General features: G+C 42.1%; 3 protein-coding genes, 2 long non-coding RNA genes and 1 other non-coding gene across 9 annotated transcripts; 4 read left to right on the top strand and 2 right to left on the bottom strand.

The window, feature by feature from the left end:
- Positions 1–7914: 7914 nt before the first annotated feature.
- Positions 7915–13829, bottom strand: LOC140453366 (uncharacterized). The gene is made up of 2 exons (XM_072547934.1): positions 13749–13829; positions 7915–12804 (listed from the first exon to the last, which is right to left on the bottom strand). The coding sequence occupies exon 2, from the start codon at positions 12782–12784 to the stop codon at positions 10373–10375; it is 2412 nt and encodes an 803-aa protein (XP_072404035.1). The 5' UTR covers positions 12785–12804; positions 13749–13829; the 3' UTR covers positions 7915–10372.
- An 86-nt stretch (positions 13830–13915) lies between these two features.
- Positions 13916–35310, top strand: srsf10b (serine and arginine rich splicing factor 10b). Of its 2 annotated transcripts, XM_072547931.1 has the most exons (6): positions 13916–14049; positions 18451–18555; positions 27496–27599; positions 28050–28221; positions 28304–28363; positions 33523–35310. In XM_072547931.1, the coding sequence occupies exons 1-6, from the start codon at positions 13985–13987 to the stop codon at positions 33743–33745; spliced, it is 729 nt and encodes a 242-aa protein (XP_072404032.1). In that variant the 5' UTR covers positions 13916–13984; the 3' UTR covers positions 33746–35310. The 2 variants fall into 2 exon arrangements, with proteins under 2 accessions (XP_072404032.1, XP_072404034.1); XM_072547933.1 differs by lacking the exon at positions 28304–28363.
- A 20987-nt stretch (positions 35311–56297) lies between these two features.
- On the top strand, positions 56298–70191 carry LOC140453365 (uncharacterized). The gene is made up of 5 exons (XR_011952374.1): positions 56298–56617; positions 60435–60694; positions 61799–61871; positions 63708–64055; positions 68730–70191. It is a non-coding gene; the product is annotated as an uncharacterized lncRNA (long non-coding RNA).
- Positions 70192–75607: 5416 nt separating this feature from the next.
- LOC140453363 (uncharacterized) lies at positions 75608–90119 on the bottom strand. Its single transcript, XR_011952373.1, has 3 exons — positions 89873–90119; positions 85166–85207; positions 75608–76681 (listed from the first exon to the last, which is right to left on the bottom strand). It is a non-coding gene; the product is annotated as an uncharacterized lncRNA (long non-coding RNA).
- Positions 90120–92083: 1964 nt separating this feature from the next.
- LOC140453362 (CD276 antigen-like) lies at positions 92084–103123 on the top strand. Of its 3 annotated transcripts, none has more exons than XM_072547930.1 (6): positions 92084–92154; positions 92230–92577; positions 94240–94341; positions 96818–97174; positions 100528–100812; positions 102515–103123. In XM_072547930.1, exons 3-6 carry the CDS (start codon positions 94269–94271, stop codon positions 102670–102672), a joined length of 873 nt encoding a protein of 290 aa, XP_072404031.1. In that variant the 5' UTR covers positions 92084–92154; positions 92230–92577; positions 94240–94268; the 3' UTR covers positions 102673–103123. The 3 variants fall into 3 exon arrangements, with proteins under 3 accessions (XP_072404031.1, XP_072404029.1, XP_072404030.1); XM_072547928.1 differs by having other exon boundaries at positions 94237–94341; XM_072547929.1 differs by lacking the exon at positions 92084–92154 and having other exon boundaries at positions 92226–92577; positions 94237–94341.
- A 10103-nt stretch (positions 103124–113226) lies between these two features.
- On the top strand, positions 113227–113298 carry trnaq-cug (transfer RNA glutamine (anticodon CUG)). The gene has a single exon. It is a non-coding gene; the product is annotated as a tRNA-Gln (tRNA).
- The last annotated feature ends 5973 nt before the right edge of the window (positions 113299–119271 follow it).

Genomic DNA, 119271 nt, shown 5'->3' with positions numbered 1-119271 from the left:
GACAAACTTTAGATTTTTGCGTGCTTGTTATGCCCCACCTGGCAAGCCCCTTGCCTGGCGCTAGGTTAACACTATCTGCAGTAGTCTACTCTTTATCAGGCAATAAATACTCACATATGAACATAAATTGGCAGTGGAGTAGGAAAGCTGTCCGTGCTAATATGTCATCCTCAACCCCATCAACACTCATTTCTGAATGATGCCATCTTTTAAATGACTTTTGGAAAACTAAGTGCACTACAGCTCCTTGTTCCTCTTCCTCTGCTCTGTTATGTTCTTAAAAAGCTTTCTAATAAACTTTCATCAATATTTCCTTTCCATAAACTCACGCAGGAAAGTGGAGTTGAGGGATCATCATATAAGCCATGATTTCATTGAATGGCTGAGTAGACTCGATGGGCTGAATGGAATACTTAAACACCTGGTGTCGATGCCTACTTGGTCTAGTACAGTAGAGGAGAATCACTTGCTTGTCTTGTAGTTAACATGAAGTAATTGATTGCCTGTTGGGAACTAGTTACAGGTTACATTGATATGATAGACTCGTTACTGAACTTTGAAGAAGACCAGCTGTTTGATGTCACTTCTTTCAGGTCCTATGCCATTCATATGACGTCACCATAATGGATCATATTATGGTGCTTCTCCGTATTAACCCTTTTAAACCTTTACACAACAGTGACAATCTTATTGCTCCTTCACTTAAGTGGAAGTAATTTCTGCATCTGCTTTTTCTTTTTGCAGTCTGTGTTTTTTTCAACTAGGAGCGGGAACCCAGAAGTCATCAACAGAGGCTTCTGGGAAGGTAAGGAGTTTGAGTGGAGAAGGAACCCGAGACACTACACGTATAGTGTCTCCCATCCTCCCTCCTCCTCTAACCTAAAAAAAAGGACTCAGTCGGCTGAACAGGTAAGCTACTTAGTGTTCTTGTTTAGGAGACTAAGTGTAGAGTTATGGCAACGCAGGCAGTGGAATGTTCCTCCTGCAGGATGTATGAGGGAGGGGTGACCACCGATGCTCCTGCCGACTTCACCTGCAGGAAGTGCAGTCAGCTCCAGCTCCTCACAGAACGCGTTAGGGAACTGGAGCTGGAGTTGGATGAACTGAGGATTATTCGAGAGGGTGAGAGGGTGATAGATAGAAGCTACAGGGACATAGTTACGCCAGAGAACAGAGGTAGCTGGGTAACAGTTAGAGGTGGGAAGGGGAAGAAACAGGCAGTGCAGGGATCCCCTGTGGTCGTTCCCCTCAACAATAAGTATACCGCTTTGGATACTGTTGGGGGGGACGGCCTGGCAGGGGTAAGCTGCAGTGACCGGGTCTCTGGCACGAGGTCCGGCTCTGAGGCCCAGAAGGGAAGGGAGGGGAGGAGGAGATTGCTAGTTATAGGAGACTTTATAGTTAGAGGGACAGACAGGCGGTTCTGTGGACATGGGCGAGACTCTCGGATGGTTTGTTGCCTCCTGGGTGCTAGAGTCCGAGACGTCTCGGACCGTGTCTTCAGATTCCTTAAGGGGGAGGGTGTGCAGCCAGAAGTCATGATGCACATTGGCATCACATAGGTAGGAAGAGGGGTGGGGAGGGCATTCAGGAGCTCAGGGAGTTAGGCTGGAAGCTAAAAGCTAGGATGGACAGAGTCGTCATCTCTGAGTTGTTGCCGGTGCCATATGACAGTGAGGCAAGGAATAGGGAGAGAATGCAGTTGAACACGTGGCTGCAAGGATGGTGTAGGAGGGAGGGCTTCAGGTATTTGGACAATTGGACTGCATTCTGGGGAAGGTGGGACCTGTACAAGCAGGACGGATTGCACCTGAACTAGAGGGCACCAATATCCTGGGGGGTAGGTTTGCTAGCACTCTTCGGGGGGGATTAAACTAATTTGGCAGGGGTGTGGGATCCGGACTTGTAGTCCAGCAAGTAAGCTAGCTGTGTGTCAGGATGTCCAAGAACGTAGGGAGGCTGTGGAGAAGGTAGCACTGACAGGGAATACTTGCGGACACAGAGAGGGGTTCACGTGTGTATACTTCAACGCAAGGAGTATCAGAAATAAGGTGGGTGAACTTAAGGCGTGGATCGGTACCTGGGACTACGATGTTGTGGCCATCACGGAAACGTGGATAGAAGAGGGACAGGAATGGTTGTTGGAGGTTCCTGGTTACAGATGTTTCAGTAAGATTAGGGAGGGTGGTAAAAAAGGAGGGGGTGTTGCGTTTCTAATTAGAAATGGTATAACGGCTGCAGAAAGGCAGTTCGAGGGGGATCTGTCTTTGGAGGTAGTATGGGCTGAAGTCAGAAATAGGAAAGGAGCAGTCACCTTGTTGGGTGTTTACTGTAGGCCCCCCAATAGCAGCAGAGATGTGGAGAAACAGATTGGGAAACAGATTTTGGAAAGGTGCAGAAGCCACAGGGTAGTAGTCATGGGCGAGTTCAACTTCCCAAATATTGATTGGAAGCTCTTTAGATCAAGTAGATTGGACTGGGCGGGGTTTGTGCAGTGTGTCCAGGAAGCTTTTCTAACTCAGTATGTAGATTGTTCAACCAGAGGGGAGGCCATATTGGATTTGGTACTTGGTAACAAACCGGGACAAGTGATGGGCTTGTTAGTGGGTGAGCATTTTGGTGATGGTGACCACAATTCTGTGACCTTGGTTATGGAGAGAGATAGGTGCGTGCAACAGGGCAGGGTTTACAATTGGGGGAAGGGTAAATACGATGCTTCAAGACAGGATCTGAGGAGCATAAATTGGGAGCATAGGCTCTCAGGGAAGGATGTCGTTGAAATGTGGAACTTTTTCAAGGAACAGATACAACGTGTCCTTGATATGTATGTACCTGTCAGGCAGGAAAGAAATGGTCATGTGAGGGAACCTTAGTTGACGAGGGAGGTTGAATGTCTTGTAAGGAGGAAGGAGGCTTACATAAGATTGAGGAAACAAGGTTCAGACAGAGCATTGGAGGGATACAGGATAGCCAGGAGGGAGCTGAAGAAAGGGATTAGGAGAGCTAAGAGAGGGCATGAAAAATCTTTGGCGGGTTGGATCAAGGATAACCCCAAGACCTTTTATGTGTATGTGAGAAACATGAGAATGACGAGAACGAGGGTAGGTCCGATCAAGGACAGTGGTGGGACACTGTGTATTAAGTCGGAAGAGATAGGAGAGGTCTTGAATGAGTACTTTCCTTCAGTATTTACAAATGAGAGGGACCGTATTGTTGAAGAGGAGAGTATGAAACAGACTGGTCAGCTAGAGGAGATACTTGTTAGGAAGGAAGATGTGTTGGGCATTTTGAAAAACTTGAGGATAGACAAGTCCCCCAGGCCTGACGGGATATATCCTTGGATTATGTGGGAAGCAAGAGAGGAAATTGCAGAACTGTTGGCAATGATCTTTTCGTCTTCACTGTCAATGGGGGTGGTGCTAGAGGACTGGAAAATGGCGAATGTTGTGCCCCTATTCAAAAAAGGGAATAGGGATAACCCTGGGAATTACAGGCCGGTTAGTCTTACTTTGGTGATAGCTGAAAATGTGTTGCTGGAAAAGCGCAGCAGGTCAGGCAGCATCCAAGGAGCAGGAGAATCGACGTTTCGGGCATGAGCCCTTCTTCAGGAATGAGGAAAGTGTGTCCAGCAGGCTAAGGTAAAAGGTAGGGAGGAGGGACTTGGGGGAGGGGTGTTGAAAATGCGATAGGTGGAAGGAGGTCAAGGTGAGGGTGATAGGCCAGAGTGGGGGTGGGGGCGGAGAGATCAGGAAGAAGATTGTTCATTTTGGAAGGACAAATAAGAAAGCGGAATACAGGGTTAACGGTAGGGTTCTTCGTAAGGTGGAGGAGCAGAGGGATCTTGGGGTCTATGTTCATAGATCTTTGAAAACTACCGCTCAGGTGGATAGAGCTTGTAAGAAGGCCTATGGTGTATTAGCGTTCATTAGCAGAGGGATTGAATTCAAGAGTCGTGAGGTGATGTTGCAGCTGTATAGGACCTTGGTAAGGCCACATTTGGAGTACTGTGTGCAGTTCGGGTCGCCTCATTTTAGGAAAGACGTGGAAGCTTTGGAGAGGGTGCAGAGGAGATTTACCAGGATGTTGCCTGGCATGGAGAATAGGTCATACGAGGATAGGTTGAGAGTGCTAGGCCTTTTCTCATCGGAGAAGGATGAGGGGTGACTTGATAGAGGTTTATAAGATGATCAGGGGAATAGATAGAGTAGACAGTCAGAGACTTTTTCCCCGGGTACAACAGAGTGTTACAAGGGGACATAAATTTAAGGTGAAGGGTGGAAGGTATAGGGGGGATGTCAGTGGTAGGTTCTTTACCCAGAGAGTGGTGGGGGCATGGAATGCGCTGCCTGTGGGAGTGGCAGAGTCAGAATCATTGGTGACCTTTAAACAGCAATTGGATAGGTACATGGATAGGTGCTTAAGCTAGTACAAATGTTCGGCACAACATCGTGGGCCGAAGGGCCTGTTCTGTGCTGTATTGTTCTATGTTCTATGTTTAACCTCAATTTAGACCTCTATCTATTAGATCATGCTTCTGCATTGTTTCTTTTTGAAGTAAAAAGACCCAGCTAATGGCATGGCATCTGGAGCCAGTTAGAAAATGATCGGGTGCAATCATTGATTCTGTTCCATGATCAAAACTTTACATAGAAAAACGTATGAAATGGAGTCCAGGAAGGCAGAAGTTGATTGATTATTCATTGGGATATATCAAGAGTATAGGACATATCCTATGACATTTCCGAGGTATTGGAACTCAGTAGATGAATTGTAATGCCTGTTTATGATCCTGTTTGTCTTATATTCTTATGCACTATATTAATGAACAGTGACACCTAGTGCTCGATTGGCATGATGTGTCAATACTAATACCTGTATCACAAAGCATGACGTTTCTTCAGCTGATAAATAACAAGATGAAGTTATCTGCTCTGATTTCTTGCATATTGCCTAAGATGCATGATCATGGTCTCAAGACAGAAGAAAAAGCTTACACATTAACAATAATCAGTTCAAGAAAGTTATCTGTCCATGAATTACCATGTGTGAGATAATTTCAATGATGTAGTACTTCAGTGTACCAAAGTTTCCCATGAAGCTTCACAGGAGCATAAAGAGCCAAGTGTTAACTCCAAATCGATGAACCAGACATTAGAACCAGTGACAATCAATGAGCAATTTTCTCTAAAGACAATAATTAGGTGCTAAGGGACGGAACTTCCTCCACCTTCATACTCTCTCATTCTCACTTGCTACTGCCATGTGGCTACCTCACTCCCTCTAATTCCACAGGAATGGGACTGCCTCCTAGCAGCTTCACAGACCTGATGTTGCTATCCTCCCACTCCCCAATATGACTTTTTCCACTCCCCAAAACAAAGAGGATTATAAACTGGCATTACAATTCATCTACGGAGTTCCCACTCGATCACTAGTGCCTGCCTTCTGCCTTTACCCAATCTCCAGGTGGGTGAGCCTCTTGTTGCTTTACTTGCCATGCTTCTGCTTGTCTGTCTCGAGGCCTTGCTGCAAGGAAGCAGGTAAAGAGAAGTGTGACTGCAAGGAATGCAACAAGAGATTCATCAAACAGGAGGTGGGGGTCAGCTTGCAGCAGGAGAGAGGCATCTGGGTTTGAGCAGGAGTGGAGAGAGGTATTGAGCATCAAGAAGCAGGAGCAGGTAAAATGGGAGTGACAGGAATGCTACCATAGTTGAGAGCGGGAACATCCAGGATGGTCCACACGGGGAAAGCTATTCAGGCAACAAAGGAATATTGTTAATTTGTATATTTCTTGTATTTAGCTCAGATTAAAAATCATCTAGACTCCAAATGTTAACTTACTCCCTCCATGGATGTTGCCTGACCTGCTGTGATTTCCGGCCCTTTTCTCTTTTCAGTACAAATTTCAGCATCTGCACTAACTTCTTCCTCCTTTCATTTATATTGTTCATTTATTTTAGTTTTATTCTATAAGTGTCTACCAATTTTTTCAGCTCAAGCTGTTATGTCCATGCAGGTTTTTCTATCGATTTTTCATTCCTAACAGGACTATTTAGAGAAAGTGAAAAAATTCTTGGGACACTTTCCAGAAGTTCAAAGGAAAAGTGCTGTTGAGTTCTGACTGACATTATATCACAGCATCTGAATGGAATGGTTAATCCTATAATGGCATTCATGGTGCTTCTTGATGAAAACTTGACTTTGATCTGTTTATCTCATCCTGAGAGGTTTTCAATACAATGCACTTTCTTTTGCCACTGTGTAACCCTGAGACTATCGCTGTATCCAAACCTGTAAGTGAATGCACAGCACTAGTAAACTTGTAATGTAGTGAAAAATGTGAAGTATGGAAATAAATACCATTGTACTTAAGCATGATGTAAACACAATGTGTACTGACAAGGCACTGCTTGGCAGACTTACTCAGATAATATTTTGACACAAATCATACTGATACCATTTCCAGGTAAAGCATCTAAAACCACACATCAATTGGCGCTCCATTTAATTCTACTGGTTCCAGCTTGACTGTCAACTTATAGAGTCATAGATGTTTACAGCATGGAACAGGCACTTTGGTCTAACTTGTCTATGCTGCCCAGTTTTGACAATTAATCTAGTCCCATTTTCCTGTATTTGGTCATATCCTTCCATACCTAGCCCATCCATGTATCTGTCCAAGTTTCTTAAATTATAAAATTGTATTTGTCTCCACCGCCACCTCTGGCAGCCTGTTCCAGACAATCACCACCCTCTGTGTGAAAAAAATTGCCTCTCTGGACCCTTTTACATCTCTCCTCTTAAACCTATGCTCTCTAGTTTTAGACTCCCCTACCATGGGGAAAAGCTGTTAGCTATCTACCTTATCTATGCCTCTCGTGATTTTATAGACTTCTATAATGTCACATCTCAGTCTCCTGCACTCCAAGGAAAAATATCCCAGCCTATCCAACCTCTCCTTATAACTTAAACCTTCCAATCCAGGTAGCATCATGGTAAATCTTTTCTGCACTCTTTCTAGTTTAATAATACCCTTTCTATAATCGGACAACCGGAACTGCATGCAGTACTCCAAATATGGCCTTACCAACATCATGTACAGCTGCAACAGACATCCTGACTCCCACACCCAATGCTCTGACTGATGAAAGCAAGCATCCTGAAAGCCTTCTTCACCACTCTGCATACCTGACTCCACTTTCAGAGCTATGAATCTTGGAGGCGAGAGATAATTAAGGACAATGCCATGGAGCAATTTTAAATACTTATTTTAAAATTGCAGTCAATGCATGTCAGTTAGAACAACGGTGCTGGGTGAATGAGAATTTATACAAGACAAGCAAAATATTTTGAATGAATTGGATGAGAAGGCAAACATTGACACAATTGAGTTTGGAGATAACAAAAGCATTGTTGAAGATTTCCACAGCAGATAGGCTGGGGTTTTGGTGAGTGATAGGTCAGAGTTGCAAGTAGATGATCTCTGGATATGGAGTTAAAATCTTGTTTCAGCTGAGGCTGTGATCACTGTGGTTCTGCCTAAAACACTGGCTAGGAGGGAGATGGAACAGACAGCCAAGTATCAGAGTTTAAGATGAAGGAAACCAAAATCAATTAGTTTGGTCTTACAAAATACTTAACTACGGTAATGCTGCATCTGTAATCCTGACATTAAAGCCTAGTTTAGTTAGAGCATGGAGATTATCTCACACGGTACGAAGTGCAGGAAACTATGTTCTGCATTTTTTTTCATGGCTAACCAACTGTAATAGCATGGATATGATTTGGTTAAAAATATATTTGGGCAAAAAAAATGCATTGAACTTCATTTCCTGATATGAACAAAGTTTTCAATGATATTTAAAAAAGTCAAGTGACACCATGATCATCCCATATTAAACATGGACTAGACACTAATGAAGAAATTATGTTTATTGTCACACACGAACATGAGTAAAGCGAAAAGTGTCAAAAGTCGCCATTTCCGGCGCCATTTTAGGTACAAAGATACCTGGGTGCAACATCTTAGGTATAAATTTTTAAAAATGAAAAAATACAGTTAAAAGATCAGCATTATACCACCCTAGGTACAAAATCTTAGGCATAAATTAGAAAAATAAAAGTAAAAGTTCATTTCAGTCCTAAAGTTCTAAAGCAGGGAGTGCTCACTCTGCTTCCTCACGGCCAAGAGTCCACTGAGTCCATGCTGGGCTTACTGAAATTATTGAATGATACTAAGTAACGGAAAACAAAACAGCAAGAACAATGCAATCCAAGGAGAGAGAAAAGAAAAACAAGCATCTTGCAATTACGAGAAAACAAGGAAAAACAATGGAAGTTGACAACACAGTAACAACTGCCTTTTTAGATTAAAAATAGAACATACATAATGTATATTGTTATTGAAAATATCACATTTGTGGGATATCTCATGCTTTGCGATCACAAATTTCAAATTTCTATATTAATAGCTCTGCAAATGATGTTTTAAAAATAATTTACTGTTCTCGTAACAGACATTAAAAAAAGGACCCAACCCATATCTTTCAATGGATTTTGCCCTTACAAAATTTAAAATCAGCATGAGAACAAAAATAAGTTCTGCCGGCAGTAACTCTAGAATATCAGGCAGCATTTCAACCAGAAATTCAGTCCCAGCTCGGTGAACATACCAACGATTACAACTGGTATTGAGCTACAAATCTTTACACAAATCTTGAATACATAAAATTGCAGTATGAATTCAGCTAAAAAAAGGAAGAAATTAAAGTATGAGAGAAAACTAACTCATAATATATATGCAATAACTTTCAACAGCTATTTGAAAAGGAAAACTAAGTAAAGAGAGTAATGATCCTCCAGAAAGAGTTTAAAAGAATAAGAAGTGTTCGCATTGAAACTGATAGGATTCTTATGGATCTTGACAGGGTAAATACTGAGAGGATGTTTCCCCTCATGGGAGAATCGAGGACCAGAGGACATTCTCAGAATAAAAAGGGCACCAATTTAAAACTAGGAGGAGAAACTTCTTCTCTTTGGATCTCCTTGTCATAGACTGCTGTGGAGATAGAGACCTTGTGTATATTTAAGGCTGAGATAGATAGATTCTTCATCAGAAGAGGAATCAAGCAGTATGCAAAAAACGGCAGGAAAACGGAAGTGAGGAATGTTGAATAAACCATGGTCCTATTGAATTGCACAGCAGGCTCGAGGGGTTGAACAGTCTACTCCTATTTCTCAATATCTCACAAATTGTGTTTTCTCTCCCCACAGATACTGCCAGACTTGCTGAGTTTCCAGTAATTGCTGTTTTTATTCAAGACCTTCAGCCTCAGCAGTTCCTTTTATTATAAATTTTCCCCAGAGTCTGAGATGGGACAGGTTGGATTATTTATCACTGTCATATGCACCAAGATACAGTGAGGGTATTATTTTGCGTGCTATTCAGACAGATCATACCATACATAAATAATCAGATAATTTAACAGAATGCATTATTACATTCATCTCTCTCTGCAGCTGTAAGTATTGCAATGGTCCATTCAAAGGGCTGATAACAACAGGGAAGAGGTTATTTTTGAATCTGTTGGTACATGTTTTAAAACTTTTGTATTTTCTCTCTGACAGAAAAGTGGAAGCAAATGTAACAGGGGTGGGACCGGTCTTTAATTATATTGGCTCCCTTCCTGAGGCAGCAGCATGTATAGACAGAATCAATGGATGGAAGGCTGGTTTATGTAATGAACTGGGCTACGCTCACAACTCTAATTTCTTGTGGTCTTGGGGAAGAGCAGTTGCTGTACCACGTGGTGATGCATCCAGAAAGGATGCTTTCTATGGCACATCTATAAAATTAGAGTCCTTTCAGAGATGCTGAATTTCCTTAGCCTTCTGAGGAGGTTGAGGTGTTGTTGTGCCTTCGCGACACAGTAAGATAAATTGTTATTGATCGTCACTCAGGAACGTGACACTCTCAACCATCTCCACCTCGGCTCCACTGACGCACACAGGGGAGTATTTCCACTCTGTTTCCTGAATTCAATGAGTAGCCCCTTCATTTTGCTAACATTGACAGACAGATTGTTGTCTTTAGACATGTCACTAAGCACTTGCTTTCCTGTACTCTGTCTCGTTATTTGAGATCTAACCTAAAATGATCATGTCATCAGCAAACTTGTAAATGGAGGTAAAGCAGAATTTGGCCACACAGTCATGAGCGTATAAGAAGTATAATAAGGGGCTGAGTACACAGCCTTGTGGGGTACTGGTGTTGAAGATTATGGAAGAGAATCATTGCCTATCCTTTACTGATTGTGGTCTGTGGGTGAGGAAGTCGAGGATCCAATTAGAGGGAGGGACAGAGTGCTAGGTCTCAGAGTTTAGACAGGAGTTTGATTGGAATTATGGTGTTGAAGGCTGGCCTGTAGTCAATAAGTCTGATGTAGTTATCCAGACGTTCAAGGGGTGAGTGTAGGCCCAAGGATGCGGCATCTGTCGTGGGCCTGTTGCGACGATAGATGAATTGTAAAGGATCACGGCAATCTGGGAGGCTTGAGTTGATGTGAGCCATGACTAACCTCTCAAAGCACTTCAGAATTACGGATGTCAGTGTCACCGGGTGGTAGTCATTGACACATGCTGCTTCATTTTCCTTTGGCATCGGGGTGACAGTGGTCTTCTTGAAACAGATGGGGACTTCAGATTGTAGCAAGGAAAGGTTAAAGATGTCTGCGAATACTCCCGCAAGTTGGTCTGCACAAGATGTGAGTGCACGGCCAGGGATTCCATCGGGGCCAGTCACTTTCTGTGGGTTCACTTTTAAAAAGGCTGATCTAACGTCTGCAGCAGTGATTGTGGGTACAGGTGCACCCGAGACTATCGGTGCAGTGGACAGCGTTTCACTGATCTTCTGTTCAGAACAAGCATAAAATGCATTATGTTCATTGGAAAGGGATGTATTGCTGCTAGCAATTCTATTTGACTTTGCTTTGTAGCCTATTAAGTCATGTAGGCCTTGCCACAAATGTGAAATGTTCATGTGGTTAGTTTGGGACTCTAGCTTAGTCTGATACTGTCTCTTGGCATCTCTGATGGCTTTACGAAGGTCATACCTTGATTTCTTGTATAGGTCAGGGTCACCAGATTTGAACGCCTCAGACCTGGACTTCAGTAGAGAGTGGATCTCCGAGTTCATCCATGGTTTCTGATTGGGGAACACTCGGATTAACTTCTTTGGCACGCAGTCTTCTACACACTTACTGATGAAGTCTGTAACAGTAGTGGCATACTCATTTAGGTTGGTCGCTGAGTTCTTGAATATGGACCAGTCCACTGATTCGAAGCAGTCTTGTAAGAGCTCATCCGTCCCATCAGACCAGCACTGCACGACTTTCTGCACTGGGTCCTCACGCTTCAGTTTCTGCTTGTAAGCTGGGAGAAGGAACACAGCAGTACGGTCTGATTTTCCAAAATGTGGGCGGGGTATGGAACGGTAAGCATCTTTGATGTTTGTGTAGCAATGGTCAAGGATGTTTGGACCTTTGGTAGGACAGGAGACGTGTTGGTGGTATTTTGGTAGGACACTTTTGAGATTGGCCTGGTTGAAGTCACCAGCTATAATGAACAAGGCCTCGGGGTATTTCGTGCTAAGTCTATTTGTAACGGTGTATATTTCATGAAGTGCACTCTGCACTTCTGCATGGGGTGGGATGTAAACTGCTGTCAGGATAGCACAGGTGAACTCCCGTGGCAGGTAATAGGGACGGCACTTCACCGTTAGATATTCCAGGTCTGGGGAGCAGTAACTCGCCAGGGTCGCCACGTCTGAGCACCAAGAATTATTAATTAGGAGGCAGACTCCTCCGCCCCTTGCCTTGCCAGAGGACATCTTGCGGTCCATCCGGTGAACTGAGAAACCCTCAGGTTGTAAGGCACAGTCAGAAATAGCAGGACTGAGCCATGTATCCGTGAAACAGAGCACACAGCAGTCTCTGAATTCTCTTTGGTAGATGAGTCTTGCTTTAAGTTCATCTAGCTTGCTTTCAATAGCTTGGATATTTGTCAGGAATATACTGGGGAGGGGAGACTTGAAACCACGTTGTTTCAGTCTCACCTGTAGACCAGCACGTCTTCCCCGTTTCCTGGGTTGGTGGCTGCTTCTGGTCAAGTCTGAGAATTGGTGAGGGCTGTCTACCATTCCAGAAGGTAAGTGGGTGCATTTGGTGGGGTCCTGGGAATTTGTCGCAGCCGCTAGTGCTCCAGGGGGCCTTGCAGTTTGTCTGGTTGGGTTTCCTCCATGTCGGGTCTCCGTGAGGTCAAGTCTTGTTCCCGAAGTGGTCAGGCCTCGGTATTTGTTTTCCACACAGTCGAGTTGGTTGGCCCTCCGACATGCCTGTAGGTGTCTGGTCCCTCGAGTCACCGTGAGGTCAGGTCTTGCTCCCGAACTGGTCAGGCTTCGGTGATGGTTCTCTATGCGGTTGGATTGGTTCGGCCTTTGAGAAGCCGGTAAGTATCTGGTCCCTCGGGTCACTGCAAGGTCAGATGTTGTTCCCAGGTTGGTCTGGTGTGCTTTATGTCGGGTCCTCGTGAGGTCAAGTCTTGACCCTGAACTGGTTGGGCCTCCTTGAATTTGGCTTTCCGTGTCGCCAGGTCTTTTTCCCAGGCTGGCTGGGCCTCGATGTCTGTTCTCCACATGGTCCAGTAACTCGGATCTTTGAGAAGCCGGTAAATGTCTGGCCCCTCCAGGCTTGCGGTAACAGTTCCAATGTTGGCTGTTGGGCTCCATCAGTCGAAGGACCTCCAGACCTAAAAGTAGATTTAATAGAATATTGTTAGTAATTCTGACAGACTTAGAATTGAGGTTTAAAAAGGTAGAATGACTATAACAGAAGAAAGAACAAGATGTCATCCAACTGTATGGGGAGATGTTATGTGTACACTTGTTAAAGCACCACATGGAGTCCAGACTATGATTTCTAACAAACAGCTGTCTGAAAGTGCTCCCTCTAATCCTTTCCAATGCTCAGCTAGGATTTACGAACCGATATAGAAATGATTTGGAGTATAAAAACTAAAAGAACTGCTGATGCTGTGAATCAGAAACAAAAATAGAAATTGCTGGAAAAGCTCAGCAGATCTGGCAGCATCTGTGGAGAGAAATGAGAGTTAATGTTTCTGGTCCAGTGACCCTTTCTTTGAACACAAATTGCAGTATCGCTGCCCAGAAGAGCAAATGGAAAGGTGTAATCACCAGTAAGGATCAACGGTCACCTGGAGTTGCCTGTTAAGAGGCCAGTGCCTATGCTGGCTCAGGGCTATGACCCACTCCAGCTTGGACACGGTGGCTGCAGGGGAGGAGGTGATGTAACCCTGAACCAAAACTTTGACCAATATCCAACAGCAACAGCACCTGGAGGAGCATTAGGTGGGAAACGGAGGAAGAAAAATAAATAAAAACAACTTGTCACAAAGAAGAAAAATAAAATGATGGACTGCTGGACCAAAATACTGAAGCTATTGCAGTAACATAAACACAGATCCAAAATGGCGCCAGTACATAACACGCAAAACAATATTTTTCACTGTACTTCAGTACAGGTGACAATAATTAATATAATCTAGAATCTGCCTGGGACAACTCACTGAGTCACCTCATTCCACTTTGAAGCGGGTTGAAAGTATGTTTTGCTTACTGATTCTGAGGGGGAAGCGAAGGTGAAGAGAGCTGAGGAAAACCAAGGGTTAGTTACCGGTTTCTCTCAAACACTCGGCTCTCTCTGGAGCTCTCACCAAATGGCTGCCGCGCCGTCCAGCCCCATCCCCGCGCCTGCACCAACATGGCGGCAAGGAGCTGCGCCCCCATTGGTCAACGTGCCCTTGTGACGCGGATTCTAGTGGGTTCTATGGGCGGGGTCCACATCCTCGCGCCTGCGCACTGGTCGCGCGGCGTCGCAGCCCGCCTCTTTCTCTCGGTGCTGCCGCCGCCATGTCTCGGTACGCTCGCCCGCCCAACAGCTCTCTCTTCGTCAGGAATGTCGGCGATTGCACCAGGTGAGACAGTGTGGTGAGGAAGCTAAACGAACCGAGGGCCGGATTCGGGGATCTATTTTGCTCGGGCGCGGGGAGGAGGGGGGGGGTCCTGCCTCAGCGTGAAGGCCGCGGGCCTCGGCCCCTGACAGACAGCGCGCCAGCCTCGGGTGGTGCGGGGAGAGGGAGGCCGCGGCGACTTCGACCGGCGGGCCTCCTATGATTTCCACCACCTTCGCCGGACTCAGTAAAATTCCCGATGGCCGGGCCGGAGATCCGGGGGCAGCTTCTCACCGAGTGACTGCTTAGCCCCAGATCTTTCCCGCTTTTGGAAAAGTAACTGGGTCACGGAGGATGCTGAAGTTATTCCACTCGTCGCTAGGGCTTAATGCGGTTTATATTTGCTTCAAGTAACGTGGGACAACTTAGGCCGCGCTTTTCTAAAAGCCTCCTCGCTCCACACTTAAGTAATTACAAGTAAAAGACAAAAAATTGCAAACGCTTAAAACAAAGAAGAAACACTTAAAGGTGCATTCAGTGTGCCCTAATAAAGATTTTTCATAATAGGATTATAAAGCAAAATTTGACACCGCGCCACATTCAGGGGCGTTAGGGTAGTTGACGAAAACTTTTGACTAATGAGATGGATTTTAAAGCATGTATTTTTTTTTAAGGAAAGGGAGAGAGAAATTGTGCAGTTTACGAATGAGGCGTAACACTCGACATGTCCGCCAATGCTGGAGCAAAGTCAATTGGGATTAGCAAGAGGCCAGGATTAGAGGAGTGCAGAAATCTTGCAGGGTTGCGGAGTTGGAAGAGTTTAATGAAACGGAAGGGGGTGCGGCCGTGGATGAATTGAGCATGATGAGAATTTTTTACAAGTTGAGCTTATGCAGGTCATCAAATGCAAGGTGGCAGGGCTTGATGTCAAAGTTAAGGACACAGCAGAATTTCAGATGGTTTAAAATTTGCAGTGTGTAGAATGTGGGGTCAGCCAGGAGTGCGTTAGAAAAATTGAGTGTAGAGGTACTAAGTGAATGGATGAAGAATGGATCTTGAGATACTTTGAAAAGTTAGGATTTTTATGTTAAGCATTTAATGTTGCTCATTTAATTAAATCTGTTGTGTAGTCTGAGGACCGATTTATCCATCAAAATATTTGCAATAGATTTGAGTTTACAGTGCATGTAAACATTTTTGGCAGAGTGTCAGAGGCTGAGGAGTGACCTTATAAACATCTATAAAACCATGAGGGACATGGATAGGGTAAAAGACTGTCTTTTACCGGGCTGGAGGAATCCAGAACTAGGGGCATAGGTTTAGGGCGAGAAGGGAAAGATTTAAAAGAAACCTAAGGGGCAGCTTTTTCATGCAAAGGATGGTGTGTGTATGGACTGAGCTGCCAGAGGAAGTGGTGGAGGCTGGTACAATTGCATTTAAAAGGCAATGGATGGATATACAAAAAAGGAAAGGTTTAGAACGATATGGGCCAAATGGGACTAGATTAACTTAGGGCATCTGGTCAGTATGGATGAGTTGGACCAATGGGTCTTATTTCTGTGCTGTGCATCTCTTGACTCTATGTACATCTATAACTCGAGCAAAAATTCCCAAGATCTCTCGTTGTTGAAAAATTAAACTAATATGCTTCATGGGTTTTAAAAACTTTGCTTGGTTTGTGATACTTTTGCAGCGTTTTTGAAAATAAGCAATTTGTGCTTGAAGTTTTTGTTTAGAAATTTAATGCAGTGAGGGTCAGTAAAATGACTGGTGTTGTTGATCATTATGATGGGGCTCTACCATTCAATGTTTTTTAATGCTGGGTTTTGGGTAATGTCGATTCTTTAAACACAAGTGTCTTCTGTTCATTGTCACAAAACAGAAGTATAAATCACTAATTACTGAGTTAGTAAGAGCCTGTTAAGTTTTCCGTACCACAGGATTGTTATTGAACTTACTTGCGCCAAAAGTTATGATGACTTAAGTTGAAATGTTAGAAAACACGTTTTTAGATGCTGAGTGTGTAAATGCATAAATATAGCACTGTAAAGTTTGCAAGATCGACAAATTGAGTAGTTATAATCAATATGTATTCATCTGTTTAAATAATTTCCAATGACTGAGGTTGAATTGTCTTCTCTGAATTTGTAGGAATATTCTATGTATTCGCATCAAGCTAAATGTATCTGATGTCCAGTGCCACTGAACTATTTACATATAATGTCATTTTGAGGTTGTAGAGGTCATGAGTGAGACCTCTTCTGGAGTATTTTGTTCAGTTCTGGTCACGCTGGTATAGGGGCAATATTATTAAGTTAGGGGGTTCAGAAAAGATTTACCAGAATCCTGCCAGGAGTGGCAGGTTTGACTTATAAAAATAGGCTGGGAATTTTTCACTGGAGCTTAGAGGTTGAAGGGGTGACTTTATAGAGGTTTATAAAATCATGAGGGACATAGATATGACGCAAAACAAGGTCTTTTCCCTAGGTGGGGGAATTCAAAACTATAGGACATGTTTTTAAGATGAGAAAGTTTTAAAAAGGACACGGGGGCCCAACTTTTTTTTAAACAAGGTGGGCTTGTGTGTGAAATGAACTGCCACAGGAAGTTGTGGATGCAGGTACAGTTACAACATTTAAAAGACATCTGAATTAGTACATTCCAAACACAGGCAAGTGGGGCTAATTTAGTTTGAGCGTGGACTCGTTGGATGAAGAGTTGATTTGTATGCCATATGACTGATTTTAATTGTACAAATAATTCACACAAGGCTTTTAATATTATTTTTCTTATTGAGGGTTTATGGGATCTTCATTTTAGTTGTATGACAACTTGTTAAATTAGTATTGTCTGCCTATGTGTTTCTGAGAGCAAACTGTTCAGATTCAACTGCTGTGACACAAATACTTAACTCTGTTAAGCCATTTCTGTATTTAGCTGACATTTGCACACGTGTTCTCCAGGGCAACCAGTAATGGTGATTTGAGTTGAACCATAGTCTGAAACATGCCAGCTGCTTGCTTGCTGCCTAGCTAATGTTTATTGACTAAATGCAGATGTAAAGGTTAAACTAGCCTTTATAGTACTGCTCTATGACAGTTTTTGTATTGTTATTATGGGAGCCCTTTTGTGTTTGATTCAATGTGGAAACAGCATAGTACCATACTGAAATATAATGCAATAGTATTTCAACAAATAATTTTAGCCAGGCATGAATGTGTTGAATGTTGCTCCTAAAAACATAGGAGTGCTTTGTAAAGTAAAAATAATATTGGGTAAAATCATTTGGTATGTTCAGAGCAATTTGTACATTTATATAATCTCTTAATAACTTGAATATTTATAATATGCGCAAGTATTATATCCCATCTCCAAAGAACCTGACTAATGAGTGAGGAGCAATGTGTCAGCCTTTGAAAAACGCTGAATAGAACCCTAATATTGTAAAGTGAAGTCTTATTACTAAATCTGGCACAAAAGAATACAATATAGTTTTAGAATGTTAGTTTTTTTAACTAAATATGTCACTTTCTACTTAGAAAATAGGGATAAGTAAGATGGTAAGCTAAATTATTCTATTTAATATTCAGTGTTATTGCTTTTTGATTTGAACTAAATTAGACCAAAGGCTATAATGAATTTAATTAATTGTGAAACTCTTCTTAAATTTGCAGTAATGAATGATTTGGACGACTTCAAATTTGGGGGCATTTACTTTGAACCGGATGGAGATGGTGCTAAATGCTCCTTAAATTGGGAATAGAAAATTGATTGATTGAAATAAAATGGATATGGGTTGAAGGGTCCAGGAAATGACATATAGACTTAAAATTAATTAATTTTATAGCAACTAATCTAATTCAGTTCAATTCTTTTAAAGTACACATCAGTGACACAAGATGCTAAACTGTGGACAGGCTGGAAATTCCGGGAGAGGCAGCAGGAACCGAGTGGCTAGAAAGAGTCAATTGTATGATCTTGGTAAAACACTGAAGAGGCAATTTGAGAAACTTGTCTAGGTTACATTGGATGCATCTTCATATTTAGTTCAGAAGAATATGAAGCCAAATATTTTGGGTTATAAATTCATTTTCACTGGAATATTTATTCTGGATAATATTTTAAATAATTGGGGAGAGTTGAAGAACTGTAAATCTTTACTAAAATTGAGGCATAACGAAGTCATCCATTTCTTAAAATGGAATGCATCTAGCCATTTCGCTCACCTGAGTACCACCAACTTGACTGATCCTATTCCTGACATCCTGTGGACAGTTTACAAGTTGATTTGATGTTCCAGAGCAAAATCTTGATGGTTATAGAATCTCCTTTTCAGATAGTTTAATGTCGATAATTTGGACTCTTCACATGCACAGTGGGAAGTTTGTGTTTCAAATCACCTGTATCGTTTTTATGGTACTTTAGGCCTGAGGATTTACGTCGTGAGTTTGGTCGCTATGGCCCAATAGTAGATGTTTACGTTCCCCTTGACTTCTACACTCGTCGTCCAAGAGGATTTGCATATATACAATATCCTTTCTTCAGCAGTTCTCCTAAACAAGTGAAGCAGACATACCAAGGTCTTTTCATCCTATGATGCATTTGAATGTCAAGTTCAATCTGGTTCATTGTGGCTCTATATTTTTAGAAATTACTGCTTGGGGGCAGGGATGATATTTAAGGTATAACTCCAAGTTTGTATGTTGCTAAATACAGTCCCCACTTCTTATCGTGGTCACACATTTCCACATGATTTACCTGTTATACTCAGTGGCTATAACAGATGATGCTGTCATATGGTTGTAAAGGTCCCTTTTCGTTTGCTTGGTGACAATTTTAACTAAGCTCTCATTGAAGAATTAATGAGGGAAAAGCATTGAATTTTTGGTTGATGTTAATCTACTTAATTAGTTTAAATAGTATATTAATATTGTAACACAGGAGCACTTGTCCACTTTAATCTGTTATCCTGTTTGTGTATTTACAGTTGAGTGGTTTAGATCATGATTACTCTCAAATTGATAAGCTCCTCCACCTTCATCACCCAAGTTCCGTGATTAATAACTTCACAGATCAAATTGTTAAAGTTGTTCTCACTGTAGAGAAACTGATTCAAGACTGTTATGGGAATTAATCAATCCCTTAAGACATGGAGTCTGCTTAAGTTAAATTGATGTAATCTGTTTTAGTGGAATAAAGCTCCACAATGATCATTATCCAAAAAAAGTCATTAGAGACCCTTTACACAGTCTGTGCATAAAGTAAAAGGAGCACTTGATGCTGTGACCGACAACTTTAAAATTGACATTGGTGCAAATAAATAGTTTTCACGTTTTGAATCGTGTTTGAAATGTGAACATTTTCAGTGGTGGGAACTGTACTGGGGACTTGCATGTGTGAAAAATTGTATTGAAATTATAAGCTTCAGCCTTACTGGATAAGATGACAGTTTGTTGAATATTACTGAAAAGATGCATAATAATCAAAGCTTCTCAGTTTGTACCCAGTTCGATCAGGCCAAATGCAAGATTGGCAATTCTAAAACAATTGCCATTTATACTACAGGAGAAAAGGTTACTGATTGGCTGAGTCATTGCTGTGGAGAAAGCAATGGGAATTCATGGCCTTCCAACCACTTCTGGAAATTCACAAAAAATGCTAAGGTCTTGGATGTATTCCTTTTGGCAGAGATTGGGCCCTTGTAGGTGATTGCTTTTAGCAGGTATAGATAAACCATGCTACAAGTTCAAATGATTATATTAAATTTGTTGTTAATGTCTCTCTTCAGCAATATTCAAAGTCTGTGCTACCAAACGACCATTACATCTGGAAAATCTGAAAGCTTTTGAGAATAGCAGTTTGAACTAGAGCCAAATGAAGCACGAGGGTGAATATACATGACTATTAGCATGTGAAAATTGGCAAAAAGTTAAGCACAAATTTGCAGCAGTGTAATATCATACGGCTGCTGAGCAATTGGAGTTTTAAATGCTGTACCACAGTGATGGAGTTGATTTTTCTTTTACATTCCCAATTTACCAGGAGTAAAAACCAAAAACTTAATTGCGAATAAAGTAATTTTATTAGGTTGATTTCCATTGTAATTGTATTTAATTATAATATAGAAGAAAACTATTCATTAGAGTACATATTGCAGCGCTTTTTGTACATAACCAGTCATTCTGATGTCTTTTGCATCAGCACATTTAATTTTTTTTAGCACATACCTAACATAACATCAAAATTAGTAACTTTTTAAAGCAGACATTTGTAAATAAAAGTAAAACACCCTTCATAGCTTGCATCACCACTTGATCTAGCTTTTAAAAGTGCTTTATGGGAAAAACACATGTTATGTATTAAGTGGTGTCCATGTAATTTTGATTTTTCAGCTTCGTGCCCTGAGATGTCAGATTGCCATTCTGAATTTTAGCATTAAATGTTATTTGATCATGCAAAATTTATGGTATCATTGTTTGTTTCTAATTTTCAAAATGTCCTCCATTAAATATAGAGTGCTACATTTCATTTTGCCATCGGAGTAATTTCAGTACCCTGAAATGTCTGGAATTCAAGCAGGTTGTCAGAATGAAAGATACTTTGTAGAAATCTGGTGTAATCAAAACGTTAAAAAGACGTGACTTTTATCCTTCATCCACCAAACGTTATTAGCAGTTCAGTTAATGAGTTCCTTTTTAAGATGTGGACACTTGTAGACAAGTGTGTTGTAGGAAATACAGCAATCAATTTGCAAAACACTTGCAGACAACAATGTGCTGATAACTAGATCAGGTTTTTGTTGTTTTGAGGGACAACATGGGCCACAACACCAGGGATATCTCTGTGCTCCATGTCAAATAATGCCATGGAATGTTTTGTGTCAGTCTGAGGGGGCAGATAGAGTCTTGGTTTAACGACTCGATGGTAATATAGCACCCCTGACTGTGAAATACATGTAATGCTGCACCGAAATCGCTTAGATTGTTTTATTCAGTTCTTGGGATGGACAGTGATCCACAATCATCTGACTCAGTGAGTGCTACAGACTGAATTAAAGAGAAAGGTTGTTTGGACTTCCTCACTCTAAAAGTGTTGAGTGTCTGGATGGACCTGATGTATCTTGCACTGAGTACCAATGTAAATATCTCTCAAGACAGGTTGCTGGAGAAACTCAGATTTTCAGGGTCACCTGGGCTTGAAACACTAATTCTGTTTTCTGTTCACATGATGCTGCCAGACCTGCTGAGTTTTCCAGCAATTTGTTTTCAAAATTTCAGCATCTGCTGTTCTTTGTTTTATATGTACCTCAAAATCCTTGATGCATGCTGCTGATGAGGCTAGCATTTATTGCCCATCTCCAGTTACCCTTGAGTAAGATGGTGGTGATCTGCCTAAAAGTTTGAATATAAAAAGTGGGCGTCAACCGCATTGGTTGGGCCTGACTATCATAAGTAGTCCAGACAGGGTAAGGATAGCAGATTTGCTCCCCTGAAGGACATTAAGGCCAAGTGGATTTTTAATGATAATCTGCTGGTTTCATGATCGTTGATTAATTGATTTTAAATTTCTCTACTTGGTTTATTGTGATTTTTAAGTTGAGCCTCTGAGACATTAATCCTGGCCTCTGGATGTATGCTGGATAATTTTATCACTATCCTACGGTTCCCAGATTCTTTCAGTTAAAAACCTTTTCACATTTACTATTGCAGATGCAAGCTTTTACGGGTTTATCAGTTGTCAAGTGAAGAAAGCTGATTCTGCAGCACAAATATCAGGCATTGGCACGTGGCTATGATATTTGAATTAAAACAGTTTTACTTTTCTGGCTATATGAGAAAGCTAGATTTCAGTAATGGGCTGTATACTTTCTAAAACATTAAAAATACTGTGATCTCTTTGCTTGAACAGCATTAATCCTAAAAATATTATTTACTGAATGTTGCATCACAAAATTGATTAGAATTATATCTAATATGCTATGACAGCCAGCATGTGTACACATTGGAAACAAATTTCCTGAGGGAGCATTGCACATCTATTAGAGAACCTGTACCAAGTTTGGCTATATTGCATGTTTTATTGATTGGGTATTGATGTGCTGAGTCTAACAGCAAATTTTCACTCGGTGACCTAAACTGAGCTAGCTTTAATAAATGCTTCTTTAGAAAGTTCATCTGACTGATACTGCATGGCTAGTTATATGCATATTTGTAATAATTTCCTAACATCTGAACATTTAAATTTAGATGAGCAGAAAGTCTGAATATTTCAAATGGGGATTTAAAAACCAGTGAATGTCTGAGCAGTTGGAACCCAAATTTCCAGCAGTAGATGTCCAGTCACGGGGGTGTGCAAGTTAGCAGCAATATCTCCATGTACTGCACCTGTTGTCCTTGCCCTGAGTAGTGGAGTTGAAAGTGTTGGCATTAATCCACAGTGAGTTTCTTTAGCACATCCTGTAGATAGTACACACTGCAGCCAATATTGCAAACAGTGAATGTTTAGGTTAGTTGATTCGGTGCCAATTAAACTTGAAGTTGTCAATGTTCTTGGCTCTTGCAATTTAATCCTTCTTGGGCTAATGGGATCAGTGCATCACATTGATTCCTACCTTGTGATGATACTTGCCACAGTCCCCAGCATCAGACCTGTAGCAATCAACACTTCTGTGACTGATCACCCTTGATTTACTCATGCATGGTTTCCCCCAAGCATATTGATTGCTAACTGGTAATTCAGCAGCATTCAGACCTTTACTGATTCACTATCTGAGGAATTTGGAGATGAACATTGCAATTGTCAGGCCTATTTCCTGTTTTTTTTTTAAAATGGCACATTTTATGTAACAGTTCAATATGATAACAGCTAATACACAGCTCCAAGGAACCTTGTAATGATTATCTGAAGCTGTGTTGATTGATCTCTAAACAAGTGCAACTACCTTCTTTTGTGCCAGATATAACATTAGCCTTTGAAGAATTTTCCTCTGAGCCCATTAACATGAATTTTAGTGGGGCAGCTTGGTTCCATGCTTGTTTGAATAATGCTTAGATGTGATATTAGATTTTAGCTCATGTCCACTTTGGACCAAGGCTGCAATGAGGTCGAACTCAGAAATCTCACAACATCAGGTTATAGTCCAACAGGTTTATTTGAAAGCACATGCTTTTGAGTGCTCTCTTTCATCGGGTGTCTGGAAAAAGACCTGATGAAGGAGCAGCATGCCGAAAGTGTGTGATTTTCAAATAAACCCAAACTGAGCCTGAATGAGTGTTATTGGTGAGCATTTGCCAGTTGATAAAACTGATAATTAAATTCAAGTGATTAAAAGATTTGCTGCATCTTAATTGGCGAGATTTACTTGTCCTTTTTGTTGTGCTGGGTCTTGTGCAGTGGTACTATCCCTATCTCTCTCTGCAAAAGTTTCATTTTCTTTCTGGGTACGTTGTGCAAAAGTGCCAACATAGTCTCAAATAGATTTCCTTAATTGGCTCCAGGGATGAAGGAGTTGTCTTATAGCAAAAAGTTGGGCCTCTACTCATTGGAGTTTAGAAGAATGAGGTGATCTTATTGAAACATGAGGCAACTTAGCTGAGTTAATACTGAAAGGATGCTTCCTTCTCCACAAGAAATTAGAATTAGGGGCATAGTTTAAACAGAAGACATCTCCCATTTCATGCAGAGATGAGAATTTATTCCTGTTGGGTCTGTGAAATTCTCTTCCTCAGTGGAGGTGGGATCATTGAATATTTTTAAGGTATGGGTAGATTAGATTAGATTAGATTAGATTACTTACAGTGTGGAAACAGGCCCTTCGGCCCAACAAGTCCACACCGACCCGCCGAAGCGTAACCCACCCATACCCCTACATCTACATTTACCCCTTACCTAACACTATGGGCAATTTAGCATGGCCAATTCACCTGGCCTGCACATCTTTGGACTGTGGGAGGAAACCGGAGCACCCGGAGGAAACCCACACAGACACGGGGAGAACGTGCAAACTCCACACAGTCAGTCGCCTGAGGCGGGAATTGAACCCAGGTCTCAGGCGCTGTGAGGCAGCAGTGCTAACCACTGTGCCACCGTGCCGCCCACGGTAGGTAGAATTAATGCTGCACTCATTGGGGAATAGTTAGAAATGAGTAGTTAAAGCCACAATCAGATCTTCTCAAAATAGTGGAGCAGGTTTAAGGGCAGAATGGCTTATTCTTGCTCAATTCTGATATGATATTGCAAAATTAGTTTGGATGATCTGATACTATATTGTATTACAGCTACTGGTCTGAATTAAATAATTGCAACTCTTCTCATTACCTGACTCAAACCTCTACGTTGCCCAGACGCAAGCTGTCATCATTTTTTATGGGTTTAGTTAATGTACACCAGTAATAAATGCTTGCATTGCCAATAAATTGTACATAAGTGTTGCAAGCACTATCCCACTTTTGTGCGAAGTTGTATTGAATTAAATTCGAACCTTAAATCATTAAGTTTTTGAGCTTGTATTCCAGCATATTTTTAGAATCTGTTATTTCATCCAGTGATTTTATTTTTCTAAAATTGGAAGGAAATCATTTCTGGCAGGTCCTTTTCATGCTAAGCAGGCATGAATACCTAAAGCAAATTGATTTTTTAACTCCACAGAAATCCACACCTATACTTTTAAATCAGTATATATTGTATGGGTAATTTGTGACCTTAAATAAATCAAAATCAGAGTCCAGTTACGAACATAAAGTTTGAATTTAGTTTGAAATTTAAAATGCACTTTTTTTATAATGACTTATCATACTTTCATACCTGTAAATATTTATATGCATTGGATGCAATAAATTAGCTACAAATGTAAAATAGACAAAGCAGATTCCTTTTCTATAACTTTACAGTCCTAATTTCATTTATGGAAATTCAGTTTTAGCACTAAATTCATGTTTAGTGTCTTATTTGCATTCATATTATTGAATAATTGAATGTTAAGCACCTGGCAGTAAATTGCATTGTAAGATGGGAGTTGATTTATCCTTGCACTACAATTCTTGGAAGAATCTGAAAATGCATACTACAATATTGAAAATTATTAGTTTGCAATTCAAATTTGCACATAGCAAATTTTAAAATTCAAATTTAATATTTTCATCAATTTTACTTGTGCAGTTTAACTTTGGAATGCTGATCTTCTGCACTCTGCACATTTAGGTCACTTGAGGCTTGCGCAAACGCATATTTTGAGCTGAAAATTTAAATGTAGTTTTCATTCCTCCTTCCCCTCAATTTTTATATAATTTGCTTACTTTTGAAACTTTGATGGTCTGAGACCTGCAAATTTGTCTTAAGGAAAGCTACAATGGCAAATGTAATTTTCAGAAAATTTAGGTCCCATATTTAACCGATTTTTGTGACCACAAGGTCACCTAATCTGAAATGAATTTTCATTTTACTTGTGACTTCATGAACTGTGCATAATATTCCTTTATGTGAAAACTGTAAGCTCAAGTTACATTAATATTTAAATTGAAGCTTGTATGTTCCATTGCATAACTAAATGTGTGTGTTACCTGGTAAGTATTTTGGTATAATCTGGCTATTAACTGTAAACATTGGAACAATCAGAGTTGGTGTACTCTCTCTAATATTCCTGTTAATACGAATGCATGTTGGCAGGACTAGGAAGCTTACTGAATAAAATGCTGCTATTTGCTTCCATTAGAAAAAAGACCTACTGCTCTGCTTTGTTTAATTAATGTGCTGTTTGAGTTGGTTGCTGCAGGGATTTGCTGGTTCTGGGTTCATATAGTGCACCCCACTGTTGCTCGTCTAACTTTTTTTTTCCTTTTTATATTCTGCTGTAAGGTATGTATTTCTTGTCTGATCACAAGTTCATCTAAATGGAAAATGTGACACACAATTTTTAGCTGTTTTTAAAAAAAATACTTGCTGGTGTCTTTTTTGGCTAATTTTGGTGGTAGTCAAAAAAGTGATTTCAAACCCTGCATGTTTGTCTCTTTATACTCATCCCCTGACATAACCTTTTTGTTGTTGTTGCCTCAGAAAATTTAAAGCAATCCGCTGTAACTGGCGAACCCACAAAGAAAGTATGAAAGAGCCTTTTAGATAGAACCCAAGCATAAGACAAGCAGACAAGCCAAAGACCTCTTAAGGATCAGGCTTGAAGAAAAGAGAGGGAGGGTGAAAAAGATTAAAGCTTGAAGAGGGAAAAAGTCAAGGCTTCGATTTGTCTGCAATTGGAAAAAAGGTTGTTTTGTCAAAGTCAAAGCCAAGTGTCTTATTTGGGCCAGCGCCTCATGTCAAGTCCTTCTGGCAAGCACTTAAAGAGTTAAAGGTCAAGCTGACGGTGCAAGGTCAAGTTTACAGCCAAATTTAAGGTAACCAGCAAAGTCCTGATATTGTATCCTACCATAGTGAAACAGTTCATTTTGCTCTTAAATATTGTTATTAATTGTGATTTTACAAACTTAAATGATCCATATATAATACAAGTATATATTAAAACGTTTATGACTGAAATTGTAGTCTGTGCTGCAGATAAATTCATTCCTTTTATTTCTTTTCAAAAATTGGTTTTGAGTCTAGTGTTTTTGATGCTTTTTTGTTTCCAGTTGCTGACTCAACAGAAGACCAGTACAGAAATAGACTTTTTTTAAGTTTTAGAATACTTTTATATTTTATTCAACTTTTTCTTGTCACTTCTGTCGAGGTCATCTGTCACTTTTTGCACAAAAAGTCCCATATTTGTCTTCCTTCATGATTTCAATTAGATGCTGCAGATTTATAGTTGCAGGCACTACTGGGTGTCTTATTTTAGTGAATTAAAACAGGGCTTGACATTCATTAAAGGATGCCTGCAAGCTGTGGGAAGGCACTTGCCAAATGAGCAGGCCTTTGTTCTGTCCTTGTCCAGTGGCTACTCTTGTAGCACATCACTATAATTTACTCCTCCATGGTAGAATACATCCTACTGGAGTGATACACTTGAATGTTATTTTGTCTTTTGACGAGCAACGTGACATTTATTTATGTTAATTTACAAGTCACTATTGAATTGTTTGCAGCATTTTGTTAAATATGATTTTATTAATGAATGGGACTGGACTGAGATCCAAAATAATTCTAGATTGAATTTCATGTGGTAATGGGGTAGTTACGACCTAATAATGTTTTGCATCAGGATTTAATACTGTCTTTATTGCTGTTCTGCATTTATTGCTTGCATTATGATTCACTTAGAAAATTTGAATGAAAACCCTATTTTATTAATATTAAGAAACCTGCATAGTTTTTGTAATAAGCTATTTGATGTATTTTTGACATCTTATGCAATTTAATATAACACACAAACAAATTTTCTAAGTTTTGGCAAAACAATGTTGTGGTTGAAAATGTGTATTGAAGATTGTAGGATGTGTTCGAAACCTGTGAAAGTGAAAAGCCCCCTTAACAGCTTAGCATGTTTGAAGATGTTCGTGATGCAGAAGATGCACTCCACAACCTGGACCGGAAATGGGTCTGTGGCCGCCAGATTGAAATCCAGTTCGCTCAAGGTGATCGAAAAAGTAAGTATAATTAATCTAAATTAAATTGTATACTCGTGGAAATGGTCTGTTTTGTGCATGGACAGTAGTGAATGTGGTAGAAGCCAGTGCTTTTATACCTATTGAATCTACACATGCTGTTCTTTATACTGAGGTTCATACCATGTTTAAGTTGAAGAATTTAATGACACATTTATAGCTAAGCAAATATATTGAATGTGTAGTTTTCTCTGAGTGAAAGTTTCCATATGGGATTGATACATTCTAGAATATGTTTGAGGGGTGCTGGCTTTGGTGCAGGGGCAACATAAAACTAACAGTATGTGCTCACTGAAAGCTGCTAGAGTTTTTGCAAAATTGTTTGTTTTGTGTGAAGCTAGGTTTTGGACGTCACTGGTAGAAAAAAGATATATTCAATAAACGATCAATGTTCTGGATGATGGTGTGATATTTTTGTCTTTGTAATTGCAGCACCTGGTCAGATGAAATCAAAGGAACGAAGATCTTCACGAAGTTCCCCACGATATGACCGGTATGATGACTATGATAGGAGGAGAAGGTCCAGGAGTCGAAGTTATGATCGGAGGAGATCAAGAAGTCGTTCTTATGATCGAAGTCGCAGGAGATCTGATAGCCCCAAAAAGTATGTAACACTGGCATCTACAATGCATTTTGTTGTCCAGTTCAGTGAATTTTATTTCACTGGTCTTTTATTTTTTGTGCAGTTCACGGAGCAGATCAAGTGGAAAGCGTAGACGTAGCCGTAGCAACTCTTTCAATGACAGGTAGGGCCAAGCAGAATGCATTGGCTGTCATTCATATTCAATCAACAGCGTGAAGTTTCTGAAATTGAAGGGAATGTTGTGGGAGTTTTCTAAGTAATAGAAAAATGTGCAGATAGCGTGATAGAATTGTTAACTTGGAATACTTGGTATGGGATGTATTTTTGATAAATTGATGAGTTTGACTCTTTTTCACATGTCTACAGAGTATGCTATCCAGCAAGGAAAGCTATCCTCTGATTTTAGAGTTTGCATTCACTGAAGCTGCAGTTCTGATTGTTGCCTTCCCCAGTTCAACTGTAGTTAAATGCCTATGAATGATGCTTTGAATTCTCTTTATAAACAAAGGCATTCCACTTTGCTGCCTTTGTCATCTCATGTTATGATTGCTAAATTTGCAATTAACACAGAATAGAAACATAAGGTATGAAGAGAATATAAGGGGTTATGGATAGATCGAGTGGGCAGCGGTGTAGTAAATGGAGTATATAGTGGGATATTGACTTCTTTGGTATGAGACTGAGTCTAAATGGTGAGAGATTGCAGAGGGATTTGAGGCATCAATCACAAAAGGCATTTTGGTACAAGAAGTGATTAGGAAAGCTAACTTGTTGCCTTTAAAATGTTATCATCTATTGCGAGGCCATGGAATACAAACTTCCAGAAGTTATGTATGCTTTATTTAAATAAGGTACTAGTAAGACCACATCTGGAATACCATGTACAGCATTGGGCAGCTTATTTAAGAAAGATTGTAAATGTGTTTGAGGCAGTTCAGAGAAGGTTTACTAGACTGCTACCTAGAATGGACAGATTGTTTTTTAAGGAAACGTTGGATGTATTAGATTTGTATTCACTGGAGTTTAGAAGAGCAAGAGAAGATTGAGGGGTTTTGACAAGGTGCATGTGATCAGGATATTTTCTTGTGGGAGAATCTAGCACTAAAGGTCAAGATTTAAAAATAAAGGGTCACCTATTTAACTCTAGAAGCTACATTTTTTTTTGAAGGTCTAAGTATTTGGAGCTCTGTGGGAAAAAGTGGTTGAAGAGTCTTTGAATACTTTTTTAAAGCAAAGTTAGATTCTTCATTACTTTGTAGCCCTGATAAGCAATGGGTGTAATAAGACACTAAATTAGTCAAACAATTTTAACATATACCAACCTAGATTCTATTCCGCTAACTGTGACATGCCTTTATTAAAATACTAAGCAAGAGTACGTCCTTATTGCACTGGTTGCTCTGAGGGTCCGGCTTTGTCTCAGGTAGCTAATCCCCTGAGGGAACACTGGCCTCGTAGTATTCTTGCTGGACTGCTAATCCAGAGACCCAGGTAATGTTCTAAGGTCCTGGATTTGAAACTGCCAAGGCAGAGAGTGGGAATTGAATTCAATAAAAACCTGGAATTCAGTGTCTTATGACCATGAAACCATTGAGTGTCAGGAAAAACCCATTTGATTCAGTAATGTCCTTTAGGTAACAAAGAGGATCTTTACCTGGGCTGGATTGCTTGTGACTGCAGACCCACAACATTGTGATTGACACTTCACTACTCCCTGGGATGGGCAATAAATGCTGGCCAGCCAGCATTGCCCTCATCCTTTAAATGAATGTTTTGTAAAACTCCCAGATTATCTTCGGAGCGAGTTGTCACCATTCTCTTGTATACCTAATAAAAACCAAAAGAGCTGTACATGCTGTAAATCAGAAACAAATATAAAAATGTAGCAGGTCTGGCAGTATCTTTGAAAGGAAATTAGTTCTGAAGGTCACTTGACCCAAAAGATTAACTCTGATTTCTCTCCACCGATGCTAACAGACCTGCTGAGCTTTTCTACTATTTTTTTTCTCTCTTGTATACCTTATTTTCCTTAATGACTGTTTGCCATTCCTACATTTGACCCATTTAGTTTTTTTAAAATTACATCATTGCCTCCGTAGCTGTTGTTGGATATATGTTCGCTGAGTCCCCCTCAAGGTTTTGTTTGAAGAAACATAAGCAATTGTCTAGGTTATTATCTTCAAAACTCCTATCAGTTTCCAATGCTAGCGTGAATGAGATATTTTTATGGTATCAGAAACAATGGGCCACAGTTTGCTTAGCTCCAGCACAGTTTAAACATTACTTGGCAAACTTCAGTAAGATTTACCTGAACAATGTTTACCCATGCTGTCTTCCTGTTCTGACTCTACATGCATTTCTTCAGCTAGAGTTACATTTCTTCACTGTTCATTTCCACCACCCTGGAAATAATTCAACACGCAGACCTCCTCCACATCCCATTTATATTATTAATTTTGTAAGAAAGAAATGAAAACACAATTACATATTTGAAGTAATTAAGACATAGAAGCAGAAGTAGACCTTTTGGCTAATCAGGTCTTAGCCATTCACGGCAATCATAGCTGATGTAATAATTCTGAACATCACTTTCCAGCCTTTTCCTCATAACCGTTGATTCCCTTGCTGATTAGAAGTTTCTCAGCCTGGAATAAACCTAATTGCTTCAACCCTTTGAGTAGTGTCATAAGTCATCAACCTCAGAAGAAATTCCTACTCATCTCTGTTTTAAATAGCTGACTACATGTTCTCTGTTCTCAGGTTCTCCTCTTTGATTATATACTCTTCCCATACAGAGAAATAAATTCTTGCTACCTACCCTGTCAAGCCATCTAACAATCTTGTATGTTTCATTAAGGCCATCTCTCATTCTTCCAAATTCCAGTCAGTACAGGCCCAACCTACTTGACCTCTCGCTAGAAAGTCAATCCATATCTGTGATCAGCCTCGTGAATCTTCTATGGAATGCACCCAATGCCTGCATATCTTTCCTTAGATGAAGTATCCAAACTATTCACTATATTTTCAAAGTGGGCTAACTAGTATCTTGTATTATTTTAACAAGACTTACCTGTTGAACTTTGATACTAGCTCTTTTTAGTTGTGCAAAAGGAATCCATGTGTTGCAGTTTTTGGCAATGTTTCTCCATTTTCATAATATTCTCCTCCTCCTGCCAAATGCATGATCATTTTCCCACATTATAGTCCATCTGCCAAGTTTTTGTCCATTCACAGAACCTAATAGTATTCCTATGTCATTCTTGCCACTCACTTCCCATGTATTTGTTTCCTGCGCAAAGTTGACAATAAAGCATTCACTTTTCTCACCAAAATCATTTTTAATATATTGCAAATTGTTGTGGCTGCAGCACTGATCCCTATGCACTCCACTAGCTACAAGTTGCCAGCCTGAAATTGCCCTGTAGTCCCAAATGTCTGAGTTAAGCATTCCTCTCTCCATGCTAACATATAACTTCACTTGTCTGTTGGAAGCCCAGATATATTCCATCTAATATTTCCCTTTATATCCTGCTTGTTACCTCCTGAAAGAATTCTAATAAGTTTGTTGAGCATGGAGGTTTCCCTTTCTTGTAGCCATGTTGATTCTGCTTGATTAATATTATGTATTTCTAAATGCTCTGTCAGTACATCCTTTTAGATTCTGGAGGATTTCTAGATTAAGATTTCTTGAAAGATTACTACCAATGGATCCACTATCTCTATAGCTATTTATCCTAGAATGGAATCCATCAAGTCCATGGGAGTTATATGCCTTTAACCCCATTTGCTTTCCTCGTACTTTTATTCTTGTGATAGTTGTATTTATTTCCTCTACTCCTTTTGTCCCTTGATTCACTTAGTATTTTTGGAATGCTACTAATGTCTTGTGAAGATTAATGTCATTTTCTGGCTCCCCATTATTATATCTTTAGCTTCATTTGCTATGGGGCTTTTGTTCACTTTGGCCTCCCTCTGTCTTCCTTTTTAAACAGCCACATGCTGTCTCTTTTGATGTTACTTGCTAGCTTATCCTCAAAGTTTGTTTTCTCCCCATTTTAGTCATCTTTCAACCTCTAAGGCTTTCCCATCCTCTGGGTTACCAATAATATTTGCCACTTGGTATGTGTTTTTTCATTCAATTTGCCATCCTTAACCTCTTTGGTTAGCTATAGTTGGTTTACCTTCTTACAAGAATCCTTCCTTTATATACTTTTGTGAGCCATGACCTATTTTCTTAAATGTCTGCTATTGTTCAACAGCTGCCTTTTCTGCTGAACTCTCTTCCAGGTCCTGTCCAGTTGACTCAGCCCTCATCTTTATGTAATTACCTTGAGTGAGTTATTTCTGATCCAAATTTCTCGCAATCAGGCTGAATGTTAAATTCTCCCATGTATGGTCACTGTTCCCAAAGCAATCTTTTACTCTGTTTATTTTTGCTTCATTATGCAACCCCAATCCAAAATAGCCTGGCACCCCGAGTCACCGTACCTATGTCACCTGAAATCTCTCATTCCTGTCCCTGATCATGGCCAAATTTGAATTACCTAATATAATAGATGAGTGCTCCCTGAAGTGAAGTGTCCAGGTACCCCCCCCCCGCCCTTGCCAAAACCACCAGTGTACAGGAGGTCTACACCCAAGACTCTGGCATCTCAACTCTGATCAAGTTTGATGAGCTGTGAATACACACTACAAATACATTCTCCCTGGATCACCTTGGTGTCCAGCAGCTCTGACATGCTGCAGCAGGAACATACCATCTGTTCTGCCATATCTTGTTTTATTTAATTTGTTAATTATTCTTGATTCCCTGCTCCTTACATGTTGTTGTAATTAATACAAGGATAAGTGGCACATTGACTTACAGTTGTTGAAGTTGTGGTTGCAATTTGATCACCCATGACCTTATTCAATTATGATGCAGGTTTGAGGCACCAAGTGGCTTTATCCTGTTCCTGACTTGTACAGCTGTTTGTGTACTTACAGTTAAGCTGTTTACCATTCATTCTCTATCCCATATTCCTGCATGCTTTATTATATACTCTTGCCTCTTCTGCCATTCTTATTTTTCTCCATCTCCTTGTTTTTTTCCTGGTTTGGTTTTTAAATACTCAGGTAAGGAGCTTTGTACAATGATAAATTATACATGTTACTGTTGGTAATTCTTTTATAAAACAGTGCTCTCTATACTAATTGTCCAGCAAAAGATAGACGGAAAGCAGAATGAAGAGATGCCTTTTTATTTCCTGGGAAATTGATTTGATTTGTTTTCCTTAAATGTAATCTCGTGCTCGTCTTAATTACATTTGCAATTATTTATAGGCACAGACGTCGCCATCGTTCCTATTCTAGATCAAGGTCCAGGTCACGATCTCGATCCCGGTCAAGATCCAGATCAAAATCCGTATCAAGATCAAAATCAGCATCCAGAAAGGATTCTAAGACACGTTCACAATCGAGGTCATGCAGCCATTCAAGGTCCAGATCTAGATCTAAATCCAGGTCACTGAGTGGCCATAAGTCTGATAGTCACCATGAGGACTGAAGCGATGGATGGTCGTTCATCAACTTGCAGCTTCCATTTGTGCTTTTCTTTTTGTTTTTGGGGTCTTGTAGTTAAGAGAAGGTGGGTACTGTTTTATGACTACAGGAAAACTTAGTGTGCAAGAATAATTTGTTGATGGTACTTGAAAGATTTTAAACTGAATGATGCAGTAACTACAACTGACCAGTTAATAAGGTTCAAAGTGCCATTAACATTAATGTTACTCATTGGTTCATTGAAAGTCAACTTGTTCACTATTGTTTTTAGGCAAATTTAGAAAGGTATATTTGATTCGCGGCTATGTTACTGTTAGTAATTCTTTTATAAAACAGTGCCCTCTATACTAATTGTCCAAAAAGATACTAAATTGTTTTCCCAGTTTAATATTCTGATGGATTAATAAAGCTGCTGGTACAAATCAAAACTGTGTGAATTCAAACTTTGTATATTCTACTGTTAACAAAGAACATGTCATCAATGCAGTGCTGTATTAACATAACTTCAGTGTGGGGTTTTACATAATTCATAATTGCCTGAAACACTCTGCTTGGGGGATTGGTTTATAGAAATTCTCCTTATTTTACCCAACTGGTCACATTAAGCACAATCAAAAAGTATTGGCAATTTGTTGCCCACAACCTTATGTTCTGTTCATGTGTGTTTATGCAATGCAGTAGTCTGGCATGCTTTCCGTAGTATTGATTTGTGCATTTTGCATGAATATTTCTTTTCATTCTTGGCTGTAAAGTTATAATTTGCTAATGCTGTTAGACAAACTACCTGCATTTTTTTATTGTAAGATAAATGCAGGAACTTGTATCTTATGCGGAATTGGACGTTTTTCCAAAACAGATTTATCTCGTGCTGAAACATTTTTTCATGTAGAAGCTTGTAAAAACAAAAGGGATTTTTATACCACGTCTTTTTAATAAAAGCTGTTTGTAAAAGTTCATCTATATTAGAAATGTTTTCAGTTTAAGCTTCAAAATGCTAAGTTGTCTAGGTCTTTGCATGACTAGAAAAATGTGACGTTTAAAATCAAGTAATAATAGTATATTCTGAAGATTAAGAACATTGGCCCCTAGAGTGGTCATATTTAGCCATTCATCTTGTGAATTTGGATAAGCAGAACTGGGAATAAAATTGTCTGTAATCTGATGTAAGTGACTTAATTAACTGTGTTCAATCACATTAGGGTTATGTGACAAGTCTTGTTTAAACTTATTTTAATTCTTGCCAGTTTTAGGTCTTGCCTACTGTGTTTGAGCCAGGGTAGGTTCAGTGTGTCTTGGTTTTACAGTCCAGTTTGTTTCTTGCTTTTCCTCAAAAGTGATTAAGATTCTTCACTTAACAATGTATACAGGGTATGCCTTTTCATAACTTTTGCAGGATTCAGTTCAAGATATGCAGTGCAAACAAACACTTGCAGACTTAGCACCAGTTATCAACTAAATCTATATCATTTGGGTTTTTTCAGTCAGATATGGATGTTGTGTTCATCCTTTTTGTTCATGATAGCTGATTGTAACTTCATACTTGTAAATAAATCTGTGCTGTAAAATGAAGCATCTCAGGTGTGTTTTCTTAAAGGAATGACTTACTTTTCAGTCAGAATCCTATGTGGACTAACACCAAAGGGTATAAGCTGAATTGTATCTGTGCGATGTAGAGGAGACCAATTATCTGAATATCGGACTATCCAGCAAGATCACAAGGAACCGATGTTCGGCTAGATTGTTATCCGGAATTCAGTTAACCAAATGAAATACTCCCTCCCCATGTCCTTTGGATAATCGAGGTGCCTCTGCTAGTTATAACAGCACAAAAGCCCATTTGGCTGTCGAATCTGTATTGGTTCCTTCAAAGAACAATCCACTTAATCTTGTTCCCCTGTATTTTTTCCCATTTATCTAAATTCCTTTTGTAAGATATATTATTCTGGGTCCTGCATAAGGTAGGGCAGCCTGTAAGTGACATCATGCTTAGTGACTGATGACAGTATAATTATTCTCCCACTTGTTGACATTGTAGTTATGTCAAGACTTATTGTATTTCAAAAATAATGTGCAGTTTGTTCAGTGCTCATGGTATAAGTTACTTGCTAGTTTTCACCTGATGTTGCTGAGTCAAGGTTTCAGGGATATTGTTGTTCTGCCTTTTAGTCATACTGATATGCCAATAACCAAATGACGACATCAACTTTTTTCATGTTGAGTACATTCTCAGTAAAAATTAGAGAAAAGCAACATTTATATTGCATGAGGAGACTGCTCATTGATTGGCAAGTGAACTCTGTTCAAGACATTACCATGGAGAAGGCATCCGTTAATGCTGACTGATATACAGCCAAGTTGTGCTCAATGTTGAATGAAACAGATTGACTCTGGACCTGAGAAATGAACAAGGAAGTAACTCAATGTATATGCTCTTTGTTTCTTTGACAATCCTAAATTAGTTGTCAAAATAATTCCAGCAAGATTATCCAATTCAGAATCACATCTAATAGAGATTTAGCAGAAAAAAAAACTGCACATCTAAAAGATTTTGATCAGAAACCATCTCAATAAATCCCATGCTGTTTGTTTGCTATATAAATATACTGAGATAGGGTGCGTCAGTGCTATTTTCTGGAATGACTACCCTCATCACTTGTATATTGCATAGACTGCTTTAATGCCTTTCATGAGTTTTTAGATTAGATTACTTACAGTGTGGAAACAGGCCCTTCGGCCCAACAAGTCCACACCGCCCCGCCGAAGCGTAACCCACCCATACCCCTACATCTACATCTACCCCTTAACTAACACTACGGGCAATTTAGCATGGCCAATTCACCTGACCTGCACATCTTTGGAGTGTGGGAGGAAACCGGAGCACCCGGAGGAAACCCACGCAGACACGGGGAGAACGTGCAAACTCCACACAGTCAGTCGCCTGAGGCGGGAATTGAACCCGGGTCTCTGGCGCTGTGAGGCAGCAGTGCTAACCACTGTGCCACCGTGCCGCCCACACCGTTTGTCTCCAATTCACAGTGAAGGTAAAATGTCTTAATGTTTGAGCAACAGGTGAAGCTAGCTGTTTCATGCTGCTGCTATGCCATAGTAATGAGTGACATTTACCACCACCATATGCTGCTGTCAAGCCAAGAAGACACCCTATCTCAAATGTTACCTGATTTGTGCCATTGTGATACCAGTTGTGTAACTGAACTATGCAAAAATGGCAGTTTGTATCAAGCTGCATTTCCTTCAACAAAAGCAAATTGCTGGAAAATCTCCAACAGTTTGCCAGCATCAATTGAGAGAAATCAATGTTTTGGTGCAACTCTTTTTCAGAACAGATAGTTAAAATATTTTTTTCATACACTTTTCTCTCCTCCCTCATCATCTGTAAGGTTAAGATAGAATCCCAAAAGTAGTTGAACAAACAAAGGATGGGAAATGGTTAGTCTGGGGATTAATAGTTCCCATTAGTAGCTAGTTGAGATTGACAATGGGTAGTGTGTAGTATCAGCCAGTGTGGTGACAAGTCCTGGTGTGTGAGAATGTTGGGGAAAAAGGTGCTTATGCCCTAAAACAGTTGATATAGTTCAGAAGGCTAACAGGGGTTCCTCAATGGACAATGAGGTGTTCTAGCTTGTGCTGAGTTTTGCCAGAGCACTGCTAGTAATAACCAAGACACAGATTTGGCCAGACAACACTGTTGAAGCAGCAAGCAACTAAAAGCTCACTTAGGCAGAATAAAGTTATTCTGTGAAGCAGTCACCCATAAATTTTCTTCACCTGTTTGCGTAAAGCAAGATACTAACCATATTCAACCACTCTCAGCTGGCAAAGAATTACATTGACTACTAACTTCAGTGTGTCAATGGGGCTTACTTGCATGTACTGGCAACATTTGTACCAATCAATGTGCACTTAAAAGATTTAAGTATTGGATTTTCCTTTTAAATTAATATAATTGCAAAACAGGCAGATTTCCCACCCCAGTGATACTCCTATCTAAAAAAAATTGTTAAAGAACTAAATCACGGACTGTTGTTCACTTTTACCTGGGTAAAGATTAGGTTAGGAGCACGTCACTAAAGGAAGTCTAAATTTCAGCTTGTATCAGTGTCACATCTGAATCTGACATTGAAGTAGTTAAAAGAAATGTGTCCACAGGAGTTAAATCTGCAACTGAGCAAATGTTTTGGTTAAAAATGGATTAGGGGAAAGTGAAGACTGCAGAAGAGAATTGACATTTCAGGCACTATTGTCTGCACTGAAGAATGGGTTATAGTGTCAGTTTAAAGTTCAACTTTCCTTGAAGTTGCACATTTTGCATTGGATTTCCAAATTCCTCTATGTATGAGTAGACAGAGCAGCAGAAGGTTTATCACCAGCATATCAAAAAAGGTATTCACTAATTAGAGGTTGTGCAGCTTACTTTTCAGTTGAGTTGTTCCACATCTCAGCTGCCACTGAAGTTATATTTTAACAAAACCACTTACAGGGATAAAGAATTGTAAAAGTACCATTTTTGATGGGTGAAGTGAAGAGGGGGTTTGAAAAAAAAAATCAATTTACAACATGAATGCAGATTAGTCAATTTATTTGGGAATTTGTTCCAAAAAAAACCCACCACAAGTAATCATTTCACAATTATTTTAGCTGTTAAACAATTCAAAGCCAGTTGTATTAGGATGTAATTTTGTTGAATACAGAGGCTGCTAAATTGAAGAGCACATATTTCTGGGGCAATACAATATTAGAGATTTATTCAGGTGAATCTTTACTCTTGTTACCCGAGACTAGAGCAAAATTATAACCAAGAATGATACATTTGTTTCAATAGCTTGATCAATTGAGGTCCAAATGGCTGTACATTCCTCCAACAAAATTGTGATTACCATATAGAAGAAGTGATAGCCATAAGAATGCATAAGTCAATTCACTTTAATTTATCATGATTGCTATTATATAGTGCAGTCAGTATAAGTGTGCCAACATCAGAATGCTGTCAGTCATCAGGTTAGCCACAATCCTAATATTACAAGGTTACAAGACATCAGTGGGGGGAAAAAAATAGATTAAGTGCAAACAGCAGTACTATTGGATTGTTCATTTAAAATCAAATGGTATGACCATTTCAGGATTTGCAGCAACCATAAACTTCTTTACATAGAAAATACACTTTTTATAGCTTTTATCCCCTTACACCAAACAATGAAAACTCAGTCATTCCTTTTTAAAAACATGCAAGCTCACTGCAACACATGTAGCATCTTGAAATACTTGTGCTTTTTCTTATTAAGAAAAAATATTCTTAGGTTTGACACACCAAGAAACAGGTGGTATTTATACATTTAGCTATTGTACTAAAATACTTTCTTCAGCAGGTATGTCCTGCTTTAATATACATATGCTACAAGTTTTACACTTGTGGCTCTTTCTACAGGTTAAAAAAGTTATTTTTAAAAAACTGGCCAAGAGTTCATAACTTGCACATCAATTTTAAATAGTTTAATTACATAATCTGAAATTCAACCAGACCTTTGTCTTCTGCACAGAAGGTTTTTTCTTGAAGACAATAATTAAGCCAACTGAGTTTTGTATTCCAGTTTTACAATAAAGCATGGTGAAGAGTACAATGATTTAAAAAGTCTCATTTTAATCTGTCACAGGCAATGTATGCTCAATTTTTAAATAAAACTGAGTCTTCAATGGTTGCCTTTACAGTACACTTTCATTAGTTTTGCTTCAAAAGATTAAAACAAAGCCTCCTAATAATATGGTAACATATGTACCAGCAATGGTGATTTCATCTTTTAGAAAACATTCTTCATTGGGTACGGCGTCATAAAAGAGTTGTCCTTTATAACCAAGGTAAAACCGATTTCATATCGGAAGTTCCAAAAAAAGTAATGAAACTTTTTTCTGAGCAGGAAGAAACACATTGGGCAAATGCAAGGTGGTCAACATAATTTCTGATTCAACACTTTTTGGGTAGAACCAAAGATATCTAAAGTCAGGAATATCCTTCACTCAAATACACAAGTCATTCTGCTATAATGCAGGTGTCATTATTGAGAATTTGGTACAACTCAATTGACCAATTGGATACTTTCTAAACCATGAAGTTTTAAAGCTTATATTGATTATAGTGTGATTCTGGCCCCATTAGTTTAAGTGGTGCTGCTGTTAAGCAATTTTCTTATAACAGGATTTTATGAGAATGGAACTACCATGTTATAGCAGAACTGACTGTACAGAATTATACTAGAATTAAACTTTTTCCTATTCACAGGAAAGGAAAAAGGCAGAACGGGGAGGAAACAAATTTCCAATAGACAACTGCTAGTCACAAAACTGGGCCAATAAAAACCAAGCATACATCCGGCTTGGAAGGATATCAAAGGCAGTGCTTTTAAAAACAATTCAAAGCTATTGTTTTATATAGTAGAATTAGAAACTTTGTTGTTTCCAGCAGTGTGGTCCTTTTATATTTTAAGCCTACAGTCATCTACGCCTGCACTTTTAGCATGGTCTTCAACTGAAAGGCCATTTCACTGTGGTCAGAAGACTCTAGGGGCATGTGTACCCAATGGCTTGGAGGCTTGGGTAGTACACTTGGTGATGGTGGCTCACTGAACTTGGCTCCAGCATAATTTTGATCAGACCTTAACAGTGTATTTGAGCTGCTCAGAACTGCCTCCCAACTCTGTTCGTTTGCAGTAAAGTACAAAACATTTTTTCCTTCTTTCTGTACAACCTGACACGTTTCAGAAATAAATGGATATCGTCCATGTCCTTTCTCGCCTTTCTTGTATATTGTCTTCACAACAGAGAGATCATCCTCCTTGTTTCTTTGTCTGCTATTGTTTAAGTGCTGGTTCCTCTTTGGAGTCCCATGGCTTGGTTGGGATATTGGGATGTTTAATCTTTCCACACCTCCCATTTTTCTTTTCCAAATGGACTATCACCTGTACAAAGAAACAAAAAAAGTAAAATTTTAATTCCAGCTCTTAAGTTCACCAAATAAGTTTAGAATTAAAATGGGTACCCTGGAGGGAAAAACTCTGATACCAACTATTTCAATGTGGGCCTAGACATAATTTTTGTATATTTTAAAATACTTGAAACAATGCAGTTTTTTTAAGACTACAAAAACACATCAATTGTACATTAACCACATACTAGGACACAGAACCTTGCATTGCTGCAATTGTGATCAGTAAAAAAATTGTACTATTGTCCTTTCCTCAAAAAAACTTCCAATTAATCCTTAGTCATCCAGTGTTCAGATACTATTAAACTAAAGTCTCTGGGTTTCAAAAGGGAGCTGTAACTTTATAAGTCGTGCTTTGGAATAATGTTCTTTAAACTGACAACGTAAAGCCCATGAAACAACTGAAGGTTTACAGCCACTGGACTTGAGACAATTAAGGCATCAGAATGGATTTTAAAACGTGTTATGAATACACTACAAAGTCTAAACGATTTCAACTGCAATTCCAAGGTAAGATTTCCCAGACAAAAACATTAGTACTGTTGGAACAATGAATTTCAATGAGAACAAATTGAAAAATACAAACTCATTTCTCCAGTTACTTCCATATCCTGTGAAAGATCGAAGGCCATTAACGAATGTAACCATCTGATTGTCAAAAATGGAATAGAAACTACCATTCAAGCTAGAGAAAGGATTACTTCGAAGAGTTGAAGTTAACAGGATTAACAACTTTTAACAGGAACGTTGAGTTTATTCAGTCCTTGCCTCTGTGCAGGCGTGTTTCCTCCCATCTCAGACTCACACCTACCTCTTCGTTGAAAAATCCCAAAACTCTTCGATCTTGTCCAAAGTTTTCTGGAAACTTCGGCTCCAGGGTATCGGAAACCTCTCACTTCTGGTGAATCTCGCTGATTTTTCCCAACCAGAAATTTGCATGAGCAGAACTCCGACAGAAGATGGTGCAGCCAAGCACAACATGGGTCTGCTCAGCACACAAGGCTCCGTGTAAGTCACACCCTTCGGAAGCAAGAAGAAAGCTTAGAAAACAAAGCACTGAACAAAAAAAAAGCTACAGGAAATATTCGACTAAGAAACAGATTTTTAAAAATACTGATAACTGCGTACAGGTTTCAACATTCCCCTCCCCCTTTTGCGGCGGAATTTCCTGATCACGGGACTAGAAAACGGCCATTTAACATCACCGAATTCTTTCCTACTTTTGAGGGGGAATTTGAGCTCCTGACAAGTGGAGCAAGCAACACTCGCATTCCCAGTCAAGTCAGGTGACCAGAACAGAAGAAATTTTTCCCGATCAAGATAAACGGGTAGGTTGGACAACAGAGAGAGAGAGAGAGAGAGAGAGAGAGAGAGAGAGAGAGAGAAAACAAAAGACAGAGCCTAGATCTGGGGCAGAGGGAGATAAAGGGGATCATTAACCCTCCTCTTTCCTACCCAGTACCAACCCTCCTAGACACAGACTCTCACCCACCTGGTGCTCACACAATCCTCGGCACTGTCTAACTTGAAAACCCACACACGGAGCTATGTCGCCGGTCACTCTGCCCATCAGTTGCCAACAGTAAAACTGCCCCAAGCTCCGCCCCCTCGATGTAGCCGAAAATGGAACCTGGCGACAAGCAGCCGCCTGACAGCCAATCAGAACCGCTCCAGCTTCGATTCGCTACACTGTCCCATCCAATCACCGCGCACGGAGCTACCGACGGATACACCGTCCTAACCAATCAGCGCCCGAGCCATCACGGAGACATCACGGTGGCCAATCCGTTCCGGGACTGGAGCGGCGGCCGCTGGTATTTGAACTATTTTTCTTGTATTTTATGATCGCTCCTACCATCGGGCTACTCCTCAAGTTCTTTCGCGATATCCTTTCCTTCCTTTCCACGATCCAAAATGGCTTTTCTCCTTATTGACCGAGCTTTTGCATTTATTTTAACCTGTTCAATCTCATTGGTTAGTTTAAAATAGGAACAACATCTCATTAAACCGCCACCAATCAGCGAAAACCACAAACGTTAAGACCGTGTCCGACGTGAGCTGTAAGAGTGGAACATTGCCTGCAGGGCACTTCCTGTCAGTGAGAGACTTTGCTGCATTACTAGGCAATTATGAACTTGCACTTTATTATCGTTTTCACATCCTCAGCATAGCCCACTATTTATTATTTATTGCTGAAAAATGTGTTGCTGGAAAAGCGCAGTAGGTCAGGCAGCATCCAAGGAGCAGGAGAGTCGACGTTTCGGGCATAAGGCCTTCGTCAGGAACACATTTTTCAGCTCTGATCTCCAGCATCTGCAGTCCTCACTTTCTCCTACTTCTTATTTATTGCAGTGTAACAAGGTGGTTATGAAGTCAATTATTACAGCCTTATTAAAGAATGAGAATCCACAAACAAGATACTTGGTTTATTCATAATATTGTTGCAAAATTACGCAAGCAGGGTTTTTTTTCCTTTGGATTCCGTTATAGCTGTCTTTTTTCACTTATAAACGAACCACCCAATTGCCACTATAAATGGCAATCGCGTATTTAAAATAAATCAGTGCTCACTTCATTGAAAAGAGAAAGTGCAGATGGACTGCAGATCAGAGCTGAAAATGTGTTGCTGGAAAAGCGCAGCAGGTCAGGCAGCATCCAAGGAACAGGAGAATCGACGTTTCGGGCATCAGCAATTTAGCATGGCCAGTTCACCGAACCTACACATCTTTGGACTGTGGGAGGAAACCGGAGCACCCGGAGGAAACCCACGCAGACACGGGGAGAGTAGTGATTCTGTGATTCTATTCCTTCAATTTCTTCATTTCCAGGTCATACTATCCAAAACATGCTGGACACAGGATCCGCCTAAAAACGCAACATTTCTTGTAGCTGTCAGCTGTCCGAATTGATTATTTATAGGAATCCCTGAAATAGCACGGGTCTAATTGACAGCCTTGTGTTTCAGTCAGGAAGCGGTAGGACGAAGCGTTACAATCCATGTTGCTGCACCAGCTTTATTTAAAAACATTTCCCAACGGTGTCCCTTTCCTGGGCTCATTAACTGGAGATCTTTTCCCCGTTTCCTAAATCAGGGCCGCTTGCTGCCTTTCCTGTCAACCTGCAGAAAGATTTGCATCTGGTTCTGGTCTGAATTGGTAATACTGACATGGATTGGCCAGAAGCTTTTTGAAACAACGACAAGAACATATTTATACAGCACTTCGAACAAATTACATGAGGCAAGTGTAAGAAATCAAAGGTAGGGAAGATTCTTTATATGTCAACAAAGGCTGAGATCAAGAAAGACGGGAAGGTGTAAAAAAAAACAAACAGGAGCAAAAAAAATCAACAACTGTCCTGCAAATCCTTAAATAGAAATCCAATAAGATGCGTGCCAGATTTCTCTAAATGATGTCAATTATGCAGCAATTCCTTCCGACTTTATGCTGGTGTATGACATTGTGGATACACCCAGTCTGATGAATTCTTGATGAAGGGCTGAAATGTCGTTTCTCCTGCTCCTCGGATGCTGCCTGACCTGCTGTGCTTTTCCAGCAACACACTCTCCACTCTACACCCAGCCTCAGTCTTACATTCATTGATTGAGAACTCACCTTTAGTTTCTCTGATTATGGTTTACCCTTTTCCTTTCAACTGGGGATTCCCAGACAGAGCAGCTGAAGAAGAATAGTTGGTTGCTAGGAATTTTATTTTCCATCCCCATAACAGAAGGAAGAGAAAGATAGTTGGAGGCTTTTTGCAGGTTAAATGTTCCTACTGTAGGTTTACACACAAGGCCGGGAGTCTCCTGCCAGGGACCAATCATAGAACGGATATCAGTACAGGCCCTTCGGCCCTCGATGTCTCGCCGAACTTTGATCCTATTCTAAGATCAGACTAACGATCGATTGCTGAGCTCTCTTAAACCCTCCATAACTGGTGCCAATTCAGAAGCCACTCTAAAATTGTCTCTGGGCAGAATTGCCCAGAACATAAGATGGTGTCAATCTATTTAGACCTCTGCCTCACAGCACTAATAAAGTAATATGGTATATACAACCCACTAGGTGGGTCTTTTTTTTTCAAACTTGCAAGCATCTTCTTACTTGGTTTAAAGCAATATAGGAATATAGAGACAACATTCAGTAAGACCTGTGGCCTAGCTTTGGGCCTCATATCCATTGTTGAATCAAATTTTATCTATATCAGATTCAGATTTGCCAGTTGAATTAGCATTGATTGCCATTTGAGAGTTCTGAACCTCCACCACTCTGTGCATGTCAAAATGCTTTCCAACATCTCTCCAGAATGACTTGGCCCTAATTCTTAGACTCTGCCCCTGGTTCTCTATCTAACCTGGAGACAGTGAGGTCTACAGATTCTGGAGGTCAGAGTTGAGAGCTTGGTGCTGGAAAAGCACAGCAGGTCAGGCAGCATCCGAGGAGCAGGAAAATCGACATTTCAGACAGGAGCCCTTCATCAGGAATAAGCCTCGGGGGTGGAGAGATAAATGGGAGGGGGATGGGACTTAGAAGAACATAGCTGAGAGTGCATTGGTGGAGGTGCGGGTAATGATAGGTCAGAGAGGAGGGTGGAGCAGACAGGTAAGAAGGAAGATTGGCAGATAGGACAGGTCATGAGGACAGTGCTGAGCTGGAGAGTTGGGACTGGGGTAAGATGGGGGGAGGGGAAATGATTAAGGGGAGGGGAGGGTGAAGGTCACATTGATGCCCTGGAGTTGAAGGGTCCTGAGGCAGAAGATAAGGCGTTCTTCCTCCAGGCATCAGGTAATGAGGGAGTGGTGTCTTTTTCTGTTAATATCCTGAGGACCTTGTTTAAATCATCCATTAACCTTCTGCATTCTAGAGAAAAAAGGCCTAATTTGTCGAATCTCTCCTCATAGTTTAACCCCTGAAGTCCAGGCCTTATCTTTGTTGAACTCCCTCCAGGGCCAAAACATCCTTCCCAATGTGTGCACCCACATCTGCTCCCGGTACTCTAAGTCGGGGCTAACTAGGGTTTTGTACAACTGCAGCGTAATGTCTGCATCCCTATTCTCCAGTCTTTTAAACATGAAGGCCAGCATTCCATTAGCCTCTTGATTATTTTATACACCTGAACAAGCCCTGGGCTTACAGCCTGAAAACTGCCTATTCACTATCTTAGCATAAAGAGAGAGAGAGAGAGAGAGAGAGAGAATCTGAGGATTACAACTAGTGCAATGCACTATCTCTGTAGCTATATCTTTATCACATCCTAAGATGCAACCCATCAGGTCCAGGGGACTCATCAACCTTTGGTCCCATTAGATCTCCGAATACTTTTTCTCCAGTGATAGTTATTGTACCTATTTCCTCTCCGCCTTTTGCTCTTTGATTTTATTTAGTAATTTCAGAATGGGATTAGTGTCTTCTTACTGTGAAAACCGACGCAAAGTGTGTATTCACTTCTCCCATTTCCTGGTTCCCCATTTTTATTTCCCTAGCTTTGTTCTTTCAGTAACCTACATTCATTTTGACCCCTCTCTCTTTATATATTTTAAAGGATCTGCACAATGGCTATGCTCCAGGGTAGAACTTGATTCCCAAATTTCAATGGCTTGATTTATTATGTTTGGTTTTATCAACAAAAGGACCTTGGATTGCAGGTTCATAGTTCTGAGAAAGTGGAATCACAGGTAGACAGGGTAGTAAAGAAGTTTGTAGTGGTTCTGTTTGCTGAGCTGGGAATTTGTGTTGCAGACATTTCGTCCCCTGTCTAGGTGACATCCTCAGTGTTTGGGAGCCTCCTGTGAAGCACTTCCGTCATTTATAGTGGTTTGTCTCTGCCACCTCCGGTTGTCAGTTCCAGCTGTCCGCTGTAGTGGCCGGTATTTTGGGTCCAGGTCGATGTGTTTGTTGATAGAATCTGTGGATAAGTGTCATGCCTCTAGGAATTCCCTGGCTGTTCTCTGTTTGGCTTGTCCTATAATAGTAGTGTTGTCCCAGTTGAACTCATGTTGCTTGTCGTCTGCGTGTGTGGCTACTAAGGATAGCTGGTCATGTCGTTTTATGGCTAGTTGGTGTTCATGGATGCGGATCGTTAGCTGTCTTCCTGTTTGTCCTATGTAGTGTTTTGTGCAGTCCTTGCATGGGATTTTGAACACTACATTCATTTTGCTCATGCTGGGAAGTGGTGGAGGCTGGTACAATTGCAACATTTAAGAGGCATTTGGATGGGTATATGAATAGGAAGGGTTTGGAGGGATATGGGCCGGGTGCTGACAGGTGGGACTAGATTGGATTGGGATATCTGGTCGGCATGGATGGGTTGGACCGAAGGGTCTGTTTCCATGCTGTATATCTCTATGGCTCTATAATTGCAGATACAATCCCATTTGGATACAGCACAAAAAACAAATGCTGTCTTTGTGCAGAATTTCAGTGTTGATGTGGTTTAACAGTATAACGAGTTAAAAAGGGGATCACTACTTCCCACACAATTGAAATTGTTTTTCAGTCTTGATTACAAATGTGATCGACATTCAAACAATCCACTTAAACAGAAGAAGGCCACTTGATTCATCGAGTGTGTGCTGACTCTTTGAAGGAGGCACTTTGTTTATCCCTACTCTTCGCCTATAACTCTGTGTACTTCTCCTTCTGCGTGCGCCGAGTTCTCTCTGGAAGTTAGCATTGAATCTGCTTCCAGCTGTTTTTCAGGCTGTATATTCCAGGTCAGAGTCTGCTGCTTTCTCAACAGTTTTGTATATATTTCCCCAGGAAGAAGTACATGAACAGTTTACTGTTGGGGCTCTGTGGGGCACTCTTCGAGGAGAAAGTGAGGACTGCAGACGCTGGAGATCAGAGCTGAAAATGTGTTGCTGGAAAAGCGCAGCAGGACAGGCAGCATCCAAGGAGCAGGAGAATCGATGTTTTGGGCATGAGCCCGAGAATGCAACTTTAAAAAAAAGGTTTTGTGATTTACACATGAAAGAAGTGAAACTATCACTGTATTCTAACAGATGAAAGGCTTAACAGACAATCAATTTTTCAATGTATAATTTCAGTTACATCACACTGCAAATTTTTGCTATAAATTCTGTGTTACGATCGAGCCCTCCATTATCACCTGATGAGGGAGCGTCGCTCCGAAAGCTAGTGCTTCCAATTAAACCTGTTGGACTATAACCTGGTGTTGTGTGATTTTTAACTTTGTACACCCCCAGTCCAACACCGGCATCTCCAAATCATGAATCCTTTTAGTACAGCATTGAAGAATACTGCCCTGTTAAAGATTCTGTCCTTCAGGTGAGTTGTTAACCCAGAGTTCTTGGGTGAACAGGGATTAGATTTCCAAAAGTACTTTGTTACCTGCAATTGTAGTTTATATAAAATACATTGCACCATGTGTGTATAGATGCATTTTTAGGCAATGCTGATATGTATCACATTTAACACTAAGTGAGAATTAGTTTATGACATGAATTTCTATCTATGAGTATGAATCAAAGAAATTACATAATTTATAATGGACAAGCTAGCTTCAGGGAAATGAGAGATTAATAACTACGTGCTGCTACACACCAAGCAATGTGTCCTTAAAAATCAAAAATGAGTCTCCCAGCTGGTGTTACTAGTTTCATCTCAAAACTCCGAGCAGATGTCCCTAAGCCAGGCACCAGGCAGGCTACACAGCCATCTGGATTCTCTCCCGGCTGCCGAGAAACAAGGATGAGGATCATTATAAGGTGTCGAAATTGAGTACACTGGTGCAAATGGGTGCAGCTGCAATTCTGAATACTGCCTTAAGATTCTATCCACCAACCTGTTCATCTCCACATACTGACATGCAGAACATGTGTGCATTTAGTTTCCTTATTGAAGGCATCCTGATAAAGTGCTTATGCCCGAAACGTCAATTCTCCTGCTCCTCGGATGCTGTCTGACCTGCTGCGCTTTTGCAGCAACACATTCTCGACTCTGATAACTCCAGTATCTGTAGTCCTCACTTTGTCCTGCATTAAATTAATGCACCATCAAGGAAAAGCAGGAGTTGAATATTGTGTTGCTTAAAATATTTTAATTATAAAATCCCAACAGTGCAGAGTAAATTCATTCAGTTCATCGAGTTCACACTGAATCTCTGAAGACCATCCCATCTCTATATTTCCCATGGTTAATCCATCTAGCCTGCATATCTTTGGACTCTGAGACCACCCAGAGGAAACCCATGCAGACACATGGAGAATGCGCAGTTGCCAAAAGGTGGAATCATGGTTTCTCCTGCTCCTTGGATGATGCCTGACCTACTGTGCTTTTCCAGCACCACACACTCGACTGTAATCTCCTGCATCTGCAGTTCTCACTTTCGGAAAGGTGGAATCAAGGGCGGCACAGTGGCTCAGTGGTCAGTATCGCTGCCTCACAGCGCCAGGGACCCGGGTTTGATTCCAGCCTCAGGCGACTGTCTGTGTGGACTTTGGCATGTTCTCTCCCCCTTGTGTCTGTGTGGGTTACCTCTGAGTGCTCCTGTTTCCTCCCTCAGTCCAAAGATCTGCAACTTAGGATGGATCAGCCATGCTGAAGTATCCAGGGATGTGCAGTTTAGGGTGGGTAAGCCATGGGGAACTGTAGGGCGAGATGGGAAACAGGTTGGTCTGGGTGTGATGTTGTTTGGAAGGTCGGTCTGAATTCGATGGGCTGATTGGCCTGTAGGGATTATGTTGGATGTGAGCATAAGAGGTATAGTTAGTAAGTTTGCAGATGACACTAAAATTGGAAGTGTAATGGACAGCGAAGAAGGTTACCTCAGATTACAACAGGATCTTAATCAGATGGGCCAGTGGGCTGAGAAGTGGCAGATGGAGTTTAATTCAGATAAATGTGAGGTGCTGCATTTTGGGAAAGCAAATCTTAGCGGGGCTTATACACTTAATGGTAAGGTCCTAGGGACTTGCTGAACAAAGAGCCCTTAGAGTGCAGGTTCAGAGCTCCTTCAATTTAGAGTCGCAGGTAGATAGGATAGTGAAGAAGGATTTTGGTATGCTTTCCTTTATTGGTCAGAGTATTGAGTACAGGAGTTGGGAGGTCATATTGCAGCTGTACAGAACATTGGTTAGGCCACCTTTGGAATATTGCATGCTATTCTGGTCTCTTTCCTATTGAAAGATGTTATGAGACTTGAAAGGGTTCAGAAAAGATTTACATGAATGTTGCCAGGGTTGGAGTTTTGAGCTATAGGAAGAGGTTGAATAGGCTGGGACTATTTTTCCCTGGAGTGTTGGAGGCTGAGCTTTATAAATCATCAGGGGGATGGATAGGATAACTAGACAAAATCTCTTCCCTGGGGTGGGGGAGTCCAGAACTCGAGGGCATAGGTTCAGAGTGAGAGGGGAAAGATATAAAAGGGAACTAAGGGACAACTTTTTCACACAGAGGGTGGTACGTGTATGGAATGAGCTGCCAGAGGAAGTGGGGGAGGCTGGTACAATTACAACATTTAAGAGGCATCCAGATGGGTTTATGAATAGAAAGGGTTTGGAGGGGTATGGGCTGAGTGCTGGCAGGTGAGACTAGATTAGTTTGGGATATCTGGTTGGCATAGACAAGTTGGACCGAAGGGTCTGTTTCTGTGATGTTATAAACCTCTATAAGGTCACTCCTCGGCCAACGACACTCCGGGGAAAACAGTCCCAGCCTGTTCAGTCTCTCCCTACAGCTCAATTCTCCAAACCTGGCAACATCCTTGTAAATCTTTTCTGAACCCTTTCAAGTTTCACAACATCCTTCCGATAGAAAGGAGACCAGAACTGCACGCAATATTCCAACAGTGGCCTAACCAATGTCCTGTACAGTCGCAACATGACCTCCCAACTCCTGTGCTCAATACTCTGACCAATAAAGGAAAGCATACCAAACACCTTCTTCACTATCCTATCTACCTGCGACTCCACTTTCAAGGAGCTACAAACCTGCACTCCAAGGTCTCTTTGTTCAGCAACACTCCCTAGGACCTTACCATTAAGTGTATACATCCTGCTAAGATTTGCTTTCCCAAAATGCAGCACCTTGCATTTATCTGAATTAAACTCCATCTGCAACCCCTCAGCCCATTGGCCCATCTGATCAAGATACCGTTGTAATCTGAGGTAACCTTCTTCACTGTCCACTACACCTCCAATTTTGGTGTCATCTGCAAACTTACTAACTATACCTCTTATGTTCACTTCCGAATCATTTATGTAAATGATTGATCCTTGTGGCACTCCACTGGTCACAGGCCTCAAGTTCTGACATTCTGCGAATCTGACCCACACTGCCACAGCCTTGACCATGAGTAGGACAAAGAGAATTGTTTGGAATTCACCATGCCGGATCAGTGATCAAACCCTGTGCTGTTGGCATCAATTGGACCCACAGTAGCCATCTAATCATCTGGCCCTGCCAAGGACTCCAACCTTCTGTGGCATCCTGTACTCGAGTATGCACTCTGTGTAACCTGTAGCCATGGGTAGTGATGGTAGAGGCTCTCATTTATTTCCTTCATGTGGCTGAACAGGAATCTGTCCTGCGTTTACCATCTGGCATTGTCTTTGGAATGTATTGAATGGAATTGAAGGTCAATACTCAACCTGTTAGGCCCTGTTATGTATTCTCCTTTCTTGGTCATCAAGACCTGGTTGAACCAGAGCATCTAGATCCAGGCCAGGAATGGTATTCACTGCACCGTGGGATCTTGTTATTGACAGAACTACTAATTAATAACATTTGTCAATGAACATATCTAATATAATCAGAGAGAGTATCAGGTTTGGCTTTAGCTAATTTATTCCTGAGTTATCTCTCTGTGGTCAATTAGCTTGCAAACACAAATAAATGGCACCAGTATGAGTTCAAAGTTCACACTTACATTAATGATCAATGTATTACAGCAGTCCCTTTCTTGGACTTTTGATCTGTTTTCTGGTAAGTTAATTGATCTGAGTGTTTATCGACTGAATTTCTTCCCCAAGTAAAAAATTAAAATAAATGTTAAGGGTCTTTGGTGAATTTCTGCTGTGCATTTTGTAGACATTAGCAGCAGCATTTACTGAGTGTCAATAGTGGAGTGACTGAATTGGACAACATCCACAACCAATAACATGGCCTGTTTTCCCCTGATGGTCTCAAGCTTCTATGCAAATATTTTGACCTCCAAGTGAAGTAGAAGTGAATAGACTGGAATGAGAGGTTGACAGAAGAAACAGTAAATGAACAACATTTTAGTTACATAGAGGAGATGGAGACAGGAGAATGAGATTGAGAATCATATAAGCCATGACCGAATAGTGAAGCAGACTTGACAGGCCAAATGGCCTAATTCTGCAAATGTCTCTTATGGTCTTAACATGAACCGCCCTCCCCTCAGCAATCATTTTTGGCACTTCCTCAAAAAACTCAACCAAGTGTGTGAGACTGACATCCCCACACGAAACTATGCTGCCTATTGCTAATAAGTCAATATTTTTCCAAATGTGAATGAATCCTATCCCTAAGAATAGTCTCCAATAATTTCCATACCTGTTTATCCCTGTTGCCCTTCTTAAACAAAGGAACATCATCATGGGCTGCTCTCCAGTCCTCTGGAACCTTTCCTGTAACTAAAGAGGGTGCAAAGATTTCATACAAGGCCCCAGCAATTTCCTCACCTACCTCCTTCAGCAGGGACAAAGGCTTAGATACAGAGTAAGGCTCACTCTACTCCTTTAAATTGGAAATAAATTTCCCACTAGACTTACCCCATCAAATACTGCCAGGACAGCTACAGTACAGATTAGATACAGGATGAAGCTCCCTCTACACTTTGAACATGAAAGTAGAGCTTCCTCTAATTAACCTTTTTTTCTAATCAACCTGTTCAGTGAGGTTATTACACACATCTAATGCAGGTGGGACTTGAACCCAGGCTCCTGATCCAAAGTCGTGACGATACCATTGTACCACAAGAGATATCTACACTTTTGAGCTTGCTTTTCTAAGCTTTTAAATTTAACTTCAACACTACAAACATTTTGTGGGACATTTTACTGGGTCAGCTTGTTTCTATTAAGTAGGGGACAGGTCATTCAACAATGAAAAATACATTTCATCTTGTTCCTCTTTTAAACTGATTCAATGAAATGACCTCATCGTTTATTTCATAAAATCCCTACAGTATGAGGGTAGGCCATTCAGCCCACACCAAACCTTCAAACGGTTTCCCACCCAGACCCATCCCATCCCTGTAGCCGTACATTTCGCATGGCCAATCCACCCTAGCCTGCACATCTTTGGATTGTGGAAGGAAACCCATACAGACATGGGAAGAATATGCATACTCTACACAGAGGGTTAGACAGACAGAATTGAAACCAGGTCCCTGCTCTGCATGGCAGCAGTGCTAACTACTGAGCTACCATGCCTCAAACAAAATCAAATACTTTCACTGACCAAAGTGTACTACTCACTTTGCAGATCACAGTTCTGAAGATACGATCATTTCTGACGTAATGTCCATCCTTTTACAGAGCAACCTGATGTTTGTTCCGGGTTAGTTAGCTTTAGCTTTGTCAGATGGAAGGAGATTGATAATTGTACTGACATCCCCCTCACCCCACCCCCCCCACCCCCACCCCCCAGTACATCACTGTAAAACAGAACTTCCTGAAACTTTGTTAGATCAGCCACAAACTGGCAGAGCAGTATACAGTAACACTTGGAAATTAATACACGAGTCACACTGGCCCTCCATTTGAATTGAGTGTGCCTCAACGTCAAAAGGCAGAGGGACAGGGATGTGGGCTTGGGGGTTCTAAGGTCATAAGGGCAGAGGGTTGCAGGAAGCTGTAGAGATTGGGAAGGAATTGCAATGATGTCACGCTGGAAGGAGTGGAAATGGTGAAGGGTACTGTGTTGAATATGGATCCTGATTGGAGGGGGGTGGGGGAGAAGGTGCTGAAAGAGGAACTGTATCCTGGTTCTGAGTGGGAGGCAGTGGGTTGAGAGTAGAAGTGCAGAGATAGACCGGGACAAACTCAGAGAATGTTGGAGAAACTTAGCAGATCTGGTAGTGTCTGTGCAGAGAGAAACAGGGTTAACATTCCAAGTCCGGTACAATCCAAACATTCTCTAATTTGTTTCACATTTCCAACATCCGCAAAATCCTGACTTTATTCGAGATAGATTGGATGTGTGGGGAGAGGATGGGAATGGAATCTTTGATTGATAAAGAAAGGGAGGGTTATTGTTGGAAGCTTGCACGCTTGAACAGATGGGACCAAGGGGGAAACACTGGAGGTGGGAGGTCAGGAAGGATAGTCAAAGTCACTGTGAAAGCCAATGAGTTTACTATCCCACCACCTTAGGCAGTTCCTCAGGATTGAGGCTGGCTTGCTTCCATTCCATTAGATGGGTTTGAAGACAGACCAATAAGTGGAGATCAATTGGAAATAAGTTCTGAGTGGAATACTTAGAATCAACGAATCATTAAAGTGGTTGCTTTTGACCAACACAGACCTGACAGGTGGAAATGAGCTCAAACCCTCCAACGGCAACATCCTTGGAAATCTTTTCTGCCCCCTCTCAAGTTTAACAGCATGTTTCCTGTAGATGGGAGACCAGAATTGCATGCAGTATTCTGCAAGTGGCCTAATCAATGTCTGTGTACCCACAACATGACATTCCAAAACCTCTCCTCAATGTTCTGACCAATGATTACAAGCAAGATCTATTTCAGCCCAATTATTGGCAAATAAAACTGTCAATATAAAACATTGATACACACTCCAAGCTTTTGAAACATTAGCTTGGAAGCTCATGGGGAGCTGATGCTGCTCATTTGAATCAACAAAATGAGAGGAGAATAGAATTCTGAGACTCTATGAGAGCCAATGATATTATTATGGCCCCTTAGGGCAGTCCCTCAGGATTGAGGATTGGTTTTTTTGTGCTCCATCAGACAGGTTCGAAGACAGCTACTAAATGGAGACCAAGTTGTAATCAAAGCTCTGAGTAGAGAATTTGCTTTTGGAATCTGGTGTCAACCACAGGGAGGACATTTCCTGCCTCGTCACATTGATATTGGGTGATTAGCGGCTCAGTGGAAGATATGTTAGCTTGGGAGAGAAGTTACTGTTTGAATGCTCGAACTGGACATGGAGAATCTCATGAAGGCACCACAAAGGGACTCTTCCATTCCTTTGAAGGTGCCTGCTGTAGCTGGTCTAAATCTCCAAAGCATATGGAAGTAATACCAGGATGCTGCCTGGGCTGAAGAGTTTTAGTTATGGAGAGAGATTGGATGGACTGGAGTTATTTCCCTTGGAGCAGAGGGGAGCATGATTGAGGTGTATAACATTCAAAGGGGAAAAACACAGAAGACAGGAGGAAACTGTCCCCTTTGATGGAGGGATCAATGAGCAGGAGGTCTACATGAGATGTGAGAATTATTTTTTCACCTAGAGGGTGACGGGGATCTGGAACTCACTGCCTATAAGGAGAGTAGAGGCAGAAATACTCATAACATTTAAGATGTACTTAGATGTGCACTTGTATGTCTTGGCATCCCAAATGCAGGGAATGGGATTAGAATTCCTAGAATTATAGGAGTAGTTGTTGTTGAGCGAAACAGACTTGATGGATGGAAGGGTCTCTTTCTGTACCTCAGACCTCTTTGTCTCAGGTATGAACATCACTGCTGTCCAGTAGACCATAATATTAGTTTTGAGTTTAAGATTCTGATCCTCAGTACTCTTTCCCTTATCGGCTTTACAGTGATTGGTCTATCCTCTGAAAGCTGTAACCTTTCCCATTTCTGATAAAAGGGTTATTCTCCTGAAACCAACTCACTCAAGAGCTGAGATCAGAGTGACTGTGCTCACTATCAAGTTAGCACATGGCCGGGTACTGTGTCAAGGAGCTTGTTGCAACTCAGTGGGAATCCGACTGAAATCTTTCCGCTGGTTGGATCACACCTGGAACAAAGGAAGGTGGTTGTAGTTGTGAGAGATCAATTTCTCAGCTCCAGGACATCCCTGCAGGAGTTCCTCCAAGTAGTATGGACTTCTCACCACCATAAGGTCAGACATGGGGATGTTCAATGATGATTGCACAATGTTCAGCACCATTCTCAACACTTCAGATACTGAAGCAATCCATGTTCAAAAGCAACAAGACATGGACAATATCCAGGCTTGATTAGAGTGGTGCTGTAAAAGCACAGCAGGACAGGCAGCATCCGAGGTCGCATTCCTGATGAAGGGCTTTTGCCCAAAATGTTGATTGGGCTGAGAAGGGACAGATAACATTCCTGTCAAAATATGTGTTATCCAGTGACCTTCCCCAAGCAGAAAGAATCTCACTGTCGTAATAGTGGGATGGGGTGATCATTCCAATGGGGATGGCAGTATCTTTGAGCAGGTTGTGTGGGTGATAGAGACAGTGTGTTCGGAAGGTGCTGATTGAGGAGTCTCTGGTGAGTGACTGTCTCTTGTAAACAGTAAATGGTGTTGCCACTGTGCACATGAACTCTCTCTCTTTCTCTCCACAGATAGAGTTCCACTCAAAGTCCAGTTTCAGTTTCTGAGGGGGGACCTTATGACCATATCAGGATTCTGTAAGACCATAAACCCACAGATTGGCAACTAAGTCCATGACATCTTGCTCCCATTCGGTGTGACCACATAGAGTTCTGGGCAAAAAGATAAACTGGAATAGCAACATTCTACTGAAACTATGACAACCGCATTAATTCCGGACCGTTCCAGTCCCGCCCAGATAAAACGTCATTGTCAATGTGGTATATGAACAAAGGCAAGCTCAGTGTGAAGGTGACCCAGGGGAGAGGCGGACACAGAGACAGAGACAGAGACGGTGGGGGCGAAAGGTAAGACCCGGAGGGTAGGGACTGTGGTGAGCGGCTCGGGAAAGCCCATCTCTGGGCACACGGCTCTGTCTCTCCGGGGATGCGAAGTTGTTGCGGGTTGAGCCGGAGGCAGGGTCCAGTACCGGCACCGAGAGGCTGGGGTTGGGGGACAGCCTGAAGAAGGGGGGCATTGGGGCGGAGGAAGGGTTTGGGGTTGGGGGACAGCCTGAAGAAGGGGGGACATTGGGGCGGAGGAAGGGTTTGGGGTTGGGGGACAGCCTGAAGAAGGGGGGCATTGGGGCGGAGGAAGGGTTTGCTGGTCCTGGTGAGAATAGACCTGTCCCTCTGTATTTTGTGGAATGGGGAACTGTCCTGTGAAACTGTGGTTGTGTCAGTGATTACTTGGGGCGACACAGTGGCTCAGAGTCGACAGTGTGTTGTATCCGAGGAGCAGGAGAATGAATGGTTCGGGCAAAAGCTGTTCACCAGGGGCTTATTCAACCTGATGAAGGGCATTTACCCGAGATGTCGATTCTCCTGCTCCTCGGATGCTGCCTGACCTGCTGTGCTTTTCCAGCACCACACTCTCCACTCTGATCTCCAGCATCTGCAGCCCTCACTTTCGCTGCTACCTCAGGGACCCCGGTTCGGTTCCAGCCTCGGGCGACTGCCTGTTTGCAGTTTGCACATTCTCCCTGCGTCTGCGTGGGTTTCCTCCCACAGTCCAAAAGTTGTGCATGTGAGGTGAATTGGCCATGCTCAATTGGCTGCAGTGATAGTGTTAAAGTACCTATTCCAAATGGCTCAGGGAATCCCTGATGGACTCTACCTGTGGCCTCTCTTGGTTTGTCCCGGAGATCATACTCTGTGGCAGTCTGGAATATAAAACTCTTTTAGACAATTAGTTTAAATTAATTACCTTTATTTACCAATAGCATCACTATTATACAATAACATAGACACCTACAAACCCAACTTGAGCTAAGGTTCTAAAACCATCAGCAGAAGCAGTGCCAGCTCTTACCCCTAAGAGTTCTCTCAGGCTAGTCTCCTTATTGCTGCAAACAAGCTGTCTTTATACAGAAATTGGTATTAAAGTTACAAAAACACCACATGTCCTTAATCTGATAAGCAGCAATAAAATGACAGAAGTTTGCAGAAGAAGAGAAACCCATTGACAGGTCGGTGTACACTTGATGAATTAAGCTCCAGCACATCAAAGGGGAAACCTTGATCCAGCCAGGTCGAATGGCTGATTTGTGATGTACTAGCCAAAGCAAGGAGGGACTAGTCTTATCAATGTGAAAAAGGTCATGGGGTCACCTCACTCAGCTAACATGTTAAGTATCATTGTTCTACAAAATGGCTGTTTCTTTTCTTTTAAAATCATCTTAGATTCCCAGAATGCAAATTAAATTCATAACATTCCACACAAATATTCAATCAATGGCAAGCCAGTGTTGACTCAAATCAGACCATAAATAGTTAAAACTTTCCAATCCTTTTTTCCTTTATACATAAACATCTTCCAACTTCCTTACTATGTCAGTCTTTCCCTAACCTGTAAGGGTAATGAGGCATTCATATTCCAACACCCTCAAGATGAGAGAACTGAGCTTCACAAATTCAAATCTGCTCAATGTGGTATGCATGAAAATTTATCAGGGTTGTTCTAATATGTGAATATTCCACTCAGCTTATTGAATTATAAGTTCTTTTCCTATGAGTTTTGTTAAGAGTCTTTGATATAATCCAACAATTTAGTTATTCTACATCCTATTGTGAAATATGTGCCTCTGGCATGAGAAAGAAGTACTGCCGCACATTCCACAAGTGAACAAATATTATCAGCTTATTTACCCCGACCCATTGACACTAAGAACAGATGTCCCTAATTCTTTTGTACAAGCCCTTTCCCACATTCTTTGCAGCAAATGTGTCACACTTACAGCTACACACTTTCTCATTAGGTGCATTAGTCAGAGGGAAATGGGTGTGGGTGGTTATGCTTCAGAGGTTCATTGTGGACCTGTTGGGCCGAAGGGCCTGTTTCCACACTGTAGGGAATCTAATTAAATTATTCTGCTTCCTTGGTTTCTGCTGCTGAGACATTCGCTGTCCAGTGCTGCACAACTTTCCATCTGGAATTTGTTGGAACCCGGTCCCTGATACCTGGCGTTGTAAGGAACATATTCCCAGGGAATATGTGTACTGATGGAAATCCAGTTCCAGTTTTAAAGGATGAAAGGTGAATGAAACACCAAAAGAACTGCGGATGTTTAAAGTCTGAAACTTAAACATAAACATAAATTACTGGAAAGAATCTCAGCAGGACTGGCAGAAAACAGAGCTCTGTGGAAGGTAATCTGTTAATGGTTCAGATCCAGCGACCCTTCTTCAGAACCGAAAGTACCTGGGAAATGGCTTGGTTCTTGTGCAGAAGATGGGGAGTGGGTGGAGTAAATGATAAGTGGAGATACAGTCCAATGAGAGAGAACACACGACAAGGCAAAGGGGAAAGGTAACAATCAGCCTGGGAGAATGGATAGCTGCTAATGGGGATTGTTATTGGCTGACAATGGGTTGTGTGTAGTGGCAGTCCATGTGATGAAAAGGCCTGGTGTGTGGGGCTTGTTGGGGGGGAGGGGGGGGTGGGGGAGGGTAGGGATGTGGCAGAAAGTGCTCAAGCTCGAAACTTATTGGATTTGATATTGAGTCTTGAAGGTTGCAGAGTTCCCAAGTGGAAACAGAGAACAGTGTGTTGAAGTGACAGCAACTGGAAGCTCAGGGTCTTGTGAACAGAATGTAGGTGTTCTGCACAGTGGTCACCTTGTGTCTCTGCTTCATTTCCCCAATGTAGAGGAGACCACCTTGCGAGCAACAAGTTCTGTGTTAAAGTTCTATGTTAACAACACAAAATGCAATCCAATTCGCAGCATCATAAAAGGCTTCAAAATGTATTAGAGCAAGGAAAACTGATTCTGCACCACCTCCAACTGTCCTGCTTATCTACTGAAGGGAAGAAAGGGTCTAAAATGTAAAAGATGCAGGATACAAAACCAGAAGAGACTGTACAAAGTTAATGCAGTTTCCTTTGATTAATTAGAATAGAATATTCTTTATGGTCACGTGTACTCAACTTTAGAAGTACAGTGAAAAGTTTTACAATTAGTGTTGTCAGTCTTAGGGGTCGTCTTTAATTTAAAATCAAAATCCCAAATTAATTTGTTCATTTGAAACTTTAACCAATAAGGCAAAAGGAGAAAAGTTGAGTGCAGTAACCCTGGAAATCTTATTCAGGTTTTCAATAATGCCCATTGAATGAGGGGATTGACTTTAATGGTATACTACAGCATTTGTTTTACAGTTTCATCAAGGATGAAGGTTGACACTTGGTTTTTCAATTGCTCACCAAGGCATGAGTGCCTTCCACTCCCGATTGGAAGCAGGGGGAACTTGAAACATTTGCATCACTACTTGGTCATCGAAAGATGTTGCTTATTCATTCTTCCCAAGCCATTACCTACAGCATCATCAATTGTAGCAACACATTCTGATTGACCTAATATAAGTGAGACTTATTGCTAAACAGTTTAAAGAATGCATAACCAATCTCTTACTGGCTCTTGAGGGTGAAGGATACTGACAGATGTCACTTTCGCCTAACTGGTTCCTGAAATCGACAGTTACCTACGGCGCCATCCTCTTCAGTAGGTCTTGTTATTGTCATTTTACTTGTTTTTTTTTGAAGAACAGCATATGCAGTCTGGACTCATTGATTAATATCCTTGAGCTTGTGTCAGTGCTGAGCCTAATCTATATCTTTCTTTATTCACAGCCAAGACCAAGGTCCACATCCTGGAAGCACGATCACTGGTGTCTACAGCCAATACACTGTTGAGATGAAGCCTTTCAGTACAGGATGAAATGTCACTGGAATGAGTGGTCACCCAACTGGCAACATGGCAATTTGGATGAAGTTGTTAATAATTAATTATGGAACAGAGCAACAGAGCCACTAAAGCCTTCTGTAATCAGGGATGACTAGCTTCCCCTGAAGAATTAAAACAAGGGAATGCCTCAGTGAAGCTGGACAAGGTGAGACCAGAGAGTTCTTTGTTAGTAACATCAACAGGAAACAAGAAGATTATGTGGCTAATATTTTCATAGTTCTGTTTTAGAGAATTACCACTTTCATTAAAGTTGAAAGATTAATTTCACCAAAATGCTGACTTTGTAAAGTCTCCATTGCCGAGTCGTACAGCCCAAAAAATGGATTTCCTTAAATTCTTGGTGTTATGGACTCGGCCAGACCACTCAAAACATTCTTAAGCAGGCAGCCCCAGACCATAACTTTCCACTTTGTTTCAGTAAGTGCACAGTGAAAATTACCCAAAGTTAGCTAGGTTGACCACTAGATTTTGAAACCGACAAAAAATTTATTCAAAAGATTACACAATGAAACACAAAGAACAGAATAAAGAACCTTTACAGTACTCAATCTATCCAAACTGGAGTTAATGATGCTGTTCTGAATATACACCACATTATCAATAAGCAAACTCCCTTTAAAACCCAGAATCAATGGAACACATGCTTACAGGTTGATGTTGAAGGGCAGAAAAAAGAGAGAGCTTGTTTCCACACAACTCACTGTTGATCTCCTCACCAGTTCAAGACTGAACTAAACTGCTTAGCTCAGCTAGAGGGCTGACCACTGCCCTTTCTTTATACAAGTCACTTCTAAAACATGGCCTGAAGTCTCATCAGTTTACACATAAACAAAAGGTACCTCAAAATCCTTTTCATCTCTGCACCAAACCAGACTGATCAAATACTGCTCTGAAACAAATCAAGGACAAGAGTATCCTTGAGCCAAGGTACGCCTTTAGGAAAAAAAAGGGACTAGCTTTGTGACATTGGCTAACCTAGGAAGGAGAGACATCAATATTTTCTGGGACATAGTTTCCTTCTGACTACTGAACTAAAGTGGTTGATGGGTGCTGACTGAGGAGAGGAGTGTGATTGGATTTTACTGTTTGATAGTCTGGTAACATTAACTGTTGCTATTCATGCATGAATATTAAAGACTTTGTAAAGTTTTGGATTAAGTCCATTGAGGAATAGTCGTCACCTCAAGAAAAAATAAAATGCAAATTGTTATAAAATGACATTAAAAAATTTTGACTTTTTTTCCCACAGAATTAGATTGACAAGATGTTTCAACATTTGTCCTTCGTGATCATGATGGTTTTGAATATGGTTTTACTTTCTGGTAAATTTTAAAAAATCCTTTTCTATAAAGTTGATGAGTTATTTTCTGTAATTTGTTGAAGTAAACTTCTGAGACTGTTTTGGATCTTTCTTGGTTTTATAGATATTTGTCTCAACTTTGTGGTAGAAACAATGTGAGACAATTATCTTTATTATGGGATAGGTTTCACAGCAACTTCTGCATTCTATACATGTTTTTAAATTCTGATATCAGGAGATTATAGTGCCATGTAAGCTGGAGTATAATGCTACATTGGTGCAAACTCTTTGACCAACCTGCTGAACACCCCAGAAAAGGATTGAACCAGTGTATTTTAGATTAGATTACTTACAGTGTGGAAACAGGCCCTTCAGCCCAAACCGATCCACAACCACTCTCCTACAATTATCCCTTCACCTAACACTATGGGCAATTTAGCATGGCCAATTCACCTGACCTGCACATTTTTGGTCTGTGGGAGGAAACCGGAGCAAACCCACGCAGAGAATGTGCAAACTCCACACAGTCAGTCGGCTGAGGCAGGAATTGAACCCGGGTCTCTAGTGCTGTGAGGCAGCAGTGCTAACCACTGTGCCACTGTGCTGTATTCAATCTTGACTATATTAAAGGACACTCATTTTAGCCCTGAGTAGTAAGGTTTACAGAAGGCATCATTATTTTTGTAGTACTTTTTTTTAATAGGGAATTATAGTAACTTTTGAAATAAAGGCCAATATTCCATTTACTGTCCCTAATATCTACAGCACTTGTGCATAAATCTTTAAAATGTTTGCCCACAAGGTCTGTCAAATCCCTCTTCTGGAGATTTCTGAAGTCTTTCTGTACTTGAATCATGTTCAGCTTCTTTACTCTTGTCAAAGTGCATAATCTCTCAGACTTTTGCAAATTTTCCTCCATCTGCAAGGTTTTGCCCACTTGTTTAGCATGTCTATGTATCTATTTGCAGACTGTTGTCCTCACCAACTGCCTTACCAATAATTTTTTTAACTTCAGACTTTGCAATTGTACATTCGTGTCCTTCATCTAAGTCATTAATTTATATTGGAAATAAAAATGTGGCCCAGCACTGATCCATGTGGCACTCTCCCAGCTGCAGGTTGACATCTGATAATGTCCCACTTTTCCTAATTATCTTCTAACTGTTGTCCAATCCTCTTTTTATGCTCATATGCTACCTCCAGCACCATAGACTTTTATCTTATAAAGTAGCCGACAATGTGAAACCATATCAAATTCTTTCTGAAAATCCAAGCATGTTACATTCACTACTTCGTGTTTGCTGTTCTGCTTGTTGCCTCCTCAGAATTCTAGTAAATCTGTTAGGCATGACTTCCCCTTCAGGAAGACATGCTTGATCATACTACATATGTATTTCTAAATGCACTGCTATCACATCCTTAATAACACTCAAACCTTTTCCCAATAATAGATGCTAAGCTAACTGGCCTATAGTTACCTTGTTTGTTTCTCCCTTTTTTACAGTGAATGAAGTTTTCTTGTCAAGTATAGAACAAAGAATAAACTCAAGACTGATTTCAATCTAATGTTTTCAATTAATTGATACTGCTCATTTTGCTAAAGGAGTAATAAAATCCACAGGACCAAAATACAACAGACAGTGATTGTTTTACCCTTAGACAGAATTTGTATATCTTGAAATATTGGCCTGTTCCTGTTGGCCAATTAACTGCGAGAGTTTGGAATGGATACAAGTTCCATTCAAACATGTTTTGGACACATAAATGTGGTGGGAATACCTGGCCCCATGATGTTTAATTGTGATCTATTAAAATGCTGCTTGTGTATGAAAAATGTTAATTATCTCCAATTTTACAGATCAATTGCAAATCAGTGTTTGGGATGGATCTGTACTGGCCATCCATAATGGAAACGCCATACTGCCATGTCAATTCTTTGGTGGTTTCTTATCCAACCAGATTATCATCTTGTGGCAACGTGTCGAAACCAAAGAGATTCTATGGAGTTATTACCTTGGAGAAAACCAATTAAATCAGCAGAGTCTTGAATATTCAGGCAGAGTAAGCCTCTTCCCAGAGGAATTGAAAAGGGGAAATGCTTCCCTGAAATTAGAAAATATTAAGCTAAATGATACTGGAAAGTACATGTGCTCTGTCAGAATTCCACTGGAAAATAGCACAGGAATTCTCTCCCTTCAAATTGCAGGTACGATCCCATTTTGTGTAGAATTTCAGTGTTGATCTAGTTTATCCGTATAATGAGCTAGAATGGGGATAGCTGCTTTCCACACATTTGAAATTGCTTTCTTAGTGTTCATTACAAACATTATCTAGATCTACGCCTCCTCAAAACTGTAAAATTCCATGGTTCAGAACTTAGTGCAGTATTCCTGAACTTCAGATGAGTTGTTAACCCAAGATTCCCAGGTGAACAGGGATTAGATTTACAAAAGTATTTCATTTATTTGAGATTGTAGTGTATCTGTGTGTGCGTGTGTGTGTATGCATTTTTGGGCAATACTGATATGTATCACATTTAACACTAAGTGAGGATTAGTTTATAATGTGAGTTTGAGTATGAATCAAAGAAAAAACATAAATTATAACGGACAAGCTAGCTTCAGGGAAATGAGAGATTAATAACTAAGTGCTGCTACACACCAAGCAATGTGTCCTTAAAAATCAAAAATGAGTCTCCCAGCTGGTGTTACTAGTTTCATCTCAAAACTCCGAGCAGATGTCCCTAAGCCAGGCACCAGGCAGGCTACACAGCCATCTGGATTCTCTCCCGGCTGCCGAGAAACAAGGATGAGGTGTCGAAATTGAGTACACTGGTGCAAATGGGTGCAGCTGCAATTCTGAATACTGCCTTAAGATTCTATCCACCAACCTGTTCATCTCCACATACTGACATGCAGAACATGTGTGCATGTAACTAATGCATCTCAAGAAAAAGCAGGAGTGACATATTGTTTTTCTTAAAATATTTTAATTATGAAATCCCATTAATGCAGAATGAGGTCATTCAGCTCATCAAGTCCACATTGAACCTTTGAAGACCACCTCATTCCTGCATTTTTCCATGGCTAGTCCACTTAACATGTACATTCCTCAACACTGAGCAAATTAGCATGACCAATCCTCCTAGTTTTCTCTTCTTTGCACTGTGGAACACCTGGAAGAAACACATGCAGACATGGAGAATGTGCAAGCTCCATACAGTCAGTGGAGGCTGGAATCAAACCAAGTCCTTTGTGCTGTAAGGCAGCAGTGCTAGGCCCCATGCCACCTCTTACTTTCACTTAAAACAGACTTTCTGTGGATCTGACCCACACTGCCACAGCCTTGACCATGAGTAGGACAAAGAGAATTGTTTGGAATTCACCATGCCGGATCAGTGATCAAACCCTGTGCTGTTGGCATCAATTGGACCCACAGCAGCCATCTAATCATCTGGCCCTGCCAAGGAATCCAACCTTCTGTGGCATCCTGTACTCGAGTATGCACTCTGTGTAACCTGTAGCCATGGGTAGTGATAGTAGAGGCTCTCATTTATTTCCTTCATGTGGCTGAACAGGAATCTGTCCTGCGTTTTACCATCTGGCATTGTCTTTGGAATGTATTGAATGGAATTGAAGGTCAATACTCAACCTGTTAGGCCCGGTTATGTATTCTCCTTTCTTGGTCATCAAGACCTGGTTGAACCAGAGCATCTAGATCCAGGCCAGGAATGGTATTCACTGCACCGTGGGATCTTGTTATTGACAGAACTACTAATTAATAACATTTGTCAATGAACATATCTAATATAATCAGAGAGAGTATCAGGTTTGGCTTTAGCTAATTTATTCCTGAGTTATCTCTCTGTGATCCATGGGCTTGTAGACATATCATTGAAGATAATGAAGGAAGTAACAGCATGGCTGATCTAAACTGTTTTGTGGAACCATGTTGTGCTGTGTTACTGCCTTCAAATATATTGCTTATCAGTTTCTCCTCCACCCATCTGACATAGAGACAACAGGAATTTAAACTGAAGTTTGTATTTTCAATATCTATTGATGAGTTTTCAAACATTCCTCAGCATACTACACCGAGCCCAGCCTAAGAATCAAACAAACCTCAAATGGAATAAACTTCATCTTTGAGTCTCGTGGCTTCCTGAAACCTGCTGTTTCCTGGTTAAAAGATAAACTCCAGGATATCTCTGCACTATCTGTGACTCTATGCCAACTTGGTGAAGATGGACTGTATTCAATACAGTCAAATGCTAAGGAATGTTTGAAAACTCATCAATAGATATTGAAAATACAAACTTCAGTTTAAATTCCTGTTGTCTCTATGTCAGATGGGTGGGGGAGAAACTGATAAGCAATACATTTGAAGGCAGTAACACAGCACAACATGGTTCCACAAAACAGTTTAGATCAGCCATGCTGTTACTTCCTTCATTATCTTCAATGATATGTCTACAAGCCCATGGATCACAGAGAGATAACTCAGGAATAAATTAGCTAAAGCCAAACCTGATACTTTGATTATATTAGATATGTTCATCGACAAATGTTATTAATTAGTAGTTCTGTCGATAACAAGATCCCACGGTGCAGTGAATACCATTCCTGGCCTGGATCTAGATGCTCTGGTTCAACCAGGTCTTGATGACCAAGAAAGGAGAATACATAACCGGGCCTAACAGGTTGAGTATTGACCTTCAATTCCATTCAATACATTCCAAAGACAATGCCAGATGGTAAATGCAGGACAGGTTCCTGTTCAGCCACGTGAAAGAAATAAATGAGAGCTAATCAATGGCAGTGGTATGAATTCAAAGTTCACATTTACATTAATGAACAAGGTTTTACAGCAGTCCCTTTCTTGGACTTTTGAGCTATCTTCTGGTAAGTTAATTGATCAGAGTGTTTATACACTGAATTTATTTTCCTAAGTGAAAACTTAGGACAAATTGGCCCACATTTTCCTCCTTTGGTTTACGGAGAAACATTCTTTTACCGGCCCTACTCAAATCACTTTAAACACTTCCCTTTCCAGCTCCTTCTGCAGCATCACATTTTACAGAGTGGGGTGTTTATTATAAGCAAAACACTGTGGGTGATTGTTTTGAAATATAAAGGGGCTGGTAGATTTTTAATACTGTTAATAGTGAATTTTAAAAGCAGCTGAACAGAAAACGAGGAGAAATTGAGGACTGCAGATGCTTGAGATTAGAGAAGAGTGTGGTGCTGGAAAAACACAGCAGGTCAGGCAGCATCTGAGGAGCAGGAGAATTGACATTTCAGGCAAGATTCCTGAAGGCAAGGAAGATTTGGGCTTATGCCCAAAATGTCGATTCTCCTGCTACTTGGATGTTCCCGGACCTGCTCTGCTTTTCCAGCACCACACTCTTGACCCAGAACAGAAACTTGCACCTTGCCATTTTTTATTCATTCCTGGTATGTGGGTGTTGCTGGCTGGGCCAGTATTTATTAGATGTCCCTAGTTGCCATGGAGAAGGTGGTGGTGGGCTGCCCACTTCAACTGCTGCAGTCTGTGTGCTATAGGTAGATCCACAATGTCCTTGGGGAGGGCATTCCAGGATTTAGTCCAGTGATATATTCCACGTTCGGCTGGTGATATGACCTGGAGGGGAATTTGCAGGTGGTAATGTTCCCATGTATTTGCTGTCCTTGTCCTTCTAGCTGGAAGTGGTTGTGGGTTTGGAATATGTTGTCTGAGGGATTTGGTAAATATCTGCAGCGCATCCTGTTGTTAGTAGCAGCAGTGTGGACTGAGCATTGATAGTGGAGTGACTGAATGGCAACCAATAACGTGGACTGCTTTGTCCTGAATGGTATCAAGCTTCGATGTAAGCCTTTTGGATTGCACAGACACACAAGCTTGCACCTGATTCATCAGCCTGCTGAATTGGCACTGAATTCACTCTTTCAAATCTCATTCCTTCCACTGTGGCAGCTGTATAATACACAGATGCACTGCAGCAACTTGCTAAGGGTAAAGTCACCATTGTCTTTACCAGACCAGAAGTCTAAGTTCTCACGAGAGAGAGAGAGAGACAGCTGGTGATGGTTTTAACCTGAAGGTGACCACCTCTCAGGTGAGGGGAGAGGTTGAGAATGAGAACTCTTCATCTGGCATGGTAATTGAACCCCTGCCCATGACATTACTTTGAATCACACACCAGCTGTTGGTTTAGCTCAGTTAGCAACTCTAAATCTCAGCTGTAAGGCTCCTTCAACAGCACGTTCCAAACTCATGACCTCTTCCACCTAGCTGGTCAAGTGGAGAAAACTGATGGAACCCCATAAACTGCAAGTCCCTCTCCAAGCCACACTCCATCCTGTCCTGAAAGTCTATCATCATTCCTTCACTGAGACTGGGTCACAATCTTGTCCATTTATCAGTCAGACATCAGCAGTTTGAAACGGTGGCGCAGTATCACTTTCTCAAGGGCAGATGGGTGTGAATAATAAATGCTGACCTTGTCAAGAGTAATTCACCTCTTGTAAATGAGATTTTGTAGAAAACCTAAGAGCATCATTGCTCTAGCACCACGTCCAGGAGAATGCCAGAGGAACATATCTGGAACAGCAGTTGATTACCTCCATTTATAACTCCACTCCAGAGCAATAAGGCAAAACTCTCACCTAAATGTTTTGCATTTGTCATGCAAATGAATGTCCCACAAGTTACATTTGATGCTTTTCCACATTTTTAAAGTTCTCGTTGATTGCACCGTGTTCATTGCCACATTTGGTGCATCACAGAATGAGCATTCTGAAGTCCAATTGTTGATTTGAAATGTGTTGGCAAAAAAAAATCCAAACTTCACTGAACTATGATATAAATATGTTTTCAACAGATACTGACAATGGAATTGAAAAGAGACACCAATGGATTTTACTTACTGTCCTTCTCATGGTAGCTGGATTTGTAAGTATAGGAATTTTGATTAGCAAGAAATCCATTTCACCAGCAAAATGACATTACACGAGCTGCCAGCCTTTGAGCAACTGCGTATGGAGGGACAGCACCTGTTTCCACAAGCAAATACATTTCTGTCAGGTAGGAGTGAGTGGCTGTTAACACTCCTGTAAGTAGCTGAGATGATGAAAAATACTCGAAACATCTCAGTTTGTTGAAAAGTGGAGTGTGAGAATTGTGACTAAAATGCAACAGCTTTCACCATGTGTCCGAGCTCCCGTTCAGTCTGACTTCCTTGTTGTGAGTATGGAAATAAAACAGGGTGAAAGACTCGCAGGGTTATTTGAGATCAGCTCAATATATATTGTTGCACACCGAATACTTTTAATACTGCTTCTGTTTGATGGAATTTGCACGTGGGGAAAGATGAAAATAGTGCGAATTACTGTTACCTTGTGGATTTCCAGACCAGAAGGACAGGAAGGGACCTGTTCACTGTTCTCTGTCCTGTTGCTACTCTGTGGATTGGTTTATATCAGGGATGCAGTTTGCATCTTCTCCAGGTAGGAAAAAGTTAAAAATCAAATTCATTTATCGTTGGAAAGTGGTGAAACAATTCTTGGTTTCAGTACAATAGTGATAGAGGGTGTTTGACTGCCAGAGAATTTGCAGGTAATAAGGAATAAAATAATTTCAAGGAAACACTGACAGAAGCATATTATCTGGAGTTTCATTTCGAATGGTCACTTGAAATAAGGGTCCACACCATTGAGAATTGCTAAGCTGACTGTAGAGTTGCCTATTTAAGGAATAAAAGGAAAAGTATACCGGTGAATTCATGAACAAAAATAAAACGAGCTAAAGAGGAGCTAATAAGTGAACAAAATCAACCATACCTGACAGCCCCGGAATCATGATGGAAAAGGTAGCAGTTGACTGGAAAATTCAAAGACTCTCAATCAACTTCAGCTACACTATTCACCAACCTGTGTCACTGTTTGTAGTGTGGGATTGTGTTCAAATAACGACCCAAATCGGTGAGTGGTGAAAATCGCCTCTTTATTCAGCAATCACAGCACAAGTCTGAGACAGCCATAGAATCCTGAAATACAGATCTTACAAAAGCCTCATTATACACAGTTCTTACATATCATTATTGTTGTGTTATAGTTTTTATCTGTAGTACCGAAGGATTTGGAGGGCTTCTGTCCTTGGAGACAAGAGATGGGTTAAAAATGTGCTGCTGGCTGCTACTCCTGATGGGATATCCATCTGGTCTGCTTGAATATTTGGATGGGTTAGTTCATTGTCTTTTGAATTAGTAAATATTAATAAAAATACTGTCTATATGCTGTAAGGTAGAAATTGTAATAAAAGAATAAAGGATATGAAACTGATAACTGCAGCAGTGTGATGAGATTTATTTACTAGGTAAAAACAATGACTGCAGTTGCTGGAAACCAGATTCTGGATTAGTGGTGCTGGAAAAGCACAGCAGCTCAGGCAGTGTCCGAAGAGCAGTAAAATTTGCCGATATGAGGTTCATTCATGCAACTTCATGCAAACGCTATTTTGTCAGTTAATTTTTTAAAGGGATAATGAACCAATTCAAAGGTTTTAACAGGTAGCGTTTAGTGGAGACTTGATGGGGATGGTATTGTTCTGTATGCTGAGGTAAACACTGCTTGTAACAGGGGCTGAGAAGGTGTGGGAATACAGTGATGGGTTTGAAAGGGCTGCTTTGAAACCTGGACACTACAGAACTGTAGTTTTATGAAGTAATGAAAGAAACCATGTTATTATACATAACAGGTTAGTAAAGGGTTATGAATGAATGAACGGGAACCTAGTATTAATTAATATAGCAAGCTGGTGAGTCTCTTTATAAAGAGAGCTCATAACACAGTAGCTCACAGGTGACTATAATTAAAGTGGAGGACCTGCACTGCAGTCTCCAGTGCTGTTTACAGTGTATGGGTCTCAAGTGGGCTTTAATGTGAGTATATAATGTAAAGTCACCATAGTCTCAGAGGACTACCCTCTCATTAGAGAGAGATGATTGGTGGAGAGTTTAACCTGAGGTTACCATGCCTTGGTTGAGGAGGCAGGAACTGGAAAGTGACCTCACCAGTACAGGATTAAACTAATGCTGTTACAATCACTCTGTATTACAACCAGCCCTCCAGCCAACTAATTAACACCCAGTGAATATGTACATGGTTTATCACTTCTCTTTATTGCCCTTGTGAGTATCCATAAACATTTCCATGTACCACTGACTCACATGCTTGAATTTGTTAAACCTTATTTCTGAAACACCCATGTCATTCCATCCTGTTTCCAAAGTTGCTTTTTGTTTGCTGTATTTTATTTCATGTGTAGATCATTTCTTGTGAAGATGAGCTTTCCCTAACTAGCTTGAACCTGTATCCTCTACATGTATTTCTGGAAATTAATTTGAAGCTGTATTCTGGACTCCTATCTGAAAGATTGGAATGTGGAATGTGGATTGCTGCCTCCTGGTGGGAACTATGCATTGATTTTTTCCTCTTCCTGCTTTTGAGGGAACTGGCATCAGAAATGTGAAGGTGTGTAGGTACTGGGACCCGATCAGCAATGTTATTTTTCAATCTGACCCAGGCATTTTACCACTTTTTTTTTAGAAAACACTGGACAAGTGTGAGACCTCAGATATTTAATGCTTTAAAGCCGCAAGATTCCACACCTTGAACAAACCAAAATAAACTTTGTTCATTTTGGATATTACGGTATAAATATTGTTGAATAGATAGCAAGGTTAGAACAGTAAGACAATGAGGTAAAGATGCAGACAGCGTTTAAAAGCCCATATGGTACTTCAATAGGAAATGTGATCAAGACAAATCTCGCACCTTGCAGCGTAAAATGGTGGCGGAGAATATCTCTTCAATTTGTGCTTGTTCGCTCCATCTATTTAATTTCCTTGTTTTTTCTCTTTTGTATTTTTTTCTTTTCCCTTCTGTCTCTTCTTTCTTTTTACTTGGCCTTAGACTCCCAGCCTCAGCGTGTACTCGGCGAGTTGTCCTCTCAGCCCAGCGGGGTGGTCTTTCACCTGGCTTGGTCTCAGCGTTGGCATCTGGTCTCTTGTGATTCCAGAGTAGTCTCCCAACTTCAAGAGCCTTGAGGAGAAGCCTGGTGTGGTCTGGAGTCAAGGCCCAGTGTTGGCTGGGGTCAAGGCCTGGCATGGACTGGAGTCAAGGCCCAGTGTAATCTGGAGGCTAGGTGTCAGCATGGACTGGGTTGGAAGGACCGTTGTTCTGAATCTTTTATTTCTCTTCTATTTTCTAATTTATTCCTATGATCCATACTGCTGGACTTTTTATTTCTTTATTTTTCTATAGTTTTTGTCCTAAGAACTTGTACTGAAGAGGTTGTACCCATGTACCTTGTACCTAAGATGAGGTTGTAAGTACTGACTTGTGATCCTTTCGCCGTCCTCATGAGGTTACATGGTGCGTGTATGGAATGAGCTGCTAGAGGAAGTGGCGTAGTACAATTACAATCCTATGTTTAAAAGGCATCGGGATTGGTTTATGAACAAGAAAGGTTTCCAGGAATATCAGCCAAATGCTGGCAGATGGGACTGGATTAATTTAGGATATCTGGTCGGCATGGCCCACTTGGACCGAAGGGTCTGTTTCCATGCTGTAATCCTACATGACCCTATGTGACAATAAAGCTAATTCAATTCATTTCAATTCACAGCCATTCCTAACATCATACTGGATTAGTGGTGCTGGAAGAGCACAGCAGTTCAGGCAGCATCCAACGAGCAGTGAAATCAACGTTTCGGGCAAAAGCCCTTCATCAGGAATAAAGGCAGTGAGCCTGAAGATAAACTAGAGGAAAGATAAACTAGAGGAGGGTGGGGGTGTGGAGAGAGTAGTACAGAGTACAATGGGTGAGTGGGGGAGGAGATAAAGGTGATAGGTCAAGGAGGAGAGGGTGGAGTGGATAGGTAGAAAAGGAGATAGGCAGGTCGGACAAGTCCGGACAAGTCATGGGGACAGTGCTGAGCTGGAAGTTTGAAACTAGGATGAGATGGGGGAAGGGGAAATGAGGAAGCTGTTGAAGTCCACATTGATGCCCTGGGGTTGAAGTGTTCCGAGGCGGAAGATGAGGAGTTCTTCCTCCAGGTGGCTGGTGGTGAGGGAGCGGTGGTGAAGGAGGCCCAGGACCTCCATGTCCTCGGCAGAGTGGGAGGGGGAGTTGAAATGTTGGGCCACGGGGCGGTGTGGTTCGTTGGTGCGGGTGTCCCGGAGATGTTCCCTAAAGCGCTCTGCTAGGAGGTGCCCAGTCTCCCCAATGTAGAGGAGACCGCATCGGGAGCAACGGATACAATAAATGGTATTTGTGGATCTGCAGTCATTGTTTTTACCATTCCTAACATCATGTCAGTCATACAAATACAACTCATTTCAAAGTTTCAATGGAAGTAATTTTAATTTTGTCAGGGATTCTAAATCTTCATTGGGAAAGACCTCGCTTCAGAACTCCATTGCTAACAAACAGCTGCTGTGTCACACACTACCTCTACGGTTGGTAGATCACACACTCTTTCCTAAATATGCCTTCTAGCACCTCCCCCTGGCCACAGTTGCAGCTTCTCTGTAGAGAGCTTGCTTCAAGCTGGCCCTGTCCTGGGTATCTCCAAGCTCCAATCATTATCATCAGCAAGGTCAGGTACAAAAGAAGTCTTTGGCAGCAGACAGGGGAATGGCTGGGTGAAGGAATGTGACCAGCTACTGATCCATTTGATTAAACACCCTGGTGTTCTGACCATTTCCTCAAGAGGTTCCAAAGTACTGGTTTTCAGCTTTCCTGTTTACTCGACAGGCGCGAATCAGTTTGAAGTTTACTTTGGTTTGTGCTTATGTCCTTCATCAGCCACTTTTTGCGTCAACTGTCAATCAGAGCTTCTCCTAACCATCTGCTGCTATATCTTACGGTCTTATAAAGACAGAGATAGACAGGTTCTTCATTACTAAGGGGAATAAGGGTGATGGAGAGAAGACAGGAGAATGGGGTTGAGAAACACATCAGAAGAAAGTGAGGACTGCAGAGTCAAAGAGAGTGGTGCTGAAGGAATGAAGGGCTCATGCTTGAAATGTCGATTCTCCTGCTCCTCGAATGCTGCCTGACCGGCTGTGCTCTTCCAGCACCACACTCTTCAACGGCAATTGAGGAACAACAGCCATGATTGAATGGTGAAGCAAACACAATGGGCTGAACAGCCTCATTCTGCTCCTATGTCTAATGATATCGGAAGCTGCTTTGGGCCCTGTGCAGTTTGTGTCCATGGGGAATCAATAGTTTTAGTTTAAAATTGCAGCCTCAGTGATAGAACACAGAGCACCAATGGATACAGAGTAGGTAGCTGTGGTGAGGAAGTCAGCTGGAGATACACAGTATAACATCCAGGGAACATTGTGTTACAAGGGCAGCTACATGCATTCTGCCTCTGCACATTGATGGGGCTTTCAACAAGGCTTTCAGTTGGTCATTCCACACAGACAATAGACAATAGGTGCAGGAGTAGGTCATTCAGCCCTTTGAGCCTGCACCGCCATTCAATATGATCATGGCTGATGGGTGGGCACAGACTAAGGTGAAGTTTGCTCCCTTCAGGCTATACGTCAGTCACCGACTGAGGAGTGGTTTATACACTCGTGTGGGGCACAGATAAGGTAAACAGCAAAGGTCTTTTCCCTTGGGTAGGGGAGTTCAGAACTAGATGGCAGAATTTTAGGGTGAGAGGGAAAAGACTTAAACGGGACATAAGGGACAACTTTTTCACACAGAGGATAGTTTGTTTGTGAAGTGCACTGCCAAAGGATGTGGTCACTGCAGGTACAATTGCAACATTTAAAACACATTTGGACAAGTACTGGAATAGGAAAGGTTTAGAGAATATGGGTCAAATGCAGGCAAATGGGCCTGGTTTAATTTGGGATTATGGTCAGTATGGATGGGTTAGACTGAATGGTCTTTTTCCATTCTGTATGACTCGATGAGCAGGGATTGGAGAAGCAATCCCGAAAATGGTGCTGCTGTAGAAGGTCAGAGCAGGTGAGAGTCAGAAATCCTGGGAGCCAATATGTGGATCTAAATGCTGTAGATAGGGCTCAGGAAAAGAGTAATGTGGTCAGCCAGCGCTGGACATCATAGAATACAAATTCCCTGACTGGGGCTGTTGACCAGGTCCCATCAGGGATTCCTGGTTGACGGATAAAGAAGGGAGTGTCAGAGATACTGTCACTCTGAGAGCTGACTCTGAAGGAGACTGTACTGGAGACAAGGACTGTTCCTGTGACAAGATGCTGGCCTCTGTGGAGTTATTTGACCACCAGCAGTATTTGCCTAATTATTCCAGCAGTGGGGGCTGTGCCTTCAACTGCTGAGATTTTAAATTCAGAATTCTCTCCTTTTCAGTATGGCTCCATTTCCTCTTTGAAGACAATCCTAAAATCTCTCTCTGACTATCTTTCTGTTCTGGTATCCAATGTGACAGGTTTCTATCCCAATGGTCTGGGGTAGTTCATTGTGGTAACAATGTGAGATACATTGAGGTTGTTGTTCATCAAGCATGGCAAGATGTAAGCTGAAAAATGTGGTGCTGGAAAAGTGCAGCAGGTCCGGCAGCATCCAAGGAGCAGGGGAATCGATGTTTTGGGCATAAGCCTTTCTTCAGGCTTATGCCCGAAACGTCGATTCTCCTGCTCCTCAGCTGCTGCCTGACCTGCTGTGCTTTTCCAGATACATATTTTTCAGCTCTGATCTCCAGCATCTACAGTCCTCACTTTCTCCATGGCAAGATGTAAAACAAACAAATTCACCAAAATGCTTAACTTCCTATCATTTTAATTACTTTCATGACAAAGTCGATCTTCTTACATTGTCTTCAGTGAACTTTCCCTATGTTTTCCATTTGTCACGAACAATAAAGAAATCTGGAATGTGATGGGTTGGTTTAAAAGTAATTGTGCAAATATGTGGGGAATAGTTCATGAGAATCAGTCAGTCATAGAGTCAAAGAGATATACAGCAAGGACACAGACCCTTCGGTCTAACACATCCAGGCTAACCAGATATCCCAACCCAATCTAGTCCCACCTGCCAGCACCTGGCCCGTATCCCTCCAAACCCTTCCTATTCATATACCCATCCAGATGCCTTTTAAATGCTGCAATTGTACCAGCCTCCACCACTTCCTCTGGCAGCTCATTCCATACACGTACCACCCTCTGAGTGAAAACGTTGCCCCTTAGATCTCTTTTATATCTTTCCCCTCTCACCCTAAACCTATGCCCTCTAGTTCTGGCCTCCCTGACCCCAGGGAAAAGACTTTGCCTATTTACCCTATCCATGCCCTTCATAATTTTGTAAATCTCTATAAGGTCACCCCTCAGCCTCTGATGCTCCAGGAAAAAACAGCCCCAGCCTGTTCAGCCTCTCCCTATAGTTCAAATCCTCCAGAGCTAAGGGGAGTTGGACCTAATTAATATAGTGCTTCCACTGTTATGCTTGTATCTCCTGACCCATGAAAGGAAAGCTGACCCATAACTTTTTCAGCTGCTTTTGCTTTGTGTGGAGGATTGTTATTCTGTTATTTTCACAGCCTTTAAATGTATTAACAGTTGCTTTGAGTCCTTCTCTCGATGAATTAGAGTCATATTGTAGCATACAGATACAATACATTCCTTCAATCACATTCCAACTCAATACTTACATTTTTACGACTAGCAATGGCCTGTTGCAGCCACAAGAGTTCCATTGCGAGGCTGCTTCTGTACTTCTGTATCCCTTCGAATGTTGTTGGCATTTCTTTCCTTTGCCATTTACACAAATGTTCTACAAATTCAGATATGTACATTTGTGAGTATGTATCCTTTCACCAGTTTGTTCTTCTATTTAGTTAAAATTCAGTGTTAAAATGGAAAGGAGTGTTTTTATTCAAAACTTACACCCATTTAAAATAAACTATATCCACTCATTTCATATTCACATTTTTAAAAATCAAAACAAGTGTAGCTGAATCTGTGATAGACACATGGTTCAAAACAGCTTTCTAGCAGTGCAATCTAACCTTGCTAATCAGTCTCCCATGGGGAACTTGTCGAACGCCTTACTGAAGTCCGTATGGATCACGTGTACTGCTCTGTCCTCCTCAATCCTCTTTGTTACTTCTTCAAAAAACTCAAACAAGTTTGTGAGACATGATTTCCCCACACACAAAGCCATGTTGACTATCCTCAATCAGTCATTGCCTTTCCAAATATATTTACATCCTGTCCCTCAAGATTCCCTCCAACAACTTGCCCACCACTGAGGTCAGGCTCACCGGTCTATAGTTCCCTGGCTTGTCCTTACCACCCTTCTTAAACAGTGGCACCACATTAGCCAACCTCCAGTCTCCGGCACTTCACCTGTGACTATTGATGATACAAATATCTCAGAAAGGGGCCCAGCAATCACATCCCTAGCTTCCCACAGAGTTCTAGGGTACACCTGATCAGGTCCTGGGGATTTATCCACTTTCATGCATTTCAAGACATCCAGCACTTCCTCCTCTGTGATATGGACACTTTTCAAGATGTCACCATCTATTTCCCTTCATTCTATATCTTACATGTCCTTTTCCAGAGTAAACACTGATGCAAAATACTCATTTAGTATCTCCCCCATCTCCTGCAGCTCCACATAAAGGCTGCCTCCTTGCTGATCTTTGAGGGGCCCTATTCTCTCCCTCATTGCCCTTTTGTCCTTAATGTATTTGTAAAAACCTTTCGTCAGGTAACTAGTTACCTTATGAAGGAGCAGCACTCTGAAAGCTGTACTTCCAAATAAATCTGTGGATTATAAGCTGGTGTTACATGATTTTTAACTTTGTCCACTCCAGTTCAACATCAGCACCTCCATATTTTGTAAATGAGTGAAAGGAGAAAGGTCAAGATGAGGTCACATGAACCTGAATCCACTAAGTCAGTTGTCAGTTGGTTATGCACAGAATTCCCTTTTGTAGAAACTCTTGCATGCTGGTGAAGGTGGACTAAGTGTAAACTGGGAATTGATTCATTTCACAACTGATGTGTCTCTTCCCAGTAATCAGTCTTTTATGAGGTTGCAGAATTTAGGTAAGGCTAGAGCTGCTTACTCTGCAGATGTTTCCAGCAGATCAGTGAACAATACTCAAAAATGTAGTTAGGGATAATTTAAACAAGAGTTATGTGACTGGAGTTTCAGGTTTAGCCACAGAGTTAATGAGGTTCCCCATCTGGTGTGGAGGGCTATGGACAAGTAACAGAATCCTCCTTGTGGGTCTGCTCCTGGACCTGCCCATTTTGGTTTTTAACAGGTCCATGCAGCGGGCTGCGGAAGGGGGTCATAGCTAATGACTGTCTGCCTTTCTTCCTATCTGGGGGTCCTTGGATTGGGAGCATGCAGTGTCTATTAATACACTGGTTGCCTTTAGAAAGAGGTGGGCACCATGGGGGCAGAGTACTTGATCACCCGTTTCAACGTCATTTTGATTTAATACCTCGCCCCCTCCATTCCCCTCTCTCACCTTTCATAGTTCCCATTATTGCCCTTATGGGGCTTTGCATGTAAATTAGCCAATTGGAAAGATGGGTGAGTTACTGGTGGTGGTTAATAGTTGGATAAAATACCAGGGATGGTTTGTTGATAGGGAACTAAAGACCTTTCAGTTGTGTGTAAGAGAACTTCTGGATAATGAGAAAAAGAACAAGGTGGGTTTGCCATGCTGGCCTGTTTTAGAACAGAAAACAATAAATTCACCACGACCCAGTCCGGGCAAAATGGGTTTGGACAGTTTCTTTTGTCCGTGGCTGAAGTTGACCTTTCACCTCCGCGTCCTTTGTGTGGCTTGAATTTCTATCCAATACTACAGCTTTGTCACAATCCCCGAGGGTAACGGCCAAGTTTATCCTCTGGTCACAACTTCATAGAGATTATGGTGTACTGGCATTTATGTCACCAGCCCAGTAAACTGTCCATTTTTTAAGAAAATGTAAGAAATTTACAGCATATAGTTTAAAACAAAACAAAATAGGATCACTCTCCCACCTTGTTCTCTGAGTGTTGCACGTTTCAACTGTAATTTTTCACGGAGCTAATGGTTTTTCTGGTAATGTCTATCTAGGATATGCAGGGATTCTGTCCCAAACCGGGAAGAGAAGTCAGCCTATTACCAGGATTTCTGAAATAAAAATGAAGAATGACAGAAAAACTCAGTAGATCTGTCAGCAGCTGTAGAGAGAGAGAAGTAGAGTTAACATTTTGAGTCCAGAGCTGCTTAATCCATTGTGCTTCTTCAGTATTTTCAGTTTTTGTCCCAGAATTTGTTTCCTGCAGATGCTGTTTCACACTTAACCAGCAGAGGGAACATTGCCATGAACTGCTTGTGTAGACAGGCAGAAGGCTGGAAGAACACGGCAAGCCAGGCAGCTTTAGGAGGTGGAGGAGTCAATATTTCAGGTGTAACCCTTCTTCAGAACTTCTTGTACCAAGTTCCATTGCTCTGCTTCTTATTGAGTTTTGAGAAGATTTGTAGCTCAGATTGAGGTTCTGAACTTATCATTTCCTGTTCTTTTTCTCAGCGGGTGGTAAATGGGGTCCAAGTTGATGTGTTTGTTGATAGAGTTCCGGTTGGAAAGCCATGCTTCTAGGAATTCTTGTGCGTCTCTCTATTTGGAGTCTCCTAGGATGGATGCATTGTCCAGCCAAAGTGGAGTCCTTTCTCGTCTGTGTGTAAGGATACTAGTGAGAGTGGGTCATGCCTTTTTGTGGCTAGTTGGTGTTCATGTATCCTGGTGGCTAGTTTTCAGCCTGTTTGTCTAATGTAGTGTTTGTTACAGTCCTTGCATGGTATTTTGTAAATGACATAAATTTTGCTTGTTGTCTGTTTAGGGTCTTTCAAGTTCATTAGCTGCTGTTTTAGTGTGGTGGTGGGTTTGTGGGCTACCATGATGCCAAGGGGTCTGAGTAGTCTGGCAGTCATTTCTGAGATGTCTTTAATGTAGGGGAGTGTGGCTTGGGTTTCTGGACGTGTCTTGTCTACTTGTTTGGGTTTGTTGCTGAGAAATCAGTGGTTTTTGTTCATTGGGCACCCATTCCTTTTGAATACGCAGTATAGATGATTTCTTCTGCTCTTTGTAGTTCCTCTGTGCTTCAGTGTGTGGTGGCTTGTTAAAATAATGTCTGAATGCAGATTTGTTTGTGGCTGTTGGGATGATTGCTTCTGTAATTCAGTATTTGGTCCGTGTGTGCTGTTTTCCTGTGGACACTGGTTTGAAGTTCCCCATTGGCTGTTCGCTCTACTGTGACATCTAGGAATGGCAGTTTGTTGTTGTTTTCCTCCTCTTTAGTGAAGTTTATGCCAGTAAGGGTATTATTGATGATCTTGAAGGTTTCCTCTAATTTGTTTTGTTTAGTGATGACAAAGGTGTCATCCATGTAGCGGACCCAAAGTTTGGGTTGGATGGTTGGCAGAGCTGTTTGTTCGAGTCTCTGCATTACTGTCTCTGCTAAGAACCCTGATATCGGAGATCCCATGGGTGCTCCGTTGGTGTGTCTGTAGGTTTTGCTGTTACAGCTTGATATTGCTGTAACATGGAGTTATGGGGGGAGGGGGGGGTGGCAGTACTCCCTAAATAAGTGCAAATGCTGGTAAGGTACAATACCTTGCATCACGCACAACCTCCTAAGAGACTTTCAGTGTTCCTCTCATTGCTTCCCTCCTCCCCTCTCTCTTACTGACAGTCACCAAGGGAGCACTGACAGAGCAAAGGCTGGCAGGTCATTGAGGAAAGCAGCAAAGGAAACAGAGAGAGGGGCAAAGACTGTTAAGAGAAGGATGAGGGAACTGGGGTGAAGGGAAAGGGCAATGAGAAGTGGGAGTGCAGGGACAGAGGAGCGATATCGAGAGGGAACAGCAAAATGGTCAGGGTGGTATGTGGGTGACAAGAGGGTAGGTGAGCTGTGAGAGGAGTGGAGGGGGGGTGGAAGTGCAAGCAGTCAAAGCAAGGCAGGGACTGGGTCGAGTGTGCTGTGAGGAGAAGGTGAGAGCAGTGGGAGGGGGAAGTTGTGTGAGGGGAGTGGGGAGGATAGTGAGGTGAGACTGTGTGAGGGGATGGGGAGGATAGTGAGGTGAGACTGTGTGAGGGGAGTGGGGAGGATAGTGAGGTGAGACTGAGGGGAGTGGGGAGGATAGTGAGGTGAGACTGAGGGGAGTGGGGAGGATAGTGAGGTGAGACTGTGTGAGGGGAGTGGGGAGGATAGTGAGGTGAGACTGTGTGAGGGGGTGGGGAGGATAGTGAGGTGAGACTGTGTGAGGGGGTGGGGAGGATAGTGAGGTGAGACTGTGTGAGGGGGTGGGGAGGATAGTGAGGTGAGACTGTGTGAGGGGGTGGGGAGGATAGTGAGGTGAGACTGTGTGAGGGGAGCGGGGAGGATAGTGAGGTGAGACTGTGAGGGGGTGGGGCGATAGTGAGGTGAGACTTTGTGAGGGGAGTGGGGAGGATAGTGAGGTGAGACTGTGAGGGGGGGAGTGGGGAGGATAGTGAGGTGAGACTGTGTGGGGGGGTGAGGCGATAGTGAGGTGAGATTGTGTGAGGAGGGTGGGGACGATAGTGAGGTGAGATTGTGTGAGGGGGGTGGGGAGGATAGTGAGGTAAGATTGTGTGAGGGATTGGGGAGGATAGTGAGGTGAGATTGTGAGGGGGTGGGGCGATAGTGAGGTGAGACTGTGTGAGGGATTGGGGAGGATAGTGAGGTGAGACTGTGTGGGGGGGTGAGGCGATAGTGAGGTGAGATTGTGTGAGGAGGGTGGGGACGATAGTGAGGTGAGATTGTGTGAGGGGGATGGGGACGATAGTGAGGTGAGACTGTGTGAGGGGGATGGGGACGATAGTGAGGTAAGATTGTGTGGGGGGGGAGTGGGGAGGATAGTGAGGTAAGACTGTGAGGGGGTGGGGAGGATAGTGAGGTGAGACTGTGTGAGGGGAGTGAGGGATAGTGAGGTGAGACTGTGTGAGGGGGGTGGGGGAGTGGTGAGTTGAGTGGGGAAAGCAATGAGATTCACCAGTAACTGGGGGTTTGGGAGACACAATGTTGGACGTTTTGCTTGTGCTATCAGGGGGGCTTTGAAGTGACTTGGCAGGAACGTGGGAACCAAGGGAGAGCAGTGTAGGAGAAGATCAGAGTTCATAATACACTTGAGCGGGAACAGTGTCATCCACATATCTGACCCAGAGTTTGGGTTTAATTTGCAGTAAGGCTGTTTGTTCTAATCTTTGCGTAACAACTTCTGCTATGAGTCCAGAGATGGGTGAGCCCATGGGTGTGCCGTTGATTTGTTGATATATTTGGTTGTTGAATGTGAAGTGTGTTGTGAGGCACAGGTCCAGTGGTTTGAGTATGCCGTCTTTGTTGAGAGGTTCAACGTCCTGTTTTCTGTTCTGTATGTCCAGCAGGTTGGCTATTGTTCCTCTGGCTAGGGTTTGGTCGATAGAGGTGAACAGTGCCGTTACATCGAATGAGACCATAGTTTCTTCCTTGTTTATGTGTATATTTCTGATGGTAAAATATATGAAATCAACGGCACACCCATGGGCTCACCCATCTCTGGACTCATAGCAGAAGCTGTAATGCAAAGATTAGAACAAACTCTGGATCAGATATGTGAATGACACCTTTGTAATCATTAAAAACACAGAAATAGAGCACACACACCGGATCATCAACGCCACACTCACAGGAATCTGATTCACTAGAGAGGAAGAAAAGGACAACCAACTCCCATTCCTAGACGTGATGGTACAGAGAACACCGAACGGAGAATTCACCACAAAGGTTTACAGGAAAGCCACTCACACAGACCAAGTCCTAAACTACAAAAGCAACCACCCCAACACACACAAACGAAGTTGCATCAATACACTGTTCAAAAGAGCCACAACACACTGCAGTACACCAGAACTGCAAAAAGAGGAAGAAGAACACCTCTACAATGTATTCGTCAAAAACGGATACCCCCGCAATTTCATCAACAGATGCCTCAGGGAAAGACAACGGAACGAGGACATGCCGCAACCCAAAGGACTAGCCACACTAGCATACATCAAGAACATTTCTGAACTGACAGCCAGACGACTACGACCACTAGGACTCATAATAGCACACAAACCAACAGCCACTCTCAGACAACAACTCACCAGGACAAAGGACCCGATACCCAGCATGAGCAAAACCAATGTAGTGTACAAAATCCCATGCAAGGACTACACAAAACACTACATAGGACAAACAGGAAGACAGCTAACGATCCGCATCCATGAACACCAACTAGCCACGAAACGACACGACCAGCTATCCTTAGTAGCCACACACGCAGATGACAAGCAACACGAGTTTGACTGGGACAACACTACTATTATAGGACAAGCCAAACAGAGAACAGCCAGGGAATTCCTAGAGGCATGGCACTCATCCACAGATTCTATCAACAAACATATCGACCTGGACCCAATATACCGACCACTGCAGCGGACAGCTGGAACTGACAACCGGAAGCGGCAGATTCAAACCACTATAAATGCCGGAGGAAAGATCACAGAAGCACTTCACAGGAGGCTCCCATGCACTGAGGATGTCACCTAGACAGGGGACAAAACGTCTGCAATACAAATTCCCAGCTCGGCGAACACAACCACAACAACGAGCACCCAAGCTACAAATCTTCTCACAAACTTTGAATACAAGACATGTCCTCACCTATCTCCCTCAGCATTCTGGGATATATCTCATCGGATGCTGGGACTCATCTACCTTCATGCTTTTCAAAACACACAACGCCTCCTCTTTTTTCAATTTGACATGTCCTAGAATATCAACATAGTCCTCCCCAGACTCACCATCCACTATGTCCCTCTCCTAAGTAAATACCAAGGCAAAATATTCCTTCAGGACCTCATCCACTTTCTCTGGGGGTATCAAACATAAATACTCTCCTCTATCCTTGAATGGAACTGCCCTTTCCTTCGCTACCCTCTTGCTCCTTAGATATATTTAAACACCTTGGGATTTTCCTGCTTGACAAAGATATTTCATGGAACCTTTTAGTCCTCCTAATTCCTTGCTTGACTCCTTTCCTGCTACCTTTGTGTTCTTTGAGGGATCTGTCCACCTTCAGTTTCTTAACCTTATGTATGCCTCCTTTTGTTTTGATTAAGATCTTAATTTCTTTTCTCATCCAGGGTTCCTGAAACTTGCTGTACTTATCCTTCTTTGTCACAGGAATATGCTGATCCTGAACTCTAACCAACTGGCTTTTAAAAGATTCCCACATGCCAGATATGGATTTACCCGCAAACAGCAGCTCCCAATCTACATTGTCCAGTTCCGGCCTAACATTGTCCTAGTTAGATCTCCCCCAGTTCAGTACTTTCACCCAAGGACTACTCTGAACCTTATCCATAAGTAACTGAAAAGCTTCAGAATTATGATCACTCTTCCCAAAATGCTCCACCACTGAAACTTCAATCACCTGGCTTGGCTCATTCCCCAATACTAGCTCTAGAAAGGCCCTCGTTGGATTGTTTACCTATTGTTTAAAAAAAAGTCCAGATGGCGTGGATAGTTGACCAAAGGGTCTGTTTTCATGCTGTATGACTCAATGACACACCTCCGAAATTCTTCCCAACCAAGCCCCTAGCACTAAGGGAGTCGCAGTCAATATAGGGGAACTTAAAAACACCAACCATAAAAACCCTGTTGTTTTTACATTTTCAATAAGAGCCAACACTTAAAACAGAGATGAGGAGGAATTTCTTTCCTCAAAGGGCAGTGAATCTGTAGAATTTTTTATTGCAGAGGCCCGTCGAGGCTGGGTTGATAGGTACATGCGAGGCAGTGGGAACGCAGAATTATGGGCAAAAGGCAGGTAAGTGGAACAGAGAATTCTCAGATCAACTTTGATTTCATTGAATGGCAAAGTAGATTTGATGGGCTGAATGGCCTACATCTGCTCCTATGTCTTATGGTCAAGGAGGCATAGATTTAAAGCAATCTACAAAAGAAGAAGGGTAAAGTGGGGAAAACAGAGAGTTATGGAATGCATTGTTTGGAAGGTGATGGGGTGGGTTCAATTGACAGAATTGAGAGGGAATTGGATGGTTATTTTGACAGAAGTAACATGTCGTGAGAAAACAGCAGGAGGTAGGCATGAGATAATGACTCACATTTAATGAGTCAGTGCAGTAACATTTCTGTCATTAAAAGGGACAATAATTGAAGCTATTGCATGTATGTACTTACTGAGCTCAGTGAAGAACGATCCCAGACTGGATTCCTGTGATCCTGTAGCCATTACATTGTGTAATCAGAGAGTGTAATATGACCAGGGACAAACAGAATTACATAAAAGGAACAGAGGGTACGTAAAATGAAAAATAATTAATTTATCAAGGGATCACAAGGGAGAATTGCTTCCCCTTCCTCATTCTGCCCTTTCCTGGAGGTTTGCCCCCCAATAGAAGTCACTTGGTTTTGTTTTGCTCTTTTAAATGAAAAGTAAAGCTCTCTCGACTCTTTTAAAGTGATTTAAACCTTCCTATAAACTGTCCCCTTCAAAACCTGCTGGGACAGGGACTGCAGGGGTTTAGATACAGAGCAAAGCTCCCACGACTGTTTTAAATTGAAAGTAAAGCTTCCACTCCACTGCCCCCTTCAAACAATCCCCAGACAGGTACAGCACAGGGGTAAATATAGGGTAAAGCACCCTCTACTTTGTGAAAGTAGAGCTTCCTTTAATTAACCTATTTTTCTTATCAAGCTGGTCACGATATTATTACACAGGTCTGGAGAAGGTGTGACTGAGTCAGTCAGACAGTCCAACCAGTCCATGCTGACCATGTTCCCAAACTAAACTAGTCCCACCTGCCTGCTCCTGACCTATATCCCTCCCACCATTCCTTATTCATGTACTTATCCAAATGTCTTTTAAACACTGTAACTGTGACCCCCCTCACCATTTCCTCTGTAAGTTCATTTCACACACGAACCACTCTCTGAGTGAAAAGAATTTCCCCTCCTGTCTTTTTTCAAGTATTTCTCCTCTTACCATAAAAGTATGCTCACTCATCTTGAAATTTCCTCCCTTTGGAAAAAGACACTTGCCATTCACCTTGTCTATAGCCCTTGTTATTTTATTAACCTCTACAAGGTCACCTCTCAACCTTCTACGCTCCAGTGAAAAGTCCTAGCCACTCCTTATAAGTCAAATACCCCATTCCAGGCATTATCCTGGTAAATCTCTTCTGAACTCTCTCCAGCTTAAAAACGTTCTTCCTGTAACGGGGAGGCCAGGACTGGACACAGTACTCCAGAAGAGGTCTCACCAACATCCTGTACAACCTCAATATAACATCCCAACTCCCATACTCAAAAGACTGAGCAACAGAAGCAAGTGTTCTAAATGCCATCTTAACCACTTTATCTATTTGTGTTGTAAACCTCAAAGAATTATACACCTGAACCTCTAAGTCTCTCTGTTCTACAACACCCCACGATCTGATCAGGTGTACCCTGTAGAAAGCTAGGGAAGTGATTGCTGGGCCTCTTACTGAGATATTTGTATCATTGATAGTCACAGGTGAGGTGCCAGAATACCGGTGCCACTGTTTAAGAAAGGTGGTAAGCACAAGCAGGGAACTATAGACCGGTGAGCCTGACCTCAGTGGTGGGCAAGTTGTTGGAATCCTGAGGGACAGGATGTATATGTATTTGGAAAAGCAAGGACTGGTTAGGGATAGTCAACATGACTTTATGCATGGGAAATCATGTCTCACAAACTTGATTAAGTTTATTGAATAAGTCACAAAGATTGATGAGGGCAGATGGTAGATGTGATCTGTATGGACTTCAGTAAGGCGCTCGACAAGGTTCCCCATGGGAGACTGGTTAGCAAGGTTAGATCTCATGGAATACAGGGAGAACTTGCCATTTGGATACAGAACTGGCTCAAAGGTAGAATTCAGAGGGTGGTGGTGGAGGGTTGTTTTTCAGCCTGGAGGCCTGTGGTGAGTAGAGTGCCACAAGGATCGGTGCTGGGTCCTCTACTTTTCATCATTTATATAAATGATTTGGATGTGAGCATAAAAGGTACAGTTAGAAAGTTTGCTGATGACGCCAAAGTCCGAGGTGTAGTGGACAGCAAAGAAGGTTACCTCAGATTACAATGGGATCTTGATCAGATGGGCCAATGAGCTGAGAAGCGGTGGATGGAGTTTAATTTAGATAAATGTGAGGTGCTGCATTTTGGGAAAGCAAATCTTCGCAGGACTTATACACTTAATGGTAAGGTCCTAGGGAGTGTTGCTGAACAAAGAGATCTTGGAGTGCAGATTCATAGCTCCTTGAAAGTGGAGTCACAGGTAGATAGGATAATGAAGAAGGTGTTTGGTATGCTTTCCTTTATTGGTCAGAGTATTGAGTACAGGAGGTGGGAGGTCTTGCTGTGGCTGTACAGGACATTGGTTAGGCCACTGTTGGAATATTGCATGCAATTCTGGTCTCCTTCTGATTGGAAGGATATTGTGAAACTTGGAAGGGTTCAGAAAAGATTTACAAGGATGTTGCCAGGATTGGAGGATTTGAACTATAGGGAAAGGTTGAATAGGCTTGGTCTGTTTTCTCTGGAGCGTCGGAGGCTGAGGGGTGACCTTATAGAGGTTCATAAATCATGAGGGGCATATATAGGATAAATATACAAGGTCTTTTCCCTCGGGTGGGGGAGTCCAGAACTGGCGGGCATAGGTTTAGGGTGAGAGGGGAAAGATATAAAAGAGACCTAAGGGACAACGTTTTCACTCAGAGGATGGTACGCGCATGGAGTGAGCTGCCAGAGGAAGTGGTGGAGGCTGGTACAATTGCAACATTTAAGAGGCATTTGGATGGGTATATGAATAGGAAGGGTTTGGAGGGATATGGGCCAGGTGCTGGAGGTGGAACTAGATTGGGTTGGGATATCTGGTCGGCATGGATGGGTTGGACCGAAGGGTCTGATTCCGTGCTGTACATCTCTATAACTCTAACACTACCCAAGACTCTGCTTTTAATTGTGAAAGTATTGCCTTCATCTGCTTTTCCTGAATGCAATACCTCATTTTTATTCAAATTAAACTCCATCAGCTCATTGACCCAATTGATTAAGATCTCTTTGTAATCTGAGATAACCTTCTTCACTATCCACTATACCACCAATCTTGGTGTCTTTCACAAGTTTACTAGCCATTCTTTCTATATTCTCATCTAAGTTATTTATACAATGACAAATAAAAGAGGACTCCTAGCCAATCCCTGTGGAACACCTCTGGTCATAGCCCTTCACCATCACTCTGTCTCTTGTGTATAAGCCAATTACCTATCCAATTGGCAATCTCACCCTGAACCCCACGTGATTTAACTTCACTAATTGGTCACCCATGTGGAATCTTGTCAAAGGCTTTACTAAAGTCCAAGTAAACAATATCCGCTATTCTGCCCTCATCAATCTTCCTAGTTGCTTCCTCAAAAACTCAATTAAGCTTCTGAGACAGGACTTCCCTCGCACAAACCATGCTGACTATCCTTAACCATTTCTTGCCTTTCCAATTCCTATCTTTCAGAATCACCTCCAATAGTGTAGCCACCACCAAAGTCAAACTCACAGGTCTACAATTCCCAGGCTTCTCCTTCCATCCCTTCTTAAGCAAAGGCACAACGTTAGTCACCCTCCAGTCCTCCAGTACCTCACCCCTGGTTATTGATGGTACAAATATTTTTGCAAGCAATACTGCAATTTCCTCCCCAACTTTCCACAAAGTCTTGGGATACACTAGATCTGGTCCCAAAGATTTTTCCACCTTCATATTTTCTAAGACCTCCAGCAATTCCTTTTCTCCAGTGTGAACTGTTTCAAAACATCAATATTTATTTCCCTATGTACTCTAGCCTCCATATCTTTCTCCACAGTAAAAACTGACATGAAATATCCATTCAATATCTCTCCCACCTCCTGAGGTTCAACACAAAGATGAGCTTGTTGATCTTTAAGGTGCCCATTCTCTCTCTAGTTGCTCACTTGCTCTTGGTGTACCTGTAGAATCTCTTTGGATTATCCTTAACTTTATTTGCCAACGCTATCTGATATCCTCTGTTAGCCTTCCTGATCTCCCTCTTAAGAATGTCCTATACTCTTTCTACTGTACAAGTGATTCATTTAAACAGTTGTTTATAGCTATGATTCTTTTTCCTTCTTGACTAGAACCCTCAATATCTTTATTCATCCATTGTTCTCTGATCTACCAGCTTTACCTTTCATTCTAACAGGAACATAATGCCTCTCAACTCTTGTTATCTCACTTTTGAAAGCCTCCCACTAATCAGATGTCCCTTTACATGCGAACAGTCAACTCCAATCAATTTTTGAAAGTTAAAGAGTCATAGAGATGTACAGTGCAGAAACAGACCCTTTGGTCCAACTCATTCATGCTGGCCAGATATCCCAAATAAATCTAGTCCCATTTGCCAGCACCCAGCCCATATCCCTCCAAACCCGAACTATTTTTAAACATAAAGCATTATGATCACTCCACCCAAAGTGTTTCCCTACTAAGTCTTCAGTCACTTGCCCAGCCTTATTACCCAAAAGGTCAAGTTTTGCTCCTTCTCTAGTACAAACATTTACATATTGATAAAGAAAATTTTCTTAAACACACTTAGCAAATTCTTCACTATCCAAACCTGGGTTCCTGGTCCAAAGGTAAGACACTACCATTGTACCACAAGAGACCGCTACACTTTTGAGCTTGCTTTTCCAAACTTTCAAACTTCAACGTTGCAAACACTATCGGGAACATTTTACTGAGTCAGCCTGTTTCTGTTAAGTAGATGACAGGCCATTCAACTATTGAAAAACAACTTGTGATTCTGTGACACTAACTTCAACGTTAATTGGACTTCGACCAAATCAAATATTCTTACGGATCAAGAAGCCAGAATGAGAGAGAGATCTCACGGTGTTGTGGGAGATTGCAAAGCTAGGGAGGAACAAGGCAGCATCGCTTCATTAGTAATTAAGATATCTGCTCGCAATGAAGTTCATTAAAACATTCTCTTTCCTGGCTCCATGGATTTGAATTTGAGTTTCCGCTTGCGCTGCCGCTTCCTGCCCATAACAATCCAAGGAAGGAGACTGTGGGATCACAGTCCTGTCCCCTCAATCAGCGACTGATTTACTGCTCACTTTGCAAATCACAGTTAACATCGTTTCTGACGTAATGTCCGTTCTTTTCCACAGCAACCTAATGTTTGTTCCGGATTGTATTCCCTGAATAAATACGCTTTACTGCTTGCCAATTCTATGGTAACAGGCGCTGGTGTTTATTTAGGAGGTAAAAACAATGACTGCAGATGCTGGAAACCAGATTCTGGATTAGTGGTGCTGGAAGAGCACAGCAGCTGACTGAACTGCTGTGCTCTTCCAGCATCACTAATCCAGAAGCTGGTGTTTATTTAGCTTTGTCAGATGGAAGGAGGTGGATAATTGTACTGACACCTCTCCGGTATCCCACTGTAAAACAGAAGAGTCAGAACTTCCTAAAACTTTGTTAAATCAGCCACAAACTGGCAGAGCAGTACACAGTAACACTTGGAAATGAATACACGGGTCACACTGGCCCTCCATTTGAATTGAGTGTGCCTCATTCCCCAATGTTATTCTTCTCTTCTGGACGCTCAACATCAAAAAGCAGAGGGACAGGGATATGGGCTTGGGGGTTCTAAGGTCATGAGGACAGAGGGTTGCTGGAAGCTGTGGAGATTGGGAAGGAATTGCAATGATGTCACGCTGGAAGGAGTGGAAATGGTGAAGGGTACTGTGTTGAATATGGATCCTGATTGGAGGGGGGTGGGGGAGAAGGTGCTGAAAGGGGAACTGTATCCTGATTCTGAGTAGGAGGCAGTGGGTTGAGAGTAGAAGTGCAGAGATAGACCAGGACAAACTCAGAGAATGTTGGAGAAACTTAGCAGATCTGGCAGTATCTGTGCAGAGAGAAACAGGGTTAACATTCCAAATCCGGTACAATCCAAACATTCTCTAATTTGTTTCACATTTCCAACATCCGCAAAATCCTGACTTTATTCGAGATAGATTGGATGTGTGGGGAGAGGATGGGAATGGAATCTTTGATTGATAAAGAAAGGGAGGGTTATTGTTGGAAGCTTGCACGCTTGAACAGATGGGACCAAGGGGGAAACACTGGAGGTGGGAGGTCAGGAAGGATAGTCAAAGTCACTGTGAAAGCCAATGAGTTTACTACCCCACCACCTTAGGCAGTTCCTCAGGATTGAGGCTGGCTTGCTTCCATTCCATTGGATGGGTTTGAAGACAGACAATAAGTGGAGATCAATTGGAAATAAGTTCTGAGTGGAATACTTAGAATCAATGAATCATTAAAGTGGTTGCTTTTGACCAACACAGACCTGACGGGCAGAGGGGTCTCTGCCTGTGTTGTAGATCTCCTTAACTCAGATATGAGCATCATTGGTGTCCTGTAGACCATGACTTTAGTTTTGAGCTTGAGATTCTGATCCTCAATACTCTTTTCCTTAGTGGTTTCATATGACTATTATTCAATCAGCCATTGGTTAAACACTCTGAAAGCTGTAACCTTCCCCATTTCTGATAAAAGAGTTATTCACCTGAAACCAACCCACTCGAGCTGAGATCAGAGTAACTCCACTCACTATCTAGTTAGCACATGGCCCAGTACTGTGTCAAGGAGCTTGTTGCAACTCAGTTGAAAGTTCTCCACTGGTTGGAGTCAAACCTGACATATAGGAAGATGGTTGTCAGTCATCTCAGCTCCAGGACATCTTTTCAAGAGTTCCTCAGGGTAGTGTCCTCAGCCCAATCATCTTCTGCTGCTTCGTTAATAGACTTCTCACCACAATAAGGTCAGACATGGGGATGTTGAATGATGATTGCACAATGTTCAGCACCATTCTCAACTCTTCAGATACTGAAGCAATCCATGTTCAAAGGCAGCAAGACATGGACAATATCCAGGCTTGGGCTGAGAAGGGACAGATAACATTCCTGTCAAGATATGTGTTATCCAGTGACCGTCCCCAAGCAGAAAGAATCTCACTGTCGTAATAGTGGGATGGGGTGATCATTCCAAATGGGGATGGCAGTATCTTTGAGCAGGTTGTGTGGGTGATAGAGACAGTGTGTTCGGAAGGTGCTGATTGAGGAGTCTCTGGTGAGTGACTGTCTCTTGTAAACAGTAAATGGTGTTGCCACTGTGCACATGAACTCTCTCTCTTTCTCTCCACAGATAGAGTTCCACTCAAAGTCCAGTTTCAGTTTCTGAGGGGGGACCTTATGACCATATCAGGATTCTGTAAGACCATAAACCCACAGATTGGCAACTAAGTCCATGACATCTTGCTCCGATTCGGTGTGACCACATAGAGTTCTGGGCAAAAAGATAAACTGGAATAGCAACATTCTACTGAAACTATGACAACCGCATTAATTCCGGACCGTTCCAGTCCCGCCCAGATAAAACGTCATTGTCAATGTGGTATATGAACAAAGGCAAGCTCAGTGTGAAGGTGACCCAGGGGAGAGGCGGACACAGAGACAGAGACAGAGACAGAGGCAGAGACGGTGGGGGCGAAAGGTAAGACCCGGAGGGTAGGGACTGTGGTGAGCGGCTCGGGAAAGCCCATCTCTGGGCACACGGCTCTGTCTCTCCGGGGATGCGAAGTTGTTGCGGGTTGAGCCGGAGGCAGGGTCCAGTACCGGCACCGAGAGGCTGGGGTTGGGGGACAGCCTGAAGAAGGGGGGATTGGGGCGGAGGAAGGGTTTGGGGTTGGGGGACAGCCTGAAGAAGGGGGGCATTGGGGCGGAGGAAGGGTTTGCTGGTCCTGGTGAGAATAGACCTGTCCCTCTGTATTTTGTTTTGTGGAATGGGGAACGCTAGCTGACCCGGGAGACATACTAGACAGAGGGTGACTCATTCCTTGGTTAATATTGGGGATGGTGCCTGTTACATGACATTTACCACCCAAGGGTGAGTACTATATCATGTGGCAATGAATCATTGTAAATTCCACCTTGTTGACTAATGTGGTTTTGTTTATTCACATGTGAGATGTGGGTGTCTGGCTGGGTCAGTATTTGTTGCCCCTCTTAGTTGCCCCTTGAGAAGGCGGGGGTGAGCTGCCCTCTTGAACCACTGCAGTCCATGTGCTGTAGGTAGACACACACTACCCTTAGGGAGGGAGTTCCAAGCAACACAGGAGGAACAGTGATATATTTCCAAATCGGGGTCATAACACCAGTGCTTCACCAGAGGCTCACTGATGGTGTTACCTGGTATGGTAATGAAATATTTGAAAACGGACCTTCCAGTTCAGTGACCAAACTTATATCCAGGACCTCAACCTGAGCTACAAATCCTCTCAAAACTCACTAATTTCAATGTCCAATTTGTGTCAATTTCTGCAGTGTGTTTTGTTGTTCTGAAAATTAATGAGCTAGAAATGGACACAGAAGCTATTGGCATTTTGCGAAGTATCATGCCTTATTACATGTAATATGTTGTCAGTACGATAAATTCCAAAAAGCTAGGTATTTACTAATGTCATACTGTTTTGGGGATAGTGATTTAATATGGACATATGATATTTTGCCTGCATCTTCTCTAGCAAGATCAAGCCCCTTAAGTTGTGGTTGTTATTTTGGTCATTTTGATCCAAATGAATTGACAGGGATGTGCCTGAGCAAATCCAAGAAGTATTTGAAGGAACAAATTACCACAGATGTTGGAATCTATACCGAAAACAAAAAATGCTGGAGATCACAGCAGGTCAGGCAGCATCCAGGGAGAGAGAGCAAGATAACATTTTGAGTCCAGGTGACTCTTCATGAGATGAACTAGGTGGAAGTGGGTAATGCAGATGCTGAAGATTAGAGTCGAGATTAGAGTGGTGCTGGAAAAGTACAGTAGGTCAGGCAGCATCCAAGGAGCAGGAAAATTGACATTTTGGGCAAGATGAAGGGCTTTTGCACAAATCGTCAATTTTCCTGCTCCTTGGATGCTGCCTGACCTGCTGTCATCAAGAAGTATTTGAAACTGATTAACTCCAAGTTATCCCTCAAGCCACTGATTGTCCACTGGATTTTGAATTGTCTTTTCAACCCAGTTGATATTGGAGTAGAATCATCTGTGAAAGCAGTTTTGGCAATTAATGTAAACTGCTTCTTTTTAGTTGTAATCAAGTTGTCTTGTTGTGATAGGTGAGTTTCCACTAATGTTGATGTTCTTGTGTTTCAGCAGGTTCCCGGAGAAGGAGTTCAAAAAGTATTATGAGAAGTGATCAAAGTATTTTGAGAAGTCTGCTTGGTATTTTTCTTACAATTGGATACAGTACAGCTGTTGGTAAGATTTTCAAACAAACTGTTTTCTTTTCCATTTTAATAAATAATCTGTGCAATTTAAAGTGTTCTTTTCATCAGTTAGCAAAGCATCAAAACAATAAGTTTTATTTGTAAAGTTTGGTGATTTTAATAGGGTTTTCCCCTGACCAACAGCAGGCATGAAACTGAAATGTACAGAATATTTGAGAGAAATATCTGGATCAATTCCATTGTTAATTTGTTATCAGTTTTGAATTTTGTGGGGGTACATTTTTAAGTACAGTTTTTCTGTTCAACAAAAGCAAAGTGCCATGGATGTGAGAAATCAGCGGTGAAACAGAACTGCTGGGGGAGAAAAGAACTCAGCAAGTCAGTTAACATCTTTGGAAGTGAAACAGCCAAACATTGCTGACAAAAAAATCCCAGACTTTTTCTAGTTTTTTTAAAAAACATTTTGATTTCAATGCAATCAGTACAGAACACTTTGACAGGATAAAACCAGCTTCACAAGTGAATTGTTGCTCCAGTGATGGACCTCCTGCCCAATCTCACAATCCTTCACTCGTGGATGACTGATGTCCTTCTCGCAATGACCTCAGTCATATTATGGGTTTTTGAGTGAGATTGCCAATTTAGGGACAACCTTGTATTATGTTTCCATGCCCAGTGGGAACTGGAGTGAGAGTCTCCAAGCTGGTCACAAAATGTCTTTACAGAGGAGACTGTCTCGTTCTCTCAGCTTGGGTTGGATTCATAAAATAGATCCCAGAATTGAAAAGTCTGTGTTTAAGCAACTTCACTGCCCAATATCCCTTTTGAAGAATTGCTGGGTTTTCCTCCCAGTGGTATTAGAGCAAGTATAGTTACTGCCTTAAGGCTTGTGGATTTATTGACTTTCAGCTTTGGGCATCCTATTTAAAAATGGCTTTAGCACGTGGTTGAGGTTACCCTCCCTATTGTCCTCTCTTGCCTCGCTGTTGTAATTTTTAAAGTTTTGACAATGGATTAATTGTCCAGGGGGCAAAAAAGGTTCCCACATATGGTCAGAAGTGAACTGTGACTTCAGCTGGCTGGTGTTGAAGGGGTCAGTGGGGCAGAGGCTGGTGAAGTGGAGCTTCCCCCACTTAGTGGCAGGGTCTGTCCTCACCCACAGCACTGCTCTTGGGGAAGGGGCCAATCTGAGCGAGGGGGACCATGGCTGGGGGCAGGGGCTGCTCCTGAGTCTATTTACCTTCATTCCCCTGGAAGCTCCCCTCTCAATATCTCCCCCCAGCCTCAAGATATTGAAATTGTGGATAATGACATGCAAGATTTCCTTTCAATGTTTTTTCTTACTTGGTAAATAATTTATTATTACATAATCATAACCATCCATCAAAATAAATACTTGATCATGAGATTCAAGATGATCTTGAAACAAAGAGTAGTGATAAGCGGCTCCCTTTCGGAATGGCAGGCGGTGACCAGTGGGGTACCGCAGGGATCAGCAGCTTTTTACAATATATATTAATGATATAGAAGATGGTATTAATAGTAACATTAGCTAATTTGCTGATGATACAAAGCTGGGTGGCAGGGTGAAATGTGAGGAGGATGTTAGGAGATTACAGGGTGACCTGGACAGGTTAGGTGAGTGGACAGATGCATGGCAGATGCAGTTTAATGTGGATAAATGTATGGTTATCCACTTTGGTGGCAAGAACAGGAAGGCAGATTACTACCTAAATGGAGTCAATTTAGGTAAAGGGGCAGTAAAAAGAGATCTGGGTGTTCTTGTACACCAGTCAATGAAGGCAAGCATGCAGGTACAGCAGGTAGTGAAGAAAGCTAATAGCATGCTGGCCTTCATAACAAGAGGGATTGACTATAGAAGCAAAGAGGTTCTATACAGGGCCCTGGTGAGACCGCAACTGGAATATTGTGTGCAGTTCTTGTCTCCAAATTTGAGGAAAGATATTCTGGTTATTGAGGGAGTGCGGCGTAGGTTCATGAGGTCAATTCCTGGAATGGCGGGATTACCTTACACTGAAAGACTGGAGTGACTGGGCTTATATACCCTTGAGTTTAGAAGACTGAGAGGGGATCTGATTGAGATGTATAAGATTATTAAAGGATTGGACACTCTGGAGGCAGGAAACATGTTTCCGCTGATGGGTGAGTCCAGAACCAGAGGACACAGCTTAAAAATAAGGGGTAGGCCATTTAGGACAGAGATGAGGAGAAACTTCTTCACCCAGAGAGTGGTGGCTGTGTGGAATGCTCTGCCCCAGAGGGCAGTGGAGGCCCAGTCTCTGGATTCATTTAAGAAAGAGTTGGATAGAGCTCTCAAGGATAGTGGAATCAAGGGTTATGGGGATAAGGCAGGAACAGGATACTGATTGGGGATGATCAGCCATGATCATAATGAATGGTGGTGCAGGCTTGAAGGGCCGAATGGCCTACTCCTGCACCTATTGTCTATTGCATGCTGTTACTAATCTATTTCTGTTTATTCACAGTCGAGTTTAAGGTCCATACCCTAGACACAGTGGTCACTGCTGTCTATGGCCAGTACGTTGTGCTAAGATGTAGCTTTACCGTTCAGCATGGATCTCCATCTCTAGAACGACTGGTCATCAATTGGCAACGTGCTGATACTGAGGACGTTGTGTATAGTTATTATTATGGAAAAGAGCAACTGAGTCACCAAAGCCCTCAGTATTCCGGAAGAACAAGCTTATTCATGGAGGAATTAAAACGAGGGAATGCTTCACTGAAGCTGGACCAAGTGAAATCAGAGGATGCTGGACTATACAAGTGCTTTGTTAGTGGTGCTTTAGGAAGCGGCTGGGGCACCATGTCTTTAATATTTGCAGGTATGTATTTGTGTCCATTTTAGTTCTTTGAAGTTGTAAATTTAAAATCCCACTTCTTGGCCTTCCCAGATGGCTGAGTGAGTCTACGTATCTAAGGCACGATGTATGGACCAGAAAGATTACTCAGACTATGCAGATCTAACTCCTCTCTATTCCTGACCTCACCACATCCCAATGAGGATGGCCACTCCTGTTAGCTGTTTCCCAACCCAATTGTATTTTGATATCTCTGGTATCAAATGTGACCTCTTCATAAATGAGAAGCCCAATGATAGTAAAGAATTGAGGGTCAAGCTGATTAATGATGACAATTTGAGCTGATAGCAGAGCATGTTGCCCCAGCAATAAGTTGAACTTCTCCAGGGGCACAAGGATAGCAGGAGGAAAAAAAAATGACAAGAAGCAGAGAGGAACTATGTGCTTCAATAATGTTGTAAATCTCAAGATAAAAAAATTTGGTGAGTGTTGTAGATTCTGTGATCAGATCCTATTTGGTGAGTGTTGTAGATTCTGTGATCAGATCCTATTTGGTGAGTGTTGTAGATTCTGTGATCAGATCCTATTTGGTGAGTGTTGTAGATTCTGTGATCAGATCCTATTTGGTGAGTGTTGTAGATTCTGTGATCAGATCCTATTTGGTGAGTGTTGTAGATTCTGTGATCAGATCCTATTTGCCAAAACTCAATTATGTTTCTTCATTTACACATCCATTTGTGCGAGAAATTCAATCCAGAAACTAATAGTTCTGGGAAAGAAGGTGCTAATCCAGAGACACTCTGGAGAAGCAGTGAAATCCAAAATTAGTTTTTGTTTTTGTGCTGCTCTCTTTAAATTGTTACTGAGTCATTTTCCAAAACAGCAGTGTCGACTCCCAGGGTGGACTCTTGCTGACTGCTGAGTCACACAAAAACATTTTAATTTCATGAGGAATTGTTCTTTAATGCTGTTTGATTGAGATTGTCTCTTAGAAAGAGGTGAAAGGTTCAGGGCTGGTGAAAGTGGTGGAGTTGAAGCTGCATTTGGATCAGCCATGACCCTATTGAATGGTCAATCCATTCAGGGGAAGAGTGCCATACTCCACCTCTAATTCATTCATATGTTCGGTGCCATTCACTGTCATGTTAATAACTGGACAGCACTCTACTCTCCTTTTGTAAATCTCTGTTTAACAGCTGCTGCTACTCCCCACTCCCCTTTACCATCAAGCCAGGGGATCAACCTTGGCTCAATGGAGAGTGCAGGAGGGTATACCAGGAGTAGCACCAGGTATACCCTGAAGATGAGGTATCAACCTGGTGAAGCTACCAAACAGGGCTACTTGCTTGCCAAACAGCATAAGCAGTAAGTGGCAGACAGAACTAAGTGACCCCACAAGCAACAGATCAGCTCTAAGCTCTGCAGTCCTTCCACATCCAGTCCTGAATGGTGGTGGACAATTAAACAACTCACTGGAGGAGGATGCTCCACAAATATCCCCATCCTCAATGATGGAGGAGCTCAGCACATCAGTGCAAAATTTGAGGCTTATGCATTTGCAACAATCTTCAGTCAGAAGTGCCGAATGGATGATCCATTACGGTTCCTCCAGTGGTCCCCAGAATCACAGATACCAGTCTCCAGCCAATTCAATTCATTCCATGTGATATCAAGAAACAGCTAGAGGTTCTGGATACTACAAAGGCAATGGGCCCTGATGTCATTCCGGCATTGGTACTGAAGACATGTGCTCCAGAACTTGCTGCTCCCCTTGCCAAGCTGTTCCAGTACAGTTACAACACTGGAAAATTGCCCAGGTATATCTTGTACTCAAAAGGCATGACAAATCCAACCCAATTACCACCCCATCAGTCTACTCTCCATCATCAGTAAAGTGATGGAAGGTGGCAGTAACAGTGCTATCAAGCCTCAACTGCTCAGCAATAACCTGCTCAGTGACGCCCAGTTTGGGATTTGCCAGGATCACTCAGCTCCTGACCTCATTACAGACTTGGTTCAAACATGGACAAAAGAGCTGAATTCCAGAGGGGAGGGGAGGGGAGAGGGACAGCTCTTGACATCAAGGCTGCATTTGACTGAGTGTGGCATCAAGGAGCTCTGCCAAAACTGGAATCAATGGGTGTGAGGGGCCAAACACTCCGGTGGTTAATGTCATACCTGACAGATAGGAAGATGGTTGTGGTTGTGGAGGGTCAGTCACTCAGTGTAGTGTCCTAAGTCCAACAATCTTCAGCTGCTTCATCAATGACCTTCCCTCCTTCATAAGATCAGAAGTGGGGTTATTCGCCGATGATTGCACAGTGTTCAGCACCATTCGCCACTCCTCTGCTACTGAAGCATGCTCAAATGCAGCACGAGCTGGACAATATCTAGGCTTGGGCCGACAAGTAGCAAGTACAATTTGTGCCACACAGTGCCAGACAATGGCCATCACCACTAAGAGATACTCTAACCAACGCCCTTGACATTCAACAGTATTACCATCACTGAATCTCCCACTGTCAACATCCTTGGGGTCACCATTGACCAGAAACTCCACTGGACTCACCACCTAAACACAGTGGCTACAAGAGCAGGTCAGAGACTAGGAATCCTACAGCAGGTAACTCACCTCCTGACACTCCAAAGTCTATCCAACATCTACAAGGCACAAGTCAGGAGTGTGATGGAATACTCCCCACTTGCCTGGATGGGTGCAACTCCAACAACACTCAAGCAGCTCGACACCATCCAGGACAATGCAACCCACATGATTGGCACCTCATAAACAAACATTCAATCCCTCCACCACCAGCATTCAGTAGCAGCAGTGTGTACTATCTACAAGATGCACTGCAGAAATTCACCAGAAATCCTTAGACAGCACTTTCCAAACCACAACCACTTCCTTCTAGAAGAACAAGGGCAGCAGGTATTTGTAAACACCACCATCTGCAAGTTCCCCTCCAAGCCTCTCACCACCCTGACTGGGAAATATACCACTGCTCCTTCACAGTCGGGTCAAAATCCTGGAATTCCCTCCCAACTGGCATTGTGGGTCAACCCACAGCAAGTGGACTGCAGCGATTCAAGAAGGCAGCTCACCCCCACCTTCTCAGATGGGCTATCAATGCTGGCCAGCCAGTGAAGCCCAAGTCCCACAAATGAATAAAACAACATTGTAGGATTTTCCACCTTCAGCTATATTTGTTATAAGTTAAATACAACAGCAATTACTGCCACTGGTCTGTTTGTACTTGGAGTTAACAATTTTGAACATTTATACTTTTCACTGCATTGTTTAATTACAGCTATCAATACAATATGTTGTCAAGTCTATTTCTTGTTTTGATTGACTTGTTGTTTTTATTTTCCAGCATATTACAAGGAACCTGACTTTTACATCCAACTGCAACCATCTGGGACAGTGTTCAGATTTGAATCCCAAGGTTATCCTCGGGCCTCTGTATCTTGGCACAATGGAGAAAATGAGGATATTTCTACCCAGTCTGAGACTTATTACCAACAAAGTGACAATGGCCTATACTCACTGCACAGTATTCTGGAAATAACTGATGCCAGTAGAAGTTCAAACTATACCTTTAAGTTAACGAATGATGTGCTACATCAATCGGTTTCTCGAACATTTGGCCTTTCTGTAGGTAAGTTAACCTGTGTATCCTCTACTGTTGGTACTGTCAACCTCCTGTATGCCTTTGTTACACAATGCTGAACCCCTCCATCTTGAGTGCTCTACGTCGGATATCTCTCATCCACTAGGGTCTGGGTCAGAGATAAACAGGAGCTAAAAATAGTTCAGCTGGCAGTCTATTTGCTTCTTTTAATTTCCAGGCCATTTTTATTTTTTTTTGCAGAGGCAGGATCGGGAGCATGCTCTGGTAGATAGGCTTTTCCACAAACTCTTCTACATCTAATTAACTGAGCCAATGAAAGGAAGCCACCTCAGTTTTTCTAGTTTGTTCCAGGTGGTTTGTGGTGGTGGGGGATGTTTAGTGCAAAATCCGCCCTGGGGCATTCTAAAGAATAAAAACTCAGTTTCAGTTCTATTTCAGAAAGATGTTTCCGTTCCACATTGCTTTCCATTTTAGAAGTTTAAACAGCTGCACCTTGTTTAGTTTTAGCTTTGCAATTTTTCATTCTTGGTTTATCAAAATTCTTCACTCACTTTGAAGCCAATCATACAAGAATTTTATCTTTTATTTTCAAAGAGGGCACTCCTCATTTATGTCAAGCTTCCTTTTAGTGCTCTGTAGTTTAGGTAATTAGTAGCTAGTCCTCATCTCTCCCATACTTGCTCACCTGTTTTTAGTCACCCCAGTACCTCCAATTTAAAGATTCCATCTTTGTTTTAAGTCCCTCCCTTGCTCTGCATTGCTGCGGATCCTGGCAGCCCATGAATTCCTCACGGCATTCCTGCTAGTGGATTTCCCTCCCTAGGTCTACCTGTTTAAATCAATGTCTCTCAATGATCCATTACCCATGCGCCCGAATATTTCTTTGCAGATGTCAGTCATGCTTCAGTGATAGACGGTTGTGATTCAAATCCACTCAAACGCTTTGAGCAGCAAATCTTCGTTGATAGTTCCAAACAGTACTCTGAGCTGAGTTGTCAGATATGTTGTATTTTGATTGAGACATTAAGCCAAAACCCCTTTTGAGGCTGTTTCCTCCTACAGATGAATGAGATCCCATGGTACTATTGTGAAGTGGAACTGGGGAAGTTATTCCCAAAGTGTTGGTTGTTGTTATTCTTCAAACAACATCATTAAGAAAAACAAGTTATCTGGTCATCATTTAATCGTTGTTAGTGGGAGCTTGCTGTGTGCACATTGGTCACTGAATTTCCTAAATCACAAGTGATTGCACATCAATAACACTTCGTTAGCTGAAAATATGCCTTCATAATGAAAAACACCATAAATACAAAATGCCTTTCTGGCTGATTGTACAATCTGAAGTGCCTTGGGATTTGTTTTCTACATTTAAAGGTGCTGTATTAATGCAGTTGCCTTTGTTCCTGATTTTAGTCATAGAATCATAGAAATGGAGAGCATAGAAACAGACCCTTTGGTCCAACTCGTCCATGCCGCCCAGATATCCTAACCTAATCTTGTCCTATTTGCCAGCATTTTGACCCGTATTGCTCTAAACCTTCCTATTCATATACCTCCCCAGATGCCTTTGAAGTATTGTAGTATCTATAAACAATACCTTAAACTAAACCCATCAATATAATCAATTTGGTATGATAGGGTGTATTTTAAAATATCAGCAAATGAAAAAACAAACTAGCACTGAAACTACTGCTACAATGTTCAGTGGTTATCTTTCATTTTTTTACAGAAACGGAAACTGCTGAAGTTTGTACGAGAAACCGATGGTCGATTACATTCTCTCTCCTTCTGACTGAATTTATAATTATTTTAATTCTGGTGACAGTTGTGTATCAAAAACATCTTCAGTTGAAAATCGAACAAAAACAGTTCTGCTGCGTGAAATGATGGAATACTCAGGAAGAGATTGTGTAAAGTTTCTGCTCGGCTCACGCAGCCCTGAAAGTCAATGGAATAGCTGCATTTCTAGATTTTTGGACATAATTTTTAACTCTTTAAACAGCTCTTCATCAAATGCCAGCAGTTCCAGGAAAGGGGATTTTATCAGTAAGGTTGAACTAAGAGTTGATCCCTTTGGGACACACAAGATTGAGGAGAAATTTGGCGTAGGAGTATGCGATTGATGGATTTAGTAAGGTAGGCAAGAAATGTTGTTCTCAGGAGCTGATGGTAAAAGAGGTCGACAGTGGAGAATCACAGATTTGAGATTTTGAATAAGGGATGCTCAAATGGATTTATTGAAATGCCTTAAAATTTCATTCCAATTAAAGGCATTATATATGAGTATAATAAGTACCTTCTGATAAAATGTAATAAAATGTTATTACAATCCACACTGTACTGTTGTTAATGTAGTGCTTTGTGTGCCTAGTGCTTTAAACTGAGCATGATCTCCTTCTACCCAGCTGCCTTGGTTTTGGAAACCATGCTTCTTAAGTAAATCTGCTGGCTGGGGATTACATTCCTGTATATTTATATTACTGGGTGCTTTTTGTTTTGGCTAGGGCTGCTAAAATTGGATGTGTGGCTATCCCACCAGCTTCTCACTCACCCTGTTATGGACCAGACCAGACCCCCTTAGAATATTTTAAGAAGATAGCCTAGACACTAATTTTTTTTTTATTTTAAAGATAGATGTGAAGTGCTGAGCTCCAGATGTGATGTGACTATTCAAGTTACTTGACATTAAGCAAAACACAATTTATTTAAAGACCATAGATGAAATACAAACAAAAGAAAGTGGAATTTAGAATAATGTAACTACTGGAAAACTTAACCGAATAATAGATACAGTACCTATTACTAATTAACTGTTCCAGTATAGTGACATCCCATAAACACACCCTTGGCAAAAAGGTAAATTCAGACACAGATTCTCACACGCAGCAGCTAGGAATCATTGACAAAAGATCCTTCTCTTCTGGGACCCAAAGAACTTCTGTCTGCTACAGATTTAAAAAACTGAGAAAGCCTGATCTGGGAGAACTGGCCAATCCCCTTCAGTTGTTAGAACTCTGTAAACAAAATTAAAGAACATCAAAGTCATTGACTCAAGCTGTCTCCAGTTGCCACTTTGGCCCCTCTGCCTTTATAATTTTTGCTCAAAAGAAAATCCAGGATAAAGTGAGCTTTTTTAAAGTGACAGATTTTTTTACAACCCCCTGTGGTTATGGGGTGGGGTTGGGTAGGTGCTGAAGCTAGCAGTCTGCCCCCCCAGCGGAGATAACTAGTTAAGGTCAATGGAGCGGGTTAAAAGCTCAACTGTGCACCATATTACACTGCCTGCATCATCACATGGTTCGCATCAACAGTCAGGTTGGAGCCTGTTTTGGTATTTAAACATTTAAAAGGAATCTGGATGTGTACATGAATAAGAAGGGTTTTGATGGATATGGGGCAAATAGGACTAGATTGGGATATCTGGTCAACATGGACGAGTTGGACTAAAGGATCTGTTTCTATGCTGTGCATCTCTATGACTCCATGAAAATGAGGTACTATTTTCAGAGGATGTCCTTTGCTCATTAAGAAGATAGAACATTACCTTTGTTGCTACCTGCCCCCTTGCTTATTCCCAAAGGCAGGCAAAACATCCTTTCACAAAGCCCCTGATCAACTGAGCTTGGGCTCCCATTAGGTCTCCTCCCTGGCCAATCTGGAGGGTGAATGTCCCATGACTGAGGGGCAGAAATTCAACTCTACATTACTTTAGCTGCCTGCAGTGCATTATAGCCATCAATAGGCTTGCCCTTTTATCTGTTGGCTCATTGATGACATTTTTTTTAATTTCAAGAATATACTTTATTCATAAAATAATCTTCATAGTCACAACTGCCGTTCGATCCCATACAGTAGCCAATCAAGAAAAGAAACAAGTACTGGAATTGACAATTCAAACAAACTAAAGATCTCCCTTACATATACAAGACTATATTTACATGTGGGTCTGATAACAGAATGGGCCCTCAATTAACTGCCCCAAGCTTTAGTGGGTTCTTCAGCACATAGTCCTAGACCTTGGAATGTGCCAGTCTGCAACATTCAATTGAGTTCAACTCTTTGTTCTGAAAGACCAACAAAGTTCGGGCAGAACAAAGAACAATACAGCACAGGAACAGGCCCTTTGGCCCTCCAAGCCTGCGCTGACACATTTTGCCCTTCTATACTAAAACTGCCTTCACTTACAGGATCCGTATCCCTCTATTCCCTTCCTATTCATGTATTTGTCCAGGTGTTTTTTGAATGCTGCTTTTGTGTCTGCTTTCCATCACCTGAAGAAGGGTTACACCTGAAACATTGACTTCTCCCCCTCCTGATGCTGTCTGGCTCATTGTGTTCTTCCAGCCTCCTGCCTATTTTGGATTCCAGCATCTGCAGTATTTTTTGTCTCTCTTTAGCACCTTCACTGGCAGTGTGTTCCATCTTTTGTGTGAAAAATTTGCCATGCACATCTCTTTTAAACATCTCCCCCACCTCGCACCTTGAATTCACATTCTTAGTAATTGACCCCTCCACCTTGGGAAAAGGCCTAACACATTCCACTCTATCCATGCCATTCACAATCTTATAAGCTTCTATCAGATCACCCCTCTCCCCCACCCCCCCCCCCCCCAACTCCTGCATTCCAATGAAAACAAACACCGTCTATCCAACTTTCTTTCGAGCTAAAATCCCCAATACCAGGCAACATCCTGGTAAACCTTTTCTGTACCCTCTCCAAAACGTCCACATCCTTCTGGTAGCATGGTGACCAGAACTGTAAACAAAAAATGTCTTTCACCGAGTTGATGGTCCTCCAGGTGCAGTTGATGTTTGTCCAAATGTGCATCTCGGGGAATGTGGAGCATGAAGTCCCGTGTCATGGAGCTGCTCGGGATGGACCACGATAAAAAAACCACTGCATCTTCCTTCAGACTCCCTTTGCAAGAGCACATTCCAGAAGGAATGTGTCACATAGTCTACCCCCATCCCACAGCTGCTATGACAGCAGCGTGCGGGCAGTGCCCTTCTCACCACCAGCCAAGCAATGTCTTGGAACTTGTTGGAAAGTTCTGGTGATGAGGCATTCTGCCAAAGGACTTTGACAGTCTGCTCAGGGAACCAACCAACAGGATCCACCCTCTCCTTTTCCTACACGGTCTCATTCCAGGGCTGGGAGGGGGGTGGGGCAGCAGCGGGAGCTGTCTGTTTAGAAACTGTGAGCAGAGCTGTTGGGTGGAATATTAACTCTCCATGGTCACTGGGTAGCTCAAACCAGGCTCAGATTCCTTAGTAATACAAGGAAAGTGCTGCAAATCCTGGAAATCAAAAATGAAAACAGAAAGCATCTGCAGAGCGTTGAAAAACAAGAGTATTTTTTTCCCCTTGACTTATTCCTATGCCAGCCTGGGACACTAAGGGAATGAAACAGCCACTCCAATTAGAAAATTGAACCAGGTGCATTTTGCAATGGCCCAGTTGTGTACTCCAGAAATAGAGAGAGAGAGTGGCATAATTTTAAAATAAAGGGAGGTATGAAATGTTTTTCCTTAAAAACTCAGTGGGGTTCTCCATATACTTAACCTGCAACCACCAAGATTTATGAATTAATTAGATCAATTTTATGAATGCTTAACCAACAACAAAGGGAACTCAGAAATGTCTTATCTCAGGTGTATGCTCCTTTGAAAGTTTTTAGTTCAGGCACATTCTTCTGTCTCTGAAGAGATGTTATGTTGATCTGCATCTCAGAGGGATTGTACCACTGAAGTCAGGCCAATACTGTGCCACCGAACAATTCCTTCAATGTAGGAACATAGGAACAGGAGAATGCCATTCAGCTCCTTGAGCCTGTTTCAATGTCAGTGAGAAACATGGTCACTCTGTGGTCTAACTCTCCATATACCTTCCTTTAGCACATATCCCTTTATATCTTTGCTTTACAAAACACATCTCTCTAAGATTTAATATTAGCAACTAATCCAGCATCCACTGCAATTTCTGGAAGAGAGTTCCAAACCCCTCCCACCCTTTGTGTGTAAAACTGTTTCCTAACATCTCCTGACCGTTCTGGCCCTAATTCTCAGACTCTACCTCCGAGTTCTAGAATCTCCAAACAATGGAAAATGGCTTATCTATCTAGTTAATACCTTGAAGACTTTGACCAGATTACCCCTTAACCTTCCAATGTCTAACAAAAACAGGCCTCATTGTATATCCCTCCTCATGACCTAACCACTGAAGTCCATTCTTAGAAACAATTTTTCATCTTCCATTCGGAGGGATTTCTTGATTAGGAAATGACTCAAACTATCTTCATCTGTTGGTTTTACAAGCAGTGCATCAGGTGTCACCCCACCTCTAGCGTATAAGCAAAACAAATTCTTCATTGTGTCAACAACTGACACTCTTAATTGTACAAGAATTGTACAAACAACATTACGTCCTCTCACCAATGATCCAAACTGTTGTAAAATCATTCATCTCCCACCCCAGAAACAGTAAACCGCACTGAAGACCTGCTCAAAGCATTCAGTTCTGAAGAACCGTCACAGGGCCTGAAATATTGACTCTGATTTCTCTCCACAGATGCAACTGGTCTTGCTGAGTTTCTCTACCAATATCTGTTTTGGTTTCAGATTTCCAGCATTTGGAGTTCTTTGTTTTATTTCACAAAGCCAGCATGCCGGTAATGCAAGGAATCTCTTTTCTAGATATCACAAATCTAATTTGACCAATCTCACCATATTTTTCCAACTGACTCATCATTGTCCACATTGTTCAGGGGCTGGGAATGTTCTGCCCATGGAGTCTACTCCCTACCTCCTTCACAGACTGACTTCCCATCCCCGTCTGCAATCTTTTGAACTGCTCTTCAATGACACGCCACCCCTACCCCCGAGTGAACTATTGGAAAGCTTGCAATTAGCTCCTCCCATCCTGCTGGGCAGAATTGAGTGTTGGCCCCCAGTAATTTTTGGCACAGGGTGTTCCTGAACGTTACCAGTAATAGATGGCTGACTTGATCAGTGAAGATGTGGAGGTACTGGTATTGGACAGGGGTGGACAGAGATACAAATCACACAACACCAGGTTATAGTCCAACAGGTTTATTTGGAAGCACTAGCTTTGGGCGCTCTGAAAGTTGGTACTTCTAAGTAAACCTGTTGGACTATAACCTGGTTTTGTGTGATTTTTAACTTTGCTCAGTGAAGAAAAGGTTATAATTAAAGGATTTCTTCAAAGCGAGGGATGTTGGGCGGGGCAAACAGCAGGACAGGGTCCTGGCTTCTCCTGAATTTAGGCACAATTACACTTCAAGGCTTAATTTAACAATATCAGGGTTTGGCAGATCTTGCTTACTTTGAAATAAAGCAATAAAGGGTAACATTGGTTGCCAGGGTTGGCGGGTCGGAGCAATAGCAAGCAGCTGAATAGGCTGGGGTTGTTTTCTCCTGTAGTGTCGGATGCTAGGGGGGACCTTACAGAGGTTCATAAAATCATGAGGGGCATGGATTGGGTGAATAGACAAGGTCTTTTCCCCAGGGAAGGGGAGTTCAAAACTAGACAGCAGAGGTTTAGAGGGGAAAGATTTAAAAGGGACCTAAGGGGTAACATTTGCACGCAGAGGGTGGTATGGGTATGGAATGAGTTGCCAGAAGAAGTGGTGCAGGCTGGTACAATTAAAATATTTAAAAGCTATGGTAGGCTGGATGGCAAGGCTAGATCACATGAAATAAAGGGAGAACTAGCCATTTGGACACAGAATTGGCTCAAAGGTAGAAGGCAGAAGCTGGTGCTGGAGGGTTGCCTTTCAGACTGGAGGCCTGTGACCAGTGGTATGTTACAAGATTTGCTGTGGGTTCCCTGCTTTTCATCATTTATATAAGTATATTGAAGTGAGCATAAGAGGTATAGTTAGTAAGTTTGCAGATGACATCAAAATTGGAGGTGTAGTGGATAGTGAAGAAGTACAATGGGATTTTGATTAGATAGGCCAATGGGCTGAGGTGCAGCTGGTGGAGTTTAATTTAGATAAATGTAAGGTGCTGCATTTTGGAAAGATACATCAGAGCAGGACTTATATACTTAATGATTAGGTGCTGGGGAGTGTTACTGAACAAAGAGACCTTGGAGTGCAGGTTCATAGTTTCTTGAAAATTGAGTCACAGGTAACAGGATGCTGAAGAAGGCGTTTGGCATGCTTGCCTTTATTGGTCAGTACATTGAGTCTCCAGTTGGGAGATCATGTTGAGGCTTTACAGGAAATTGGTTAGGCCACTTTTGGAATATAGTACTGTGTACAGTTCAGGTCTCCCTCCTAAAGGGAAGATGTTGTGAAACTTGAAAGAATTCAGAAAAGATTTACAAGGACATTGCCAATGTTGGAGGGCTTGAACTATAGGGAGAGGCTGAATAGGCTGAAGCTTTTTTCCCTGGAGTGTTGGAGCTGAGGGGCGATCTTATACAAGTTTATAAAATCATGAAGGTCTGGGATAAATGAACAAGGTCTTTTCCCCAGGTTAAAGGAGTCCAAATCTAGAGAACATAGATTTAAGGTGAGGGAAAAGATTTAAAAGGGTGCTAAGGGGCAACTTTGAGCTGCCAGAGGAAGTGGTGGAGGCTGGTACAATTATGACATTTAAAAGGCATCTGGATGGGTACATGAATATGAAGGCTTACAAGGGATATGGGCTAAATGCTGGCAAATGGGATTAGATTTATTTAGGATATCTGGTTGCATGGACAAGTTGGACCAAAGGGTTGGTTTCCATACTGTACAGCTCTCTGACTCTATGACTCTGTTGGCTTGCTCCTGATTAACCAGCTGAATATTTATCCAAAAGGTCTCCTGTTAAAGAGCTATCTCTAATACAGTTTGTGCATCAAGTCCAATTAAAGATACCTATAAATTCAAATCAGAAGTTGCCTGTGTCAATTCAATATCTGCAGATTGTAGTGTCTACTGATCACAGGAGACCATGAGCAGGACCATGGATACTGGATGTTCTTTCTCCAGGGCCACTTCCTTTCGGAGTGATTGAGGAGAATGGGCCAGTAGTCTGAGGAATTTAGAAGAACGAGAGGCCATCAAAATGTTTATTGTACATTGGGCACATTCCATGAGGCTGTTTGCCCTTGGCTGGGGAACAGAGGACTACAAACAACAGCATCAGGATGATGTTTGGCCATTTGGAATGAGGAGGAAGGCATTCACTCAAAGGATTGTGTAGCTCTGGAAATCAATTCCCATCTCCACATAGATATAGGAGTTCAGCCTTTGACTGTAAGCAAGTTTGAAATAAATTGCATTTTAGAATTGATAACAAGAGGATCCAGTGGGAGAATGGAACAGAGGAATGACTGGATGTGTCCCTGTTTACTATTATCTGCCTGAAACTCTTGCAAAATGTTTTACTGTACCTAGATACATGTAACTACAGTAAAATACATCAAACTAGATCACTGGCAAAACAGTTTCACAGGGTCACTTGATTTTCTTCTCTGTTTTTATGACTCATGATTAATCACTTATGAGTAACAAGTAAGAAGATAAATATCCTTAAATTTTAACTAGTTTGGTCAATATTATTTGAGATGAGTAGTATTACATCAGACAGATAATCTTGGCATGCAAAGGAATGAGAGCTTACTAGGAATAGATGGGAGTGTGAAATTCAAAACACAAACACATCAGCAATGTGATATTATTAACTTAAGGATCAGGCTCAAGGGGCCGAATGGTCTTCCCCCACTATATATTTTATATGTTGGTGTGTATTAATAAACAGTTCAGAATTACTCGGTTGTGTTTTGGACAGTGAAACTTAAATGAAGCGGGCTGGAATTGGTTTCTGTCTGGTGACTAACAGCAGTTCATCATGAGCTTTTTTTTCCCCAATCAGCTGATATTCCTGACATTCAGGATGGAGTAAATGCATGGCAGACCGGTTAGCAAGATTAGATCACATGGAATACAGAAAGAACCACCCATTTAGATGCAGAATTGGCTCAAAGGTAAAAGACACAGCGTGTTGGTGGAGGGTTGCCTTTCAAACTGGAGGGCTGTGACCAGTGGACTGTCACAAGGATCAGTGCTTTTCGTCATTTATATAAGTATTTTGGATGTGAACATACAAGGTATAGTTAGTAAGTTTGCAGGTGACATCAAAATTGGAGGTGATGTGGATATTGAAAAAGGCTACCTCAGAGTACAACAGGATTTTGATCAGATAGGCCAATGGTCTAAGGTGCAGCAGGTGGAGTTTAATTTAGATAACTGTGAGGTGCTGCACTTTGGAAAGGGGTACAACAGGGCAGGACCTATAAACTTAATAGTAAGGTGCTGGGGAGTGTTACTGAACAAAGGGACCTCTGAGTGCAGGTTCTTAGTTCCTTGAAAATTGAGTCATGGGTAATATGATAGTGAAGAAGGCGTATGGCATGCTTGCCTTTATTGGTCAGTGCATTGAGGAAATGAGTTGGGAGGTCATGTTGCAGATGTACAGGACGATGGTTAGGCCACTTTTGGAATACTGTTACCATTTGTGCCTCTCTGCAAAAGGAAAGATGTTGTGAAACTTGAAAGAATTCAGAAAAGATTTACAAGGATGTTGCCAGTACTGGAGGGTTTGAGCTATAGGGTGAGGCTGAATAGGCTGAGGCTGTTTTTCTTAGAATTTCAGAGGCTGAGGGATGGCCTTTTAGAGGTTTATAAAATCATGAGGGGCACAGGTAAATGGACAAGGTCTTTTCCCCAGGATAGGGGATTCCAAAACTAGAAGGCACAGGTTTAGGTTGAGAAGCGAAAGATTTAAAAGGGACCTATGGGCAACTTTGAGCTGCCAGAGGAAGTGGTGGAGGCTGGTCCAATTATGAGAATTAAAAGGCATCTGACAGGTGTATGAATATGAAAGATTTTGTGGGATATGGGCCAAATGCTGGCAAATGGGTCTAGATTTACTTAGGATATCTGGTCAACATGGATAAGTTGGACCAAAGGGTTGGTTTCCATACTGTACAGCTCTCTGACTCTATGACTCTGTTGGCTTGCTCCTGATTAACCAGCTGAATATTTATCCAAAAGGTCTCCTGTTAAAGAGCTATCTCTAATACAGTTTGTGCATCAAGTCCAATTAAAGATACCTATAAATTCAAATCAGAAGTTGCCTGTGTCAATTCAATATCTGCAGATTGTAGTGTCTACTGATCACAGGAGACCATGAGCAGGACCATGGATACTGGATGTTCTTTCTCCAGGGCCACTTCCTTTCGGAGTGATTGAGGGCCAGTAGTCTGAGGAATTTAGAAGAACGAGAGGCCATCAAAATGTTTATTGTACATTGGGCACATTCCATGAGGCTGTTTGCCCTTGGCTGGGGAACAGAGGACTACAAACAACAGCATCAGGATGATGTTTGGCCATTTGGAATGAGGAGGAAGGCATTCACTCAAAGGATTGTGTAGCTCTGGAAATCAATCCCCATCTCCACATAGATATAGGAGTTCAGCCTTTGACTGTAAGCAAGTTTGAAATAAATTGCATTTTAGAATTATTAATAAAAGGAGAATGGAACAGAAGCATCACTGGATGTGTCCGTTGCCAAGATCTGCCTGAAACTCTTGCAAAGTTTTTCACTGTACAGTACTTGTCCAATCAGATAGATGACAAGGCAGTTTCACGGAGTCACTTGTTTTCCTTCTGCCATTACGTAAAATGACAAAACTATTTCATGTGTCACTTGATTCTCTTCCATTACCTGTGTTTTTATGACGATTAATCACTTATCAGTAACAAGTAAGAAGATAAATATTTTTAAATTTTAACTAGTTTCACCGTCATTATTTGAGTATTACACCAGACAGACAGTCCTGGCATGCAAAAGAATGAGAGTTTACTGGGAATGCTCAAAACACAAACACATTAGCAATGTGATCTTATTGATTCAAGGAGCCGAATGGTCTGCTCCACTACACTTTACATGTTGGTGTGTATTAATAAAAACAGTTCAGAATTACTCTGTAATGTTCCGGATGGTGAAACTTGAATTCGGTCTCTTGTCTGAATGTCGATTCTTCGGCCCCTCGGATACCTGCTGTCCTTTTCTCGCACCAGCCACACTCTCCACTCCGCTCGCCAGCATCTGGACTCCTCACTTTCTTCCTGAAATTTGGTTTCTGTCGGGTGACTAACGGCAGTTCATCATGAGGTTTCTTGTTCCTCTCAATCAGCTGATACTCCTGACATTCAGTACGGCAGAATATTCTGCCTGCCCTGTGTCCCACTGAGCTCCGGGGAGCGGGGGGAGTGAGTGAGTAATCCCCAGCTGAGAGGCTCGCTCCCGGGGTTCGAGCGGAGGGGAATCCCGTCCTGCAGGAACCTTGGGTTTTACTGTTAACAGGAAGTTCCCCGAGTGTGTACAGCCAATGCTTGTTATATAGCGAACTCGACTCTGTTTGCATGGTTCCATGGTGTAATGGTTAGCACTCTGGACTCTGAATCCAGCGATCCGAGTTCAAATCTCGGTGGAACCTTACCTTTTAGCTGCAAATCTGCAGTCAAACTTTTCAAGGGAGAAACATTAATTACACTCAGTTTAATCATCTTCAGCAAATTAACTGCATCGCAATTGAGAGATTACTGGGGAAATATGAACGCTTACAGAGAGATAGTGATCTCCATGGCAGCAGGGTTGCGATTCAAAGGGACAGGCAATTTAAAATAATGTAAAAGAATTAAAAGCTACATGAGATTTTAAAAAGATATTGTGATGTAGGAGTGGTTATAAGTTGGATCAAATTTCCTGAAAGAGTAGTGCAAACATTCAGGCTTTCAGAAGGGAAATGAACTACTGAAGGAACAACTTTTGCAAATGGTCTGGGTAAAGAGTGCGGGAGTAAGACCATTTGAGTTGCTGCTGCAGAAATCTGGTCTAATATCAATGGGTACTATATGATTGTAAATTTGGGACCTGTTGTCTTTGGAAAAGTGAAAACAAGAGGTGATAACTGGACCCTCATCATCATTGGCAGTCCCTCACAAAGGAGGATAACTCCTTCCACACTCAGGGTGGGTCTGTAGCTGGCTGTACAGACCAATGTGCCTTCTTCAGGCTCCTCCACTTTTGACCGTCTTGGGCCAGTGATTCCCAGGTGTCCATGGGAATGCCACACTTCACCAGTGAGGTCTTGGTGATGTAGATGATGCCTGGATAGCAGATGAATGGATAAATAAACATGGAAACACAGAAATTAGGAACAGGAATAGGCCATTCAGCTCTTTGATCCACTCCACCATTCGATATGATCATGAAAACATCCAACTCAATAAGGAGACAGGGGAAGGGGAAGGGCACCTTCCCCTGCCACCACAGGAAGTGCAAAACCTGTGCCCACACCTCCCCCCTCACCTCTGTCCAAGGCCCCAAAGAAGCCTCCCACATCCATCAAAGTTTCACCTGCACTTCCACACATGTCATTTATTGCATCTGTTGCTCCCGATGGAGTCTCCTCTATATTGAGAAGACTGGATGCCTTCTCACAGGACGCTTTAGGGAACATCTCTGGGACACCCGCACCAATCAACCCCACCATCCCGTGGCCAAACATTTCAACTCCCCCTCCCACTCTGCCGAGGATATGCAGGTCCTGGGCCTCCTTCATCACCACTCCCTGACCACCTGAAGCCTGGAGGAAGAACAATTTATGTTCTGACCCGGGACCCTTCAACCCTAGGGGATCAATGTGGACTTCACCAGTTTCCTCATTTCCCCATCCCTCACCTTATCCCACTTCCAATCTTCCAGCTCGGCACTGCCCTCATGACCTATATCACCTGTCAATCTTCCTTCCCACCTATCCGCTCCACCCTCCTCTCCGAACTATCACCTTTACCCCCATCTCCACCCACCTATTGCGCTCTCAGCTACCTTCTCCCCAGCCCCACCCCCCTTCCATTAATCTCTCCACCCCAGAGGTTCCCAGCCTCATTCCTGATGAAGGGCTCCTGCCCAAAACGTCGACTCTCTTGCTCCTCAGATGTTGCCTGACGTGCCGTGCTTTTCCAGCAACACACTCTAAACATCCAACTCAATAACCTGCTTCAGCTTTTCTTCACAGTATTTTGAACTTCTTAGCTCCAAGTGCTATATCCAACTGCCCCTCAAAATCATACAGTCACTTTTTATGGCAGTGAATTTCACAGACTCATTATTCTCTGGGGGAAGAATTTCATATCTCACTTCTAAATGATTTCTTCCATATCGGTACACAGCGACCTCGGTTCTGGGTTCCCTGGTCATCAGGATCATATTTTCAGCATCTATCCTTCCCAGTCCAGTCTGGTTAGAACTTTTAAAGTTTCTATGAGACTCCTTCCACTTTTCTGAATTGTGCGAACGTAATCCTAAAAATTCAACCTCTCCTCAAAAGTCAGTCTTACCATCCCAGGAATTAGTCAGCAAACTTTTGTTACGGTCCCTGCATTGCTAGAACATTTCTCCTCAGATGATGAGTTCAAAACTGCACACAATATTCGGGGCGTGGACTCACCAATGCCTTGTATAGTTGCTGCAAGCCATCACTCTTCCTTCAGTGTCTCAGTGGTTAGCACTGCTGCCTTACAGCGCCAGGGACTTGATTCCATTCTTGGGCTAGTGTCTGTGTGGAGTTTGCACATTCTCTCTGTGTCTCTGTGGGTTTCCTCTGGATGCCCTAGTTTCCTCCCACGGTCCAAAGATGTGCAAGTTAGGTGGATTAGCGATGGGAAGGGCAAGGTTAAAGGGATGGGATTGTCTGGATAGGATGCTCTTTGGTGTGTTTGTATGGACTTGATGGGCTGAATGGCCTGCTTCTATCCTATAGGGATTCTATAAAGGCCAACATGCCATTTGTCTTACTGACCATCTGCTGCACCTGTGCATTTACCTTCTCTGATTGGTGTACAAGGAGGACACTCAGGCCACATTGCACATTTCCTTCTCCCAATTTATAGCATTCAAATTATAACATGCCTTCCTGCTCTTCTTACCAATGTAGACAACTTCACATTTATCCACATTTTACTGCATAAAGCAAATGTCCCTAGGATCCAAAACTATATGCCACCAGGAGAACAACAGCTACCAACTCAATCCAAGATTTGGAGATGCCGGTGTTGGACTGGGGTTAAAAGTTAAAAGTGACAAAACACCAGGTTATAGTCCAAAAGGTTTAATTGGAAGCAGTAACTTTCGTAACACTGCTCCTTCGTCAGGTGGTTGTGGAGTACACGATTGTGAGACACAGAATTTATAGCAAAACTAAAAATTCTGTGTCTTACAATCGTGTACTCCACAACCACCTGATGAAGGAGCGGCGCTCCAAAAACTGATGCTTCCAATTAAACCTGTTGGACTATAACCTGGTGTCATGTAATTTTTAACTCAATCCAATGTAGTGTTAACAAGAAATTCCTTTTCTCAGAGAGAAGTGAGGATGTGAATTCATTTTTGCACAATATTTCACTGACTCCTCCTATCTTTTTAATCACTCCCTTCGCTTATCGCTCAAAGCCTTGACAACAACTACAGCTCTTGTTTGATAGTGTCTTAAACAGAATGAAAGTGTTATAAAATCAACATAGGGCCCTGTAAGGAGATATTGGGCAAATGCTCAAAAAATTGTTTTTAGTTCATTGATAAGGGCTAGACCAGCAATTATTGCCATTCCTAATACCCCAGAGGACAGTTAAGAGCCAATCACATTGCTGTGGGTCTGGAGTCACATGTAGGCCAGGCGAGGTAAAGGTGTAGGTTTCTTTCCCTAAAGGACATCAGTGAACCAGATGGATTTTTCCAACAACCAGCAATGGATTCATGGTCATCATTAAATCCTTAATTCCAGATATTTATTGAATTCAAATTTCACCATCTACCACGGCAGGATCGAAACAGGGGTCCCCAAAACATTGTCTGGATTAACAGTCCAACAATAATACCGCTAGGTCATCACTTTGCCTTCATCAAAGAAAAATGTTTCAACGTCTGTGCTAAGAGGATAGAAATAAAGAGGCAGAGAGATTTAGAGAAGGAATTCTAAAGCCTCAGGCTCAGGCATCTGATGGTTACAATTAAGGATGCACAAGCGACCAGAGTTAGAGGAGCAGATAAAGGGGGCGCAGTGGTAGTCTGGCGCACTGACCTCTACACCGCTGAAGCCAAATGCCAACTTGAGGACACCTCTTCCTACCGCCCATTCAACCATGACCCCACCCCCCATCACCAAACCATCATCTCCCAGACCATACAGAACCTCATCACCACAGGAGATCTCCCACCCACAGCTTCCAACCTCATAGTCCGGGAACCCCGCACTGCCCGGTTCTACCTCCTTCCCAAGATCCACAAGGCTGACCACCCTGGCCGACCCATTGTCTCAGCATGCTCCTGCCCCTCTGAACTCACCTCTACCTACCTCAACACTGTCCTATCCCCTCAGTCCAGGAACTCCCCACATACGTTCGAGACACCACCCACACCCTCCATCTCCTCCAAGACTTCCGTTTCCCCGGCCCCCAACGCCTCATCTTCACCGTGGATATCCAATCCCTCTACACCGCCATCCAACATGACCAGGGCCTCCAAGCCCTCCATTTTTTCCTCTCCCGAAGTCCCCAATAGTACCCTTCCACTGACACTCTCATCCGTTTGGCCGAACTGGTCCTCACCCCTAACAATTTCTCCTTCGAATCCTCCCACTTCCTCCAGACCAAAGGGGTAGCCATGGGCACACGTATGGGCCCCAGCTATGCCTGTCTCTTTGTTGGCTACGTAGAACAGTTGATCTTCCGTAATTACACCAGCACCATTCCCCACCTCTTCCTCCGCTACATTGTTGACTGCATTGGCGCCACATCATGCTCCCGCGAGGAGGTTGAGCAATTCATCAACTTCACCAACACATTCCACCCTGACCTTAAATTTACCTGGACCATCTCTGACACCTCCCTCCCCTTCCTGGACCTCTCCATCTCCATTAATGACGACTGACTTGACACTGACATTTTTTACAAACCCACCGACTCCCACAGTTACCTGGATTACACCTCTTCCCACCCTACCTCTTGCAAAAATGCCATTCCGTATTCCTCTGCCTCTGCCGTATCTGCTCCCAGGAGGACCAGTTCCACCACAGAACACACTAGATGGCCTCCTTCTTTAGAGACCGCAATTTCCCTTTCCACGTGGTTAAAGATGCCCTCCAACGCATCTCGTCCATATCCTGCACCGCCGACTCAGCCCCCACCCCTCCAACCGTAACAAGGACAGAACGCCCCTGGTGCTCACCTTCCACCCTACCAATGTTTGCAAAAACCAAATCATCCGCCGACATTTCCGCCACCTCCAAAAAGACCCCACGACCAGGGATATATTTCCCTCCCCACCCCTTTCCGCCTTCCGCAAAGACTGTTCCCTCCGCGACTACCTGGTCAGGTCCACACCCCCCTACAACCCACCCTCCCGTCCTGGCACCTTCCCCTGCCACCGCAGGAACTGTAAAACCTGTGCCCACACCTCCTCCCTCACCTCTATCCAAGGCCCTAAAGGAGCTTTCCACATTATCAAAGTTTTACCTGCACATCCACTAATGTCATTTATTGCATCCGTTGCTCCCGATGCGGTCTCCTCTGCATTGGGGAGACTGGGCGCCTCCTAGCAGAGTGCTTTGGGGAACATCTCCGGGACACCCGCACCAATGAACCACACCGCCCCGTGGCCCAACATTTCAACTCCCCCTCCCACTCTACCGAGGACATGGAGGTCCTGGGCCTCCTTCACCGCCGCTCCCTCACCACCAGACGCCTGGAGGAAGAACGCCTCATCTTGCGCCTCGGAACACTTTAACCCCAGGGCATCAATGTGGACTTCAACAGTTTCCTCATTTCCCCTTTCCCCACCTCACCCTAGTTCCAAACTTCCAGCTCAGCACTATCCCCATGACTTGTCCTACCTGCCTATCTTCTTTTCCACCTATCCACTGTACCCTCTCCTCCCTGACCTATGACCTTCATCCCCTCCCCCACTCACCTATTGTACTCTATGCTACTTTCTCCCCACCCCCACCCTCCTCTAGCTTATCTCTCCATGCTTCAGGCTCTCTGCCTGTATTCCTGATGAAGGGCTTTTGCCCGAAACGTCGATTTTGCTGCTCCTCGGATGCTGCCTGAACTGCTGCACTTTTCCAGCACCACTAATCCAAAAAGAATGTTTTCCCAATTCCATTGTTCCCTTAGTACAATTCACAACTGCATACAGCATTAAAAGACTGTCGTGTGCTCACCATGACTAGACGGATGGTATAATTTCTCTCCTTGTTTGATTGTAACAGAGATTTTGAATCAAAAATACTCCCCACAGGGCAGTGTTTGGAACTCTCTTCCACAATTGCTACATCAGTTGCTAGTTTTAAATCAGAAAGTGACTTCTGATTTGTTAAGCAAAAATACTAAGGAGTAAGGGCTAAAGGCAG

This window comes from Chiloscyllium punctatum, chromosome 27 (genome assembly GCF_047496795.1).
Source record: "Chiloscyllium punctatum isolate Juve2018m chromosome 27, sChiPun1.3, whole genome shotgun sequence".
Taxonomy (NCBI): Eukaryota; Metazoa; Chordata; class Chondrichthyes; order Orectolobiformes; family Hemiscylliidae; genus Chiloscyllium; species Chiloscyllium punctatum.
This window is presented reverse-complemented; position numbering and strand designations above follow the sequence as displayed.

What these genes read in the sequence shown, in the direction of transcription:
- LOC140453366 (XM_072547934.1), bottom strand. Translation starts at nt 12,784, where the DNA reads ATGGAGCCCAACAGCCAACATTGGAACTGTTACCGCAAGCCTGGAGGG.
- srsf10b (XM_072547931.1), top strand. Translation starts at nt 13,985, where the DNA reads ATGTCTCGGTACGCTCGCCCGCCCAACAGCTCTCTCTTCGTCAGGAAT. An exon ending in AGAGGATTTGCATATATACA is followed by an intron (nt 18,556 to 27,495) that starts ATATCCTTTCTT and finishes ACAGCTTAGCAT; the next exon opens with GTTTGAAGATGTTCGTGATG. An exon ending in AGATCTGATAGCCCCAAAAA is followed by an intron (nt 28,222 to 28,303) that starts GTATGTAACACT and finishes TTTTTTGTGCAG; the next exon opens with TTCACGGAGCAGATCAAGTG.
- LOC140453362 (XM_072547930.1), top strand. Translation starts at nt 94,269, where the DNA reads ATGAGAAGTGATCAAAGTATTTTGAGAAGTCTGCTTGGTATTTTTCTT. An exon ending in CATGTCTTTAATATTTGCAG is followed by an intron (nt 97,175 to 100,527) that starts GTATGTATTTGT and finishes TTTATTTTCCAG; the next exon opens with CATATTACAAGGAACCTGAC. An exon ending in AACATTTGGCCTTTCTGTAG is followed by an intron (nt 100,813 to 102,514) that starts GTAAGTTAACCT and finishes ATTTTTTTACAG; the next exon opens with AAACGGAAACTGCTGAAGTT.